Genomic DNA, 119,314 nt, shown 5'->3' on the forward strand with positions numbered 1-119,314 from the left:
ACCACAAGGAAGGAAGCCAATTGGTAACAAATGAGTTTTCAAAATCAAGCGAAATGGTGACGATCAAGTGGAGAGGTATCGTGCAAGACTGGTGGTCAAAGGATATGCTCAGAAAGAATGTATTGATTTCAATGAAATTTTTTCTCATGTGGTTCGACTAACAACAGTTCGAGTAGTCTTGGCAATGTGTGCTACATTGAATTTACATCTGGAATAGCTAGATGTTAAAACAGCTTTTCTTCATGGAAATCTTGAAGGAGAGATTTATATGCTCCAACCTGAAGGTTTTGAAGAAGACGAAAAGAAGAACTTGGTTTGCATATTGAACAAATCTTTGTACGGTCTAAAGCAGGCGCTGAGGTGTTGGTATAAGAGATTTGATTCCTTCATTATATGCCTTGGATACAACAGACTTAATGCAGACCCTTGTGCTTATTTCAAGAGGTCTGGTGATAACGATTTTGTTATATTGCTGTTGTATGTGGATGATATGTTGGTTGCAGGACCCAACAAAGATCATATTGAAGAATTGAAGGCACAACTGGCTAGGGAATTTGAAATGAAGGACTTGGGATCAGCAAACAAGATTCTAGGGATGCAAATTCACCGAGACAGAAGTAATAGGAAGATTTGGCTTCCACAAAAGAATTACTTGAAGAAGATCTTGTCACGATTCAACATGCAAGATTGTAAGCCAATTTCTACCCCTCTTCCTATTAACTTCAAATTATCCTCCAGTATGAGTCCTAGCAATGAAGAAGAGAGGATGGAGATATCTCGAGTATCGTATGCATCAGCAGTGGGAAGTTTAATGTTCGCTATGATATGCACAAGACCAGACATTGCACAAGCAGTGGGAGTGGTTAGTCGGTACATGGCGAATCCAGGCAAAGAGCATTGGAATATTGTAAAGAGGATCCTAAGATACATCAAAGGGACCTCAAATGTTGCATTATGTTACGGAAGATCAAACTTACTAATCAATGGGTATGTATATTCTGACTATGCAGGGGATTTGGATAAAAGCAAATCTACTACAGGATATGTGTTCAAAGTTGCTGGTGGAGCTGTAAGCTGGGTTTCAAAATTGCAGTCAGTTATGGCTACGTCCATAACAGAAGCAGAATATGTAGCAGCTACACAAGCCAGTAAAGAAGCAATTTGGTTGAAGATGCTATTGGAGGAGCTTGGCACAATCAAGAGTATGTTTCTCTGTTTTGTGACAGTCAAAGCGCCTTGCATCTAGCAAGGAATCCAACATTTCATTCAAGGACTAAGCACATACGAGTTTAGTACCATTTCATTCGTGAAAAGGTGGAAGAATGAACGGTAGATATGCAGAAGATCCATATTAAAGACAACATAGCAGATTTCATGACGAAGGCAATCAACGCTGATAAATTTACCTGGTGTCGATCCTATTGTGGCCTGTCAGAGACGTAAGCAACATGATGGTACAAGGTAGAAAGAATGGTGTGAAGATATGATTGTTTCAATCAAATCTTCAAGTGGGAGATTGTTGAAATGTCAAAGCTTGGAAAATTGGTTCAAGTTAGGCACCTAATATTGCAATGTCAAAATTAGGTGCAACAATGTCAAAATTAGGTGCAATAATATTTGAAAATTAAATGGGTAAATTATAAACTTTAGTCACTAAACTTTAGGGTATTTATAAGATTAGTCCTTAAGTTTCAACTATAAATACTCTAGCTCATTTAGCTTCAAAATCATCCCAAAGCATTCTAGCTTTCTTCCAATACTAGAGAGAATTTAGAGAGTTTCTTGAGAGTTGTTTTCTCTTTTTTATCGAGAGAGAATTATCATTGTTTTCTCCTTGGTAGATCGAGAGATGTTGTAATTCCTATTTTCTCATAGTGAAATTCTTCTACCATTGCCCGTGGTTTTTACCCTATTTTATTTAGGGGTTTTCCACGTAAATTTTGTGTCTCTTTTTATCTTTATTTTTATTTTCTCAAATTATCAGTTGCGATTTTGCTCTATCCGATAGCTGTCTTCCGCAACAAAAGAAAGGGTAGTTTTGTATCAATTCTCTCACATTTCAATTTTGTTTTATACTAGACTATGTCAATAGACTTAGATATACACTTTTCCAATTATACAATTATTTTAATTACAAATAAATAAAATTCGATTCATTTAAATATATTTCTTCATTCGATCCATCATGTATTCGTATATCATATGTGTACGTGTATACTTGTATTTTTTTACTTTGATTTAGGCTTGGTAAATTTAAATCGTACTCGATCATCTTAATCGATTTACTCGATTCGAGATCTGATATGGACCTATACAGGATGACCCAATATTGATCTGAAACCCGAAATAACTCGAATGGAACTGAAATCGACTAATTTTAGTTGGACTGAAAGCAAGTTGAACCAAAATCAATCCGAATTGAAAACAACCTAAATCGAAATTAACTTGAACCGAAAGCAACCCGAATTTGGTCTACCTATATCCTATCTGAACCAAACTTCGACCATATTTAACCCGATAATTAAGTCTAAGTGAATGAATAATTTATTAATTATTATTATTATTATTATCATCTATTTTTAACATTGATAAATAGGAAAATGATGTATGCTTTATTCTCATTTTATATTATACTACTAGTTAATCACCACTTCTAGGAATTGTTTAATATAATCTTTCCTCAATTAAAAGATCATTCCTATATCTGTCACCTGATGCAATAACTTCTAACTCTGAATTTGGATTGTATATTCAAGTAAAACACTTAATTTTAAAGAATTATTGATTCGATTGATTCAAACTAAGACTTCTAGCTATATATTCACATAAAATTCTTGAATTATAAGTAATAGAGAGTAGCACCGAAAGTTATGACGATAAAGAGTGACAATGGTTGACTTAAAAAATTAAAGGTTGACCCGAATTGAAACCAACCTAAATTTCTAATTATTGATCCAGACTCAATAATCGATTCGATTTTGACCAGACCCAATAATCGATCCGAACTAAACTTCTATAGACTCAAACTAAACACAAACCATATTCGATTTAACCCGAACTAAACTTAAATTAAATACAGCCTTCACTGAAATGATCCCATTCTCGCCTCTTGGATTCAAAAGTGGAATAGCAAGTGTGGTAAATGTATAATTATGCCAGAGGCACCATGTGATGGAATCATGTGCTTCTCTTTTGGTCTTTTGAATGGATAGTCAACGGTCCCAAAAGAAAGTACACATATTCGTAATACTGGTATTTTGTCCAAGCTGGATGACCTAATCATACTTGTACAATACACCTTTTATCTGACGAAATTCCCTGTTTTATTCTTTGCTTTTCTGTTTATAAAACATAAAGCAAAAGTAGAAAGAACAAATGCGTTTCTATTTTTATTTCATTTCCAATTTTGAATAGGCAAAGCTGATGATATCTCTCTAATCTTAAACTCAAAATCCTACTTACATGTGTAAAGAAACATTAAAACATACAAATGCCCCTATTCACTCTCGATAAACTGGAAATACTGCAATTGGCTGCAGAATTTCCTGTGGTGTTTACTGCTCCCTATTTATTGAAGCAATAATAAATGATAACATTAGCATTGAACTAATATTTTATTCTGCCATGTCAGCCTTCCAAGGAACGGCTATCTTCTGCAAGCATGACTCACTCGCAATTAATGGATGTTGGTGAATAGGCTAAAATAAATATTCTTTAGTAAAACTTAACATTCAATTTCTGTGTTTACTCAATTCAGTGATTTGGCTGTATAGATTATATATGATTGATTATACAAGTATATTGACATAAATTTCAATAACAAATAACATCATTGATTAAATTAAAATATGATAAATATTTAATTTGTTAAACACAACTAAATATGATAAAATAACAGATTTTAATGATTTGATCTTATAAGATTAAATTTTTTAAAGTTTGATTTTGAAATGAACCAGAATAAATTTTGTAAAAGAGAAAACTAAAATCAAATCTAAAAACAAAATCTTCAATCCGATACAAAATAAATATCATAATATCCCTCTATATTTTTAAGCAATATATATATATATATATATATATAATCGATCATGTTAAAATAAAGCAAGCAATATTGGTAATCGTTATCGAAAAAGAAACAAGTTAAGAAAAACACATGGTGGCAGGGTAAAGACTGTCAGTAGGTATCTAATTGAAAGGACTGGAATAATTTCACGGAAATATGTTAATATTCCTACACCATTAGACAAGCAAAACTAATTCTAAGCAATTCTACAATGAACAGGTCTCTACAGTTTCAAAAGCTAAGCACCGGAAGATTACCTGCCCTTTGGCCGAGAGGCACCCTTTTTCCTTTTCTTGGAAGAAGACGTTTTGTTTATGTTGCTTCTGCTACACTTGGGACAAAACCAGTCCTCCTCAGGAATAGCGTCGAGCGGAGGATCACAACAATCAATGTGAGTGCCAACTCCACAACCTACTGAACCTTTTTCATCACCGCAGATCAGCATGACCTCTCCTCTGTCACCAGAGCCGCAAACTTGGCATGTTATATCATTACCTTCCGTGTGATTTGGTGACTCATCTGGGGTCGAGTCCTCAACAATCTCTTCGGCTCGGCTTGTCAAGTTACTACTCGACTTCTCTGCCCATTCGAGTGTGTTGTATAGAACATGTCTCTCCAGGGAGTAACCAGGTTTACATACATATTCCACTAGGTAGTCGGCAACAACACAGGGTACCTCATGTTTTAAAAACTCTTGAACCCACATATCAACACGTGGCATGCCAGGGCTAACAACAGCGAAATGGACGCCAGATTTGAGGAATCTTGTGTAAGGGGGGGATGTTGCTAAAATATCACCATCCCCGGCTTTCACCACACGCTTCAAAGTATCCTGGTTGAAGTTCGGAAAAAGGCAAGTCGTTATGATGGAAATTCAGACCACCCTTAACCATCTGTTTTTAGTTTATGGAAACAAGAAAACACAGCAGGGGACAATCTTTTGTGGAAAATGTTGTTGGTATGGTACAAGATGAATATAGAACATACCAAAGGGGGAGCAATGCATTCTCCATATACAATAATGCGCATTCCATAAAATGCTCCATGTCCTGTTCTCTCCCGTAACTGACGCCACTTCCTTGGAGCCTCTAAGTTTATTGCACCATCTTCACTGAGGCCTTTTTTGTGCCATTCATAAGGCTCCTCTGCCAAGAATTTTCCTGCCTGATTACAAGCACTTAAATAATCAGACTTAAGAATCCACCTGCATTCAGAGGAATCAAATTCAACAGCCATTTGAAATTAATGAAATAGTAATGCATACATGTGAAAATTTTTAGTAACAAAAGCTAGTTAATATAAACAGCAAATATTACCGTACAATCTTCTTAATTAGAGAATGGAACATAAAGAAACTTTCAGTATAATTTTACTGAGCTAATGAGGATTGTGGCAAGTTGTGGACAGTTAGAAATATGTAACCTTCCAGATGCAGCAGCAGCAAAGAATTTTTCAGTCCTACGAACTGGATCTGGGGCAATGAAATGTGTTGCCTGGTATGACCATTGATGAGAGTCTCTACAAAATTTGCCTTTCAATCGCCGAATGACTTGCTGAAATTCTTTTCTCTGCAGTCTGTGGCCACTTAATATAAAACATATAGGCTCATTTTTCACTCTGTCCAAAACCTTTTGCAGCGGTTGCCTGTTAGAGTCAACCTTCTGGAATTTTTCATTAGTCTTCACTGTTCTGTTGCTGGATTTACCAATTGATTTCCCAGAAACCTCCACGTGACAGACTGGGCTACTCTTGCCTGCTGCCCCAGATATTTCCACTTTCGAAGATGCAATGTTGCCTTTTGGTTTGGCAGCAGAATGTAGCATGAAATTCTCTTTTTCATTTTCTTTCTCCTCAACGTTCTTCGGGACACTACTATTTTGCCCAACCAAATTGTTTGTGGAATTAGAAGGATCAGCCTTCATCATGGCTCTACCGGCAGGCTGTTTAATCCTTTTGTTTGCTTTCTTTTTCAAACCACCACACATCAAAGTTGGTTCACCTAATTCAGAATTCTTGCTATCAGCTGCCCTCTCAGGATCAGTTCCATTTGTTCCATTCTCCGGGGCAATTGAACTCCCATCTTGAGCCACATTGGAATCATGGCTGACATGTTCCACTTCTACAAATGTATCTACTTTACCCATCAATTCAACCAACTCGGACTTCTCTTTTTCAGCTGTCTTAGGATCATTTTCATCTTCCTCATCTGGAGCTTGAGTTTCATCATCCATGAATTGAGTCTTACTAGTAACGGAAGTTTGACATTTTGCAACTATTTTGATATCCTTAGCTGAATCCAGGTTAATAGTTGGAGGGGATGTCTCATGCTCACTGGCACTCTTATGAGTTGCTCTTTTACTCTCACCATCCAAGGAAATTGTAGAACGATTTTCCGAAGAAATTTTGCTAGAGTAAATAGAACCTTTTCTGTTAGCAATGTTACTTAGTTTTGGTCGAGAACCCAAGGTCTTTTTCTTAAGCTTCTTGGTAACTGGTTTTGTCGTTGACTTATCATTTCCTCGTTCAAGCACATTCAAGTCAGAAGGGCTATGGGAACCTTCATTTCCTGGCTTTCTTTCATCAAATGAAGGAACCTCAACATCTTGCTGCTTATTCTTCAGCTCATTGTGCTCTCCAACAACTTGTAATTGTTCTAAGCCGTATTCTTTGATATTTGATCTGCTTGCAGAGGTGGTCTCTCTTAATCCCTTGAAGGACATTTGGGGTGATTCCTCACCAGCATTCTCACTTTGCATATCTGGCTTGTTCACCGGTTTTGTCAGTTTTGCAAGCTTCTTGCTAACTGATTTTCTCACTGACTTATCATTTCCTCCTTCAAGCACAACCAAATTAGAAGGGCTATGAGAATTTTCATTCCGCAGTTTTCTATCATCAAGTGAAGCCACCTCAACAACTTGCTGCTTATTCTGCAGCACACCTGGCTCTCCGCCCACTTGTGCCTGTTCTTGGCTGTAATCTTCAATATTTGATCTGCTTGCTGGGGTGGACTCTCTTAATTCCGTGAAAGACATATGTGGTGACTTCTCATAAGCAATCTCATTTTGCATATCTGGCTTACCTGCAAAGGTGGACACTCTATACCCCCTAAAGGACATGCCAGGAGACTTCTCATCACTACTTCTCTGTCTGTCCTCAGGAGTAACAGTTTCAGAGGAAAAAAGATCAGTCAACAACTTGGCACATGAACTATGTAAACTATTCAGACAACCAGTCTCATTCACTGAGTAGTCGTTAATCTGCGGCTGTTCACCCAGGGATCTCCGTTCCCATCGTTCAGTATCTAGTGCGCTGCCCTTGACAGAAGCTTTTGCATTACTCGTCTTTTGTGATTTAGAGCTACTACAAGAAAGTTCCAAAGCTCTTTTCTGAGGCAATATACCAGCTGAGTCGTTGGCATGGCACAGATCACTTCCTTTCCATGGAGATCTATCAAAACAAGAACCAGTTCTTTCCTCTGGTTGCTGCATTTTAGAGGAAGAAACATCAGATACATTCTTGATTTTCATAGCTTGAGGAGAGCCACTATTGTTTCCAGATTCCTCCCTAGATAAATTTGGAAGCGTAGAAGTTCTTGATGATTTGCTTGGTGTTTTCCTTGAGTAACTTATGCCAGTGAACATCTGATTGGATAACGAGGGGCTCTTAGAGGTAGGTTCCAAGTAATTATCCATATTTGTAGAATTTGGGCTTCTGTTGCCTGGTTGAGCTAGCTTAGTAGATGAAGCATTATTGATGCTTGTGCCTTGATGAAACTTCTCAGGTGTCACTAAAACTTCCTTGGTATTTGGTGAATGTTTGGGCATAGTCGAAGTTGACACTTCAACAGTTGCGGGCAATTCACGGGAACTGAGCATTTCAGCTCTCAAATTATGAGGGCTCCTATTCATACTCTGTTGCCCAGAATGCTTCAATGTAGTTTCTTCAGCCTCTTCATCAGAATCTTTGGCTTCAGCTTCCATTATCTCTAACTCATAACCACTGTTGAGAGGAAGAGAATAGCATATAATTCAGTATAGCATATACCTTCTTTTTCACTTTTTCTCCTTGGATAAGAGCAAAGCAAATATAAATCAGAATCAAGACACCTTAGCTACTGCACGATTGGTTTGATGCAGAGAAATATGAATAACATTCTAAGGAAAGCCCTTACCTCTTGCTATAGTTAGCTTCTGAAAGAATTTCCCATTCTCTTATACTGCATAAAAGGAATACAAGATTAAACAGCAGCAAAAAGGTTAGTTGCTTCATCCCCCAAAAAAAAAAGCATTCTAGTTTTCCGGCTATCAGCAAAAATAGACTAAAAGGTTTGAAATCTATTGTACTCCAGGATCAAAAACTTCAGTTTTCTTTTCTGCAAACGTACCAATCTTCCAACCAGCGGTGATTGATAAGCTTTATCTTCTTGATTTTCTTAGCAAGCTCATACTTCTCTCCTGCATAAATTGACAGTATTTATTTTGTACAGTTACTACTAAAACTCATTATGATTAAAAACATCAACACAAGGGAAAGCCATATTTGCAACAGAAAACAAACATATAGCAAGCATCTTAATGTCTTAATTAGAAGAGAAAACCATCCAAACTGCCAAACAGATGAGTAAAAAATTATATGCAAATAAATTATATTAATAGAAACATGAAATGTAGATGAATGGAAAAGGGAAAAAGAAAAGAGGGAGTGTATTAAGAGATTACATGTGAAGAAGAAGAAGAAGAATCCATCAGCCTAACATGCAATGCTGAAAAGATTGACAAGAAAAATAAAATCCTCATAGTCCTAGCATTGTGAAGTTTATTTTAGCAGCCCTATTATAAAGAAAACATAGAAAATTTCACCTTCGAATTTATAACATATTAGATGAGTGACTTTGCTTGCAACCAGAGGTTTAGAAAATTGAGCACCCATCAAGCTAACCATTGTCTGCAAACACACAAGTAAAACTACATAAAACTTTTATTTGTTTTACAAACAATAAAAGCAGCCCATAATAGTGAAATATAGACCATACCATAATGTCATCTCGATCTTGCCTCTGGTATCCAGTCAAGCATACAATTAAACTTTTAGCACCAGGAATTCCATCTAAGTCCCTAAGAGGTCTGTACATAATCTGTACCCCAAAAAATGAAAAATTGCAAAATTTACAAGTTCGCAAAGATGATAAGAATAAATCTAATTTTATTATAGAAAAAATTGCATGACAAATCTGGATCCAAAAACAAGTAAATATCTCTAAGTCATAGAAGTTGTATACGTGAGAAATTATTTATGGAGTTATAAAACTGTTGGCTTTTATTTCATCATATTAGTGTTAATGTGCTACACCAACTGAATTCTGGATTGAAAATTCCAAATAATAAACAGAGTATAAAGTTCGAAAATATCTTATATACATTAAACAATCAGATTTTAAAGAATGCAATAAAATAAACTAACCGAAGTAGCATCAAGAGGCATTCCGACATCAAAACTATGATCAACCCATAATCCAGTGACAACTGTTTTGCCATCATTTAGAGCATCAACACATACAGGATCATCCTAAATAGCATGTAAAATCAAGAAATTCAGCAACCATTTTTTTAATAAAAGGTAAGCACCATTGCTTTAAAAAGCTTACGTATACAATCTTATCAACAATCAAATGAGTGCAATTCTGGTTACACTGACCCACACCAACGCCGCCGCCGGTAATGAGCTTTACTCGAACCTTTCACAAAAATTTAACAAATAAACAATAAAAAAACATAATGAATTTTCCATCACATTCTTTATCAGTTGCTTAAATAAGTACTTCAATGAAACAAAGATAAAGGAAAGGAGATTCGGAGACAAAAACAATTAAAAAAAAGTGCAAGCGAAAAACCTCATGCTCGTTGACGGGATCGAAGCCGTAAAGACAAAAACGAACGCCGAGAAACGTTTTCGAGGGAGTATCGGATTCCAGCATTGGATCGAAGGCTAACCTTTACAGAGAATTGCCAAAATTAGGGTAACTGGAACAAGAGAGGAAATTTTGATTCCTTAGAAATAGAGACGAATCGAGGTTAATAAAATCCTGAAAAACAAAGATCTAATCCAATGATTGTGGAAATAAAATGTGAAAGTGAGGGGAAAATATAGGAGTTTTGGGGTTCACAAAACTTGTCGAGGAAGAGTAGAGAACAGTGAAGTGAGATACTGGAATTATTTTAGGGGGACCGATGCGAGGGAAAATCTTTTTTTGGTTGATTTTTTTCCTTTTTGGTTTTGGCGGGAAATGGAAAATTCAAGATTGAACATGGTGCCTCCACGTGGTAGAACGAAGGGATTATGATTCGACACGTGTAGTTCTTATAGTGGGTTAATATCACCGATTTAGAGGCCAACTGATTATTGTTTGAATCCCCTATGTGAAGAGAGCGAGTGGACTGAACTAGTTCCTCTTTTTGTTTTTAAAAAATTATTGAACCGGAAGTGATTCCAATAATAAAGACGACTAAACATAATGTTCAACACTAAATAATTTAATTGGTAAAAATTTTATTTAATAATCAAATTGTCCTAAAAAATATCATTTTAAATGGTTTTATTATGTTGTCGTTCTATTATTTAATTAGAAAATGTCTAAATTGTATTTTTTATTTTAAATGCTTAAAATAATTTTTTTATAAAAAACAATCATTTTATTTAAAATAAGAAATATTTTAAATTACAATAAAAATTATAATCATAATTGTAAATTAAGCAAGACAATTTCTTATAAGCATTGAAACAAAATTAGCAACTTAATATCATACTAGGACCATAAAAAAAATATTAAAATCTAATCAAGAAAACTCTAACAAAAATAGATACAAACAGATCTGGTCGCACCAACAAACGAATCATAAAAGGGAATCAAGCTATTGAAACACCATTGACAAACCGTAAATCATACTTGAGCAATGTGAAAAACTATCCAATAATGTATAACGGGAATAGAAATCCAATCGAATGATTCAAATCAGGGAATATCAATAATATGACAGATAGGCACCATCTTGATCAGTCGTGACGATGTAAAATCAATCAATATAAAAAATAAGTGAAAACAACCGCCAAAATGATCAAAAAAAGTGTTAAAAGATATAAGATAACGTGTCATACAAATAGACTTATTGAAAATATATAATATAAAAATATAATAACAATAAAAAAATATCGATTATCGATAACCAAAATTAAATTTAGTGCCACCAATGTCCGACAAAGACAACAACAAAAAAATGAACGGTTCGTCAATAAAGAAAAATTGGAGAGAAAATACTAGGAAAAGAAGTCACTAAAATATTTTTTGTTTAATATATGTATTTAACGTTTTTCTAATATTATTTGAAGTACGTAGTTCGTTATAGTCATTAAGAAAATATGAACAACTAAAAACATAATATATGTTACATTTTATAACATTTTGAAAAAAATATTTACAAAGATTTTAAAATTATTAATTTATTTAAACCCTACTTTTTCTATCCAAAAAATCCTTCATTTCTTAATTCCAAAATATTAACTCTTTCATTGATCGTCCGATCAGCACCACTATCACCGGTCGTCCTCACTGTTAATACTGTCATCGGTCGACTATCCATAAACCGTCGAACCTCGTTGTCGATAATTTCCTTATCGTTGCCCTAATACGTTTGTCATCGTTGCTATTAAATTTGTCTGCTCTCATTTATAGCGACTCTTCTAATGTCCGCATTCTATGTCATCCTAACTTGCTATAGTAAGAAGCAAAGCCATCGATGAAGTCGCGGACGTAGGTATTGCTCATAATAAGTATGTGTTTATTTTAAATTTTAAATTTTTCATTAATTATTTATTTTATTAATAATATTTATTTTAAAATTTTATTTATATTTATCTCATATAAAATATTTATGTTATATATATATATATATACCCTAAAAAAACATTTACGGATCTATTATTGCTATAATGGAAGAGTGATCCCTATTATTAAAGATTGAGAGACATTCAGGGATTTAGGGTTTAATAATAGATTTGGATAAAAAGTCGATGATGACTAAAGATGACTTACAAAAGTAACAGTTTGGAATTAAAAATTATAAATACAATACAATATCATGTTTTGAGTGGTTAATATTTTTTTAACATCTATAATAGATATAATTCTTAAAATGATAACAAAAAATATTAAATATTTGTTTTAAATAAAAATATTTTTAGCGATTATTAAAGTGAACAAAACATATAATTTAAATACTTGTTTTTTTTAATTAAGCCTTGTACTATTTAATATTATATGCAAATGGGTTTCAGAGAAAAAATAATTAGACTACGGCGGGTTCAAGGCTAAGTCTTCCACGACAGTGCAACCAATCACAGCATGCCATGTCAACAGAAACACATCATTGAGCATACTCGTTACCAATGGGCATGGAGCGTATCATGATCATCTACGACACATATGCCATTCACGAGTATTATAGTATCTATATAGAGATGAACATCCAACTCAGTTGGTAAAGCACAAGATTATTAATCTTGAGGTCGTAGGATCATGTCTCAAAGAAGATATTTCATAATTCATATGTCTTATACGGAAGTTACTCTCAACCTAGTGTTAAGGACAGCCTATTATCTTATATTCTCTTACCTCATTACATATGAAAATAAAATACAATCATTTTTATAGTATCCATATGATTGTATGAACACGTTTCCCCTGTTTTCTTTTTTTTTTTCATTTTTCCCGAAACCATGTATTATATAATTAATTGCACCAAACGGTGGATTTAAATTTAATACTGATCTCAAATATCAATAGATTTTAAATAACTAAAAGTAACCATATTATATCAATAAAATCTTTCTATTAATATATTTAAATTATTTAGATAAAATTATAAATATATATTATTATTTAAATAATTTGAATTTAACACATAAAAATAATAAACTTTAGTAAAATTATTTGTTTATGATGCATCAAATTCAACTATTAATTCCAAAAATATTTTTATATATTTATAGTTTAATTCATATCATATTCAAATTAATAATAATATCTCAACTAACAAATAAACTGACGAAAAATTCAATTTCTATAAATATTTTAAGAATTTAATTAGTACAACATTTTAAAAATTAGACAGTGCTTTGTATGTTTGGTAAAATTAACCATATTTTATTTAAAATCCCAAAAGAAAAAACACTCCGCTGTCATTGGCTAATATAAAAGTCTAATTGCCTGGTAGAAGAATAACAAAGAAGCCAGAGGAAGCAGAAGAAAACACGAACAAAAACAAAAATGAAGTATCAGATCTGGTTAGCCTTTGGAATTTTGGCCTTGTTATTAGCATCAGCTTTGGCCGACGACGTCGTCGTACTAACCGAAGAGAACTTCGACAAGGAAGTTGGTCAAGATAGAGGAGCTCTCGTCGAGTTCTATGCTCCCTGGTAAATAAATTTCCCATCGCCTATCGTTTTTCTATTTATCTGTTAGATTATAATTTATACTTTATGTTTTAGATGTTTTAGATTAGATCCTCGTTAATTACCGTTAGATCTACCTTCAGCAGTTCATAGGAGGACATCTATTGTTTTCTCTATTATTTTTAGCTTTATTTCTGAAATTTGTTTCTTAGGTTCATGCTGTCTAGACCATTTAGTTGTTGCTAAAGATGTTCATCTTAGGCCTTGTTTTCTTTGTTGGCTTAGAATCTGATGGAATTTCAGAAATTTCAGTTAGTGATCTAACTTCTGATTATGGACTAAGAAAATAAATTAAGTTCTAGCTAATAATATTGTGAGCATATATTACTTTTTTCGACCACAGGTGTGGACACTGTAAGAAGCTAGCTCCCGAGTACGAGAAGCTCGGGGCAAGTTTTAAGAAGGCTAAGTCTGTATTGATTGGAAAGGTTAGCGATCTATAATCACAGAGTTTTGGCTGATATTGTATGAATTATTAATCATCAGGGCTTTTTGAATTGTGAAAAATTTTACTATGATGAAGTTATTCTTGCTTGTAGGTGGATTGTGATGAACATAAAAGCCTATGCAGCAAATATGGTGTTCAAGGCTACCCAACTATTCAGTGGTTTCCTAAAGGCTCTTTGGAACCTAAAAAGTGAGAATTAATTAACATGTAGATGCAGTTCTTGTGAAAGTTTGATCATGTTTCATGTTAAGTTTCCTTTAGTGATATCAACATTTTATTTAAAGCATGCTCATAGTTGACGAAAATTGTTTTATCCAGGTATGAAGGACCACGCACTGCTGAGGCATTGGCTGAATATGTGAATTCTGAAGGAGGTGCATATGTCTTTTTCCTTTGTAGATGTTTCCTTAATCTAGGAGATTCTGCCAATACTTCTGTCTCATGCGTGGTCGAATTTCTGAATGTAGATTGATGCCCAAAGGTCGAAACTTTCTACTGTTTTGCTAAGCTTCTATATTGTATTACAGGGACTAATGTGAAGTTAGCCACTTTGCCATCCAATGTTGCAGTGCTTAATGCTGATAATTTTGATGAGATAGTCCTTGATGAAACCAAAGATGTGTTGGTTGAATTTTATGCACCTTGGTAAGCATGTGCTTATTTTTCTTGGCTTGGTAACATTCGGAAGGAATACGAAGGTTATAGGCTTTTTGGTTCTGCTTCCATCTTCTCTATTAACTCGTTTTGACCAAGTTCTGGGTTGGTTTTCTTCCAGGTGTGGCCATTGCAAAAACCTTGCTCCTGTAAGCATCTGTATCTTGGCTTAATAAAGTAGACATGAGTGTTCTGTTTCATGGTGATATACATTCTAAACCTATGTTTTTGTCTCAACAGACGTATGAAAAGGTAGCAACAGCATTTAAATCGGAAGAAAACGTAGTGATAGCAAATCTAGATGCAGACAAATACAAGGATCTAGCTGAAAAGTAAGCACGGATTTATCCGATAAGCTTGGGTTTCTTTCATAAAGTGTTTGTTAACAGTTAGGGAGTATATCAATGGATTTTAAGGCCTATGCTTTTTGTGCAGGAATGGAATTAGTGGGTTTCCAACATTGAAATTCTTCCCAAAGGGCAACAAAGCTGGTGAAGACTACGAGGGTGACAGGGATTTAGACGACTTTGTTACTTTCATTAATGAGAAATGTGGCACCAGTCGTGATGCAAAAGGGCAGCTAACTTCAAAGGTTGGTGGCTCATATACGTGTTGGTACTGGTACATCATGTTTGTCATTGCCAGTTCTTTCTAAATGTATTAATTTCTCTCCTCTTTGTTTTACACAGGCTGGTATTTTGTCAAGTTTGGATGCATTAGTGAAGGAGTTTGCGGCTGCTATTGCCGACGAGAAGAAAACAGTCTTCTCTAAGATTGAAGAGGAAGTTGAGAAGCTCACTGGTTCAACTACAAGGTATTGATTTAGTTTTTCATTATTCAGCTCCGAAGGAGAATGAGTCAATTCTATGGTTAACATTTTAAAATTTGCTGAATGCAGGTATGGAAAGATATACTTGAAAGCTGCTAAAAGCTGTTTAGAGAAAGGTGCTGATTATCCCAAAAAGGAAATTGAGCGTCTGCAGCGTATTCTTGACAAGGTAAGACTTATTGTTGTAATAAGAGGAACATCAAGTAGTATCCTGAATCATGTTTTCCATATATATGATGTTTGACATTCACGATTTTTTTAAGCTGATGTGAACTCATGCTGAAACTATGATACGAGCTTCTGAACCATGAGTTTCTTGTTTGTTCTTGATGCAGTCAATAAGCTCAGCAAAAGCTGATGAATTCACTCTCAAGAAGAACATCCTATCAACATTTGCATCTTCTTAGATCACTGTATTTCACTTGGTCCGGTGCTGCAGCAACACGGTGAAGTTTCATCGATAATTTTGATGACTGGTTTTGCTCCTATTGCTGCAGCAAACCGCCAGGCTTTGGTTTGCCTTGAACACATCTGCTTCTAGTTAAAGAACTTTCTTATGATGGAAATTTTATCCTCTAAACTATAATTAGAACAGTGATTTTATTTGGCATTACCTTGCATTGTTTCCCCTGTTGTAGATTTTCTGATTATGAAAACACACTTTCTAGAGGCATTTGTAAACGTTAATTATAGCTTTACTTTCATGTTGCTTGCACCCGTTTATCTCTACTAAAATCAGCCTTTGAGAAGCCTAAAGTATAACACTCCTCAAACCTGATTTTCCATATCATCATCCACAGGCTTCACAAATAAGCATGACCTTTCCTCAACACATTAACCACTATCTCTTGCTCCGAACCAAACGGCAATTCAAACAACGGACCTGAAGGCTGTGTTCTCATCTGTCCGGACTGCAACAGTGCTTCCCTCCTTAAGTCACCAGAGTGGAAAATATCGGCGAGGATGGGAACTGTCCCTCTGTATCCAAGCCTCTGGCGAGGCAGCGAACAAACATTACTAACATTCCCGTACAAAGGATATGAAGCACCAGCCGACCGAGCTGAGCAGAAACTGCTCGATGGTCTTTGGTACCAATATAGGAAACACGACTAGTACGGCGGCTACCGGAATCCGGGAAAATTCATAGGTGTTCCACAAATTCTCGGATCATCTTTGGACATCGATGAATATTGCCATGGCATTTCATCACTGGAAAGATAATTAGTTAGTGGGAGATGCAAAAACTCAATCAAATTGATTTGAAAACGATCGAATCCACCAACGACAATATCCAACAGCAACCGAGAAGAACTATCTTCATGTAAAATAAGCTTGAAAAACCAAGACAAAACATAGTCGATTTAGGCTTGAGACAACAACTAACCTGGGATAGAACATTGCTTAAGACCTTGCCGGAGATTCATGATATTACCAGGTAGTGGGTCCCCAACGGTTAAATACATTCAAGCTAGAAACAACTATTTATTAATTTTCCAATCATTGAAATCCGTTAATTCATATATCTTATAAAATATACTGAAACAAACAAATGTTTCGTACGTGGAGGAGATTACAAGCTAACAACTACACAGATAACCTAATCTTTTAAAAACAAAACAAAACTTTTGGGTGTCTCAAACAAATAATAAAAACCTCTGAGTTCTTGTTTCGAGTGGTCTAAAATCACAAGGGGATTGAGAAACTATTATCTGTGTCATCGTATTGTTTTTGAGTAAACCATCAACTGATATAATTTAAGCATAAATTTATAGTTTGTTTTATTTGAATGGTCTTATATGATTAAAAGGTAACATCTGATCATAATTTTCTTAATCTATAACGATGTTAACCTACACACACCTTGTAGATGCAGATGCTCGAACCGAGTCATTTAGAGTGAATAATATTATCTTTTACCAATATATTTTAAATTAAAATTCAATATTCGAATTAAATTAATTTCACATTTAATGATAAATTGATACAAACACTAAAATTCATTTATATTTAAAATATTTTACCCTAAAAAATCACACTTGTAAGATCATCGCCATTAAATTATAAACACTCGAATCCTTGTTATCTACAAAAATAAGAAAAAGCGTAAAATGTTTGGTAGTATTTGTTGAAACTCAACACCAATTAACATATTTTTTATTAATCTGGTATAAACACAATGTAGTATTTATTTAAAAATAACTCTAAACCTTTTGAAATTAAACATTCTCACTCCTGACATTCATGGTGCTCGAACTCGTGATCTTAAGAAATAACAACAATTCCTTTACCACTAAAGTTATTTGATTCGTGCAACCATTTAATATTAAATGCTCATATCCTTGCATATGCGGTGGTCTACTAGGTCGTGTACCCGATCAGAGAACATTATCTTTGGGTAGAGACCGATTTTGTCGATTATAACATCTCCCTCATGAAAAACTATCTCATATTCTTTCATGGTTGTCATAGGGTTTCTCCCTTTATCCACTGTTCATGCAGTAATCCTGCGTATGAGATTATTCCTGATAGTTTTGTTTCTTATTGGTTATGTCGGCTGAGTTAAGGGTTTCCTCATCTTCTTGCATGCAAATATCTTTGTTTAGATCCTTATCTTGCGAAAGCCCCTCTGCTCGATTCATCACTTTCTTGTTAGCTCGTTGTTTTTCTTGGATCTCCAGTGATCTAGGTCTTTCAAGGAAGGGATTGAAGAATGAGATTCCCTTGTCACTGCTAAGTCGTTGTCCTACAGAGTTTTTTTGTTCATCGATAGAGGTTTACTCTTATTGTTTAATTATTGTAATTTAATATGAATTTTTGATTTCTTTACTTTTTAAATTTAAATTTAAATAATAATTATAATGATTAAATTTGTTAAGTTAAATTTTATTATTAATATCTATATTATGTTATCAAAATTGAAATTTTAAAATTTTAAAAGCACAATATTATAATCGACAAATTAGAATAAAAAGATTAAATTGAATATTTTCTCATAGAACAGAGACTAAAGACAAAGTTTGACCTTATTTTCTGCTAAAAGTTTGACCCCGTTAGATTCCACTAAAAGTTAAAAACTTGAAATTCATTATTTTGCCGCCCATTGTAAGTGGTTATTAGGGTTTCAGCCTGCATTATAAATACCCTTTTCGCTGCTCAGCTTCATTCACCCGTTAGATTCGAAAAACAACCGCCTCCCAAAAATCAAACTTTTTTCTTTCCGTTGAGGAGTAGCGTTGATGAACATTATATTGTTGTACCAGAGGAGCACCCGGTAAAGGTAACACAATCCTCTAACAAGTTCTGAGCTTATTATTTTCCTTATTTTTTGTTTTACTTCTTTATGAAGTTTCTTGGATTTTTCTCTTTAAATAAGGGAGAAAGGATTAAAAGCGACGTGATGATCGAAATTCAATGGTCTCTCAATCCGATGATATAATTTGTTGTTACATATAAGTTTCGACAAGTTGTGATCGCTTTTAATTCCTACTTTCTTCAAGATTTGTTTTATAATCAATTTAGGGCTTGCATATTGTTTTACTGAAACTATTTAATGGGCTCGTGATGAATCTCTTTTTGTAATGGTTAGTTTCTTGGAATTTTTGTTCTTTAAATAAGGAAACAAGGATTAAAAGCGATGTGATGATAGAAATTTAATGGTCTGTCAATTCACTGATCTAATTTGATGTTACATTAAAGTTCCGACAGGTTCTGATCGCTTTAAATTCATCCTCCCTTAAAAGATTTGTTTTATAATCAATTTAGGGGTTTGATCTGGTTCTACGGAAAATATGTCTTGGGCTTGTGAAGGATCTCTTTTTGTAATGGGTAATTTGCGTCTGAATTAGTATTTCTTGATCTATTTCAGTTTTTTTGAAACGTTTTTTTGTTGGTAAATGAACCAGATCTTTTTATTAGTCCTTTGAATTCCATTATCACCAAAGTTTTTACGTATTTTGTGTTGATTACATTCTTAAAGTAATGTTTCGCTTGTATATGCTATTCACTCGAAGTTTCTTATTTAGATTTTTATTAATTCAACCATTTCCCGTCATGTTTATCCTTTTGGGCAACTGATGAATTCCTATTTTTAATGGGCAATTTCCTTCTGATAATTTTATTTTGATGCTATCACCTTGGAGATCTGATGCCCTTTCTCTTGTATTATTTCTTTTTAAAACCTTAGTTGCTTTGTCTTTTCTTATTGAACAGTGTTTTGAATTCGTCATTAAGTTGTCAATTGGGGTTCAGATCCTATATCTCAGATTTGAGTTAGTATGCATCTGTTTATTTATTCATATTATTTTCTAGGTCATCTTATAACAACTATTTTACTCTAATTTTGTATATGTGAACCAAAGATTTACATTATGGTTGTGGTTGTGTTTCTCAGTCGCCTTGTGTTTATTGTGATTGTGACAATAGCGGATGCTATTGTGGGTATTGCTGTTATAAAATAATGGTTTTGGACGTTGAATGACTAAGGAGGTGATTGTTGCAATACCCACAATAACAGGTGCTATTGTGGCTGTGGTTGTGTTTCCCGGGTCTTGTGGTTCTTCACACTTCAATGGTGCTTGATTTTTCTCTAGCTGCCCTGTGTTCGTGGTTGTGGTTGTGTTTCCAGTTGCCTTGTGTTTATATGCTATGTACAATATGTTCACGTTAATGAGCTAGGTAATTTCTTAAAGCACTTTTTCGCTGCTCAACGTCATCCACCCCAGAGCTTTCGTAAATAGTTGTCTCTCAAAAATCAAACTTTTTTCTTTTCTTTGAGGAGTAGTGTTCATGAACATTCTATTTTGTACAAGAGGAGCACCGCTGACGGTCACACAACACTCTAAGAAGTTCTGAGCTTACTCTTTTCCTTTTTTTTTTTTGAAAAATGTGGAAATAAAATTTCTTTATTTTTCTTTTTAAATAAAGGAGAAAGGATTAAAAGCAATGTGATGATAGAAATTCAATGGTCTGTCAATCCACTGATCTAATTTGATTTTACATTGAAGTTTTGACAGATTTTGATATATTTTAATTCCTCTTCTCATCAAGATTTGTTTTATAATCAATTTAGGGGTTGAATCTGGTTCTACTGAAACTATGTCATGGGCTTGTGATGCATCTCTTTTTGTAATGGGTGATTTGCGTTTGAATTAGTATTTCTTGATGCCCATAATTTCAATTTGTTTTGAATTTTTTTTTGCTGGTTGACGAACCAGATCTTGTGATTAGTTCTTTGGATTCCATTATAACAGAAGTTTTTCTGTATTTTGCCTTTGATTACATTCTTAAAGTAATGACATGCTTGCCTATGCTATTCGGTAAGTTTCTTATTTAGTTTTTTATCAACTAAACAATTTCACCGTTATGATTTTCCTTTTTGGCAAATGATGAATTCTTATTTGTAATTTGGTAATTTGCATCTGATAATTTTATATTGATGCTATCATCGTGGAGATCTGATGCCCTTTCTCTCGTATTATTTCTTTTTAAAACCTTGGTTGCTCTGTCTTTTCTTATTGAATAGAGTTTTGGATTCGTCATTAAATGGTCGATTGGGGTTTAGATCCTATATCTCAGATTTGAGTTAATGATCCAGTATGTATCTATTTATTTATTCATATTATTTTCTGGGTCATCTTACAACAACTATTTTGCTATAATTTGCTATATTCGGACCAGAGATTTAAATTGTGGTTGTGGTTATTTTTCCAGTTGCCTTGTGCTTATCGTGATTGCGGAAATAGCTGGTGCTATTGTGGGTGTTGATGTTATGAAATAATGGTTTTGGACGGTGAATAAGGAGGTGATTGTTGCAATACCCACAATAGCGGGTGCTATTGTGGTTCTTCACACTCCAATGGTGCTTGATTAATCTCCAGCTGCCTTGTGTTTGTGGTTGTGATTCCAGTTGCCCTGTGTTTATATGTCATGTACAATATATTCACTTTAATGGGCTAGGTAAATTTTTGAAGTACTTTTTCGTTGCTCAGCTTAATTCACCCCCGATCTTTGGGAAACAATCACCTTTTGAAAATCAAACTTTTTTCTTTCCGTTGAGGAGTAACATTGATAACATTCTATTGTGTACCAGAGGATCACCTGGTAGAGGTAACACAACCCTCTAAGATGCTTTGAGCTTACTCTTTTCATATTTTTTGTTTTACTTGTTTTTGAAATTTGTTAACATGAAATTTCTTGGAATCTTTTTCTTTAAATAAGGGAGAAAAGATTAAAAGTGATGCGATGATCGAAATTCAATGGTCTCTCAACCCACTGATCTAATTTGATGTTACATTGAACTTGACAGATTTTGATCGCTTTTAATTCGTACTCTCTTCAAGACTTGTTTTCTAATCAATTTAGGGTTTGAATATGCTTCTTTTAAAACTATGTCATGGGCTTGTGATGAATCTCTTTTAGTAATGGTTAATTTCTTTGAATTTTTTTCTTCAATAGATTTTGATCTATTTTAATTCCTCGTCTCATCAAGATTTGTTTTATAATCAATTTAGGGGTTGAATCTGGTTCTACTGAAACTATGTTATGGGCTTGTGATGCATCTCTTTTTGTAATGGGTGATTTGCGTTTGAATTAGTATTTCTTGATGCCCACAATTTTAGTTTGTTTTAAAAAAAAATTTTGTTGGCTGATGAACCAGATCTTGTGATTAGTTCTTTGGATTCCATTATAACAGAAGTTTTTCTGTATTTTGTCTTTGATTACATTCTTAAAGTAATGACATGCTTGCCTATGCTATTCAGTAAGTTTCTTATTTAGTTTTTTTATCAACTAAACAATTTCACCGTTATGTTTATCCTTTTTGGCAAATGATGAATTCTTATTTTTAATGGGTAATTTGCATCTGATAATTTTATATTGATGCTATCACCGTGGAGATCTGATGCCCTTTCTCTCGTATTATTTCTTTTTAAAACCTTGGTTGCTCTGTCTTTTCTTATTGAATAGAGTTTTGGATTCGTCATTAAATGGTCGATTGGGGTTCAGATCCTATATCTCAGATTTGAGTTAATGATCCAGTATGTATTTATTTATTCATATTATTTTTTGGGTCATCTTATAACAACCATTTTGCTATAACTTGGTATATTTGGACCAGAGATTTAAATTGTGGTTGTGGTTATTTTTCCAGTTGCCTTGTGCTTATCGTGATTGCGGAAATAGCTGGTGTTATTGTGGGTGTTGATGTTATGAAATAATGGTTTTGGACGGTGAATAAGGAGGTGATTGTTGCAATACCCACAATAGCAGCGGGTGCTATTGTGGTTGTGTTTCTTGGGTCTTGTGGTTCTTCACACTCCAATGGTGCTTGATTAATCTCCAGCTGCCTTGTGTTTGTGGTTGTGATTCCAGTTGCCTTGTGTTTATATGCCATGTACAATATATTCGCGTTAATGGGCTAGGTAATTTTTTGAAGCACTTTTTTGTTGCTCAGCTTCATTCACCCCCGAGCTTTGGGAAACAGTCGCCTTTCAAAAATCAAACTTTTTTATCTGTGTTGAGAAGTAACATTGATAAACATTCTATTGTGTACCAGAGGATCACCTGGTAGAGGCAACACAACCCTCTAAGATGCTTTAAGCTTACTCTTTTCGTATTTTTGTTTTACTTGTTTTTGAAATTTGTTAACATGAAATTTCTGGAATTTTTTTCTTTAAATAAGGGAGAAAGGATTAAAAGTGATGTGATGATCGAAATTCAATGGTCTCTCAATCCATTGATCTAATTTGATGTTACATTGAACTTGACAGATTTTGATCGCTTTTAATTCATACTCTCTTCAAGACTTGTTTTCTAATCAATTTAGGGTTTGAATCTGCTTCTTTTAAAACTATGTCATGGGCTTGTGATGAATCTCTTTTTGTAATGGTTAATTTCTTTGAATTTTTTTCTTCAACAGATTTTGATCTATTTTAATTCCTCATCTCATCAATATTTGTTTTATAATCAATTTAGGGGTTGAATCTGGTTCTACTGAAACTATGTCATGGGCTTGTGATGCATCTCTTTTTGTAATGGGTGTCATGGGCTTGTGATGCATCTCTTTTTGTAATGGGTGATTTGCGTTTGAATTAGTATTTCTTGATGCCCACAATTTCAATTTGTTTTGAATTTTTTTTTGCTGGTTGACGAACCAGATCTTGTGATTAGTTCTTTGGATTCCATTATAACAGAAGTTTTTCTGTATTTTGTCTTTGATTACATTCTTAAAGTAATGACATGCTTGCCTATGCTGTTCAGTAAGTTTCTTATTTAGTTTTTTTTATCAACTAAACAATTTCACCGTTATGTTTATCCTTTTTGGTGCATCTGATAATTTTATATTGATGTTATCACCGTGGAGATTTGATGCCATTTCTCTCGTATTATTTCTTTTTAATACCTTGGCTGCTCTGTCTTTTCTTATTGAATAGAGTTTTGGATTTGTCATTAAATGGTCGTTTGGGGTTCAAATCCTATATCTCAGATTTGAGTTAATGATCCAGTATGTATTTATTTATTCATATTATTTTTTGGGTCATCTTATAACAACCATTTTGCTATAACTTGGTATATTCAGACCAGAGATTTAAATTGTGGTTGTGGTTATTTTTCCAGTTGCCTTGTGCTTATCGTGATTGCGGAAATAGTTGGTGCTATTGTGGGTGTTGATGTTATGAAATAATGGTTTTGGACAGTGAATAAGGAGGTGATTGTTGCAATACGCTATTGTGGTTGTGTTTCTTGGGTCTTGTGGTTCTTCACACTTCAATGGTGCTTGATTAATCTCCAGCTGCCTTGTGTTTGTGGTTGTGATTCCAGTTGCCTTGTGTTTATATGCAATGTACAATATATTCACGTTAATGGGCTAGGTAAATTTTTGAAGTACTTTTTCGTTGCTCAGCTTAATTCACCCCCGAGCTTTGGGAAACAATCGCCTTTTGAAAATCAAACTTTTTTCTTTCCATTGAGGAGTAACATTGATAAACATTCTATTGTGTACCAGAGGATCACCTGGTAGAGGTAACACAACCCTTCAAGATGCTTTAAGCTTACTCTTTTCTTATTTTTGTTTTACTTGTTTTTGAAATTTGTTAACATGAAATTTCTTGGAATTTTTTTCTTTAAATAAGGGAGAAAGGATTAAAAGTGATGTGATGATCGAAATTCAATGGTCTCTCAATCCACTGATCTAATTTGATGTTACATTGAACTTGACAGATTTTGATCGCTTTTAATTCCTACTCTCTTCAAGACTTGTTTTCTTATCAATTTAGGGTTTGAATCTACTTCTTTTAAAATTATGTCATGGGCTTGTGATGAATCTCTTTTTGTAATGGTTAATTTCTTCGATTTTTTTTCTTTAAATATGGAAGAAAGGATTAAAAGCAATGTGATGATAGAAATTCAATGGTCTGTCAATCCACTGATCTAATTTGATGTTTCATTGAAGTTTCGACAGGTTATGATCTCTTTTATTTACTCCTCTCTTCAATTGTTTTATAATCAATTTAGGGGTTGAATCAGGTTCTACTTAAACTATGTCATGGGCTTGTGATGAATCTCTTTTTGTAATGGGTATTTTGTGTCTGAATTGTGGTATTTCTTGATGCTATAACACCTTGGAGAACTGATGCCCAGTTTGTTTTGAAACATTTTTTTCTTGGTAAATGAACCATATCTTGTATTTATTTCTTTTGATTCCATTATCATTGAAGTTTTTCCGTAGTGTGTTTGATTACATTCTTAAAGTAAAGCTTTGCTTGTATATGCTATTGATTCGAAGTTCCTTTTTTAATTTTTTATCAACTCAACCATTTCACCGTTATCTTTATTGCAACTAATGAATTCTTATTTTTAATGGGTAATTTGCGTCTGATAATTTTATAACAACTATTTTGCTCTAATTTAGTATATATGGACCAGAAATTTAAATTGTGGTTGTATTTTCTAGTTGCCTTGTGCTTATCATGATTGAGGCCATAGCTCGTGCTGTTATGGGAATTGTTGTTATGAAATAATGGGTTTAGATGGTGAATAAGGAGGTTATTGTTGAAATACCCACAATAGCAGGTGCTATTATGGTTCTGGTTTTGTCCTGGGTATTGTGGTTCTTCGCACTCCAATAGTGTGTGCTTGATAATACTCCAGCTGTACCTTTTAATATTGAATAATGCCTTAAACAGTGGCAACCTAGTAAGTTTGTTGCTCACATTAGATTGTCAATTTTTTCATCAATAGAAAATTTATTATGCTGAACAAATTCATGCATGAATAAGGAGGTGATTGTAATCTAGGAAATAACATTTTGTCGGGGTTTGAAGAACCCCTAATATGGATTTTGGGTAAATCCAAAACCAATAAATGTCTCTAGTCAAAATAAAAAACATGGTTGAGTGAGAAGCTTGTATCTTGAAACAACAATGGCATATACACTGTTACGCTACAGACAAAATCCTTCGAGGTGAATTCAAACCATCAATTATCTCAGAAGCTTTGTTTGTGAGTAAATTTGTTATTTTTGAGTGTTGTTGACTGAGATTACTCATCATTTAACTGTTATATAATGCTTTGATTAATACACCTAATTGAATTTGGTATTTATCGTGTCATTGTTGGTTGTTTTTCTTATTGCAATTTTTTGATTATGTTATGGTCATGGTCATGGAGAGATGACATTAATATCATATCTTATTAGACATGTCCTTTGAGAAGAGGATAATGTCTTATTCTTTTATTGTTTGATTTATTGGTGTTTTTGGTGGGTGGCGCCGGTGATTAGATTGTGAGTGGAGAATAATGTCATGCTTGGAGAGGTAATTTCACATTGAAACTCCTGGAGTTTAAAAATGATGGTATTATTAGACGTGTCCTTTGAGAAGAGTTCAATGATCCCTTTCATATTTAGTTTAATGGATAACTTGCTTTAAAACCCAAGTATTGAGTTTTGCTGCCTCTTCTTTTCGAAGGTTTCCAATGCTTCATCGTCAAATGACAAATTTACAGGCTTTAATTTTTCAGAAGGTAATGTTTCCTTGGACCGAGTTTAATATGCTCTATGTATTGTAATGTATATCTCGTGTTTTTTAATTTTAGGATCCTACAATCCTATTTTGGACGGTGGATAAGGACTAAGGAGGTTATTGTTGCAATACCCACAATAGCAGGTGCTATTGTGTTTGTGTTTTCTGGGTAGTTCTTCACACTCCAATGGCGCGTGCTTGATTTTTCTCCAGCCATACCCCGTAATATTGAATAATGCCTTAAACAGCTGCATCCTAGTAAGTTTGTTGCTTACATTAGATTATTAATTTTTTCATCACTAGAAAATTTATTATACTGAACAAACTCATGCATGAATAAGGAGGTGATTGTAATCGAGGAATAACATTTGGTCGGGGTTTGAAGAACCCCTAATATGGATTTTGGATAAATCCTAGACTAATAAATGTCTCTAGTCAAAACATAAACATGGTTGAGTGGGAAGTTGGTATCTTAAAAACAATAATTGCATATCCACGGTTACTCTACAGACAAAGTCCCTCGAGGTGAATTCAAACCATCAGTTAACTCGAAAGCTTTGTTTGTGTATAAATTTGTTAGTTTTGAGTGTTGTTGATTGAGATCACTATCATTCAACTGTTGTATAATTCTTTGAGTAATACACCTAATTGAAATTTGTATTTATCGTGTCTTTGTTGGTTGTTTTCCGTATTGCAAATTTTCTTTTATGTTATGGTCATGGTCATGGTCATGGAGAGACTACATTAATCTCTCATCTGATTAGATATGTCCTTTTGAGAAGAGGATAATGGCTTATTCTTTGATTGTTTGATTTATTAGTGTTTTTGGTGGGTGGCGCCTGTGATTAGATTGAGTGGAGAATATTGTCATTCCTTGGACAGGTAATTTCAAATTGAAACTCCTGGAGTCTAAAATTGATGGTATTATTAGACGTGTTTTTTGAGAAGAGTTCAATGATCCCTTATATATTTAGTTTAATGGATAACTTTCTTCAAAACCCAAGTATTGAGTTTTGCTTCCTCATATTTTGAAGGTTTCCAATGCTTCACCGTCAAATGACAAATTTACGGGCTTTAATTTTTCAGAAGGTAATGTTTCCCTGGACCAAGTTTAATATGCTAGATGTGTTGCAGTGTATATGTCGTGTTGTTGAATTTTAGGATCCTACAATCCTGTTTGTTGCATTTCTAACGCTCCATTTTATTTATCATACAATTACCATCAAAATTGAGTACTTAAAGTTGACAAGATCCAAAGCATCAAGCTCGATACCCATTTTTTATTTGAAATGCTGCAATTGATCCCTACTCTTTCTCTCCATTAACCACAGCTAAATGGTCCATGCTTTTATATTCTTCATTGCTCATAATCCACGTTTATATAACATCTATTCCCTTAGAGGCACGTTACATATTCAACCCAATTTTTGTCGCTTGACTTATTACCCCAAGCATGCCTCCAATATTGATGATAAATGCGCCTGGGATGGGTCTAATAGGCACCAATTTTTGGTTTCTCTTGATTTGTAATCCTTCTTCATTCACTTGAAGCAAGAGTGTTAAGCCTGTAGTATTAGATTGTGGTGCAAGACCAAAAACTTGATTGCCTGTGGAGAGGGTGAATAATAGTTCATTCTTACTCCTTGTTTTCCATCTTTTTTTTATAGGAATGAAAGGCCTCGTTAAAAACCCCGTCTTAATTTAAAGACCTTGAAGAAAGGTCATTAATCATAGGAAGGAGGAAAAGAGTGCCTTGTTTTCCATCCTTAAAAAAGCTTAAAAGCATCTCAGGATCGGTCCTCTTGTTCTTTGCAATCAGCTTCATGAGGTACATCATAACCTAAAGTAACTCCATCAAATACTTGTCTAAAGTTGCTCTGATTAGACACTTAATGTTATACCCTATTATAGTCATTAAGTTGAAGGATCATTATTGAGTTTACTCGAATGAAGGGGGATTGGTTGGCCATAATCCCATTTTTCATAAAGGCACAAGAAGGCAGGCCATAAAGGAAGGGCATGAAGCCCCAATCAAGCTTCTGGTCTTCTTGTACAACAAAATCTTGGCCTTCCATTTGAAGCGATGCTGGAAACGGAAGCCGACGGCAACAGAGGAGGATATAGCGGACGAATAACAAGGTCATGACCGTTTGGCGAATGATACCATGTTGATAAGTAAAGAGAACAGAGAAGTTACACAGGAAAGTATGTGTTGTATTCATCTCAGCAAGGACATTACATTTATAAGAAAGGTTAAGCTCATCATCTCCCCAGTAACCGACTAACAAACTAACAGATCTAGTTAACCAAACTAACAAATTAACTACCTCCTCATACACGTGTAACACTTCTTTGATAACCATCTAACATATGGGGAAAGCATTGACAACCAAAAACCCTCATCATGGAGTAATCTGATTTCTTTTCATATAGCTTCTCAAAAGGAGATAAGCTTTGTAGGACTTTAGTAGGAAGAAGATTGATCAAGTAAACCACTGAAACAACAGCATAGGACCAATATTTGACTGGCGGAGATGCCCGAGCTAATAAGACAAATGCTAGTTCAATAACATGACGGTGCTTCTGTTCTACGACCCCATTTTGTTCAGAGGTATGCGGACATGTTAATCGATGTGAGATTCCTTCACTGGCCAACACCTGTGATAGACTTCGAAACTCACCTCCCCAGTTAGTTTGTGAAGCTTTAATGGAGCTGCCAAACTGATTAGCTACAAGCTTTTGAAATATTCGAAAGACCAATATAGCTTCATCCTTACTTTTTATCAGATAAATCCAAGTATGCCGTGTAAACATATCCACAAATGAAATATAAAATCGAAATTCATTGGATGCTACATGAGGTGGTCCCCATAAATCGGAATACACAAGATTAAAAGAAGCAGCAACTGATGTATTTGATTCAACAAGGGGTAGTTTGTGACTTTTTCCCATGTGAAATGCTACACAACTCTTATTTACATGGGAATGAACTTTGATGCCTAGTCCACTAGCTAACTTTACTAAGGTTTCAGCAGCAGGGTGACCAAGACGCCTGTGCCAGAGATCTTCCATAAAGGAAGAAGCTAAGCTGGTATTGACTTCTGCAAGATTGACTCCTAAAGAGTTGTTATCCATAGCAAATGAGTATAAACTTTCATTCTCCTCTCCCTAAAGTAGAATATTCTTGGTTGCCTCATCACGAACACAACATCTATTATTGTCGACTAGAAGTTTACCTGGACCAAGAAACTCTGATGGATTCAAGATATTATTGGAGTCTGAGGTCACATGATGTGTGGCACCCGTGTCAACTACCCAACGCTAAGAGGACATCGAAGAGGCATGAGCTTGTGGTTGACCAGCCACAGACGAACCAGATTTGCGTTTGGCACAACATTCATAGCTAGTATCAGAGGATGAAACTGTCGAGTTATATGTAGAAGAAGCTGCCTTACGATTTGATTGATTTGATCCACGACTTGTAGCAGTAACACAGGAGAAATCTTCATCAAACCTATGCCAACATTGATTGACAAGGAGTCCAATTTTCCCACAAAGCTGACATTGTACTCGTGAACGACCACGACCTCTGCCACCAGTTTGAGTTCTAGATCGTTGATCATAACCTGAACTCGACATCACCGAGTTTCGAATCTCCCCTTGAGCAACATTAGCACTCATCGGTAGGGTTTCCAATAGATCTTCAAAACTGGCAAGTTGTGTCTGTGCATCAAGAAGCATAGCATAGATGCTATCCAAGGTCGACAATGATTCCCTCATAGAGGTTATAACTTCCATAAAGGGTTGATATTCTCGTGGAAGACCCTTCAGAATACTTGCAATATGTTCAACTTGAGGCACAACACTACCAAAAGAAGCTAAAGCATCGCAAACCTCCTTCACACGAGTAAGGTAAGTACACATACTATCACCTCCTTTCTTTAATGACTGGAGTTTATAGTGGAGACTCATTACCGCAATCGTTGAGCGATTAGCAAAGAACTGAAGAACAATATTCCATACAGCTGCCGCCGTTTCAGCACCAACAAATTGGGGAAGAAGATGCGCATTGATAGTGGATAATAACCACAAAGCAAGAGCACTATCTTGTGCCACAAAGTCTTCATAGGCTTCATTAACACGAGCGATACCATTATCATCAACAATAGTTTTAGGCGGAGTTACCACAGCACCGGTAAGAAATCGTTCCAGACGATGGCTCCGAATGGTGAGCAAAATCTGCTGCTTCCAAAGGAGAAAATTCATCTCATCAAGAACAACATTTACCTTCCTGTGAGTGAATGACTTGGCATTGACAGTGAACTCTATCAAGAAAGAACTTCAAGCAGCGAAAAAGAAAACCCCAAGATCCATGGCGAAAGATACCATATTGGAATGGTTGTATAACATGGAAATATACTGGAAAACTTGCATGCTTTATTACTGAAGTATACACAACTTTATATACACTATATGTGTAGCTAGGTCTAACAGCTTTACTAACAGCTTCACTAACTGACTAACAACTAATCCACACAGCTAATGCCACGTGTATGGCACAGTTACAAACCCGTTATAATCAGCTACACACTCACTTATCACTTCTGTTAAACTGCTAACAATAATAAATTGGTATATTTCATTTTTTCTTTGTTTTTCAGGTTACACGTATTCGAAGTCTATGAAAGTTGCATGGAATATAAAGCTCCCTGCTAATGCGACTAGATGCAATTGCTAGGGAGCTTGCTGGGATCCCAAGACTTGTGAATGTGCCAGGCTTAATGGTTTTTATTTTCCTTATGCGCACCGTGACAGTGGCAGGTAAAATTTTTGGAATAAGAAGTCTTAATAGCTAATGCCATCCTCTTTAATCTTATTGTTTAAGTTTCTTGCTTATTAGCACTCTTCCACTTCTTCAATTCCAGATTAATTGAAGCCACGCATGTTGTTTTTGAATGTGGTCCTAACTGTGGCTGTGGTCCAACTTGCGTAAATCGTACATCTCAGAGAGGATTGAGATATCGACTTGAGGTTTCTTATTACATTAAGAATAATTTCTTTGTTCATTTCTTTTCTTAATCATGTGATGAATTCTGGTTGAAACATCTCTTGAATAAAACCCGACTGACCTGAATTGGCAGGTCTTCCGTACTCCGAAGAAAGGATGGGTTGTTAGGTCTTGGGATTTTATACCTTCTGGTGCCCCAGTTTGTGAATATATCGGAGAACTCACGAGGACGGAAGAGCTTGATAGTGTCTCTGAGAATAATTATATTTTTGAAATTGATTGCTTGCAAACTATGAGGGCTCGGTGGCAGAGAGGTATAACTGACCTCTTTAGAGCTTTGTGATGCATCTAGCTTTATGTTTGAGGTTGAGTGTTTTGTTCGGTCTGATAGTGACATCCAAAGGGTCCCATCCAAAAATAAATTGAAGTTCATAGGGAATAATTTCTTTTAATGAAACATCATCTTTCTGATCTGTGATATACTTGGTTTTACTGCTATGAAGTCATAAGTTGTTTTTGTTTTTGCCTGCATTAAGAATGTAATTAGTATTTTTCTTTTCCTTGACAGAGGCAACAGCAGGATGGATCTTTGCCGGTGATCCAAAATGTGGACAAAATCACTGAACAGAGATCAGAGAATGTGCCCGATTTCTGCATTGATGCAGGTTCTATTGGAAATATTGCAAGATTTATCAATCATAGCTGTGAGCCTAATCTTTTTATCCAGTGTCTTGAGTTCACATCACGATGTTAAACTAGCTCATGTGATGCTCTTTGCAGCAGACAACATCCCTCCTTTGCAGGTAATTTTCCTCCAAATCTGATGTGGGGAGAGTGAATCACCTTTTAAATTTCTTGGGAACATGTTCAGCAACGATTTCTCTATTTTAGCATAGTTTCTTGTATGTTGCTTCAAAAAATATGATAATATTTGGATCACGAGTCAACTTTTAGGTCCCATGCATCATTGAAATATCAACTAGTATTAGTACGATTTCTTTATATTTTCTCCACTTGGTTTAGCTGGATATTTATTTTGGATGGAGTTTAGAGTGATTGGATACTATTTTCTATAATCTTGCTTGCAGGAGCTTACTTATGACTATGGGTATGCCCTTGATAGAGTATATGGTCCTGATGGGAAGGTAAAAAGGATGGCATGCTATTGTGGAGCAGAAGGTTGCAGGAAGCGGTTATTCTAAGTGCTGAAATTGTTGTTTCGTATGTATGCATGCATACATGTATGTATGTATGTATGTATGTATGTATGTATGTATGTATGTATGTATGTATGTATGTATGTATGTATGTATGTATGTATGTATGTATGTATGTATGTATGTATGTATGTATGTATGTATGTATGTATGTATGTATGTATGTATCCGCATTATGCATTGATTCTATTGTGTCTCACTTACCCGGCAAATTGGTAAGTGCAACATCTATAGGTTTTCCAAGGTTTTGTTGTCTAATGGTGACCGGCTACGTGCTGCTAGATGTTATGGATTTTTTTTGGTGACAAAAGTTTTTGTTGAAAGTGTAGAAATCTTGTCCCCTCGCCTCCCCTGTACAAGAAATGCACTAGATACTGATAATATCATTTCATAGCTCAAGGGAATCGATGAAAAGCGTTTTTTCTTTTTGTCGAAAACCACTGTAATTTGTGCAGAGTTTGTATGAATTCATGGTTTTGGTGGTGGTTTATTCTTGCATGGTAATAGTGCTTTTGCGATCTCTATATGTATTGGTCATCTTTCACCGTATTCTTGGTTTGTCCTGTTCCTCCAAAAATTGGTAAGCTCTCTCACTATAAAATTGAATATCCAATAAATAAAATTATAAATTAGCTGACCCTATTCCCATTTGTAATGGGATAAGGGGAGGTATGTTATTAGGTTGTCCCTAACGTTAGGTTGAGAGCAACTTCTGTGGAGGACCTCCGGCAATTATGAATTGTGTCTCTTCTTTCAACTTATTTGAGAGGTTATAAATCTTGAAAGGATATTTTTCCTCTTTTAACACAATTAACTAGTATTATAACATTAATTTAAAAAACTAATATTATAACATATATTTCATAATTACAAAATATAAAATACTCATCAAACTACCAATTTCTATATCATATAAGTGAGAATAACATTTTCACTATTAAAGGCTTTTGAAATATTTATCGTGCAAAATTCACTTTTATTTCTTTTATAAATTTTTTATAAGAATAGAGTTTTATTAAAAACTCTCTTTTATAACCGTCAAACTACTCAACAGACATTGAAAAAAAAAAAATTACCCAAAATTTTATTAATGAAACATAAAGGACATCCATGAAAAAACATTTTAAGTTCAAAAGTTCCCTCAAAAACATCTAAAACACCCAACCACCACACCCAACCAAAACACCCCGACATTATCCTATGTCCGATTTAACTAAACTATCTGCTTCCCGACTAAAACATCTCCGAAACTTACAGCCTCAAATTCATTCCTTTGGATAGCATCCACTTTTCCCTCTTGGCAACTAACTCTAAATACTTCACTTTCACAACGTCTTAGGCTGATACATAAAGAATCCCAAGGCCTAAACGCAGCAAAACTAAGCAGAGTTGGCGACACCCAGTGGCGTTTTAAAGAAGTCTGCTTTGGGAAGGAATGAGACGGAGCAGAAAATGGCAACAAAGTCGACATCTTGCGCTCAACGGATCTCGTAAACTAGTCGCTTCGAAGAATAATAACCGATAAAGAAACAGTGTACATCATCCAAAGACCTGATCGGAAAGCATATGCAATGTCACCTATATGGTTTCAAACATAACTGATAAAATTAGCAAATATTTAAAGAGAAATAATTTAAAAAAAAAGATGAGAAAAAAGTGCAGAGCTTTGAATAACAGGAAAGAATGATAATACCAATAATGCAGGGGTTGAGCTTGGCAAAGAAGGAGATGTGTTTTACTTTTATTGGTTTATCGAAATGAAAGAGCTGTCCTTTGGTAGAGTTGAAGCAAAACCAACAGCAAACGGTGTGGGAAAAAGAAGAAGGTTGGGAAGTGCAAAGACCAGATAGCCGCCGCCTCCCCTCCCTTATTATGGCCGCAAAAGCGATAAATATATCGCGAGTTACTCAAGATCGATTTGATTAAGATTCGATAAATATTCAGATCGAATTCTTAATTAACCGAAATGAACTACTTGATATTCGACTCGAAAAACTTGTAAATAACTCAAAAATATAATATATTAAAAATTTATTTTAAAAAAATAAATTATTAATAACATTAACATTTATGTATTGATTTTTTTAAAAAAATACAATAAAATATTAATATATTTAAATTTCAGGTTTAAGTTTGAGGCTTCAATCGAGTTAAGTTTAAGATTTTTTTTTTCATTTCAAGCTGCTCATGAGCTTCAGTTCAGGAATTCGATTTCGACTCGAGCTTGAAAATTTTAAGCTCGCGAGTTTTTAAGTCTAATCCAGCTTCATTTTAAAATTTTCGAGTTGAGTCGAGCTTAACAATACTCGAGCTCGACTCTGATCGTTTACACCCCTAGTTGTACGGGACCAAATCGAGCTGTCGCCGGTTCTTTTCCAAATTTTCCCCGTCTCTTATTGTTTATTACTATGACCAGGAGCAGCAAAAAATGTTTTCTTGGGGTTTTCTTTTCTAACGGGTAAAGTACATAATAAGTCCCTAAAGTATGTTTGAATGATCATATTTATCACTGATTTTCAGACATTACAAAATAATAATTTAATTTATCGAAATATTATAAAATAATCATCACAATATTATAAAATTGTCATTAAGTTTCTACTATTACAGAATAGTTATCTACTTTTATAGAATTATTGTTAGATTTACCAATTTATTACAAATTGATCATTAAATTTATACACTTTATGATCATGAAAACATTATGGTGACAATTTTTATAATCAGATAAATTTGATGATTATTTTATAAATTTTCAATATTTAAAAAGATTATCTGAGCATAGTTTAGGGACCTTTTGTATACTTTACCCTTTGTAATTTATCTAGAACGAAAGTCATTTATATTAATATATGAGAAGGAGATGATTGAAGCGTAGTCTCTCCTGGGTGTGGTTAGCAGAGCAACAAAGCGCTTTGTTGTGTTATTCATTTAATAAATGAATTAGTTTAATGATTTGTGATTAATAAAAGAAATAAAATCCTTGAGAATATACGATTAAAAAAAATACAGATTTTAACTTATTGATTAAAGCATGAAATTTAAAATTTTAAAAAATTGCGATTGAATTTATACAATATTAGTCCATTCATAAACACTTTCCAATAAAGAAATTGATGAATCTTAATCTCAAACAACTAGGATTAAAAGGACGTATTTTAACTTATTGTAAATAACTCTCAACCATTTGAGATTGAATATTCACACCTCTGTCATTATTGACGCTCGAACTCGTAATATTAAAAAATAATAACAATTCTTTTACCACCAAAGTTATTTGATTTATACAACCATTTAACATTAAATACTCATATCTTTGCATACGCGGTGATCAAACCCTAGAGCTCAAGAAATAACAACAATTTCTTAACTACTGAGGTCGCTTGATTCGGTTAAAAAAAACTTGCAAAAATAATACCGTGAGAATTTAAAATATTTAATATTTAATGATAAATTTGATACCAACATTAAAGTTAAGTGATAATTAAAATATTTTACCCTAAAATGTCACAGTTTAAAAAACTTATGCAAGAATAATACCGTGAGAATTTAAGACCCTCGTCATAAAATTATAAACACTCGAATCCTGGTTATCTACAAAAATAACAAAAAGCCTCACGAGCACCGTGGGATCTCTTGCCAAAAAAGAAAAAGAAAGTGAAGAACATTATAAACTTAAAAAGGATTTAATAACTTGCTCCTCTCCTAAGCATTTCATTATCTTCCAAATCAGAAATTTGTCGACTTTGTAACTTCAATTGCTCATAAAACTTAGCTATAAACCTCTCCGCCTTCGAATCGATCCCTTCTTCCTCCACCGGAAATGTATACGGACACGGACATTTCTCATCACAACCTTCATATCCCCACTCTTCCTCTTCTCCTTGTTCTTCTTCGTCTTCAACAATATCAGAGCACGTCGAGTAACTCTTGGTGCTTCGACTATTACACCTGTAAAGCCCGTCATCATATTCATCGATACCCAGATCATCGAATCGTTCAAAGTCTACGGCCTCGGCGCTAATGCAAGGAAGGAGAAACCGCATCGAAGAAGAGCGGTGCACGGCCTTGACGTCGATAATGGGCGTCTCGTCGAAAGAAAACTGGCGTTTCTTGTAACGGAGCTGTCGGTCAACACCGCGCGTATGAACCGTCGTTGAGCGTCCAAGACCCTTTAGAAACTTCGGAACTAATCGGAGCTCCATCATGAGGCGCCGCTTGAACACCCCGCCTTTTCGTGTCCATAATAAAGTTAGACGCAGCAGACCCCATGCTCTCCGAGCAACATCGCCGTTCTTCTTCGGCATTTTCTTCGTCAGATTCATGATTTGCGGAAAACTTGGTACGAATAAGCACCGGGAAAGCTTGAAATACTAAGATTTTTGTAGAACTGTGAGAAAGTTTGTTTGCAATTAAGAGTTGATGAGTTTACTTGGTGAAGATGAATGAGCGTTGGCTATTTATATGTAATAATGTTGGACCATTGAATACAGGTACGCGGAAAGTGAGAAAAAGAAATAGGTTGTTGGTAAAATTATATAGAAAGTCCTTTTATTATATACTTTTGACGGGTTTAGTCTCTCTAGAATTGTTTGATTTTTTAGTCTATTTACTTGTCAAATTAGGGTGAAATAATGTACACTTTAACAATTTTTTATACAGTTACATAAATACTATTATATTACCTCCCTTTCTTAATCCTTCTTTAAACATAAATAAAATTTGTGTAATTGTACAAGAAATGTTATGACATATTATATTATCACATGTTTAAAAAAATCATATATCAGAAATAACAAAAAAGTAGTCTAAAGAATGAAAATGCATATTTTTAGAAGACTAAAATAATCAAATTATAATAAAATGACTAAATGTGCTAAAAACACATAATTGAAGATTATTTTGTAAACTTTGGCCTTTGGTTTTGGTTTTGGTTTGGTGAGAAATTTGAACCAATGGGCTGTGGAACCTCGTGGGAAACACGGTTGTACGGGACCCAAATCGAGCTGTCGCCGGTTCTTTTCCAAACATATCCCTGTCTCTTATTGTTTATTACTATGACCAGGAGCAGCAAAAAATGTTTTCTTGGAGTGTTCTTTTATAACGGGTAAAGTATACAATAGGTCCCTAAAGTATGTTCAAATGATCATATTTATCACTGACTTTCAGACATTACAAAATAATAATTTAATTTATCGAACTATTATAAAATAATCATCATAATATTATAAACTTGTCATTAAGTTTCAACTATTACATAATAGTTATATACTTTTATATAATTTTGTTAGATTTACCAATTTATTACAAATTAATGATTAAATTTATAAACTTTATGATCATGAAAACATTATAGTGACAATTTTTATAATTAGATAAATTTGATAATTATTTTATAAATTTTAAAAATTCAATATTTAAAAAGTTTATTTCAGCATAGTTTAGGGACCTTTTGTATACTTTACCCTTTGTAATTTATCTAGAACGAAAGTCATTTATATTAATATATAAGGAAATGATTGAAGCGTAGGCCCTCCTGGTTGTGGTTAGCAGGGCAACAAAGCGTTTTGTTGTGTTATTCAGTTAATAAACTAATTAGTTTAATGATTTGTGATTAATAAAAGAAATAAAATCCTTGAGAAAACACGATTAGAAAAAAAGAAGACAGATTTTAACTTATTGATTAAAGCATGAAATTTAAAATTTTAAAAAATTGCGATTGAATTTATACAATATTAGTCCATTCATAAACACTTTCCAATAAAGAAATTGATGAATCTTAATCTCAAACAACTAGGATTAAAAGGACGTATTTTAACTTATTGCAAACACAATTATTAACCATTATTTTTAAACGTTTGAATTCAATGTTCGTGGAAGGTGCAACATTAATCATATGATTAATTTTACAAAGTAATATGAAAAAGACGTTGTTTAACCCAAAAACCAAAACACAATAGTATTATTATAATTACGAACCAAACTGTAAGAACTTCCTCTAATTTACTTTGAAATGTATAGATTATACTACATAGGAATATTTCTGGAGAAACTCGGATCAGAGAACCGACTGATGAACGTAGAAGAGAGGCCAGTGGCTCCCGAAATTGCTGTATAATGTCTTTTAAAATTATATAATAACTTAAATTTCAACAAGTTAACGGTATGCATTGACTATTTAAGCAAGCAGCTGCCAACTCCTCCTTTGCTCCTTTGTTTCTTTCGCACTTAATCAAATTCAATTATTACAAAACTAGTAAAGGGGTACATAGAGTGATATGGAACTGTTACAATTTTAATTTTTTTTTATAAATGTAATCATTTTTTATAATTTTTATTTATGATCTAATTTCGTAACAATGGTAATTAGTGACAGATTCATTCTTAATTTATGGTAAGCACGTGCCCACTATGGAATCTAAATTTTCCTTGGTTAATTACTTATTTTGTTGATTGTGTTCATCCTAAAATTTTATTTGTGCTCACTCTATACGAAAATTTTATGTTATTAATACATGTGTGTTCACCCTAAAAAATATGTTTAGATTTATCACTGATGGTAATGATAATGATTTTGTCGAACTCATCTCATAAATTAAAATAAATGTTCATACCAACAATTACTTGGTCAGTGGGATGCGATATTAGATTATAATTCGAATTTTAACATTTACAAATGGAACAAATTAAATTAAAAAATCATCCCATAATAAACCTCTATAAAATCCAATCCTTAATAATCAATCAATAAATGAATGTTTCTATGAGCTGACCAGGTTCGTGTCTTTACAGATTTGATTAATGATTTTCCCACGAAAGTTGAGGGAAACTAATAAAAACACAATTACTAATAAAGGAGCATAATAAACATGTACGGATACGCAATATTCCGCGAAGAGTTAAATAATAATTATGTAATTATTTTTTAGCGCCTAAACAGCTGAGCTGATTTGCCTACTCCTTTGTTTTTTCTTGCTCATTTAGTCAATCAAATTCGATTTCGAATTCAATTGTTATATAAAACTAACAGACATCATATTCATTTTATTTTACGTGAAGTTTCATTGACAACCACGGATCCCTATTAAGATTTTTTTATAAAAAATGTATTGTTAATTTCCTACTAATTTCCAGTGAGTTTCTTAAAATATCGGTAGAATATTACCCATGAACTTCGTAGGGTTTTATTTTATTTATGTTATATTATATTCGTGTAGTCCAACTCATCTCATAAGTTGACCTACTTCATTCGTTAAATGATTTGGACAGATTTGATTAATTTTAATATTATTCATAATTTTATTCAACCTATACAAAAAAAAAAAACTCAGTCATTTTCTTACTAAAGCAAATATATTTGATCTGTTGATTAATTTATTTACTTTTATTCTCTCATATTCTCTTATGATTAAATCATAAGTTCTAGATAAGATTAAGATTAGATTTAAAATTTGTAAAAAAAAATCCATTTCCCACGAGAGTGAAGGGGAAATTAATAAAAACACAATTTGAAACAATCAATTATTAAAGGGAGTGTAATAAACATGTACGGATACACAATGTTCTGTGAAGAATTTAATAACAATTTAATCATAAAACATGAGTGTGAGATCGTGCAGAGATCATGGAGACATTGCATCTTGAATTGATGGACAATTTTGTCATTGTATGGGAGGAGTCACGAGTTATGCTAAATTCAACTTTTTTTTTTTGAATTAATATTTGAATTATTGGTGATATATACTTTCTTATGAATATTATTATTAGAAATTATAATTGATATATTGCAGGATATATTTACTCTTTTTAGGGTTTTTATGTTTCAAAGATTTTTAAGGATTGCGTGATTTTCATAATTTTGTTGGCCTTCAAATATTAGTGTGTGCATACATTGGAGACGTTCATGGCTCTAATATTGGATTCTATATGTTTCTATTTTAACATTCTATTTAAAAATTAAACTAATACATGAAATTTGCATCTCAAATTTAGTTTCGTTTGTTGAAAAATAGTAACATGCATTTAATGGTTAAATTGTTGTGATAGTCAATTTAAGAATATTCCGTTCCTGGTAGAAGCATAGGCAAATAGGCATACGATAGTTTTAACCGGCTATTTCAAACTTGGAAAAGTTTATATATATAAAATTGTTGTTTCATTCTCCTGGTAGAAAGACAAGATAAATAAAATAAAAAAATCATTGTTCCATTGTCCCATTTGGCAAGGATCTTTGTTAATTTTCGGGCTTTCCTGTGCTAAAGCATACATCGGGGGTTCTTTCCTTTTGTCTCTGTAAAATGGGGGAGACAACACCAACGTCATTCATCTCCATCTTTTCCAGGGACAAAAAGAAGGCCCTCGATAGTGATGGAAATGGCGTGCCCTTGCGGAAGGGAATGAGACGTTCATCTTCCGTTGGTATTTTCAAGGCGGCTCTAGGCATGTTACGTACGAAATCCGTCGGCGATTTGACAGTATCGGACTCGAAGCCGGATCAGGTTGATGTGGATTCTAAGGTTGGGCAGAAAGGGGATGTAGGGTCTGAGCGTCCCATGCAATCACAAAGCTCCCCATTGTCCCCACCCCATCCCCCTCCTGAAAATGTTACCCTTGAAATTGTGCCTGTGCCTGAGCCCGAGCCTATATCCGGGGAGGAACATAAAGATGAAGCTACGGCGTCGTCTTTGTCTCCGACCCTGCCGGTGAGTGAAGTGAACCAAAACGATTCACCTCGCGAAGGGATTGCCAAAGAGAAATGTGGGCATCACTGCGATAATGAAGGTGGAGATGAGAAGATCGATATCAAGGCAGAGGAATTCATAGCTCAATTCTATGAACAGATGAGGCTTCAAGCCTCGAATTCTTGAATCGTGAATATGTACCAAAGATGCAAAACAAAAACAATTACCGGACGTATTGGTTTGCATGCATGCACCTTTTTGAGGGCTGTTTTTTCTGTATTTTTTTACTTTTTTTTTTATTCTTTGTGGTCACTGGTCGGGAATGGGTGAAACATAAAAGTACGAGGTTACGAGAATGGAAGAGGATAAGTGGGGTTTGGGTCTAATTGTGTTCTAAATAAAGTATTAATTGCATAATTTCCACACCATGCTTGCATGCATTATTTTATTTTTATTTTTTAAAATGACCATATTTTCCTAGCTGAGCTCAAGAGTATCTTTGATGTAGGTGAATTTGGTTTGTAACATTGAGTTGAAATTTCATTTTATGATAATTTTGTGTTCGTTAACATCGCGTTGTTTTAGTGTGTATGAAGTTCCATTAAATAATTAATTGTCAAATCATCGGCCATTCGTAGGGCTTGAGGCACCCATTTATTTTCCTTCATGAAGACGATGATTCTGTCTCAACCGCCTCACTGCCAAATGGTTCCCCCAGTTTATTTCGCAAGGACAACTTTAATACAGCGAAGATAGTATAATTTTACATATTATTGAATCATATTATTAAAATAACTGAATTATTCTAGTAATGTGATTTTAACCTTCTTATTTTCCGAAAACATCAGATTACTCGGATGGCAAGGCAATTAGCTTTAAACGTGAGACACGAACCACATGTATACTTCGGTTGTTCATGCCTTTATAAGCACCATCTTTTCCCATGAAGTACGACAATATTGTGCCTTGTTATTTACCAATTTACGCTCTCTAAAGAAAGAAATTATGGGGAAAGATATTATGCTTCAGGGATTATGAATCATAACAATATTCAACATTTTTCGTGGAACGTAATTAAATAATATGAACAATTATATCATTGGACATAGATGATTGAACATTGTACGCTAGCCTAGCTAGTTCTTCGAATCATCAGCCAATGGAACCTTGCAAAACCTACTCGGTGGTATTTGAGTGTCGGCATTGCTTATTACCTTTCTGCTTTCTGAACTGCCGTGACTACTTAAACTGTAAACCGGCCTATGAGCATGTGCTTAGCTGAACCGGAACTTGGATGATTATAGGGTAGTTGCTGTTCGAACAGTGAAATTATCTTCAGCGATCTACACTCGGTATCTAATTCTGAAGATAGGCTGACGGAGCTGGAAGATGCAAGGGAAATAGTGTATTGTGTGTTTTTTTGAGCTTACCCCTGAGGTTGGTGATGGAATCTGAGGCTTTTTGGGAAAGTGTTGGTTGAAGCAAAAATGCCTCTTTAATATTTATTGCCGAAAGAGAACAAAAAATTAAGAAATGCCTTTGATTTGAGGCGAAGAAAATATACCAAAGCAGAAAATACATTTAATCTGCACAAGTAGCTTTAGGCAATAGCACCCACAATTTTCCATTGATTGCCTAGCTATTTTACCGATACTAGAAATAGAACCAGCACTTCATCAATCAGGCAATCAGCAGCAGAGTAATACTAGGTTTTTGTAACATTAAACATTTGATACCACATTTTAGAGAGAAATGCTAGGCGAGGTGTTGACAAATTAGGTGACAAACCGACAATTCATGTTTAAGAGTACTACTACTTAATTTATCCTTTTTTTCTTCTATATTTAAGTTACTTACTATACCTAATATTCACAAGTTTTTGTTTTATTTTTTCCTACTGTTTTATATATACGCCTTTCATGTGAAGAAAACCACCAACAAGGCACCAAAACAAGATCTCAAGCAACACAAATACGAAGGTACCCCATTTTCTCGAATGAAGTATGGCCTGTAACAATGATTCCACGCCATCAACCTGCATTTCATAACCAAGAGTAATCAACATAAACAAGTCTATTAAAACATATAAGTTGACAAAGCAGACCACTGCACCGATTATATTTTGATACTTGAAAAATCAACTTTAGAAAGTGCATGTATCGTGCAAGCAGTATTTTCATGCAGTAACTTCTACGTGTTTCCAGAGTAAAGCTGGATGGTAACTTTCACATGAAAGAAAAAGAACATTAGCATACAAATTTACCGAATTACAGCATGACTTGACAATGATAAAGTTATTAAGCAATACTTCAATAAATCTCTATCAAGCTTGCTGTCACCTATACTCAAGTAAAATACTGTTACGAAGTCAAGGATATGAAAAGAATAAAACTACAAACCCATAAGAGAAGTGAGAAGGTTACCAAGTTATTTTCTGGTGAACGCCAATAGAAACCTTGCACAGCTGCTGGGAAAATGTCGCAAGCAGCCAGAGCGTATATTATAAGAGCATTCATTCCCATCCGCTGAAGTAACACCACCGGCTTTCTAAAATGTTTGACATCAGCCTGCATCAAATACAACTGTGCTTAGTTGCATTCCTTGTTACTTCAGAAATATAGTCTTCAGACAGCGTTCAAAGCCGACAAATCAAATAAATGTAAAAAAGGACTAGAACCCAAATACAAATATTCTGAACTTACAAGAGGAATATTAAAAGGGATTCAAGAAAATCAATAGTCAAATTATTAGGTTTCAATACCAAAGATATAGAATGGTTTAAAGTAGGAAAGCCAAAGATGTTCATTGGCTAAGCCAAAGATTTGCAGGTTCCAAGGATATGCAACAGTTAATCCAACATCTAACTTTACTAAAGATGGACAGTTGCTCACATTAGCCTTCCATTAGTAGGAATTTACCTTCCATGTTCAGGCATTTCCCATTCTCGTGTCAGTTAAGTTTTCAAATCAAATAAATTTGATAACTTGCAATAATGCCAACTACACGTGAGCTTCCGTGCTACTGCAGATTTAAATTCTGACACAAAGGAAACAAAGATGGATGTACCTATGTTTCCTTCAAGGCTCCCTTCAGTCCTGGGTATAGGTGTTTAGAAAGAAATTGTAACAGCTTCTTAATACTAATTTGTTTGAAATGCACTATAACTTGATATAATTACAACGGCTTCACAAATCAGGTAGAATATATCTTTTACAAATATAACATGGGATTTTGTAACACTAAACAGGAGGTTGACAAACCAATCACCAAAGATGAACTTACCATGTAAAAGATGATGGTCAAGAACAAGCCTGATGCTCCTGCAGTGATGCACATATAACTCAATGTGTAGAGTGGTTTGGAGAAAGGAATGCCTGTTACACCAACCAGAGATCAATTCAACAAAAGAAATCCAAACTCCAAGAAAACCATATGCCAACTGGATTTTAATAAGAGAAAAATTATAATCTCGAACTAGATTGTTATCAGAGACAACTTACCTAGCACTTGTAAACCAAATCCAAAAATTAGTAACGTAAAGGAAGATATGGACCACAAAACCACTCTATGCATCTGCCCCTACAGAAAATATGTTTAGAGCACATTCACCAACATATTCATGCAGTATCCTTAGCATAACCCTTTTTTCCCTCTTTGCCAAGTGAAGTCCATAATTAGATTAGTCCATTGACACAGAAATAACAACGGTACCTTATAATGCAGAAGTATATGTCCAAAATGCAATCCCACAAAACATGTGAGGACAGCCATTAATGAACTGCAGAAATTCCATGAGGGATGTTACAAGTATAAGACCGAGCAATAGAAGTGGCATATTTGGTGTTTAAATGCCTTTAGTTGTGTGTGCACATGCGAAAGAAAATATTATAATAAGAAGTCTTTACAACTTTTTTTTTTATAGGAATAACATGCCTCATTAAAAACCTCCTCCTTGATTAACGGAGTCTGATAATCAGCTCCTTAATCTGCAGAGGGAGGAAGAGTGCCTTAAAACTTTTATTACTCATACAAACTTACATAATGTTTAACAAAAACTCCAATCTGAAAAACACAACATACTTAACCACTCAAGTAACAACCAAAAACCTAAAAACTCAAACAATAAAACCCACTGATAATGCCTAACAATCAACGAATTCCCATCTTTGCTAAACTATCAGCCTCCCCATTACACGCCCTTGGAATCCATCTAACTGAGTGCAACCTATCCGAGATGAGTGATGAAATCTCCTTAACTAAAGGTAAGATAAAAACAGGGGCCAAAGTTGGGGTCAATATCCAGTCACTTTCCACAATCAACCTTCCAACAGTAACCCAACAAGAAGACATAGAGATTTCAATTCCTCTCTTAATAGCCTTTAACTCCGCAACCTGGGGGGGACCTTGACCTATATTTTCTGAAAAAAGTCAGAAGAAAGTTGCTGTTCCAGTCTCTCAAAATACCTCCTATACCTCCATTTGTGCCATCAAGTCTAACAGCTCCATCAACATTCATCTTCAAAAAATCAACAGGGGGTGGGAACCAGCAAATCACTTGAACATTCTTAGGATTAAGAGCCTTAATACCGTCTGCAAGAGATGGATCACCAATCAGCACAACTTTAATGATCACAATTAACAGATGTAGTGAAAAACTAGAAACTAGATAAAGAATGTCATTATCTAACCTTAAGATGCCCTCGGGGTCAAAAGGAGCAAGGCACCATTCAGGTGAATGTGGTGGCAAAGGCCCATAGTCAGGAGAATTAACACTGCATTCCTGTGAATGAAAATGGGTGCTTTCCTATTTAGATCTTAAAAGTGGGTGTTTCAAAAGGCATCACCAGATCTACAACACAAAAGCAAGTAGTTGAATAACCTTTGTTCTTCTGTACACAGGACGTTGATATAGATGTTGATCACCCAGAAAATACCGATCAATATAGCCAACTGCATTGCATGGAGGTTCGAGACTCCCCCTTATTCCACAGCGCACCTATTAAAAAGGATTATAACCTCCTTGGCGCGAGAACAAACTAGAATTCAAGCTGGATAGCAGAACATTTGTTTCTGATAGAAATACAGACAAAATTAAAACAGAACACACCCAAATTTATTTATTTTCTTATTTCCAAAAGCTATAGTTTCTACAATATCAAATATAGAGGTACAATTCTCAAATCATATATTTATATTCTCATGAAGTAAATAGTCATTTATTTTCTCAATAAAAGACAGAGAAACTGAAATACAACCCAGAAGCCTTTGACTTCTAGGATTGTATGACAAGCCTACCAGAGATGTTCATAACTTGTGCTTAAAAAAATTAAGTTCAATTAGTTGCTTCAATCTATAGACCCTGAAATAAGAAGAATATAGAAGGCTTTGTATGTGTGTACATGGCAATATGATAACACAGGAAAAGGAAAAGGCTGGGAACTTCATTCAACAAAAGAAACGTCTATAGACCACAATATCAACAACATGCCTCAATCCTACAATAAAATTCACCAATTGAAATGAAAGAAGAGATGTAAGGCAACATATAGATATTTGACTATAGAAATCACATTGTGTCACAGGCACTTCATCGTGTAGATTTAAGAAAACCTTGAAAGTGCCAAAAAAAATAATTTAACTTACAATTTGGGGTACATTAGTGGAAAGAGTGAGGCTTGGAGCTTGGAATTCCCAGTTTGGAACATAAAGGCCATAGAGCAAGCACATGTAAAATGATAATAGCAAGGTAGCAACAACCCTACACGATAAGAAACGGTAAAAGTTTTGCCATTTGATAGCTTTTAACTAGAAATAAAACCGAAGGTGGAATCTCTATGAAGATTTCAATAAGCAGAGTATTTCCTAACCACTGAACATAGTACTTCCTAACAAATGCTATTGGAGAGTCAACTGTGATATTTTTAACAAGCCATATTTCCGTCATTGAAGCCAGAAGATACCCAATTGATATCCTCTGCAGACAATAAACCAAAAATATTATACAAATTAGCTTAATATATTTGTGAAAATTCAATATCCATATATTAGTATGTGCAGCAGATCACAGAATGAATTTGTCAAAAAAATTAAGGAAATGATTAATGGGGGCATAGGCAACTTATATTTGACCATATATTTGACCAATCTTTCATATTAGTCAGGCAGTGAGCATGGGTTCAGGCCAAGGTAAGGAACATTCCATGACTTAAGCTCCAATTTAGATTTTTGTGTTTATCGGTCACATGGCACAAGCACAAGTCACATGAATAGTTAAGTTACACCTTGAGTACATAAAATCAATAAAAAAAATGAGAACAATAGAACATCAAGATTATTAGCATTACAGTTAATACCTGTAGTACACCTAGCCACCGTATCTTGGCCACATCAACTCCATAAGTCAGATTATTACGCCCATGAAAATACCCACCTGTAAGCACATTTCAAAAGATTAAAAACCACATCTCCTAGCAGTATTAGTTAGACCTAAATATTGTGCACTCTACTCTTTTTCCTTAAAAACTATCAAGGCAACAAAATCATTATGTTGGATCAGCTTAACAACCAAAAGATAAAAGAAGAATCTCCACAAAGCAGACTAGAAATTCTTCATTCAATATATCCCAGAATTACATGAGTTGTGGATCACTCCTGTCTAGGCTATAGACTGGTCAGAACTCAGAAGTTAATAAAACTTCAAGAAAACAATAGGTGAAAGTGGCAACCTTGTAGACACAACCCCAGCAGAAAACACTTGGCCGTCCTAAATACGTCTTTCTTAGTGGCCAGTGGTTTGCTAGAAGCTTTATGCACAAATGTAATAAACTTTACTTGTTCCAAGTACAGAATAGAACATTCCTCACTATAAATGTTTTTGCTGTTAAATGCGCACGAGCTAAAAGCAAAACTATCTTTAGTCATGAAAAATGCAAATGTCAATTGAAAATGTAGCATGGTAGAAGGGATAGAAAAGGAATACGAATTCCTATCCTGGCTATTGATTTAGAAAGTCCAATACATAAATTTAGAGTAGCTATGAAGCTTTATGCAAAATGCTGGGCAATTAAAAGATGAGTTCATGCAAATACTGACAAAATCATATGGGAAGACTTATGGAGAAGAATCAAATAAACATTAAAACATCATGCTATATTGCATACCTAGAACTTCAAACAACATTAACCCCATACAATTTAAACAGAAGAACTTTGCATACCTCAAATACAAGGCTAATAGAGACCCCAACACCAAAAAGAAAAAACGGCATCACAAAATCAGCTATTGTCACACCAAACCATGGAGCGTGATTGATTGATGGAAAAGCCCCTCCAGCATCATCAACCAAAATCATCAACTACTAAAAGAACTATCGATTAGGAATTGAGCTAAAAGCTAACTTAAGTTAAATTATAATCACATAACAAATACAAGAAAACACATTATATACTCGGCTGCTTAACAATAACATAAGAAAAATTAAAGCTCAATCGGCCAAAAATGGGGAAAATAGTCTAAAAATGCAATAAAACAAACTTATTACAATAAGTAAAATATCAGCTACTCGTAACAATGATCAAAAAGTTAATTCAATAATTTTTCAAGTGCGAAAACTTTCCATTTATGCCTTCACTTCAACTATTATTCCACTCTTTAACTTTAAAAAACATAAATAATAATCGATGCTTTCCTACCCTAATTTCTTCCAAGCTATTTTCTCGCATTGATTTCCTATATCACTGTAACCAAGAAAGGAAGTCCTGAGAACAACTAGCATACATAATATGAGTAATACTAAGGCTAAAATCAAATAATAGGTTTTATGTCGAGGAGTATACCGCCACGGTGAGACCACGAAATATGTCGAGAGAGAGAAGCCGTTGTTTAGAGTTGACATTAAGGGCATCTGAACCGTTGGAATATGAGGAAATGACGATCTCTTCTTCGTTTCCATTAGTGGGAGTACTGTAGAGAAGAGGTTGTCGTCCTTGTTCTTCTGTAGCGATTTGGGTAGACATTTTTCTCAGGCTTCTGCTACCCTTTCGTATGAATTGCGATAGATAAACCACTAAAAGCGGAGGCAGGTTTTAGAAGTGCAGCGCGGTAGCGCCCAACCGCCTAATGAATTTATTTCTTTGGCATTAATTTTTAGAGCACTACTTTCTTTCCAAAAAAAACTGTTGGTTCGATTAAAAAAATTATTTAATTCACCAATTTCATACTTAAGTTAATATATTAATTTTGTTTTTAAGTGATTCAGTTAAAGTATGATATTATCACGCTCGATGAGTATGAATAAACATTGTTAATGATGAGTATCATTAAATTAATTTATAAAATATTAAATTATAAAGTATTAACCGTATAATTATAAATTAGTTAAAAATTTAAATGTAATTTAATTAAAATAAAATATAATTTACCCTAAAAACTAATATTTATAAATATTATATTTTAATTAAATTACATTTATATTTTTTAACTAATTTATAATTATACATTTAGTACTTTATAATTTAATGTTTTATAAATTAATTTAACAATGTTCGTCGTTAACGATACTCATCAATGCTCGACGAACGTTATAGAATTTTTCTTCAATTAAATATACTTTACACAAACTAAATTGATGAATCCAATGAATAGTTTCAATAATAATATGTATAATTAATTGTTTTTAAATTTTTTCTTTCTTTTCGATGTAAAACTAATGTACTATATGACTTGTGATATGATATTTTATTTTGTTAATTTTTTTGTGACATTCTCTTTATAAGATCCATCATACTTACTTTATCTATTGAGATGCTTAATATGAAATTAAACAGTGAAAATATCATATTTTAATACTATTAATTATGAGTCATAATGTTCTTTCAGAAGATACGTACGACAAGGTATACATTGTTGTCGGTTTTAAATTCTATAAACTATTTTCTCATTTTTTATGGAACATTAATGTATTTATCATTCATAAAATAATTGATCTTTTCTCTCGAAATGTGTTAATGAATCGTTTATCTTTCAAATTTGACAATAAAGTTCATATTAGAGACAAGTTCAAATTTATGTTCTATCAATAAAATTAAATAAATTAATTTAATTAATTTGATCAAATCATCTTACTTTAAAGTCGTGGAATAAATGAATTTAGATGGTAACATAAGTTTTCATTTTTATATTTAAGAAGTAAAACAAAATTTTTAAAATTAAATTTGATGACGATACATTATTCATATCTATAGAGTGATTAAGTTTAAAAATGAACTTAATTAACTAATAGGGGGAAACCATTAATATCAAGGGAAAACATTAATTAGAGCAAATCAGAAACGATAAAGAAGAGTTTTGTGTACCTTCCCACTTGCCTATGTTATCGTAATTCAAATTCAATGCATTAATCTTTGAATTCTTTCCACTTTTCGGATTAAGTAAATTAGGAATGCCAGCTAACATGCAGGTCAAGCTTGTAAAGAATCATAAATTCATCACAGATAAGACACGGCCAAAAGAAGAAAAAATGCCAGAAAGATCAAACATACGGTGTCGGAATTTTGATATAACCATAGAAAACGAAGAACAAGGCACTGAAAACGCCCACTACTACGACAGAGCAGCGTATCAATCACCATCGGAAGAAGAAGTGAAGCAAGGCTGGTTACTAAGACCTGCCATGGACATGGAAATTAACACGAGGAAGAAGAAACGTTGCGTCAATATTAATCCCCCAGTGTTTATCAGAACCCTGGTCGTGGTTGCCATATTGGCCGGATTTGCTGCCCTTGTCGCTTTTCTAGTCGCTAGACGAAACCGCCAGCGGCCTCTCCCCGTCCAGGACAACTACACCGTTGCTCTTCATCGGGCGCTTATGTTCTTTAATGCTCAAAGATGTATGTTTCTTTTAGACTGTTACAAGGTTTTAGTTTCGATTCTGATTTGCCAACATTATTTGTGATGAAGATTGGTGAAATTTCTCGACATTTTACTCTTATCAATGATCATCGATGAATCTATAGTGTTAAGTTTGCTCTTCCTTTTTCAGCTGGAAAACTCTCTGCGAATAACAATGTTTCGTGGCGGGGTGACTCGTGCTTGGACGACGGGAAAGGCTATTTGAAAGGGCTAGAGGGGGGCTACTACGACGGTGGAGATATGGTTAAATATAATTTTCCGGCATCTTTTGCCATGACCATTTTGAGTTGGAGCGTACTCGAGTATAGTGCAAAATATGAAGCTGCTGGAGAGCTCAACCATGTCAAGGACATAATCAAATGGGGCACGGATTACCTACTGAAGACTTTTAACTCCTCTGCAAAAACAATAGACAAGGTTGCTTCACAAGTTGGCGATGCAAATGATTCTTCCGAGGCGAAAACCGACAACGGAGACTGTTGGATACGTCCTGAGAGCATTAATTACCCGAGGCCTGCGATCCCATGTTCTACCTGCCCAGCTTTAGCTGCAGAAATGGCCGCTGCCTTAGGTGCTGCATCAATTGTTTTCAAAGATGACATAGAATACTCAAAGAAATTAGTCCATGGAGCTGATTTACTCTTTAAGTTTGCTACAAAAGGTGAAGGCGAACACTATACCGGTGGTTCAGACCTCTCTTCGAAATTCTATAATTCGACCGGTTTCTGGGACGAGTTTGTCTGGGGAGGCGCTTGGATGTATTTTGCAACTGGAAACTCATCCTATATCGACCTTGTTACAGACCCCGGTCTGGCAAAACATGCCGAGGCTTTCTGGGGCGGTCCCAATCGCGGTGTACTCAGTTGGGACAACAAGCATGCGGGTGCTCAGTTGCTTCTTAGTCGAGTGAGAATGTTCTTAGATTTCGGTTATCCGTATGAAGAAATGTTAAGGACTTTTCAAGAACAGATAACCGAAATCGTTTGCTCATACCTTCCAGGGTTCAATAACTTCAACAGGACGAAAGGAGGCCTAATTGAACTAAACCACGGTAAGCCTAAACCTCTTCAATACGTCGTGAATGCGGCTTTTCTGGCTGCACTGTATGCCGATTACCTCGAAGCGACAATGACACCGGCATTAAAGTGCGGGGCCAAGTTTTATCCGATTGAAACATTTCGAGACATTGCGAAGTCGCAGATTAATTATATCCTGGGGAGAAATCCGCAAAGATTGAGTTACGTGGTTGGCTTTAGTGATCATTTCCCTAAGTATGTGTATCATAAAGGTGCATCAATTCCCAGCTACATCAAGCATCAAAGCTGTAGAGAAGGACTAAAATGGAAGGAGAGTAAAAAGCCGAATCCAAATACAATTGTCGGAGCTATGGTTGCTGGACCTGATAAGTATGACGGTTTCCAAGAAAACCGATCTGATTACAATTTCACGGAGCCAACAATCGCTGGGAATGCAGGTTTGGTTGCAGCACTGGTGGCTTTGTTGGAAGGAAGTAAAACCGGGATCGACAAGAATACCATATTTTATGCAATTCCTCCACTTTCTACACCTCAACCACCCCCGCCGCCGTAACAACAACCATGACATGTATTTTCTTTATCTTCCCTTTTCGAGAAGATAATACCATGGCAGCTAGTGAATTTAGTGCATAGTATATTTTTTTAGTCTACTAGTTGAAGGACAAAGGGCTAATTATATGAAGCACAGTTTAAAAAATGTCTAATACTCTAGGAAAAATTCCATCAATTTACAAAACAATTTGCATTTTTTAAGCCATATTTGGGATTATAAGGGATTATAAATTAGAGATGACACTTGATTATGAATTGTTGGTCAGTTTTTTTTTTTTTACAAATTTTAAATTTAAATCCTAATCCTATTAGAGAAGAGTAGGGGAGGAGACTCCTGAGGAAGAAGGAAGAAGATTACTCTTAGGGTGCGTTTGGTTCACGGAATATAAGATTACCAGTGGGAATGTAAGATTACCAAGGAATAACATTACTGGGAATGTTGTATTTTGTGTTTGGTTGGCTTAGCAGGAATGTAAGATTACCGTGTTTGGTTAAAGGAATAAAAGATTATTGGAATGTATATTTGACCAAATTGTCCTAATTATATATTTGTGTAATATTACAAGTTGGAAAATATTTATATATTTTCTTTAAAAAAATTAAATTCATAATATTTATATATTTTTTACAAAATTAAAAATAAAAAAAAGTTTAATGAAAGGGTAAAAATTTTATTTAAACCCTTGAACTTTATATAAAATTTTAATTATAGATTTTTTTTTGTAAATCTAAAATAATTTAAGGATAAATTTGTAATTTAACATTCGTAAAATTTTTATTATTCGATGACAGAATAAATATATTTTTGAAAAAAAATAAAAATTTAAGGGCATTTTAGTCCAAAACGCCGGTAATCCAACAATACCTAAGGAAAGGGAGGTAATGACATTCCCGGTAATATACCCCAAAAAATCCACTATTGGTAATCTTACATTACCGGGAATAGGATTCCCGGGCTAACCAAACGGGGGAATGTGGATTCCATTCCCATGGGAATCCCACATTCCCCAATCCAAACACCCCCTTAGTGGATCTAGATATTATGACCTACGAAAATGTAAGAGAATAAAAAATGACTAGCTTGACTAATCGATCAAATGAATTCTTAGTCCATTTTTAATTATACATTTGTACTATTTTTTAATGAAAATAAGTGTCAAATATCAATGTTGATTAACAACGAAGCTTTACATTATTTTATTTATATTTATAAATTAAAGAGAAAATAATTTCATTGACTAAAAATATCTTATAATATACGATATTAACCATTTTTTTTATTTGTCAAAATGACCAACTAAATCGCAATGCGATCGATAATTCGCAACGCGATCTCCGGTATCGTAAATCAGTTTCTAGATTCGCAACGCGAACTTCGACTATCGTAATGCGAACTTGGACTATCGCAATGCGAACTTAGACTATTGCAATGCGAATATGTAAATCGTAATGTGATAGTCGACTATCGCAATGCAAACTTGGACTATCGCAATGCGAACTTGGACTATCGCAATGCGATAGTCGAAGTTCGTTGCGATTTATTCCAAAATCGCAACGACTGGTGGTATTGCATTTGTTTCTTAAGAATTTTCTCTAAAAAAATAGTATTCGCGCGGACGTGTCGGAGACACGTATTACCACGACCATTACCACGACAACGACCACGAGACGAGACGAGACGGAAGGCGGCGGCGCGCGAGAGTCTCCCTTGTTCTCTATCACTCAACAAGGAAGTGGGAAAGCCAAACCTTAAATATCATTCCCAATAGTATTTTCAATACTATGTGGGATTGAGCATTACCAACACTTGTTTCTAATACAATGTGATTATTCAGGAAACAATTAACAATCATGCACCTTAAAACAACTAAATCAACAACCAATTGCATTAGTATTATACGATTAAATATGTCATAATTAAAAGTCAATCACGATTATTGTAATTTTAAGCAAAATATTCAAAAATAATATCACTATTTAAGGCTCAATCCCACATAGTATTGGGAACAAGTGTTGGTAATGCTCAATCCCACATAGTATTGGAAACAATATTGGGAATGGTATTTAAGGGTTGACTTTCCCACTTCCTTGTTGAGTGATAGAGAACAAGGGGGACTCTCGCGCACCGCCGCCGCCGCCGTCCGTGTCGGGTCGGGTCGGGTCGTGGTCGGGTCGGGTCGTGGTCGTGGTCGTGGTAATACGTGTCTTCGACATGTCCGCACGAATTTGGAATAAATCGCAACGAATTTGGAATAAATCGCAACGCGAACTTCGACTATCGCAACGAACTTGGAATAAATCGCAACGCGAGCTTAGACTATCACAACGAATTTGAAATAAATTGCAACGCGAACTTCGACTATCGCAACGAACTTGGAATAAATCGCAATGCGAACTTGGACTATCGCAACGAATTTGGAATAAATTACAACGCGAACTTGGACTATCGCAATGCGAATATGTAAATCGCAATGCGATAGTCGCAGTTCGCGTTGCGAATCTGGAAACTGATTTACGATACCGGAGATTGCGTTGCGAATTATCGATCGCATTGCGATTTAGTTGGTCATTTTGGTAAATCCAAAAAAAGTTGATTAAAATCGTATATTATAAGGCATTTTTGGTCACTGAGATTATTTTCTCTAAATTAAATTATGATTGATTTTAATATTTGATCTAATAATAAATTTTTAGAAATATTTAATATATATTAGATGTATTTGAAAAAAAGCATAGGCTTCGTCCATAACAAGTATAGTTTGTATCTAATGTTGTAAACGAGGCGAGACAGATCACGAGTTATTTTAAATCGAATCATTCAAAGTTTGGTCAATACTTGAGTCTAATAGACTCGACTCAAATTCTTAATGAACCAAAATGAACTATTTGATACTCGACTTGAAAAACTCGCGAGGTACTAGAATAAAATAATGTAAATTAAAATTTTAGATTTTTAAATTAAATTAATAATATTACCATTTGTATGTTATTTAAAAAATACTATATAAAACTTTTATGTATTTAAGGTTTATATTCGAATTTGAGTCAAGATTCAATTTTTTATTTCGAGTGAAACTTGAAAATTTTAAGCTCACGAACTTTCAAACCGAGTTGAGCTTCAATGCTTTATTTCGATTTCGAATTAAACTTAAAAATTTTAAACTCCCAAATTTTTAAATCAAGTCGAATTCAATTTTATATTTTTTAAATCCAGTGAAACTCAACACTATTCGACGCCTATTTGTATCTCAATTTCGAAAAAGGAAAAGATTGATCTGTTCCTGCATCCTTGAGCTGGATTCCATAACGGCATTGGAACGATAGGGCTCCCCAAAGTTCAAATTCAATTCTCCCGATCCAATAATCGAATTAACGTACCAAAAACTCAATTCTCTTTCCCTGTCGCTTTCTCATAACAACCGATCACCGAACATCGAACCCCTTATATCACCTTCAAATTAATCGGCGACTCGATCAGATCGACTTAAAAAAAACGCGAAGATGTCTCTGAGACCGAGCGCGAGGACTGAAGTTCGACGGAACAGGTATAAGGTGGCAGTTGATTCGGAGGAAGGTCGGCGGAGGAGAGAAGACAACATGGTGGAGATCCGAAAGAGCAAGAGAGAAGAGAATCTTCTAAAGAAGCGCCGCGAAGGACTTATCGCTCAACAAACACAACCGCAGCAACATCAGATGATCTCTTCCGGCGCCGGTCCTGAGAAAAAGGTATCTTCTGCCGATTACTCGATTTGATCAGTCGGATCGTGAATGATAAACTATGTTTAATTTTGTTTCCATACATGAATTTCCGGGCTGAATGGGTGTTGCTTTATTTGGGTTGGATAATACTTTTTGCAGTGTTATAAATTGCTGATTAGTAGGTAGCTGAAACTGTATTAATCAAATGAACTAATTTATTGATTGTATAGTGAGCCTCGAGAAGAAAATGGATAGTGTTGTTTATTTATTTACTGTTGAATTTAAATTGATTTTGATGTTTTTAAAATCTAATTGCAGTTAGAAAGTCTTTCTGCTATGGTTGCGGGCGTTTGGTCAGATGACAGGAATGCGCAGCTTGAGGCAACCACTCAATTCCGAAAGCTGTTATCAATAGGTTGATTATGATTCTTGATGTTTCTCATGTTTGGTATTGTGTTTTGTTGGAAATTTGAGGTTTATTCTAATTTTATCTGCAGAACGTAGTCCTCCAATCAACGAAGTTGTACAATCAGGTGTTGTACCTCGCTTTGTTGAGTTCCTTGCTAGGGATGACTTCCCTCAGCTTCAGGTGTGGTATTCTGTGTCTGAATTTAGTATCCTCTTGCTCTATCATTTTTCATATTTATTTGCTTTGATTGTTTTATCTTTTTGTTTTGTAGTTTGAGGCAGCTTGGGCTCTCACAAATATTGCTTCAGGGACATCCGAAAATACCAGAGTTGTAATTGATCATGGAGCTGTACCTATATTTGTTAAACTCCTTGACTCTCCCGCGGATGATGTACGCGAACAGGTATGAACTGCAGTTTGCTAGTGTTCTTCTATTTGTTAACACAGTTTATTTGCAATTCTCTTATGTCTTATCATTATTTTGGCATTACAGGCTGTTTGGGCATTAGGAAATGTTGCTGGAGACTCTCCTAAATGCCGTGATCTAGTTCTTAGTCATGGGGCCTTGGTGCCTTTGTTGGCACAATTTAATGAGCATGCAAAGCTCTCTATGTTGAGGAATGCTACCTGGACTTTGTCAAACTTTTGTAGGGGCAAACCACAACCTTCGTTTGAGCAGGTTGGATTTTCTTGTAACAAGAATGGTTGGAGTTATGACTTTTTTTGGCGGATGCCGATTTTTGCTAATACATGATGCTTTTGAAATTAAATAAGCAGACAAAGCCTGCTTTGCCAACTCTTGAGCGACTTATCCATTCAAATGACGAGGAAGTCCTTACAGATGCATGTTGGGCCCTATCATATCTCTCAGATGGTACTAATGACAAAATCCAAGCTGTTATCGAGGCAGGTGTCTGCCCTCGACTTGTTGAGCTGTTGCTGTAAGTGATGAACTTCTTTCCCTTTTTGAATTTGATGTATTTGTTTTCCTTGTGATTATTTCTCATTCATCCCCTTCTTGTTGTTAGTCATCCATCCCCGACAGTCCTCATTCCGGCTCTTCGCACAGTTGGGAATATTGTTACAGGGGATGATATGCAGACTCAGGTATGGAATGCACGACATTTATTACTTTCTCAATTGTTATTTTGATTGTGTTCCCATGAGATATTGTTTGTAATTATCCTTGTTCTTGTACACAACTCATTAGAATTTTTCTGACTTATGGTAGCGCTTCTTAGTGCTTAAAGTCTTAAACCTTTTGGGGTCAGTGTTGATATTTTCTTATTAAGATTGTTTTGACAGATTGTCTCTTCCAGTCAATGTGGATGTACTACTCAATTCTGTGGTATCTTTTGTTTGAGAAAACAGCAAGTGATACATAGTATTATATAATTAGCCAATATTCACTGTAACTCTTATTAGAGTGTTGTTCCTTCACATGTGTTTTTCCCATTTGATTATCAATGAGCTTCTGAAGAATTTAAAGCTTGGCATTTTAAGAAAGATTTTAAAGCTCGAGTATTATTTCAAGAACTCGAAACTTTTTAAATGGTTTTCACACTTCACATGCACAGTCAGTTTTCTTCTAATAACTTTGTACTTCGAATATTTCCTTCCATAAGAATCAAGAAACGAGAAGATTTGTTATGTAAAGATTGTAAACTGCAAAAATTGCACATCTTATATGATTCATGCATAATTGTTTTGGTAATGGTTGTAGACTGTGAAGAAAAAAAATATTTTGAGAACTTGGAACTTTTGCGGTTTTCACACTACATGCATAGTCAGTTTTATTCTAATAACATTGTACTTCAAATATTTCCTTGTATAAGAATCAAGAAATTAGAAGATTTGTTATGTAAAGATTGTAGACTATGCAAAAATTGCACTTCTTATATGATTCATGCATAATTGTTTTTGGTGAAAAATTATTCCTGGTTAATTGTCATATTCTAAGATAAATCATAGTTTATGCCTTCAATCTGCATTTTGATCTGAAGGATTATCAATTGTTAGTGATATAAGTTAATAATGTCATCTGCTTTTCTCTCAAATAGAATTTTTCTTGTCTCGTGTCACTGCCTTAAGTTGCCTCTTGCTGTAGTACTCTGATTCTTTATGTTGTTACCCCATTCAGTGCATTATTAGCCACCAAGCCCTGCCATGACTCTTGAACCTGCTGACAAATAAATATAAGAAGAGTATCAAGAAGGAAGCTTGCTGGACTATCTCAAACATCACTGCTGGAAATGTAGATCAGATACAGGTAAAGCTAGTTATATGACACGACAAACTTATGCTTTGATGGTCTATGGCATGTGTTTGAAACTGAAAAGTTTTTACCTTCAAATTAACCGGGGAAAAAAATGAAACTGGAAAGTTTTCAATTTTGTTGGGGCAATTTTTGTCCTGCATGAATGGGGTTTTCGGTTGGATCATGAATTTTGAGAATTATTTGCAGGCTGTAATTGAGGCTGGGATTTTTGCCCCTCTAGTCCATCTACTTCAACATGCTGAGTTTGAGGTCAAGAAAGAAGCTGCTTGGGCAATTTCAAATGCTACATCTGGCGGTACCCATGAACAGATAAAGTATATTCCCTTTGCTCATTCCCCGGTTCTTCTTGGAACAATTTGCCATAAATTATTAACTTTCTGTGTTGTTCACCAGGTTTTTCGTGAGCCAAGGTTGCATTAAGCCATTATGTGATCTTCTGAACTGTCCCGACCCAAGAATTGTCACAGTATGTTTGGAAGGTCTTGAGAACATTTTGAAGGTTGGTGAAGCAGAGAAAAACCTGGCCCACACTGGAGACGGAAATCTCTATGCCCAGTTAATTGATGATGCTGAAGGATTGGAAAAGATTGAAAATCTCCAAAGTCATGACAACAGTGAAATATATGAGAAGGCAGTGAAGATTCTCGAAACTTATTGGGTGGAAGAAGATGATGAGCCATTACCCCCTGGTGACGCTTCACAATCTGGGTTCCAGTTTGGAGGCAATCAACTTGCTGTTCCCTCTGGTGGATTCAATTTCGATTGAAGGTATGAATTTAAAAGTCTGATTTCATTGTTAAATTCCTATATTGGTCGCTCTAGTTCTGTAATTTCAATTATGCCTGAATTGCTCTCTCTAAATATCTTCATTATCATTTACTCTAAATACTTTGGCCTGATCTGAATCCCTTGACGACTGTTGTTATTAAAGTGAGCTTTTATTGTAACAAGTCTAGATTGTATTATCATTTTGTACTTTGGCCTGATCTGAATCCCTTATTTGTAAAGCAAATCAGTTTTGCTGCTTCTGGGGGCCTAAATCCTTAGAAAATTGTTATATGCCAAAACTTATCCGAACTTATTTTCGTATTTGCAGGACACTTGGTTGGAGTGGAATGAAAATCAGTGGTCATTATTTTCTTGGAGTTCACATATAGTCGAAACGATGATAAAGTATGTTCTTATGAAGTCGTTCAAATAGCCATGGTAAACGTCTGAAGAGTCCGAAAGCCATACAAATATTCTTTTTTCAGCATCCTAATACTCGGATGCCGGGTTGAGGCTTGCAGCTCCATGTTCGACCTGTTTCCCCCCTTTTTATATCAGTCCCATTATGCTCCTGCATATGTGGAAGGTCCTTTTTTTACTTAGAACATAGATATTTCACTTTAATGATAGTTGTGGAGTCATTATTTTCATCTTTTCCGATCAGTTTTGAGGAGGAAAAATTATCTTGTCCGGTAATGCATCATCGTCAAAGACCCGAAGGATGTTTACATTATTTAGCTTTTACGGTTTTTTTATATATAGAATTTGATTTTTTATCAGTTTTTGTGTCAATGCATTGCATGTCCGGGATAATCATGCGGAAAGAGCTGTCCGGGATCATCATATGCTTTCCATGTTAATGGTATTTTGCTACTGCAAAGCATGCCTTGGTAATTTGTATATGAACTGTAGGTATAATTTTATTTTTTTGGATAATTCAATTTTATTACCCAAGAAGCAGAAAGCCTGCTACAGAATACAGAGTCAATAAACAACTCATTAGCAAAGCTATGAAATCTCACTAAGCTAATCCAGCTAGCATATAACCAGAACAATGAGACAGAACCTACTTGGGCGATGCCCCACTTTACGCATAGGGCAATGTTGAACGAGTCTGCTCTATTGAAAGTTTTGCCTTCCAGCCGGATTCGAATGGTCTCTTTAATATCCCCCAGCACTTCTTCCTTTGATCTAGCTCTACTCCCAAACAATATGCCATTCCTTTCCTTTCATGTGCCATAAACGTTACCAGTCCAAGGAAGTTTAAGAATTCTCACAATGAGAGATTTACCCTTGAATAGTAGAAAAGCCTAAGCCAGTTCACCATCCTAGCTGCTAACTCCACGAGAGATGTTACATAGATCGAGAATGGAGCCCCACAGCTCCTTAGCAAACCGACGATCAAAGAATAGATAGTCTCTTGTCTCTGTCTTATTGCCACATAGTAAGCATTTATCAGTCTCAATGGCTAAGCCCATTCATAAGAGCCTTACCCGAGTAGGTATAAATTTATTCTTTAATTTAATCATTTTAAATTATAGTAATTTAAACATATTATTTTTATATTATTAAAATTTAAATATGATAACATTTTTAATAAAAAAAAAACTAATAACATAATTTTACGTTGAATAAATGAATAATACGCACATAAGCATGAACCTACATATGAAGAAGCTTCAGTAAAATAAATCTCGGCCAATAACTAGACCAATGTCAAACACGCAAAACTTGATATGGTTCGACAATATTTTAATTGTTTTAAATATCGTGGGTCCAAAGATGCCCACAAAACCAAAACCTAGTAGTAAATGATGTCCATTGCAGTTCCCGAGTTTTATGGACGTGCAAATTAGAAAATGAGACGTTTCAAATTATTTTCCAATGAACTCTTATTACAAATTAAAAGAAGTAAACCGCTGATGTTTAATTAGTGGGATATAGGTAGGTAATATTTAGTAGTGGTTTATTTCTTTTAATTTGTAATAAGAGTTAATTGGAAAAGAATTTGAAACGTAGTTTAATAATAGTTTTTCATTTTTATTTGAACAAAAAAGTATTGAAATATTACAATAATTAAAATAATCTTTGAGAATACCTGATTTATTAAGACGAAATGATGATCTTTTGAGAAAAAAATGAGAAATAAAAGAGGGAGAGAAGAGACCCTAACACGAGAGAATTGTTTTTCTTCTCTTTGTTATCGTTAATTTTAATGATATATAATATGATAATCAAAGACATGATACTTAGGATGATTATAGGTTGCAGGTGATTCAAGATCATTACTTGATTTAGTGTTTTAGATTATTCTTCTATTTTATCTTTATTACGTGATATGATGATTGTGAATCTCTCATTAATTATTGGATTTTGAATTTAGAATATATTAGATTTTATCTCTTAATAAATGTATTTTTAAAGAAGACATATATCTCATTCTTCCTCATCATCCGACCTTCAAATTATAAGTTGCACCCTATCTTACACAAAAATCCTTTCACTTCATATTTTATAAGGTGACGTTGTTAAGACGTTTATCTCAAACGTCGGTTAGTTAAATATATTAACAGTTCTAAATATATTAAGAGTTCAATAATGTGTCACGTTGAATGGCCAGACAGACATTTAATATGGACAGTGAGAAATACAGGCACTGCTCCATATTTAATTCATTTGCATCTCTCCCTTTACCACCACCACCCTCTACTCTGTATATTTCACTTACTGTATTAATTTATATTAATATATATATGTATACGTATCTTCTTCAACCTTCCGTCACTCTCTTCCTTTCACTTTCCATGTTAGTTTCACTGGGAAAAAGTACAAAAATTGAGAAACAGTGATGGAAGGTGTTTCTACGACCGTGTACAAGGGTTTGAGAGGGTACTGGCAGAGGAGGGGCTATGTTCAGCTAAATGGTGCTTCGAGAGGAGAAGCACGGCAGAGAAGGGTGGAGCTTGGCGGGTCATCGAGGCGGAAGCGGTTCTGGAAGATCAGGGTCAAGGCAAAGCTGAGATTACCCTCGCCCAATAAATTTTTTGTTTGGTTACGCGATGCGTACGTGAAGATGATGCTGGGGTTAGCCAACTCCAGGGTGGTTACCGGATACGGTGGAGCCATGGGGGATCATGGTATATCGGCCTTTGGGAAGCGTCCGATTAAAGAGTACGACGAGAAGATACTCGTCGAGATCTACAAATCGTTGGTGATGGCGCAAGGTCAGCTTGTACCGAGTGAAGCGAGGAAGCTTAGCTCTGCCATCATTTGTCAACGGTGAATCGGTGACGGTGTTCAATCATTTAATGTTGTTGTTCTTAGCTTGTGATTGAAAACCAATAAATTGTTCGTTTTGGGCTAACAAACTAATTATCTGGGACCAGAAGTGCTGGAAAATCATGAAGTTTTTTATTAGTTTAATTAAGATCTATTCATGCTACTATTACCGATACAACGATGAATTATAATTAAAAGATCATTGGGTCAGCTCGTGGGCTGCATCATTTGCCTGTAATGAATATGAAAGCTCCTATTTCGCACGAAATATCTAAGTAATAGAAACTTTAGAAACCGGAGCTGAGGATGGAGTAATTGTCAACGAACAGTAGACTAAGTATGAGAAAGAGTTTAGTAAAGATGAGAGAGAAAACTTAACAAAAGTCAAAGCAGATAAAAGATTGTAAAATGAAGAGCCCAAATGTACGAAGGATGGGTATATATAGCCCAGTATTGAGCAGGCCAGCTGCTCAACCATTAACAAAACAGATTTCAGTTAGCCTAACAATCATACAGTAGCTCCATGTACTTTAATACTAAGATTTTTTAGATCCAATAAATGATGATGTTTATATTATCCTATAAATTTTAATATTACTGTATTTAATAACAAAAATTATCTAAGACTTCTTGGAGGTGAAATTCCACCAGGAAAAGGTCGTCCTTTGGTGACTAGAGCTGCCGCATCCCTTTCAACTATTACTGCCCCACTCACTTCTCAACCCCAACTTCAGTTCTGCAATGAACGCGTGTGCACAATGGCCGATGTAGGTAGAGTTCAGATGTATTTGTGTTATTTCTAAAATCTAAATTTTTTAATTGTTTATTTTTATTTTTTATTTTGGTGAAATGATAGTTTAAGCTTTCCTAATACATCTATCAATTGGCTCTCGTCTTGGGGGATTCTCTTTAATTTTTTATTTTATTAATAGTATTTATTCTAAAAATTTATTTATACTTATTTCAAAAAATAATATAATATATATATATATATTATCCTAAAATTATTATTATATCCGACGCTTATTATGCCTCCACAAACTTCAACAATGGGTTATTATTAAAGGTTTGAATTGGGCCGTTTTCATCAGAATCTTTATCCATTTAAATATTATTAAAGTTTAGACTGTTCAGTTGCATTCATATTATTATGGGTAAGTTATCATATTATTAATTTTCTTTTATATTTATATATTTTTATTCATTTAATTCAAAATATTTTAATTATTTATATTATCACCTATTAAATTCTATTCATTTATATATTAATCGCTGACTTATTAATTATGTTAGTTCAATGTAATTATCAAAAATTATTTTAAAAATAAAAATGCGTGTGGATCATGGTTTTTATGTTACCCATTCCAATGTAATTGATATATATTAATTTAAGTTCCCACGTTCTAATATTAAACTTGCCAGAGAGTTGAGCTGAAAAGTGTAGTAGTACACTAAAAATTGACAAGTAATGACGGAGGGTGAAGGAATAAAGTGATGTGATTTGAACTCTAATCTCATCCATCGCTAATACAAAACAACCCACCTAAAGCCGCGTTTCTGATCGCCATTGGCTTTCGTGGTAAAGTTGGCTCTATTTAAGAAGTACAACAAAATCGTATCTAACCTATATTTGATTTAATCTGATTTGTCATAATCAATTTTTACATATATATATCAAAATTAACCTTTAATATTTATTAAAATGATTATTCTGGTCTTTAATTGTTTAGTATTTTGATTCTAACATTTTATTTTAAGACAAAAATGTTTATTCTTAGATGGAAACTGTTAGTTAACAAATATTTAGCGCTTTAAAATAAGAGTATTTTATCTTAAAATGAAATGTTATGATCAAAATGTTCTAAAAAAATAAGTGTCAAATTAACTATTCAGTCAAATATTATGAGATTTTTTGTCATAAAATAAAACGTTAAAGATTAAATTATACTAAAAAAATAGAGGTTAAGATGATTATTTTAATAAATGTTGAGAGCTTTTTTTTCGTATTATACAATTTTTAAATTGTATTCTTTTTTCTTAAATTTAAAAGTAATCGTAATCTATTTCGGCATTGAGATGTATACAAAAATATTACTTTCATGTATTTATATATTATTAATAAAATTTTTAATAAAAATAATATATATATATATATAATATTAAATTATGTTATTAAAATTTATTTTAATGTTGTATTATTAAATGAATTGAATTAATATTTTATTTTGATAAAATATATTTGAAAATTAAAATTATATAAACTAATTTTAAATTAAATTTAAAATATATAAAATTTATTTTAAATTCAAATCTAACCAAGTTTTATCATTGTCATATCAACTTATATATGAGTAAATAGGAAAACTCACTCAGTTAATCTGTTGACAGGATGAGTCTAGAGTGTATATCATACACCGGAACACACTATTAAGATAATACACCGATGCACACCTCTAATTAAATTATTCTTATTAAATAAATATGTAAATATAATGATATATCCACAATTAATCATTTATTATTATCTAGTTTAAATTTGAATAGGAATATAATTAAAATATATTTGTATTAAAATGTAATTATTTTAGAAATTTATTATCTTTTAGGATTAGAATACTTATTTTCTATAAATTTGCATATACATTCAAATAACAACCATCTAAACCACTATCGCCGGAGGCCTTATCATTTTCGGAAAATCGTGTAATGAATCGTTCTATCTAATCTTCAATGGTAAAAAAGCTAAAAAATTATAGGGACCGATAAATAATTAAATAAGTTAAGATGAAGTATTAGTAATTAAAAAATATCCACAATGAAAAGAATTGACTTAATAAAAACAATTACTTCAACAATTGCATTAGCGATTTGTGAATTTACAAAACTCAAAACAACAAAATAAACCAAAAACAAAACCCATTGGCCAAATCTGAAAATTAGAAGATAAAAATATTGTTGGATAATTGTCAGTAAAAAAAATAAGATTGGAAATAAGAATATAGATTATGAAAATAAAAAAGGACACAAACAAAAAAAAAAAAATAACACTATAATATCGAAATTATATAGATTTATGACTAATACATTTTTTTGTTGGTGGACATAATACATTATTTGAGGATAGGGTTGTTAATAATTGATTTTGATGATTGTTACGGGGTAAATATATAAATTTATATAAATTAAGTGTTCTAATTTTAAAAAATAATAATTACTTTAATATTTATAATTTTTAATAAAATAATATAATTCAATTATATTCCTATTTAAAATTAAATTGGATAATAATAAAGCACAAGTTATGGATAAATCATTATACTTTTCTATATTTATTTAATATATATAATTTAATTAATAGTCAATATCGATATATTTTTAATAATGTATTGACGGGACTTGTAAAATTTTAACTGTTGTTACCTTCAACTTTGTCTGTTCTGATGCGAAAGGTGAATTAATTAAAGAACCAACATGGGATCCATCCATGGTTCTGCGGGACCCGGTCCTTTAAGAACAAATTTGTTATTCAACAAATGATCAGTAATATTTGGAAACAATTTGTTGTTCCAAAAGGTGAAATGAAGGGACATAACGGCGTTGATGTAGTAGAATACATTATTTTTTAAATTCGAATTTTTTATTAATTAATTTTTAGTTATTATATTCATTTTACAATTTTATTGATATTTATTTTATATACATTTTTTTATATTATCAATATATATATATATTTATTTTTAAAAACATTTATAAATCCATTTTTAAATTTTATTCAATTAACTATTTATTTTATTCATTCCATTCGTCATACAACTTTTATATTATAAATATATATTTATATTTATATTTATATTTATAGATCCGTTTTGATGATATATAATGATTATAATCATTTGTGAAAGCAATGGGGGAAGATAATGGTCACATGGTCACATGGATACATCTTAATTTAGTAGGTTTCTAACATGCAACAAACAAACTGCTAAATCAATACGGCTACTCGTGTTTCTGTGCCCTACTCTTGTACTACAACCGTACATGTATGTAACAAGCAGCAATAGCTTGCCATTTTTTTCATCATTCGAATAGAATTATAGGTTTTATTTGGTGAACATATGTTTTACTTTTTGTTTTTAAATTTGTTGCATTTGAAAATAGTGTTTGCAATGGATATATAAAAAGTAAAAGTTTTTAAATTCTTCTATGTTAAACAGTTGATCATAAACTTTTCAATAAATTTAATATTATACTTTTAAGAATTTAAAACTTAAGGTTTAGGATTTAGAATTTAATATTTATGATTTTTTAAAAGACTTTTTAATAAATTTAATATCATATTTTCAAGATGTTTATGTTTAATTCTAATATTAAAAATTTATCTCTATGTTCCAAAAATGCTGTAAATACTCTCTCCTACTTTGAAAATGGTGTATAAAGGGTTCACTAAGGAAATTTTAAGGGTAGGTATAGTATCATTTGAGCTAACTTTTGTGTGCTTGGGACATTTGTATTAAGTTACAAGTCTTGGGGTTAGGTCTTTTGATATAAAGAGAATATTGAGATTATCTTTTAATTTTTATATCCTGTATAAGATATATAGAGTTTCCGATAACACACTTGAATACAAGTGTCTTATATAGTTTAAAATATAAAGTTTTCATTATATTATCCCATTGATATACGAAATTAGGAGATGCTTCCCATATTTTCTTTAAGGTCGGGGGATAAAATTTTGGGACTAAGAGCACAATATTATATACATCGAGAGATTTATGATTAATTACATGATAAACAACATTTTATTTTTTTTTAAATAGATCAAAAGTCCTCTACAATAAATATCAATTTAAAATTTAAAACATTTGTTGCAATTAACCCGAAATTTTATGGGCATATTTGTTATTAACTCAAATAATGACCTGTTTAACATCTCATACAAAAAAAATATGTTTATAATATTAGAAAACAATTATAAATAAGATAGATGTTTCTCACCCAGGGGAAGACATTCATGAGCTACTATTAATTGTGAGACGAACATTCACTAACATCTAATGTTCATTTCATCGATCCCACGTCAGATATCATTCATTTGTAAAATAAACTTTTTATGTTATTCTCTTTGTCGACAATCATCAGCCGAATGCAAATTCTAAGGCTAGGTTACTGATCACAGGCAGGGACGAACGCAGAACGTCTGTGTTAACTCAGTTACATACTTTTAAATTCGGGTCATGACTTATAAAAGCAATCGAGCGGGTTTGGTTCCGACCCAACCACTCTTGGTTTGGGTTGGTCTGCTTTCTTTTGCCTTGTTGAAGACTTATGTTTACTCCTCAAACTATTGTTCAGATTTTAAATTGATTTCTAAGTTTTTACATATTTAAATCAAGCCCTTAATTTATCATTTTTGTATCAAACAAATCGTTCCAACAACTTCGAAATAATTTTAGATATTAATTTTAATTTAATTTAAAATATATTTAAAATACACGAATCAAATTATCATCCTATGTGTATAGTACACTAATTATAAAAATCGTTTGGATCTAACATTTTAGAAGACTAATTTATTAACACATTAAGTCAAAAGTTAACCATGTAATCCGTTCAGATTCAATTTTAATACGAACTACTTATAAATATATTCTATGTCAAATTTGGACTAACATTCAACGCTAAAATATATGATTTCTATACTTTCAAGACTTAGTTGGAATGTCTTCAAATACGAGGACCAATTTAAGATCTAGGCTATAGTTTCAAGATGTATGTAAGAATTAACCTATTGTTAAATTTAAGGGTAAGCCACATTGAAGACCCTTTTTGTTTTTGGTATGTTTTATTTTGATAATTAGTTAAAAAATAATGTATAATCACTTATATTAATGATACATTACATTCTGATCAATAGACTTTGAGTGACATGTGTCACGATACGTATCAACATTTAATTTAAAGATTAAATTTATTTGGTTAAATTAAAAGTAAGATTAAATTATCAGAATATAAACAATAATAAAATATAAAATATAAAATTATATAAAATAATTTAATTATCGTATCAGAGAAAGAGGATTAATTAATACAATTAAAATAATTAAATAATTTGATCGATAAAATTAATATGTGAATGTTCAAATTAGAATTAACCTATATTTACGTGAATATTCAAATTATAATTAACCTATATTTACGTGAATATTGATGTGTTTGACCAAAATTATAATTATGTTCGGCTGTAGATTTCAAGGGTGGAAAACGCAAGCTAAGAGGGGAAAAAAACTATCACCTCCATATCTCTCTAGTCTCTGCCTCCTCTCTCTCTAATGTGCTGTCATCAGTTTCTTTGCATAGAGTAAGAGGAGGAGACGGAGAGGGGAGAAGTGAAAGGGAGTGGGAGCGTTACGCCGACGGCGCACGATATTTATTCTCATGAGCTATGGCGGACCTAAAAGGAATCTTATCGTTCTTCCGGTCCTCACTGTCTACTCTCTTAGCAGATCGGCTCGATTTGAAATCTAAAAAGAAGAAGAGGAGAGGGATTTACACTAGTAAGATGCTCTGGATAATGCGATTCTCTGGATTCTTTTCAGCAGCCGTGGTGATGATCATTCTCTCACCTCCACTCCAGTCGTTTCCTCCAGCTGAAGCCATTAGATCCTCTCACCTAGACAGCTACCTCCGATTCCCGTCATATCAGGTGTCTACGTCGCCACACTCATCGAAGGGTCGGATTTCTTTTCGAAAAGCTACCGGATTTAGTAATGCCGACGAATGTGGCTCCACCGATAACAAAATCAGAGGCGTCTGCGATCCTTCTTTAGTCCACGTGGCTATTACTCTCGATGTGATCTATCTCCGTGGGTCAATCGCCGCCGTCCACTCCATTCTCCAGCATTCGTTGTGCCCGGAGAACATTTTCTTCCATTTCCTAATATCGGAGCCCAGTCTAGAAACACTTGTCCGGTCCACGTTCCCTGAGTTGAAGTTCAAGGTTTATTATTTCGATCCCGAGACCGTACGGAACCTGATATCGTCTTCCGTTAGGCAAGCGCTTGAACAGCCGTTAAATTATGCTAGGAATTACTTAGCTGATCTCCTAGAGCCGTGCGTACGGAGAGTGATTTATTTGGACTCTGATCTAGTTGTCGTTGACGATATCTCTAAGCTGTGGAGCACCAACCTGGGCTCACGTACAATCGGGGCACCGGAATATTGCTACGCCAATTTCACGAAATATTTCACGGGCGGTTTCTGGTCGGACCAGCGGTTTTCGGGGACTTTCAGAGGGAGGAAGCCCTGTTATTTCAACACGGGGGTGATGGTAATAGATCTGGTGAAGTGGAGGCGGGTCGGGTACACGAAACGGATAGAAAGATGGATGGAGATCCAGAAACATAACCGGATCTACGAGCTCGGTTCGTTACCGCCGTTCTTGTTGGTTTTCGCGGGAAGCGTGGCGGCCATCGAACATAGATGGAACCAACACGGTTTGGGTGGGGACAATGTGAAGGGAAGTTGTCGAGACTTGCATCCCGGTCCGGTTAGCCTCTTGCATTGGTCCGGTAGCGGTAAGCCGTGGCTTAGGCTGGACTCCAATCGGCCGTGTCCACTGGACGCATTATGGGCGCCTTATGACTTGTACGGACAATCGCGTTGAAATCACAGTAGGGATGCAGTCGCCGGTAAGATTCTTACCAGGACTGTTAATTTTTGCCACTTGTTTCGTTATTTTTATCTTTTTAGTTTTCCCTTTTGATGATGCACTACAAACAAACACAAGACCCTAGTCATACCCGTATTGTCATTGTAGGTGGGGAGTGCGATGAGCAAGGACGTGGAATCCAATTGCCGGTCAAAGGCAGATGCGGTGCCGGCTGCGGGGATTAAAAAAAGAGTTTCGGAATAACCGCTGGCTGTAAATTTATGTTTGTCGGTGGCGGCGGAGGAAGACTTGCGTGAACTACCTCCTCACATGGTTCCTCTCGGGACTAGGTGTCAAGCCAGGCAATCACATATTCTCCCCTTTGTAACTTGTTTATTGTTTTTATACTGCCAATAACGTGACACATACAATTATACATACATTTTGATTTATAATGTTCCTTTTCTACCCACCAAATAATCTATTTGTATGTAATGGTGGCATCGTGATCGAGTCAGGGACCCAGATGTCATTGTAGCGTAGAGAATATGTTCAAACTATGAATGGGACCCGATTCTTTTTTGCCCAAGCATCACAGGTGGCCTGTTTGATTATTATTTTTAAAATGACACGAGTCCTGTTAGGCAGCACCATATAATATGTTCGTTTTTTGGTTGTCTTAATACTGTGACATGCTAACAGTTGCTGGACCTACATAGTTTAGGTGGTGAAATCATGAAAGATACGTCCATTGTTGATTACTTTTCGTTTTCTAAGTATTTGAATCATATCTTAATCCAGTTGTTTAAAAATCATTTGGATGATTAATGAAAAAGCTTTTACAACTAGAGAACAGCTATTAGGTTAATATAAACATTCGTTGGTTCCCCAGCTCCCCCTAGTGGGGTACATATGACAAAAACATCACGCAGCCTTCTATTAGTTTAGGAATAAAAGTATTAAGCCGAAACCTAATATCTTCATCTATTCTTAAACCACAGAAAATTGAAAGGACTGAAGCATGAGCAAAAGAGTCCTTTAATGGGATTTCATTGTCTTGGATTTTGATTAATAACATAAATATTAGGGCAAACTACCTACCCACATGGTTCCTAAATCCTAAGTGTCAAGCGTTGACACCTAGACTTTATAAAATGATTGTGTTGGTTCCTAGACTTCTAAAAATTATAAACTGATCATCAGATTTATCAAACTATTATAAAATGGTGAACGCAACGTTATAATAAATGTAAAGATTTGATAAATTTAACGATAGTAAATTTAAAAATTTGATAAATCTAACGACAATTCTATAATAGTTCGATAGATTTATGATCATTTTATTACTTTTAAAATTTTAATGATCAAAACAATTATTTTAAACATAGTTTATTAACCACGTGTACTTTACCCTAAACAATATTATGCTCATCCAGCTGTTACAATGTCATATTCTTTAAGTAATTTGATTCGTATCCTTTTGTCATCTTCTAAAACTTAACACCATTTATTTATGATATTCATATTTTGTCCTACGGTGGTCATCTTTAAGTAATTAGATTCTCGTCCAGCTCAGTTGGTATAGCGCAAGGCTCTTAATCTTGTGGTCGTGAGATCGAGTCCTACGGTGGGTAATTCATAATTCTGGAGGTCTTCCACGGAAGCTGGACGTTGGGACAACCTACTACCCTACCTCCCCATTACATATGGGAATAGAGTGAGCTAATTTTTTATATTTTGTCACCATGACTGTCTTTGGCACTTTTGCCTATTTCGCCATGAAATGGAGAGAAATACAGCAATGTAATGAAACAGAAGATGAGACAATAGAAATTAGAATAAGTACATAGCTTGGTAAGTTGAACAACGATGTTTGCACACTAGCTGCCTATTACGAAAAGTACATCAAGGGAACTGGAACTTCATGTAATCCTTGCTTCCGATTGGCGGATCGATATACACCCAAAGCAAGGAAACAATGATGGAGAGCAAGCCGGACCACACAAAAACAATGGTTGGAACTTTCCCCCTTCTTCCCATCAGTCCTTTGGCAAACGGATAGAGATGGCATAAGACCCAGAAGCTAAAGAACACCCTCCGAGAAGCTTGCTGCACTCCGGAAAGGGGCTGTACATGGTTCTTGCTACGACCACCACAATTGCGGTTTAGTTCAACATCATGATGGGCACTGGTTAGGAAACTCCATTTTACGACATATAGCTCTGTGAACTCATCATCTCCGTCTTCTGGGGTGGCGGATTTGGAAGTTAATGTGAACGAGATGTCCACTACTGCTCTGACTTTTAGAAAGTCCTTGTAGCCCTGCTGCAGGATGGGCACTGGTTCCACCGATCAACCAAAACTGTTCATTCCACCACCAATCGTGAAGAGCGATTCCCGACCATTTGATTTCGAGGATAGCAAGCAAGCATAAGGTGATTGTGATGGCCAACAAGAATATCAAGAAGGTCACACTGAGAGTTTGCACTATGAACTGGCCCGAGAATAGAGAAACTGCAGGTAGAATGCAGTAGACTAGGAGAAACATAGAAGTAAAAGGGTACATTCCCACATTGAAATATGCCACTCTTTGCAAGAACTTCATTCGCCGAGTTGCAAATAGTGCATTGTTCCTCGAAAAGAATATCTCAACAGAACCAGTTGCCCATCGATGGACTTGGTGCAGCCGATCTGTTAAATTGATCGGAGCAGTCCCACGGAATGCATCCCTCTTGGTTACACAGTACTCCGATCTCCATCCACGATTGTGCATTCTATAACCAGTTACAACATCTTCTGTGACAGAGCCATATATCCATCCCACTCGTTTTCGCCACTCAGTTTTATCCTCATAGAAGCAAGATATAACACTTATTGCTTCTGCAACAGTTGCAGCGTCCAAAGGTTCACGGGGCACCGTAAGAGAACCTGCTGGCCTACCTTGGTTTCCCTTTCCTTGCATATCCTGAAGCAATGCTACAAAAGAAGTAGAGTTCCCAAATCTTTTAGGAAGAAGCAAAGATTCAATATCTGCGTCATCATCATCATTGTGTTCCCCATTAATAGGCAATGCTATCTCATCTTCTGCTTTCTGCGTCAACTTGGGTTTCCTCAAAAATAACTTGATTTTTCCTTCTGCCAAACCATCCATGATGTTCAGTGGCTCTAGGAGGACTAAGCCCGTAGAGAGCAGTTCTGAAAATGCAACCTGTACCTACATATATTGCCCCCTGTAACCCATCAAGAGCTCTCATGCTCACATCAAAGAACACGGTATTATGATTTGCATACCGGTCATTCGGGTCAATCCCCTCAAACCTTTTTGGGAACTGAACATAGCAGATCCTGTCACCACCTCTGTCGAGCATGAAACACATTCCTTCCCTGAGAGCCAAAGAATTGTAGATGTAGTGATCACAGTCAAGATTGAGGATGAATGGCTCATTCGACATGATAGCACTAGTTCGAACAAGAGCATTCATGGCACCATAAACAGGTTCTGCATTTGGTGGAGCCAGCATTGCCTGAAAAGAAAGACAAATTTAGCATTCCACACAAATCACAAATGCAGTAACTAATAGTTCGCAAATTTGATTCTGAAATATACCTGAATAATCCCAGCATGGACTCCTTTTGAATGATCAGGCTCTGCAGACGCCCATGTTCCAGGCCAATGAGAACCATCAGACATCCATGTAGCCTTAGGGAGTTTAATAGGGTCTGAAAGATTGCCTTCCATTTCCATCTGTGTCTTTTTTGCTCGAAGCTCTTCATGTGCATTATAAGCATCTGACCTCCTTCTAATCGACTCAAGCAACAAGTTAATCCTGACCTTAAATTCATCATATTCTCTCTTCACCCTCCTTCTCTCCCTAACAAAATCAAGCCTCACTTTGTTCTTCAGAAAATCACGCTTCTGCCCGAAATACGCCTCAGGATTTCGAGGTTCGATCTTATGTTTACGGCAAAAAGGAACCCAAACTCTAGCAAAGCTAGCGGTCTCTGCTAAATCTTCAAATGTCAGAAGAGCTCCACCATCATCTGAAAGGTAACAAGCAAGTTTTTCTATCGGATAGTCAACATTGAAAGGATGGTGTTTGCTGTAACAAGAGGGGGTTCCTTTTCAGGGTCCGCCATGGAAACGAAAACATCAATCCCCAGAAGGTCGGATCCCCCTTTCGTATTTCGAAGGTTTGGAGACTCAAACACTTCTTAAGAACAGAGAGGTCGGTTACTCTGTTTACTGGACAGAGCTTAGGAAGCTGATCTAGAAGCCATGAAAATGCAAACCAGAGTTCACACGTTATTGAAATTCCCCATAGTCACATGGCATCACGGTTAGGATGTCTAATTCTCCACGTGAGAAAGAATCCCAGTGCAACAAGACGAAGTATAATAAGCAATCTTCATATAAAACATACAACATACAACATTCAATTAACCAGTTTGTAGGTATGTTAATTCAGACCACGATACTAAGTGCCAACATAAGATTTATCATATTAAGTACTAATAATCTACAAAGAATGATCTTCATAAGATTTACCACACTAAGAGCTCTAAATTTAACTTTTCAAGTTACCTGTATGGACTGAGAATTGCAGTGGAAACTCCAACCTTCCTGGTCAAAGGCCTCTTGCTCCTCTCTTAAAAATCCGGGGGATTCTCAAAGCCATTAGCACCTGATCCGAGGCCATAACCGTCTTTAGGCCATAAAGCATTTCCATACCCATAAGTTCCTTTAGTCTCGAACAACCATCTCGTATAATCGAAATCCGGCAGATGATTCTGCCCTTTAAACGATTTCACAAGTGAAAGTCTTTTTATCAAACTTGAAATCCACCTTTGAAGGCAAAGGCAAAGCCCGATCTTCCACTTTGGAGTTTGGACCTAACCTTATCTTCGTCATTGACATCCTTGTAAGGTTCTTTACATCCAGGACAATGACCACCACCAGTCCCCACACAATCCAAGTAACAGTCTCCACAAATTTTAGACCCACGCTCACATTGGTCTTCGATTGCTTTCTCATCACACCCTTTCATTCCGCACACGGAGCCCAATTTCAACGTCTCGGGTCTTTCCAAGGAACAATCTATGACATGGCCACGGGTAACGGAATTGTAAGCTCCTGTGAAAATAGTGCCCGAAATGAAACTCCTATCAGGCTTCAACGTAAGCCCATCTTTTTCATCTTCGTTAAGGCTTGTTTGTGAGGCTGAGATGGATGGGTGATCGGGAGTTGGAGGTATATGCACGGTGTAAGTTACGAACTCAGAGTTCATCTATTCAGTATGGTCATCTTTCGACATCGAGCTGTATCTCCCCCACTTGAAGCCCTTCGATGTCCTCTACCACCGATAGGACTGGGTGAATTTGGGATGTTTGATTTTGAAGCACGAGGGACAGAACTCGTCAACCCCACGCTTCTACTACCGGTTTCTTTGCCTCCCGACGACACTGTTATAGTCATCGGAGAAGACGACGGAGAAGAGGCCGTTTTCCCCATCTTTACTATGAATTACTTAAGTTAAAATCCCCCTCAAAAATTTTGAAGGAGAACGATACTAGACCGAAAAACAAAGAAATGAAGAAAAACCCACAAGAATCTAAAGTAAAATAAGCGTGGAAGGAAATGCTGCATTTAAATTTTGAAATGGAAAGGATTTCTTCCGTTAAGAGCCAAAAAAGTTCATAATAACGGTCGATTAATTGGTCCGTGGATCTGACGGATATTTTTAAATTTGAAACGGTCGATGTTTTCTTTATGTATGTAGATGCGATATCTATGGGGACCCGGGATAGAGAGAAAAGTCAGAAAAATGGAGGGATTTTTAAACATCCAACGGTCGGCTTAACGGTGCAAAATATTAGAGGCAATTCGGTCCTTCGGATCGAGTTTCAGTTGAACTATTTCAGATAGAGTAATTTATATCTGAATTTTAAATCAAGTTTAGATCATTGTGTTTAAGTCTATAAAATTTTAGATTAAATAAATTAACTTAAATAATCGAATTAGAATTAAATATATCAAGTTTATAAAATATTATATCCCAAACATGAAATAATGCGATGAATCCTTCAACTTTTTTAACATCTATTAGTTCAATGATTTAATTAAAACTAAAATTAAATTAGGTCCAAATTTAATTTTAGGAAATACTTTTTATTTATAAGACTTGAATGTAGTATTTTACTTAAAAATATTAATTGTTATAAAATGATACTAATACGATTGTAATATTTACATGATAGACTGAAAATACATTCTCTGTCACGATCGGCTTTGTCTGAACATCTACAGCAGTCCAGAGCTTGTCCTTCTTAGTTGTTTTGGAGGTATGTCTAAGCTTATGCTACTTTCGGCGAACTAAGATAAAAACAACTGAAAATATCAGTATATGAACTAAGATATTATTTTTTTATTTTTCACTGAAATTATATTAAACAATAATCTTCATTATATATATATTCTCGAAAATATTTGATAACCCTATCTATGCATGCATGTCATTTGAGTGAGAAATGGAGAAAATGGAATTTAATTACCAGAATCAGCCTTTTCAGATATTTATTCTTCTCGCGGTATTTCTGCACCTCTAATTCTAGCCACTCCACGTAAGCCTAATGAAGAAATAATTAGCTTTTATCAATAGATTAATGCAAATAATTACAAGATGCTAGCCTCCGAGTTACCCTCTTTTGTGCAAACGCACGAGCAGCTGCCTCTCTACATCTGATTTTATATAATTCCTTCTTTTCATTAACTTCCGGAGTAGCCTTTTGAATCCTCTTTCTCGCTTCCCATTTCTTGATCGATCGTTGTTCGTTTTTCGATTTAGGTTTAACTTGCTTTACTTCACCATTGTTTATATGATCGGCGGCCACTATGGTGGTACTGTCATGGCTGCCTCTAGGACCGCCACCTTCATCTCCCACGAACAAATGCATTCCTTGGTTCTCTCCCTCGTCTAGAATCGACTGCAGTTCGTCGAAATCGACGATTTCATTGAGGTTCATGGGATTATAGTCCATGTTGGTTGAGGGAAATAACACATTCTCGAAAGCATCATGGCCTTGTAAAAGTGCTTTAATGTCAAGCTGTTGGGTGCATTCTCCACAAAACATGTCTTCTCTTTGCAATTGTTTCCTGGTGTAGACAAGAATGCTTTATTCTCTGTTATTGGTTCTATCTTTAAAACTTGAAGATTATTTAAGTGCTTCGACTCGAAAGAGTGAACAAGGCGAGGGAGCCAGTAGCACTACTTTCACGATTATTACATGAATTCTACTGTGAGAGCTTTTGCAAGTTCACGACTGACAACAGAAGGAAAGCATCTCTGTATGTCTCGTATCATTCATGGGAGAATTCTAGAACTCATCACACATTTTGCCTTGTGAACTCTCACCTAAAACGTTTTCTAGATAGCGTTTTCCTTATTTTCCGGTGTTTGGTTGAAGGAAAACTGCTTGGTCAACGTAAAACATTTTCCTGATCAATAGAATTTCCTTTGTATTTTTTATAAATACTCAAAAAAGGTTTGATTTTTCATAAGTCATTTTCCGAACTTTTCATTTTAAAGAATAAATACTCAAAATAATTTTATTTTATGAATTTAATATTAATAAAATTTGTTAATATCATTTTAATCAAAATATTAATTATTAAAATATTTAAAATATATTTATTAATATTTCTAATAATATAATATTATATTTTTAATATTATAATAAAATAATCAATTATATTATAATAATATAATATAAGATATTATATTATATTTTTATTTTTATTTTAATAATATATAATAAATTATTAATAAAATTTATATTATTTATTAATTTCATAGAAATAATATTATTAAATTATTAATAATGAATAATATTTTTTATATATTTTAATAATAATATAATAATCTAATAATATTTTTATAAAGATATTTAAAATATACTAATTAATATTTTTAAAATATTATATAACACTATTACTTTAATAAATAATTAATATAATTTATAATATTTTTATTTCAATAAAATATAACAATATTTTTATTAATAAAACTATAAAAACAATATTTTAATAATAAATTATTTTAATATTTTAAAAAATAATATTAAATTTTATGATAAATAATATTATTTATTGTATTTTTAATATTTGTAATAAATAATTTTTAAAAAATTCATCAACTAGTGGAAAAATAGGTTAAACAATATCTTCCAAACATCGTAAAACGTTTTACAGAAAATGTTTTTCAGAAAATATTTTTTCAGAAAATGTTGCTCTTTCACATGCCGCTATCATGGAGGAATCCATGCGTGCACGTGATCAGCTTATTGAGCAAAACATTGCTTTAGACTTGGCTCGTCGAGAGGCTGAGAAGGCAATTCATGCACGGAATGATTTCCTTGCTGTAATGAACCATGAGATGTGTACACCAATGCATGCAATTATTGCGTTGTTCTCACTTCTTTTAGAGACTGAGCTAAGTCCAGAACAAAGAGTTATGATTGAGACGGTGCTAAAGAGTAGCAACCTTTTGGCAACACTAATCAATCTTTCAAGACTTGAAGATGGCAGCCTAGAATTGGACTTTGGGATGTTTAATCTTCATGGAATCTTCAAAGAGGTAATCAATTGTGATTTTGTACATGGTTTTAGCATAGAAATGGTAATAATTTTGCCTTTGCAGTTTTATTTTAGTAATAATGTTCATATTTCTATAATTTTAGGTCATTAATCTGATAAGGCCCGCTGCATCTATAAAGAAGCTGTCTTTGACTATGATCCTCGCACCTGATTTGCCAATGTATGCTGTTGGCGATGAGAAACGGCTTATGCAAACCATTTTAAATATCGTGGGCAACGCTGTGAAGTTCACAAAGGAGGGTTATGTTTCAATTGTAGCGTCAGTTGCAAAACCGGAGTCTTTAAGAGACTGGCGACCTCCAGAATTTTACCCAGTGTCAAGGCCACTTCTACTTACGAGTCCAGGTTCTTAACTGCTTCCTGTTAAACTTCATTTCAATTTGATTCACTTCTACTTTTACTGCATGATCTTAAAAACATCTTATGGTAATTCAAAGATGACGCTCATGTTGATATCCCATCATCTAATTCCGCAGGTCAAAGATTCTGGTTGTGTTCTGCAACAAGATATACAGGTTCATTTTACCAAATTTGCACAACCACGTAGTGGATCCAGTCAAAATAGCGATGGAGGTGCTGGCTTGGACTTGCCATTTGTTAAGGTAAAACTAAAAAATCTGAATAAATCCTCTGCACATGAAAGAGTTTGTTTTTACCCTTCACAAAAAATATTTGGTCTTTACTGCAACAGGCTTATTATAGGTTCTTAAAATGTTGAACCAGGTTTGTAAATCTGATGGGAAGCGACATATGGATGGAGAGTGAAGGCCTTAACAAAGGTAGCACAGCAACGTTCCTTTTCAATCTCGGGATCTGTAATAATCGGAATGATTCATCTATCCAAGAAAGTTTCACCACACGTTAGAGCTAGTCATGGAAGTGCAGATCTGACTGGACAAAAACCTATCTTAAGAGATAGCGATAGTGGTGCTTCATACTATGCACGTTACCAAAGAAGTCTTTAGATTGATAGTGGGCTACAGTTGCATCGAGAAAGGAGAGCAGACGAACCCAGAATGAAATCAGCCGGTAGACGGGATTTAGAAGCGGCTTGTGTAGGCAAGTTTGAATCCAAAAAACCAATGAACCCGGAAAGGCAGTAATGGTTCAAAGTTTCGGTCTAAAACTGCAGTGACCATTTTACAAATTTATCGAGTGAGTATAAAAACCAACGAAACCACGTATGTTAATTCAAAAACATAACATTATATCAAATAATTAAAACAAATGGCAACAGTAAGACTCAGAAAAAAATCATTAAAGCTTAATCCACCTAAAGGACAAAGTTCATATCAACCCAGAAACACAATACTGGCTCAACAAAATTACTTGGACATTAATATCTAAAGTCCCAGTCGATCAGTCATTTTCAGTAGAGAACATTCTTACTTCTTCGACTTCTTGGAAACCCTGAGAGATCAAAATAAAAAAAGAGGAAAATTTAATTTATGTTGCTTGTAATCACTGATCCTTTAGCAAAAGAAATTCAAACTCAATGATGTAATTACACGGCTGGTTGAGAAGCTGCCACTGGTGCTGCTGCAACTGGCTTGTCCCCTCCAGGTCCCTGACAATTAAGGTGGAAAGTAACACATAAAACCCAAATAGTAACTTCCGAAGGAAAAAATCTGTAAAATTATGCCTAGTAAAGCAGCATCCCATTGCATGAAGAACCACACGATACAAATATTCTTACCTGGGCCAACCGCTCCTCTCTCCTAGCAAATTTTCTTTCCCTGCTTGCCTTGTTCTTAGCCCTCTTAGCTTCAAACTGGTCAGCCAACGTCTTCTCTCTGGCCTTTTCAGCCTTAGATTTGTGGATGCTCTCCATGAGAACTCTCTTGTTCTTAAACACGTTACCCTTGACTTTCATGTACATGTCATGGTACATGTGCTTGTCAATCTTCTTTGATTCCCTGTATTTGCGAAGCAAGCGTCTCAGAACACGCATCCTCCTCATCCACAGGATCTTTGTGGGCAATCTTGCCTCTCTTGTACCCCTGCGCTTACCTAAAATCAGAATGGAAGTACAAACCCAGCTAATCAACATATGCACATATTTCCAGATATGCAACACAGTGATGGCTAAGAAATGGTTCTTTGCAGGATGAAGGATCTCCACAATACTTCAACTCATCTTTAATAAAATGATTTCGGACATCAGAACTTTGAAAACATGATGTTCAATCAAGAATCAAGAATGTAATCTGCTATAGAATCTATAAGCATGTAAGAAAGCTATTCATCCTACCAACTCTCCATCTTCAAATATCATTAAGTCCGGTAAATTATACAATAATAAAGTACAAACAAAAGCGTACCATATCCAGAGTGACGCCCTTTTCTCTTGGCTTCCTTCATGCGACGTGCCCGTGATCTAGAGTGAATCTTGGTTGGCTTTCGAATGATAAAACCATCTTTAACCAGCTTCCTTATATTCTGGCCTGCAATTCCGAATTCAAATATGAACATGATCATAATCAAAGGTTAAAAGAACAAATTCTTGAGCTAAGCTACTAACAAACTAACAAGTCTATAGAATAAACAATTCTCTTATGACTAAGACAATAGATCAACGAGAACTGCCATTAATTGTTCAGATTTTTCTGTCAGGAAAATGTTCTTTCTATATCAGTGAAGCAAAGAAGGAACTAAACTTGTGTATTTAGCAAACTGATTAAAATTATACAGCTACAGTTGCACTATATCACTAATGTGAAACTTGACTTTCTCAAGCAGGAAACCTAAAATAAACTGACGTAGCATTGACAGTTTGTTTTAACCGAAAATATTCTCATCTTTCTCAACAAGTAAATAAACAAACAATAGAATATTCAAAAGTTGAATTGCAAATATGCTAAAGCTCATCTAATCAAAGTATATAACACTCTACTGTCATGAATCAGTAAAAGGAACAAAAAAAAAGCTTAAAAGTGTATGACATCAGCTATCACAAATTCAATTCCTAAAAAAATGAAACATTTAGCTTCATTTCCACCAATATATTTGGCTACAAACGATGCAAAATAAAGTTCAAATCATATCTCAACTTAAAAATGATGATCACGAAAAGGAAAAAGAGAAGAAAAAACGTACGAGAGTTGGCCATGGAGATCTCGTTGACTTCATTTGGATCGAGCCAAACCTTTCCTTTTCCACACTTCAATACGCTCGCTGAGAGCCGTTTCTGGAGCTTAAGCGAAACCATCCCTCTCTTCTCTCTCTCCCTTCCTTTCTTCAGTGATGAAGCTAACTTCGGTGATAGCGGCTTACTTATATGACCGCCTTAACCCTAGGGTTTGGAGGGTGCTGCTTGCTTGCTCTTGATATTGGATCGAGTTTTTCAACATTTGGCGGTTGATTTTCGTACGCGTGTCCTTTCAGTTCCATGCTTATCGACCAATAGCCCAAACGATTTTTTTTTTCATGGGCCAACAGCCTTCGAGGTGTCCTAATATTCCATTTAACACAATATTAATTTATAAAATAACAATAAATTATATAATATCACGTGTTAAGATATTAAATAATTTAATTAGGTGAATGGAATCTGGAAACTAATGTTAACTAAGACTTGAGTTAAATATTTTGTTACTACACCATAAATTTATACATAGATATATTTTTTTTTTACAGAAGAAACAAAGCTAATTAAACCCAAGTATTTGCATCAGCATGCAGAAACGGCAACACCTCGTCTGGAGGAGAACCAAACTGTAAGCAATCCGAAACATGGGAACGAAATAATTTTGCCATACAATCCGCAACCTGATTACCTTGTCGAGACACGTGATGAAGCATCACAGACCAATTACGCTGCAGCAATTCAATGACATAAGCAATAATCGTCAAACGAATAAACCCATCGCTTGCAGCACGAATCTCTTTCAACGCTGCTAAACTATCAACTTCCACCTGAAGCTTCCTAACACCCATCTAACCCGTCGAGACGTGTAAGGTTCGTCATTGCCGCGCTCAAAAACGTCCATAACTTCTGTTGGTTCCCCAAGACTCATGATCTCCCCGGGGTAAGACATGCTTGGGCCACCGTCAGCTCCGCCAAGGTGAGGTTGAAAAGCTCGATGCAATCGTCGATCGCGGCCCGTTCCAAAGTGTCGCTTGAGTCTCTTTTCGATGTTGGCACATTTAGCAGAGCTGAGCGTCACCTCGTACATGGTTTGATGCAAGATCGTCGAGATGAGCTCCTTGAGCGGTTTGGAGGTGAAATCCGGGATAACGGAGATGATGGCGACGCAAAGGTCAGAGTACAAAGTACCTTCACACGCTGAGTAAGCGTTTCGAAGATGATCGTGGACATGTAAACGGTGAATTTGAGTGTTTCCGGGGCTCTTTCTCAGAATGGCGACCAATGGAACGAACACCAAAACCAAGAGCAAGACAAGTGCTGAAATTGATGCAAGAACAAGATCTTAGATCTTTCACTTGTATGGTTCATGCTAGTGTGTATAGTTATGATCTATCGCGCGGGATTGTTAATGTAATTTTGATGTTTTCCCTAATGAGTCATAATCTCTTTAATTAATTGAGTTTAATACTATATTTGTGTGATTGGTCAATGCCGACCATTTCAATTTAGTAAATCTTATGAATATGATTATAATATAAACAATTTCACGGTAAAAAGGGAATTAGATTTAGTAAACAGTTTTATAAAATCTTTCCCCAACGATGCACGAGTAGATTGCGGACTAAAGCTTGAATTACATGCAGTTTGGTTTTCATTTATCTTATTTTTCGATATTCAAGTTCAAAATTTAATACCAATAAAGATTTAAATAAATTAATCATTTATCATCGTCCACGAAATAATTATACTGTTTTGTGACATAAAGCATATTAGATGTTGTAATATATTGGTTCCAGTATAGGTGATAAAATGCAATCGTATCATTAATTTTTTTTTAAAAATATTCATTTTAAGTATTTTTATTGATGATTAAATTTAATATGTATTAAAATTTTATAATTTTATATCTTCTAAAATTATAATATAACTTCTTAAATTTATTAAATTTTATTTAGAATTTTACATTAATGATTAAATTTGGTTATATGAATATATATCCTTTCCTTCACAATGTTGTAATGAAAGACGGTATTCATGTTTAATGAGCCGCACTGTGGTTATTACCTTAAAAAAGAAATAAAATCAGTAATATTCCAAAATGGTATGACCCCTTGAGAAAGTGGTATAACTTTAGTTTTAGCTTCTTTTAATGATGAGATAGTTGTACATTTTGTCCCTAAATAACATATTTATTTTAAATTAATCTTTAGTTTTTTATTTTTAAAATAACTTGGTCTTTAAATCATAACTCAGTCTAAATTGATATATAAACTTTAAAATGTATTATATCCATCCTCAAACTATTGATATCATTTTATTATGACACTTTCAATAACATATTTTAAACTTCACTATTTAAAAATAATAATTTATTGTTAATGTCATGAGAGTTGAACTTGTGACCTAAACAATTCTCATAACCCTAAAAAATAGATTATTTTTTAAAAAATATATATAACGAGTTCAATTCACACGACTTTCAAAAACCAATAGACACGATAACATAATGATAAAAACTAAAACGATATTGATAGCGTGATGAATGATATAGAACATTTCAAAATTTAAGAACCAATTCAAAATGAGTCATAATTTAAGAAATGATATAGAATATTTTAAAAATTATAGACTAGTTTAAAATAAGATCATAATTTAGGAACCTTATTTATAGTTAACTCTTTAGTAGTTAATAATTTAAATTGTATGTTTAGTCTATAAAAATGATAGTGCAGTTAGATATATGATTAAACATAAGAATTTCGTCATTGATGTGCTGAAACTTATTAATTCTCAAAGAAGTAAAGTATTTTAGATTTAACAGCCTAAATTCACCTAACCCCAAACAGCTCAAAGCTAAATCTACCCATACATCTTAAAGCTCAAACCTGTCCAAACTACTGAAGCAAACCCTAATGTTTCCCAAACCCATGGTCCGAATTTGAATCCCAGTTTGGCTCAAATCTAATTGTATCATCCCTTAATCCAATTTTTGTATATCCAATGATTAAAAAAATCGATGTTTTATATTATATTTTAAACTAATGTTAATAAATTAATCTAAATTAAATTATATTTTGATTCAAATTTCAATTGAGGATTAAATTGATTAAATAATTTAGAAAATCATTTTAAGAAGGTTTGAGTTCTTTTCTCACGATTTGAATATATTTAGAGTTAAATTCATTAAGTGGCCTCAATAGTAAAAACAAATGTTGTTTTTCCTTTGAGGATTTAAGTTCGATCAGCTACGTTTACAGAGTATATATGTTGTTAATAAGTTAAGAAAGTTATGAATAAATACTACTTTGTAATTGATCCAAATTATTCATATATATTGAATTCATTTAAACTCCAAAATTTTGATAGTTATCAATTTGATTATATTTAGAGTCGATTCGAATTGGACTCTAAACAAGACAAAACTCTCCCAACATGTGTTGGGAAATTATTGAATCTTTCAATTTTAAAGTTTAAATATCGAATACTTTTTATTCTTTTTTTAAAAATTAAGCAGTTTGTCTCTTTTTGAATATTTGATTCTAATTCCATATATGTATTAAACATTCAAACTTTAAATCTACTGAATATTAAATTTTAAAAAGTTAACGTACGAACCGAATGGAAATCATAAACATGCAAGAATATTAATTATGTTGCAGTAGGGAAATGAAGCTAGGCGGGTATATAACTTAATTCGGAGCCAAAACATCGTCGTTGTCGTAATTCGGAGCCAAACTGTCACCGTTGTCGGAATTTGGAGCCAAACTGTCACCGTCATGACTCGGAGCCAAAATATTGGCGAGGTCATCGACAATAGAACATAGTTGGAGGAAGGTATTAGTCTTATTAAACAGCTCCAGGTCTTTTCCTTCACCTTGATTCAACGCGGACGCGCACTCATTGGCATCGTCCAGTGCAGTTCCCACCTCGTTTCTCATACCTTTGAAATCCCTCGATGTAACGAGTGCCAATGCATCATCGAGGTCCTGCATCGCGTCTTCGAAATTCTCCGAGCAATCTTCGAAATTCTGCTCCGTGGTAGGCGCTAAAAGTTCTGCGCTTTCCGAGAGTGTCTGCCGGATGAAGGATGCGGTTTCCGAGCCGTTGCTGGAGGCGACATTGATCGCAATCAACGCGAGAGCGGCTACGTCCTTAGCGTCTTGGCTGGCCGGTTCAGCACCTAGCCTTGAGAGGCAAAGATCCTTTTCCTTAACCTTTTGACAAGATACGGTAACTAGTTTGTTTTCAGCGTTTAATAAAGGAAAGAAAGAGATGCAAATGAAGAAATATAATGCCAATGCGCCATTATTTATTATAGACTTCATTGTTTTCACCTCTAGTTTATGAATTTTTTACCTTCTAGGCTTGTAATAAGTTATAGGATCACGATCTTTATAGTTTGCATGTAAAGCTCGTTCTTTTAAAAGTATATATTAAAAAGTATTTTTTAAAAAAAATTACGAACAACTTAAAAGATAATTACGCTTAGCCACTCACAATGACTACTAAAAATGGTGAAAATATTAACAATAAGCCCCAAAACGAATGTGTTTATCCGTTTTTGACGATATCTTTTCAATTAATATAGAATGGTTATTATTAGACTCCTTTCGAGTGATTTTTTTGTTTCTTGTTAAACTGAACTCGGTCAGAAATTCAAGGCCATAGCCTCTTTAATCCCAGCCATAAAACTCCACATTGCTCCACTAGTATTTAGTTTTTATAATTTATTTTTATAAAATTGAGTTCTTATGATATTATTATTCAAAATTTTTAATTTCTCTTTCAATTTTTCATTTATTGTTAAAATAAAGAATAGGTTATATTTAGGTTAATTGATCTATATATGCTATTTTTAAAAAATATTTATGTAAATAGTACCCTATTTGATTATTTATTGAAACAATATATTTTTAAAGCTGAATTTTTTGAATAATGCATTGGGAAAAATATTTCGTCAGATAATGGTATTGAGAGATTATTTCGTCGAATAGCGTGAATGCTACAGTGTGCCCCGGAGTCGCGTTGCCTTCCTTGCGTTCCAACCAAAGTCGCATGGCCCTCCTCGCGTCCCAGCCGAAGTCACACGGCCGTCCCCCGCATCCCAGCCGAAGACGCATGGTCTTCCATGCGTTTTTGGTGGACAAACTTTCACCCTCGACGTTGAATGGCTTTCACCCTTAACTTTGCATAGCTGGCCGTTTCCATGCATGGAAGTTCGCATGGCAAGCCATGCGTGTTTTCCCAATCCCCCAAAGATGCATTGAGAGCCATGCTTTCTCCCCTACCCCCAAAGACACATTGGGAGCCATGCATCTCTCCCTTGCCATGCATGCGCTCCTCTCCCCACACGAACCGCACTCGTGACACTACCCCTACATGGCAGTATGTCGCCTGCATGGGGGCAACAATAACAACTGCAAAATACAACAATAATGTTGCAATAATAGCATCAATAATAAGGGTAACAGGTTGGTTGGGTTGGATGGGTAATAATGGGGTTGGTTGGGTTGTTATTATACAGGAGAGTGTATGGGAGGGAGAGGGCATCGGAAAGAAGAAAGAAAGAAAGGAAGAAGAGGAAGAAAGAAAAGAAGGATAAAAAAAAAAGATAAGAAAACAATCAAGTAAATTATTTTTTTTTATTTTTTTTTGTTGATGTTTTAATCTCTTACTTATTTAGATTAAATTAGTTCGTTTATAATAATGTTATATTAAATTGTTAATGTTATTAAAAAATTTCTACAAATTCGTTGAAATGGCATAATAAAATTAACTATTTCATCTTGACGCTCAACATATTTCTAGTCATTTGGGAGCGATGATGTTATTATTATTTAATAAAATATCATTATTTGAAAATAAATTATTATTATTAAATTGTAGAAGTTTATTTTATGATTAATTGATTAATTTCATGAATATTATAATTGTAGGAAGACGAGCAGCGAGTCATCTGTCATCGAATCAATATTCCCGCTAAGCCACACCCTTTGAATGAAGATCACTTGGAAAAGGCTGGATTTTATTATGTTACATTTGTTCGAAAGTATAAGTTGGTCTCGGGTTTGATAAGTCCATTGATTGAATGTTGGAGGCCAAAAACACATACATTTCATTTTTCGTGCGGAGAATGCACGATAACCCTAGAAGATGTGGCCTTTCGACTCGGGGTTCAAACAAATGGGATACCGGTGGTGATGGGAAATGATTACAATAACGTGGAAACACTTTGCAATGAGTTTCTTGGGCAGACGACAGTAAGCTCATATTTAAAAGGGTAGCGTTTGAGGCTGTCGTGGTTGGAGAATCAATTTAAACTCCAAGAAAATAATACCCAAGAAGAAATTGTATATGCAACTCGAGCATATATCTTGCAGTTGATTGGGGGAGTTTTGATGTCGGATAAATCCGGTAATCTGGTTCACATGCAGTATCTCCCGTTTTTGAGAAATTTTGAGAATACGTGTCAGTATAGTTGGGGATCTGCGATATTGATGTTCTTGTTCCGTGAGATGTGCAAGGCGTCAGTAGTCATCAAGAATATTAATACCACATAAATCAGTAGATGTCTGGTGATGCTACAATCTTGGGCTTGGCACAAACTTCTATTTTTAACACCGATTGGTCGAACAATGATTGAGTTTCCTCTTGCCAAAATGTAATATTTATTTTATCTATTTTAATTTAAATTCTTAATTAGAATTTATTTATTGAGATTAAAAATAAGCAACAAATGTTTTTTATATACAGATGGATGCATAAAATAGAAAGGACGAGACTAGTGCAAAATAATATTAAAGAGTTTCGGAAGATCGACATTTATAGCAAAAATAATATGATATGATATGATATGATATGATATGATATGATATGATATGATATGATATGATATGATATAATATAATATAATATAATTTATTTTATTTAACTTCATTTATTTATTTGTATTTATTTATTTCTTAATTGTAACTCGAATTTTTCTTTCTATCATTTGATTCATTTCTACAAATGTGATGTCCCTTTTGAACATCATATTTATAAGTCTTTTAGACTAGAAAATAACTTCGACCTCATTTTTCATAATATGTCTATTATAATGGGCAATTATGAAAAAGTAATTACTCATTTTTCTATAAATTCAAAATCTGTATTTAGAATAAAAAAATCATGGTACACTATGATCATGAATCGTAAAAATGATATTATACAACATAAAAATAATATTAACATAACAACAATCGTAAAATTAACAAATATTTATAAAAATAATATTAACATAGTAAATTACCTCAAATAAAATTTCTTCAAACTTAATTCACCTTCTTTCTGCAAAATAATAATAATAAAATATCAGACTAATTTCAGGCAAAATAATATAAATTTAAACAAATTTACCATATAATACATACTCAAATTAGAATAACGAAAGAAAAAACACACCAAATTTTCTGAAGAGAAAATCGCCTCAGTGACCAAAAATGCCTTATAATATACGATTTTAACCAATTTTTTTTGGATTTGCCAAAATGACCAACAAAATCGCAATGCGAAATAAAAATCGCAACGCGATCTACAGAATCGCAAATTAGTTCCAAGAATCGCAACGCGATTATGAAGAATCGCAATGCGATAGTACAAATTCGCATTGCGATTTTCCAGAATCGCAACGCGAATATGAAAATCGCAACGCGATTCTGACTATCGCAACGAGTATCCGTAAAATCGCAACGCGTATCCGTAAATCGCAACGACAATACATAAAATCACAACGCGTATCCGTAAATCGCAACGAGAATACGTAAATCGCAATGCATATCTGTAAATCGCAACGAGAATACGTAAATCGCAATGCGTATCCGTAAATCGCAACGACAATACGTAAAATCGCAACGCGTATCCGTAAATCGCAACGCGATCGATAATTCTCAACGCGATCTCCGATATCGCAAATCAGTTTCCAGATTCGCAACGCGATTCTGACTATCGCATTGCGATTTCCCAAATTCGCGTTGCGATTTTCCTAATTCGCAACGCGAATACGTAAATCGCAACGAGATTCTGACTATCGCAATACTGAATTTCAAATTCGCAACTCGATTTCTGAATTCGCAACAGGTTTTAATTTCCCAACACAAATGTTTTGGGTATATAACTACGCAGCAGCAACAACTCATAACCTAAATCCCTAAATCGCAACTCATTCCATCTCCATTTATTACTCTCTCTGGCGACATCCGTTCCTATATCCAACGACATCCTTCCCCATCCGGCGACAGGTTTTAGTTTCGTAGCTCGTTTGTTTAGTAAATTAATTTACAATAATGAAATCATCTAATGTTGATCATGTTTGGATAGATTTGTGTTTTGGAGGGTCATGGGAGAATGTTCATGGTGTTTTACAATATATGCCTTTACCCATGAATCTTCAACTAAAACTGTCATTAAAAAGTTAACTTATGAAACTCTAATGTTACGTGTTGCAAATAAATTGAATTTAGAGCCCCTAAGTGGATTTAGGCTATCTTATCAGAGAAATGGTAAAGTTTATTTGTTAACCGACAATGAAGATGTTGAACGATTCATTGCTTACATTAGTGTTTCAAGTGATGATGTTACATTGTATGTTGTTGAACCTAGAAGTAGTGAAGTTGGGTCAGTAGCGGGTAGTAATCAACTAAGTTTTTCAACCCCAGTTTATGGTGCTCAAAATTTAATGGTTCCACCACAATTTCATCACCAAGCAAATATTGTTTCGCCACATTTCCAATACCAAACACAATCTCAAAACCCACAACCTTTCCCTAATCCAAGTCCCAATCAACTTTCAACACCAAATTTTGGTTTTCGTATTGACCAGTTAGACGATAATGAGCCAACAGAAAAAATTTTGAGTACTAGTCAGTATTCGAAATTTGATCTTGGTCAATACCCGGACTTTGTTCTTGGTCAATACTCGGATTTTGATGATTTTGCAGAAGAAGAAACAGACCCTGCGTGTAATGATTTTGATATTGGTCAATACCCGAATTTTGATGATGAAACAGCCGTTGCCGAGGAAGATGTTGTTGATGATAATGAGGAGGAAGTTACGACTGTAAATGAACATATTGAACATCCATTCTGTAATTCATATAACACTAAAGAAGAAAAAGAAGAAGAATAAATCCCCAAAGAAAAGTCCCCAAAGAAAATGCCACGGGAGTATAACTGGAATATGCCAGAATTACTTCAGATACCGGAAGAAGAGTTGGTAAAGATAGCAGTTGATTGTTACACAAAAATTATTCGTATCAAGAAAGATGATTGTTTTGATACAAAGGAAGACTTGAAGATAGCTTTGTATACGAAATGTGTGGAAGATGGCTATCAACTAAAAGTTAACAAATCAAGCAAAGATCGTTTCGAAACAAGGTGTATGATTGACAAAAACTGTATGTGGCGTATGATTGCAAAGAGGATAAAAGATTGCGAAATATTTCAAGTTAGGACTTTTATTGATAAACATACATGTTCAAGAACCCAAGTTTTTCCTCATCATAGATAGGCAAACAAAAAGGTGTTGGGTGGTTTTCTGGCTGAGTTAATGTTTTTGAATGGTAGGGTATATCGGGGACATGAAATTATGACTGACATGAATGCTCGGTTCAAGATTAGTATCTCGTATTCTCAAGCTTGGAGAGCCAAATGTTATGCCTTGGAATTGTTGAGGGGGTCGTCAGAAACATCGTTTGCCCAACTGCCGGCTTATTGTCACAATTTAAAGCTGAAAATCCTGGGTCGGTAACTCATATCAAAACATATAGAGATGGACTCTTTGAGTTGCTGTTTATCGCCATTGGTGCTGCGGTTAGTAAATCAATATAATTTGTTGACTCATTTTTGTTAGTTACATGCATTTCACATTTAAATGATTATATTTCTTGTGTATATGATTTTGTAGATTCGTTCGTTTATTAATTACATGTGCCCAGTTATTATAGTTGACGGAGCACATTTAAAAGGTCGATACCTTGGAGTAAACTTATTAGCAGTAGCTATGGATGCTAACAATGGGATACTGCCAATAGCTTACGGGGTTGGCAAATCTGAAACCTCTGATTCATGGACATGGTTTATGGGGCCTCTTAGAGATTGCATAGGTCATATTAGCAATCTGAAAATCATATCCGATAGGGCAAACTCAATTGACAACGTTGTTAGAAGGTGTTTCCCAGATGCTTTTCATGGACTTTGTGGTGTTCATTTGTATAGAAATCTAAAATCAAGGTCTGCTGGTATAAAAAATCACAAATGGACATACTGGAAGGCTGTAAAAGCTTATCGGGAAGTGGATTTTAATAAGCATATAAACTGTTTAAGATGTGTTTTGCCTCAGTGTGCTCAAACACTAGAAGATGTCGGGTTTGAAAGATGGTCAAGAGTACATCAACTTGGAGCAAGATATGGTTTCATGACGTCTAATAGTGCAGAATCAATCAACGCTCTAAGTCGTCATTCCCGGAAATTACCCATTACTATGTTAATGGAGTTTTTTTGAGCCTCTATTCAACAGTGGTACTACAAGAAAAGAAACCATGCAGGTATTATTTCTTTAAATTCGTAACTTATCATATATTTTACTAAGTATTATTTATTTAAATTTACAGGAACATTGGAACATCGTGTTACACAATAGACAGAAAAAAAGATAACGAAACGTGTTGTGAAGTCAACGTCATGGAGAGTTGAACCATGTTCAAACACTTTGTTTGAAGTACTGGATAATAACTTAAATGGGCTTGTCGATCTAAATACAAAGACGTGTAGTTGTATGAAATGGCAAACATCTGGTTATCCGTGTGGCCATGTTATAAAAGTTTTTCTTCATCTAAACCAAGATGATTCAAGCGCATACGCTATGGATTGCTACACTACAGAAGTATATCGACATATTTATGGCGAGATTGTCTACCCTATTCCACATTCTTCTGAGTGGGACATACCAGATGACTTACAAACAGTTTTGCCACCAGCCATGGACAGAAGGCTACCTGGCCGACCAAAAAGTCACGATCGTATACCGTCTAAGGGTGAAGATAAGAAAAGATCGACATGTAGTCGGTGCAAGGAAAGTGGTCATACAAGGTTGACATGTGGATCACCAGTGCCATCACAATCATCTTTTCCTATACCAAAATATGGATCCTCATCAAAATCCCAATCACAACCGGCTTCACCTTTTGGGACTGTTAACTTAGGTGATTTTTAAATGCAAACGTTGTATTATGTGTATATTATGTGTGAACTTTTAACATTTTCAGTTAGGCATGTATTAGTAACTTGAGTTTGAACATTTCTATGATAAGTTCAGTTGTTATCACTTATTAGACATTTATTTGACTATCGCAACGCGGAAATCGCAACGCGAATATGACTATCGCAACACGGAAATGACTATCTCAATGCGGAATTGACTATCGTAACGCGGAAATGACTATCGAAACGCGAAAATGACTATCGCAACGAGAATGCGATTCACTCGTTGCGATTTTCATTTCGCATTGCGATTCTCTCGTTGCGATTTTCATTTCGCATTGCAATTTTTCATTTTGCATTGCGATTCTCTCGTTGCGATAGTCATTTCGCATTGCGATTTTCATTTCGCATTGCGATTCTCTCGTTGCGATAGTCATTTCCGCGTTGCGATAGTCTGTTTTGCATTCAACATAATGCAGATTGAAATCAACAAATCAACTATTACATTTCAACCAATTAAACAAGCACAAATATTATGTACACATCAATTAAACAAATCAACATTTACAAATCATCTTTTACAAATCAATTAAACAATAAAAAAATAATAATGAAATCAACTTTTGCACCCATACATCCATTTCACGCAGCTCACTTCAGGATTAACCTGCAGAAACCAAACATTGAATCAACAACACTTTCTACACATCTAAAACCTACAAATAGCAAATTATTGAATTCTCGCTAGTTAACCAAACATTTTCAAACCAAAAAGAGTAAATATGTTTAACAACACTTGCATTTGACTTACAAATTGTTTATGGACACTTTCATAATGCGGATGCAGGTAGGCAGCGTCTCGCATATATCGTTCTAGCCATAAAATGTCGATACCACAAGCCTACTGCACCTCTATCTCTATCGGTGGGAGGTAGAAAATGTGTATTTCCTGTTGTCAAACGCTCCAAGCACATGTATACGAGAGGACCACAATCCCCTCTGATAACTGTAACATTGAACTTCTTTGGCTTCTTGTTTCCAGACTTAGTCCAATAATCAATGAGTACGGTCCAAAATAGAGATAAACACATGCATCAAAATGTAATAATTCAAATTGCGCACTTATTTATGAACACCTTTAAAATATTTAAACAAATATACTAACCTTATCGACCTCCCACCATGCAGGATAAAGTTTAGCTTGTCCATTAGCCAACACATATGATTCCTGTCGTTTATTCTTCAAGTGAACTACGTGAAAAGACGTCGGCATAATCGTATATCACGTTTTTTTAATATTTTTCTTCAATTTCCTTACAATTAGAAGACGTGTCACCCATGCATCAATATGTTGTTTTACAAAAAAAAGACATATATTAGTGAATTACATAAATTTAAAAAAATTAATCAAACTGAAATATAAGAAATATAAGACTTACCCCCCATCGAAATAGCCGTTGTCTTCAACCCCTAATAATACACCCCACCAAGACCGTTCAATCAACAAATGCATATCATCGTTGAGTTTGTATATGTCAGCGTAACACCCTTGGCTTCGCTCATGTAGATAAAAATCAACTGCGGTCTTAGCCCAAAGGGTATTATCCAGAATTGTTTCCGGTAGTTGTTTCCTCTCCACTTCATCTGTCGGAATGGTACTGGCCGGTAACTTATACGAAAGCCAACAGTCATCCATCATGTCCGGCACGTGAGGGGGCTTCTCAATAATTCGATATATTACGCCGTGTGAATCGGGCTCTAGAATGTTGGGAGGGACCTCTTCAACGATGACAGTGGCCTCTTGAACGGTGGGAGGGGACTCTTGAGGGATGATAGGGGCCTCTTGAACGATGACAGGTGAGTCAGGCTTTTTCTTACGGATTCTTCGCACTATTGGGGTGAACGGAGACGTAATGGCACGTGCACGCCGTCTGATGCTTGAACTCCGTCTTGCAAGAAAAACCTGACGTAGAGCATTTACCTTAGCGGGCCGCTAAAAATAAATTAATACATAAATAAGTAAATAAATAGACATGATATTAAACAGTGAGAACAAAGACAAATATATTTCAAACTTGCACGGTATTCACCCAAGTCATTATTATATCATTGTTCACAAAATGCATCAGATAACATTCCAGAAGTAAGCACTTATATAAACATTTAAAAGGATAACATATAGGTTTAGTGCAGGTTCAATGACAACACAGTTTAGTAGAATTGGCAGCAACCAAACAAATTTACTTTCAACCAAAAGACAAAACAAAGACAAATACTAACTTCACAGTGTTAAAGAATACACAGTTTAGCAGAATTGGCAGCAACCGAACAAATTTACTTTCAACCAAAAGACAAAACAAAGACAAATACTAACTTCACAGTGTTAAAGAATATACAGTTTAGCAGAATTGGCAGCAACCGAATAAATTTAATTCAACCAAAAGATAAAACAAAAGACAAATACTAACTTCACAGTGTTAAAAAATAAACATTTTAGCAGTATTGGCAGCAATCGAATAAATTTACTAAGCAATCTAAGTAAAATGGTTAATCTAAGTGAAATTACGAGTAAATTTATCATCAAGTTAAATATGGAAAATCTTAAACTTACCTCGTTGCGTAGAGTATGAACCTCATTCTGCAACGATACTACCATCTCACGTAGAGCGGCAACCTCACCATGTAAAGTAGACACCTCCACACGCCATGCATCATCGTTATCGCGTAGAGTACCGATCTCCTCACACAAGGCATTGACCTCATCACGTAACTCCCTTGACTCATCCCGTGGAGGTGGAGAACAGGGAGATAGAAGTCGTGGCATCTTTGCCGGTCGCCTATCATGAGGTGATGGTGGAGAAGAGTCTCGATGATGTGACGTGATAGGTGATGGCTCTCGTTGTAGAGGTGTATAGTCGGGTCGATCAGGTGATGGCTCTGGGTGAGGTGATGGCTCTCGAAGTGGAGGAAGTGGAGGTTGCTCATCATTCGTGCCATCAAGAAAACGCTGACTAGCTTGCCACCAATCAGTGGCAAGCTCAGCCTCCGTGGGTGTCAGTCCATGTAATGGAGTGTTGGCCTCCTAAAAATATAAAAACTCAAACAAAGTTAAACGTCTACTATTAATAACTTGTTTATATATGATAGTATTTGTGTTAACTTACATTAGTTATTGTCGCATATGTTATTAAGTCTTTCCAATCCAACAGACGTTTCCTCTTCCAGGAAATAGCCCTAGGAATATCATTTGAAGTTTTTAATGCATATGTCTGCATGCTGGGAAAAGCCTCGAATATCCAAATCTACAAACAATATAATAACAAACATTAGTAATTGTTAAATAATTAATTATAATTTTGAAAACATTATATAGAAATTCTTACCTTAAAGGCCCAAACAAAGTCTGACAAAGTGTATTTCGACCCATCGCCACGCAAACTTTTACGGTCATCAAAGGCAGACGACAACTTAGTCCAGGTAGCTTTCCATATATACGAACCCCACGGAAACAGATTCCATGCATTTAGGTCATCTACCAATAATATTAGCTCCTGAGGAATAGGTTGTCTGGCCTCTCTGCCTAAAAAGCTGGCATACAAAAGTACTAGAAGGCATACTTGGACAACATCGACGTCATTCATCCGAGTAAAACCATCTTTCTTATTAAAAAATTTCTTCAGGTCGTCGACGTGTAAGTTCAGCTTCTCTATTGACTCATCAGGAAAAACCCAGGATAACCATGATGGGCGAGTGATATGACGAGTGTACCGGCCTACATCATCGTGTCCGAATCGTAGACCAGTGATTAAACAGAACTCCTTCCGCCCAAAACAAGTATACGCCGGTGGAAAATGAAACCATATCTCTTCCTCACCACGTTGTATACTGTCGGGTAGATCGCTATTCATGGTCTGAAGCCACAAATGGGTCTCCACCCTGATGCTGTATTCTCAGCCATGGCCCGAAGCAGGTTTCCTCAAACTATTTTCTTTGTGCAGGTGAAAGCTTTGAAGCAATTGTAGTGGCTAGGCTAACTTTATTCCTTAATGTCAATGAAGATGAAAAAAAATTCTACAAAAACAATAAACATACCAAGTTAGATATACCAAAAACTATACTGTGAAGATATACCAAAAACAATAAACATAAAGAGTAGTAGTTTATTCTTGAAACTAAAATTTGCAACACTGTTTTGTCTTTTGGTTGAAATGAAAATCGCAACGAGAGAATGACTATTGCAACGCGGAAATGACTATCGCAACGCGGAAATGACTATCGCAATGAGAGAATCGTAACGCGAAATTAAAATCGCAACGAGAGAATCGCAACGCGAAATGAAAATCGCAATGCGATTTTGGTTTCGTGTTGCGATTTTCATTTCGCGTTGCAATTCTCTCGTTGCGATTTTCATTTCTCTCATTGCGATATTCATTTTCGTGTTGCTATTTTCATTTTCATGTTGCGATTTTAAATTTAGAAACTATTCTTCTTCTGCAAATTGAAACTTTAATGGATTACATTACTTCAACCAAAAGACAAAACAAAGACAAATACTAACTTCACAGGGTTAAAGACTAAACAGTTTAGCAGTATTGGCAGCAATCGAATGAATTTAATAAGAAATCTAAGTGAAATGCTTAATCTATTATTGAAATTACCAGTAAACTTAACATCAATTTCAATATGAAAAACCTAAAATAATGTAAAAATTTCAAAATAAAAATAATTAAAAAAACTAACCCTCGGAGGTTGATTTTCCATTTCTGAATGATTGTGATGGATTTCTGACCGTGAATGGTTGTGAGGGATTTCGCCAGAGATGGGGACGGAAATCTTCGGAGATGGGCACATATTTCGCCGTAGAGAGTGAGAGATGGGGATGGGACTGAGTTGTGATTTTAGGTTTTAGGTTATGAGTTGCGATTACGGGATATACTGTGGATGGTTCAGTGTTCCGATAATTAATATTCGTGTTTGGAATTTGAAAATAAAATATGCGTAGCGATTCTAATGGCGCTTTAAAAATCGCGTTGCGATTTACGGATACGCGTTGCGATTTTACGTATTGTCGTTGCGATTTACGGATACGCATTGCGATTTACGTATTCTCATTGCGATTTACAGATACGCGTTGCGATTTACGTATTCTCGTTGCGATTTACGGATACACGTTGCAATTTTACGTATTGTCATTGCGATTTACAGATACGCGTTGCGATTTTACAGATACTCGTTGCGATAGTCAGAATCGCGTTGCGATTTATATGTTCGCGTTGCGATTTTCATATTCGCGTTGCGATTCTTGAAAATCGCAATGCGAATTTGTACTATCGCATTGCGATTCTTCATAATCCCGTTGCGATTCTGGGAACTGATTTGCGATTCTGGAGATCGCGTTACGATTTTTATTTCGCATTGCGATTTTGTTGGTCATTTTGGCAAATCCAAAAAAAAGTTGGTTAAAATCGTATATTATAAGGCATTTTTGGTCACTGAGGCGATTTTCTCTTTTCTGAAATGCTCCCTCTGTTAATCTTCTTTGCAATTGCTTTTGCTCCCTCTATCAATTTTCTGAATTGCAATTGCCCCGATTTCATTCTTACATATATATGGTTGAAAGATTTTTTTTATGTTCAACTTGTTATTACAGGGTATGGGTTAAGCTTTTATCATTCGAATACCAACTACCTACCTGACTGCACCTACGTGAGTGACATGCCATGCGACTTTGTCGGCCACGTGAGAAGGAGACGCATGCGACTTTGCCGACCATACGACTTCCTCGGCTACGCATGGCTTTCCATGCTTCTTCGAGGGTTGGCAAAAACGTGTCGACACCAATGCGTCTTCAAGGGGCCTCGGCCAGGATGGCAACGCGACTTCGGGACACTCTGTAGCATTCATCCTATTCCACAAAATAATTTCTACACAACATTATTCGAAGAATTATTTTTTCCGAGTGCATTATCTTAAAAATTCAGCCATATTTTTAGTGTGAAATTCACTTGTGGAATGATCATTTACATCAACTGCATCTTTCAAAACACGTGTCTAACAGAACGTACAATTACCCTACACGCCATTGTAAGGTTGAAACGTTATATAAGAGGACTAAATTGAAAAATATAAAAATCGAAGAGAAAATTATACGAATTTTATATAAAAATAAGTAAATGTATGTTACATGTCGAAAACACGTGTAAGTGTTAGCATTAACACGAGCACAATTACGATTCGAACCAGATGAAAACTACAATAAATGTACGAATCTTATCTTTAATCACTCAAAAAATATATGTTAAAAAATATATTTAAATAGTTAAAAAATTCAAAATATAATAAAAAGGTTAGTTTAACAACTTTTATTACAATGTATTCAATATCTTATCCTATATATCCACGTTCTACAAGCAATACTATATAAAATTTTAGCTAAATCAATGCGTGCAAGGGAGTTGATATGATCACTCAAAGAAGGGCGATTGATGTCATTGCATATTCTATAAGCAATACCATATATGCTTTCTCCCCAACTTTATTTCCTAAGAATGATCCGTGAATTACGAGCATTGTCCATATATGCTTTCTCCCCAACTTTATTTCCTAAGAATGATCCGTGAATTACGAGCATTGTCCGGTCATAAAAGGAATCTAGCCGTCTGAAATTTGCAATTTCAATTGTTTTTATGACAGAAGTAACTGTTTTCTTGGAAATTACTTCAAAAAATATTATAAGGCTCCACTTTAGAAGGCAGTATTGTACTAGTATTCCCCAACACTGACGATTCTGCGAAAATGGAGAAGATAGAGCAAACCACGGTGACCACCAACGGCATAAACATGCACGTGGCATCGATTGGTTCAGGCCCAGGTATCCTCTTCCTGCACGGTTTTCCGAGCTTTGGTACTCATGGCGCCACCAGCTCCTTTCACTGTCATCTCTTGGGTACCGTTGTGTGGATCCCGATTTTCGTGGATACGGTGACACTGACACCCCCGCTTCGGAGGCTTCATACACCAATTTCCATGTCGTGAGGGATCTCGTGGACCTCCTCGACGTGCTTGGTGTCGAGCGTGTGTATTTGGTGGGACATGATTGGGGCGCACTGATTGCTTAATCGTTTTGCCAGTTCAGGCCTGATAGAGTCAAGGCTTTGGTGAACCTTAGAGTTGCGTATCAGCCAAGGAACCCTATGGTGAAGCCCGTGGAAGAGCTCAGGGCTTTGTTTGGCGACGATACTATGTCTGCAGATTCCAGGTAATTGATTCAGGCAACACTTACATTAGTTGTTTTGATTCTTTGATTTTACTTTGACTGTTTATAATACTACTTTACGCTCTAGGAACTTGGGGAGATTGAAGACGACTTAGCTCAATTGGGCACTGAAAAGCTTTTTAAGTTGTTTTTTACCTCTCGTGATCCACGCCCATTTCGTATATCTAAAGAAACTGGATTGAGAGGGTGGCCTGATCCCCCTCCCCTGCCCTCCTGGTGTTCCTAACACGACATCAATTACTTTGCCAACAAATTCAACCGGACTGGATTCACCGGAGGTCTGAACTATTATTGATCTATGGACCGGTAGGTCGTTGAATCTAGCATGCTAAGTTATTGAAGGAATGTCATTTGTATAGCCAAGCTAATTCAATTTTGTTCGCTGCAGGAACTGGGAACTTACGGCACCTTGGACTGGATTACCGATCAAGGTACCGGTTAAATTCATCGTAGGCGACCAGGGCATTACCTACCACATCCCTGGTGTAAAGGAATACATACACGACGGTGGATTCAAGAAAGACGTGCCTTTTCTACAGGAAGTAGTCGTCATGGAAGGAGCAGCCCACTTCATCAACCAAGAAAACCCAGAAGAGATTAGCATGCACATTTATGACTTAATTAAGAAATTCTGATTCTTGGCCCCTGTATTCTGCTACTTCCCTTGCAAGTTCCAACTCTAAAATAATGTGTTGAGACCTTACACGATACAGTATTAAGAAAATAGTTAATGCTCAAATAATTTTGTGAAAACCAATCGGGTAGGAGGAAAGAATGCTCACATTTTGTATTAATTTTGTTACGAATAGTGATGATTGATTAACAACAACAATTAGAATAGTGACGATTTTTTACACAAGACAGAAGAAAACATCCTATCATCACGTTGTTAAATATAATTTAATGATTCAGATAAAAATAAATAATATCAAAAGTTTAATACAAAATTTTACAGGTTTAATGTAAAAAAAATGCCTAAATTATGCGCTAAGTTAATTTTAGGTGCCTAAAGAAGTTTTCGTTAAAAAATAGGTGCATAATATTTTCTCTGTTACACTTTCAAGTGCATGAAGAAGTTTTCGTTAAAAACAGGTACATAATGTTTTCTCTGTTACAGGTGCCTATGTAGTATTTGTCATTAAAAAAATTTGTTAAGTGACACGTGTGTTATTTTAGGTGTCATTAAAAAGTGTAACATTGGAAATGTTAGACATCTATTTTTAACGAAAAATTCTTTAGACACCTAAAGTTAACTTAGGGTATAGTTTGGACACTTATTTTTTGTATTACGTCGAAATATAAACATGACAAGTGTCACTTAAAGAATTTTTTTAACGGTCGTACTAGGCATGCACCTAAAAATATAACAGAGAAAACGTTAGACACAACATTAAACACCTATTTTCAATGGAAAAAATCTTAAAACCCTAAATTATAATTTAGGCATTTATTCTTGCATTAAACTAAATTTGAATTTTTTAAAGCTCCTGTATATGTTATGATTTTGTAGTACATATTTTATATATATTTATAACATATTTTTCTTAATAATTTTATTATTAAATACTTAAATATTTATAAAATATTAATAAGAATTAAAGTTAAATTTTTATAATAAATAATGTTATTTAAAGTTTAAACTTATATAATTATGTAATTATAATTTGTACAGTCACATATGCTATAAGAAATTAAGATGTTTTTTGTCCGACAAATTCAATTTTATTCATTTAATTATAAAAGTGTTTAACCTGAATTATGAGTCCGTCAAGAGTTTCCCTTATTCTAATTGGAGGAAAAGAGTACAAATCAATAGGATAATAAACTAAACAACTTCATCAATACATTGTAACCATACTTGCATATTACAACACAAATCTAAACCACCAAAAGCATCAACTCCTTAAAGCTTACCATTACCATCAAACATTGAGTAATTCATGTCTTTTTAATCATGCTTTTACGAGACAATCATCCATAATGTATCTTTTCTACATGAGCAAACTATTGGAATGATCTCTTCAAAGATTCCACCACCTCCAAGGCAAATGACATATAAATGAGAGGTGGTTTATTATCTTGAGACAGTTCTAACGCAACACGTTTTTATTTTTCAGACAAGGAAAATCAAACAGAAGCAATGCAACTCCATGTTCAAACATGTCTAAATAATTATTAAAACAATAATTATATTTTTATGTAATTATACGATGATGTCCAAACATGTTTTTAATATTTTATATTTTTATAATTAAACTAAATAAGAACTTATATAAAAATGTTAAACCCTTATATTTAGATAAGTATACATACAATAACGTCATCGGCCGGCTTATTTCCGACGATTCCGCACAAGGAACTCCGGAAATGCACCATAGTTTTATCGTTTGATTACAGATTCACACGAAGTAATTAGCGTCGTTAGGGTTTTTAGGATCTAATGAAGGGTTAAACTTAATAGCATCTAATAAAGGGACGACGACGGAGAGACAGATGAAAAAACAGACGATGAATACAATGATGTCTGTGATAGACTTCATTGTTTTCACCTCCTGTTTAATGATTTGCTGCCTTTTAGCTCGTTATTCAAGATAATACATATTGAGACAATAATTTTTCAAAAAATGGTTTCAATAACATAAAAGACAACCGCCCGTATTAATTTCTAAAAATGATGAGAAAAATATATGCAGACAATCCATAATTATCGAGCTCTCTTCTTAGTGGATTTGCTTGTTATTAGGCCGAACTTGGTCAAGATTTCAAGGTCGATCTGTGAAAATGAAACGTTTTAAAGTTTTCACTAAAAAACCGAACATAATATTACATTATTAATATTTAATGATCTAGTGATTACATTAAAACTAAAATCAAAATTCAGTTTCAAAATAAAAATGTTATACAATTTAAGGATAAAATCAATACAAACTTTAAAATTTAATGATATTAGAGTAGTTTTACCCTTTTTATTTTAGTTTTACGTATCAACCAATAAAGTAAATAGTCCCCAAACTTTTAGAGGGATTGCATTTTAGTCACCTAACTTTTGAAACTTGTAATACAATCATTAAATTTTTTGTTTGTTTTCAATAAGGCCTCTTCCATTACCTCCAGTTAGTTTTTGCTGAAGTGGCACCTAAACCCCGTCAACCCCTCGTTAACCCCCTTCTTCTTCCTCTTAACCAAAGACGGACAGAGGAGGGACAACGACAAGGAGGCATGACTGACTGGGTTTTAGTTGGAATGGTATGAGGACTCCAACGGTGGCGGCGACATTGTGAACGGATGGCCCAATCGACCAAAAATCAATGAAAACAAAAAAGGGGAGTTGGGGTTTTCAAACGAGATTCAGGGCCCTTTCCATGGCGAAAAGAGATGAGTCTTGGTGAGTGGTTAGCAGGATTCTGGTTGGAATGGGGCGACGCTCCTACTAGTATTAGCGGTGACGGTTACCAGCAATTGACGACAGAAATAGGGGATGGGTGTTCGAACGGTCTTCTCATGATTTAGGATGAATGATAGATGATGAGTATGAATAGAGGGCCAGGGTGTGGTCAGGAGATGATGTCGGTGGCAATGGTGATATGAGCCACCGTTGACCGGAGTTGGGGTGACCAGAGGTATGAGTGAAGAAGAAGAAGAAGAAGAAAAGGAAAAAGAATAAGGGGGTTAACGGGGGTTGATGGGGTTAGGTGTCACGTTAGCAAAAACTAACAGGGTAACGATAATGACCTTACTGAAAACGAACTAAAAGTTTGATAATTGTATTGTAAGTTTCAAAAGTTAGGTGATCAAAATACAAACGTCCTAAAAATTTGGTGACTAGTTATATACTTTACCCTTAGGTGGCGTTTGGTTGGATGGAATCCCTTGGAATTGAGGGGAATTGGAATCCAATTCCACTACTTTCTCATATTTGATTCAAGTTTTCTAAGGAAATTGGAATTTCTCATGGCTTCAACTTTCCATCAAACGAGGGAAAGTGAATTCCATCCAAGAATGGATGAAATTCAATTCCTTTGTTGGAGGGAATTGAAATTTGACCATACTACCCTCATCAATCTTTTGGTAATTTATTTATATATTGAATAAAAATATTTTTTTATTATTTCGGATCGAGTCGGGTTTCTAATTCATATATTCGGGTCGGGTCGGGTGAAACTTTATTTTGGTTGGGTCTATCGGTTTTTTTAAGTGTGATATTTGAGTCGGGTCGAGTTCAGGTTTAGGGTGAAAAATACCTGACCCGAAAATATATATAATTTTACCTTATATATCTAGGAATAATTACAATAATACCCCTCTCTCTATATATTTTTTCAATTAAGTCACTGTTTTTATTGAATAAAAATATTTTTTTATATTATTTCGGGTCGGATCAGATTTCTAATTCATATATTCGGGTCGGGTCGGGTGAAATTTTATTTTGATCGGGTCGGGTTTTTTAAGTGTGATATTCGGGTCGAGTCGGGTCGAGTTTTTTAAGTGTGATATTCGGGTCGGGTTTTTTTAAGTGTGATATTCGGGTCGGGTCGGGTTTAGGGTAAAAAATGGGACCGACCATAAAAAATATATAATTTTACCTTATATATTTAAGAATAATTATAATAATACCCCTCTATATATAATTTTTTTCAATCAAGTCAATGTTTTTATTGAATAAAAATAATTTTTTTATTATTTTGTGTCGTGTCGGGTTTCTAATTCATATATTGAATAAAAATAATTTTTGGTATATTTTTTTGAAAGTAATTAACATACTCCGATTGAAATGTATCGAAATATTATTTTATTTTTTTGGTAACTTATTAACATATTTTGATTGTGATGATTTTAACTTATGATGTTTATTAGTATGATTTTTATAATTTATTGAAATGAATAATCAATCAATAAAATGAAAATTTAATATTTTTTAATTTTTTATAATATATTACTATATGTAAGTTGTAAAACAAATTAAAATAAAGCAAAAAAATAAGAAGGGTAATTCTGTCATTTTACATTACTGAAATCAAATTCATCTGACATGTCTGTGAACCAAACAGAATATAGAATTAGATTCTAATTATTGACATATTCCAATTCTTTCACAGATTTCAATTCTTTCACAGATTTCAATTGTTTCACAGATTTCAATTTTTTCACAGATTTCAATTCCTTCACAGATTTCAATTCCTTCCCAGATTTCAATTCCCTCGTAAACATTCCAGCGAATCAAATCACACCTTAAAACATTTTTAAGATTTCGATTCAAGTTTTAATGGAGTAAAATAAACATTCCAAACCGAAATTTGTTTTTCAAGCAGACGTGTTCAACCCAATAGGGAAAATAACATAGACAGTGAACGCCATGGCGGATTAAACTCAGTAAAGACCATGACCGTGAATCTCAAAACCGAGAGGCTGAGTGGAAGAATGGAGGGAAAAACTTATCTGGAAATTGGAGCTGATGGCGTGGCTATCATCACCATCAACAACCCACCTCTTAATTTGCTCTCCGTCGATGGTTGCTTTCTACCCCATTTCTAAATTTTTAAGCTTTAATTGTTTCATTAACGGACTATAACTTTTCTGTTGATATTTTTTCTTCTTTTCCCCAGTGATGCTTAGCCTAAAGGAGAACACTGAGCAGGCTCTTCAAAGGGATGATGTGAAAGCAATAGTAATTACAGGTAAACGGAGACTTAAGATAGTTGTGTATTATTGCCTTCGGAGATGATATTCATCATTTGTCACTAAAACAGGTTCAAATGGGAAGTTCTCAGGAGGTTTTGATGTCACAGCTTTTGGGAAAAAGGGTTAATCCGAATCATCCTACTATTCAATTTGAACTGATTCTAGTAGTATACGTATCATCCTACTATGCAATTTGAACTGATTCTTGTAGTATACGTATAATATGTTTTACTCAATCTAAATCTGCATATCACAGGAAAGCATGGGAAGCTTGGATTTTGGTCAATAGATTTTGTCACAGACATTTTAGAGGGTATATTTGTATAGTTTTGTATATTTTATTAGGAAAATTATTTGATACACAGGCCGTAAAATTTAGTTTACACAATCCATTTTAATGTCATTTTTCCTATTTACGATTTAGAGGTTAGAGTTTAGGGTTTAACATTAAAATAGATGAGGTAGCGCAAACTATATTTTACAGAGCCTGTGTATAAAATAATTTATTATCTTCTATCTGTTTTTTCTTCTGATCTTTTGTTAAGATAATTTTATGTGTTGCTTTCTTAGCTGCCAGAAAGCCCTTAGTAGCTGCTATAGATGGCCCTGCTTTAGGTGGGGGATTGGAGATTGCATTGGTATATTTTGAATGATTGATACAAATCTTTCCGTGTTTTTATTCATCAAAGTTCTGATAATTTACCTGATACCTTCTCAGGCTTGCCACGCACGGATATCAACCTCTTCAGCAGTATTGGGCCTGCCCGAGATTCGATATGGAATTCTACCGGGACTGGGTGGTAAGGCTGTGCTTATTTGGGTGTATATTGTTATCATTTAATTTCCCAGCTGCTTTATGGAAGACTATTGAGCAGTATAATTATCTCCTTAACAAAAAGGAGAAAGGAACGATTTCCCTCTACTTCTTACCTTTGCAGTCTTACACTACTGTCTTACTTCAGGGACACAGCGTCTGCCACGCCTTGTAGGTCTTCGCAAGGCTCTTGAAATGATCTTGGTATGATCACTCCTTTTGCGTGCTCTATAGGAAGAAATTATGGCTAATTTTCTTAACGCACGATGATGCAAGCATGTGTTTTTCCTTCTTTTGTTTTATTTTAGCTACTAGGATTCATAAGTGCTCTCTTCTTTCTCTCCCTCCAGATGTCAAAATTAGTGAATGGAAACGATGCACGAGGCATGGGTCTCGTGGATGCGATATCTTCAGTAGATGAATTGGTTACCGTTGCTTGTCACTGGGCTAAAGACATTTTAGCGCATAAAAGGCCGTGGATTGTTAGTCTTTACAGAGCAGATCGATTAGTGCCCCTAACAGAGGCTAAGATGATGCTTGAGCATGCCAGAGTTAAGTCCAGAAAACAATCGCCAAATCTCAAACATCCATTGGTTTGCATTGATGTCATTGAAGAAGGATTAATTCGTGGTCCAAGAACTGCACTTTGGAAGGTATTTTTTATGGTCAGTTTTTGGTTTGTATTGCAGAAAACTTTATTTCTGTACAAGATGGCATGCTGATTTTTATAGGAATCGGAGGCATTAAATGAACTTCGACAATCTGACACTTGTAGGAGTTTGGTCTACTTCTTCTTTGCGCGGCAGAGAACTTCCAAGGTATGCAGTCATAGTAGCACTAATTCAATACCAGTAGGAGTAGTTGGTATAAGCATATACTTCTTTGCAAGTCAAACAAAAGCAAATAATATAAATTTGTAGTGATATCTCAAGGCTTATCATAATGTCTAGATTAGTTTGAAATTGCATAGATTGTGTGTCAACCCAAACAAGTAATTGATATGAACATATATATCCTTGAGATTAAAGAATACGATTGAAGCTCTACCGTTGTAGCTAAATTGATGCTTCTATCTTTACTAGTCTATGGTGTTTCTAGTTTTCTTGATATTTTGAGATTTTACCTTGCCATGTCATTCTTATCACTCATCGAAAACATGTCCTTTGTCTAAATTGATAAACAGGTGCCTGGTATAACTGATCTGGGTTTAACACCAAGGAAAGTGAATACATTTGCTGTTGTTGGTGGAGGAATAATGGGTTCTTCCATAACAACGGCACTCATTCTTAGTAAATACTCGGTGATTTTGAAAGAAATGGATGAAAAGGCCCTGCTGACTGGAATTGAAAGAGTGAAAGGTGAAAATAAACATTTGTTTAGGTGAATGATTTCCACACCCCACCCCACCCCCATCCCTTCTTTTATTTTCTGCTATTTTCCTCTCACACAGGCTCTTGTAGTCGAACTTTTTCTGCTATCATAACCTGCCTCATTCTTTTTTTCTGTTTTCCCTCCAGTAAATTTGCAAGATCATGTCAACAATGGAAAACTGGAAGAAGGAAAGCTTGATAAAACCCTCTCTCTTTGTAAAGGTGTTCTCCGCTATGAAGGTTTTAGTGAAGTGGATATGGTCATCGAGGTTTGGTTTTTACGGTGAACCACTGCTAATGTTTCTCTCCCTCCCCCCAAAATAAAACATACACCCCAATTCCTCTAAGCTTCTAGTTCTTGCCTTTATAAGTTATAATTGAAATGCTAAATTACAATTGAGGTTTGCATGGCAATTATATTCACCTTGTATGCTTACCGTCAACGGCTATCTCGTTTTGGCCACTCCTGCCTGTCCCGGATTTGTCACCAAAAAATACAGTTGAAGGCCTGTAAATTTTCTCCATATAGAAGGGATATATGTCTAAAATTCATGGAAAAGTGCAAAGAGATAAGTTCCTTGTTAGAAAAGTTATGCAAGAAGGATAACATGAAACAAGGAAATACTTAGTGCTTTGAGGTTGTCAAAGAAAAGCAAGAGAAAGAGAAATTAAGAACAATAATAACTATATTTTTAGTGTTAGTTTTGGTGACCCGAGACAAAGTTGTATTCTTCTTTTTCTAAATTAGTGAAAATTTTCTTCATTTGCTCGTGATTTTTCCTTTTTAGGGTTTTTTTCACGTAAATTTATGTCTCTTTTATTGTGCGAATGATTTACTGCCATTATCTTTCTCTTATAGTATTACATTGAGATTTGAGGTTGTCAAAGAACCTGACTTCTTTTTTCCCTTTTGTGTTTTAAGCAGGCTGTTGGTGAAAATATTTCTTTAAAGCAGAGAATTTTTGCTGAGCTTGAAAGTTATTGCCCACCACTCTGCATACTTGCGAGCAGTTCTTTCAAGATAAACTTGAATTCAATCAGTGAAAGGATGAAATTGCAAAACCGTTTCGTCGGGACTCATTTTTTCAGGTGGGTTTGGTTTGTTCTTCTTTTGGTTTTAGTTTCTGGCCTCGCATTGATGTTTGCTTTTGATGCAGTCAAGCTCATTCCGTGCCGATCCTGGAGATAGTTGCAACAGAAAAAACATCTCCTCAAGTCATTGTTGACTTGCTAGCTATTGGAAAGAAGATGAAGAAAATCCCGGTAGTAGTCCACAATTCCACTGGGTTTGCAATGAACCGGATGTTCTTTCCTTATTCACAAGCAGCTATGATGCTTGTTGAACATGGAGTTGATCTCTATCAGATTGACCAAGCAGCTGAAGCATTTGGAATGACAACTGGGCCATTTAGGTACTTTTAAATGTGCAAAGAATTGTACCTAATTCTGGTTTACTCAATGCTAAGAATCATTTGGTCCTGCAAGAACGGAGTGTGTTGGTTTAAGTATCCCAACAATCTGAACAGTTATTCTCTTTCTGATTTTAACATCTTGGCCAAAAAATTATATAGTATCCATCCCGTTGGGTCTAAACTTTCTGTTTTGATGCAGAATGATCGATTTTGTCGGTTTCGAGGTTTTAACTGAAATGAAGGTCCAATTCAGAAATAACTTTGGAGAGAGATTCAATGAGTCGAAGCTGACTTCAGTCATGCAAGAGGCCAATCAATCAGGTATGATGTCAACCCCAAATAAATGACAGTCTCTTTCGGCACAGTAATCAGCCAGAAAGGACCCACTAAATCTATCTTAGGTGTTCTATTTCTTCTCTTTCTATTTATCAAGGCTTATAGTTCTAACATGTACGTCACTGTCTCCTGTTTCAGGTGAAACTACGAAAAAGGGTTTCTACATCTATGACAGGGAGGCCAAGTTTACCTCTAACCCTGATATTATAAAGTATGTCAACAAGGCGAGGAGCATCTCCAGTTTTGGTGTTGATTATGAGGTTATTTACATTTCCCTGATTTTCGTCCATGTGAATTTCTTACAGTTCGGTTATATTTCTCAGGTTCCATGCTGGACTATACAACAAGTAGGAATGAAGTAGCTGTTTTAAATGCTATATTGCTTTTTCTCTGAATGAGTTTACGGATTTCTAACTCGAAAGATTCTCCCTACCCATTCCTTGTCTTTTCATGTATGCATGCATATTTGATGGCTTCCAATTTGTTAACAGTTGATGAAATTGTCCGATGAAGAGATAGTTGAAATGATCATCTTCCCTGTTGTCAATGAGGCATGCCGCCTTCTCGAGGAGAAAGTTGTTATCAAGGCATCAGATCTCGATGTTGCTTCTGTTACCGGCATGGGGTTCCCAGAATATAGGTTTGTGCCCCACTTTTATTTTTTTCTCTTTCTGATAGTTGAATGCTTAGTTCCTGATTTCAATATTAATGATGAATTGTCTTTAAGGGGGGGAATCATTTTCTGGGCTGATACCATTGGACCAAACTATATATGTTCGAAACTGGAGAAATGGACAGAGACTTTTGGAGCGTTCTTCAAACCCTGCTCCCACTTAGCAGAAAGAGCTTCGAAAAGAACATCTCTGGTGAGCCATTTGCTTATTTTCTTTTCCTAGATTAGTTGAACCCTCTCCAATTTGCAATGTTTTTCATTAGCATTCATGTCTGCATCTTGATCATGCCTTTGCTAGACCAATTCCCACATGGCATGACCATTTTCAGTTCAAGTCCCACATGGTAAATGCATAATCAGATATTTACATCACATTATAACATATATGCCGCACCTGCAGGGGAGAGAGGAGCAAGCGAAGTCTCAACTATAGCCGAAGAATGACACCATGGAGACTCGGAAAAAAATCAGTAGGGAAATTATACGAGTCATGACGAATGCACACAAAAACATATATCTAAATGCCTGTATTATATGTATGCGTATACAATGTGCCCGATGTATTCATCATTGTATGTAACGATTCAACCGTGCACTTTGAATGGTACAAATAGATCAAGCATTTCCAAATCCTATTGGCTAGCATATCAATTGACAAAAATATTCAAGAAACTAAGCAACGAATGGATTTTTACTTACAGGCATATAGCAAAGGGTCTTAATGCAATTCTACGAACAAATTCAATCATGGTCATGGTCATTGCCAAAAAGGATTTAATACAACAAAAATGTCAATTCAAATCGTTTAATTTAATGCAGCCAGACAAATAAAATAATGAAAAAAAAAACTGCTGTGCCTTCGATCAAGTGCATAAATTAGCAAGGAACTACTAACGAGTAACATATAACGGCAATTGCAATCAACTAAGGTGAAGGGTAAAAGGCAAAACAAAATATAGACATATATACATCTCTTGACAAGTCAGCTCACATCCTTGAGTCTTTTTAGCAATGCATCCAAAGATTTCTTTTTTGGATTCTGCCTGGCACCCCAGCTCCCAAGGTTCCGAATAGCCGATCTGATGAATCCCGTAACTTCTCTGAAATTGTCACAACTTTCCTGTAGTCCAGGGCATTGTAGCTCCTCTCTCTAATTACTGGGTTCAGAAAATTCTCTGGCTGATTGCTCAAAAGCAAATTGATCAACTTCCTTGACTCTGCAAGTGCACTTTTCAATTGAATTGCATCCCCTTCGGAAAGGGCAGGAGATAGGTTATCCGCAAAAGATTCTAACAACCGAATATCTACATCAATCCCCATTTTAGCATTTGCGTTAAACCTCTTCACTGAATCTCCGAGTAAAGCCCCAACAATCTTCTCTGATATGTGAGAAAGAACATCTTGTAAAACTCTTTTAAGAATTTGAGGAGGCAATATCTGTTGAGCAGTAGAAACCAAATTTTCCAAATATATTCTCATTTACATATTCATTACCACCCTGTGAAGCTTCGTCAGTCGTCCAGTTCACATTCTCAATCAAAGTCATGAAACCATCAACTTTTCTTTTGAGCATTCCAGACAACGTCTCTTCTGCAGCATCACGGGCATTGTTAAGAGGAAACTGTTTCCTACCCCTTTCTGCCATTCTCAAAGGAATGCCTGAAAGCTGTGCAGCATGACGAAAGAAGAAATCACAAGCTCGCTCCAAAACAGCCATATTTGCCGCAACCTGCATTGCCTGGGAAACTCCTTGGACAGATGAACTAATCAGCTTCAAAAGAGCCTCATCCAAAACCTCACCCAAAAGCCGGTCCAAATATTTCTTTACAACATCATAGAAATCCAACTGCCAACCATAAGACATAAAACTAACAGAATCCGCAATAAAAAATCTCACAATCCGGCAACAATCAGGCACAGTAGATGAAAATGGCGCAACATAAGGAAATGCTGGAACAATATCTGACGTTTGTAATTGGAAAGACAGCACATTCATCGAGTACTCATATTCCTTCTTCATCAAAATCTGCTCAAATTTATCATCAGCAAGAGCCTCTGCAATCTGCTTCCGACAATCAGATAATAACAGCTCATGGTACTTATCCCTATGCTTACTCAAAACATTAAGCAATGTATCAACAGGGTAGCCATATGCCCATAACTACGCAAAGTAACTACTAACAAACTCACATAATCCTTAATCAGTAACAAGTGATTAGCAGTTTGCATCCTAAAAAACTGATCCTTTAAGACCGAGCACATTTTACCAACTGCAGTCTCCCACAAATTCTCAACCTCCATTTTGGAAACCAAACCCCCGCCTGTCCTTAAAATGCGATCTTCTATTATAAAGAACCCCGCAATTTGAGCAAAAAATGTTTGATGAGATTCAAGGAACGGAGTCATAGAAGATACTTGAAAATCAGACGTTAATTGAAGCTTTCTATTCTCAAAGTAATACTGCTTAAATCGATCTTCGAGTCCTAAAGTTTGATGAATATGATAAGCTCTATAAAGAGGTGTCAAATCAAATCCAAACAAGTCGTTTTTACCGTTACTATAACTGTCATTCTCGTCTCCTCCAACTCCACCTTCTTCATCATCTTCTTCTAAAGCGTAAACGCAACCTCTCAAGCTGAGTCCGCTCTGTTCTTCGGCTTGCCTTTGTTTGATTCTCAGATCTTCTTCTCGCTGACGGGCAGCCGAGGCTTGTCCAATTGCTAATTGGCCTAAATTGCGCCTCACCACGCGAATATCCACGAGCCAATCGACGAACTCTTTGCTGATCTTGCGCTCCATATGAGATCGAATCTCTGGAATCTTGCTCTCCAGCATCCTTTTTAAAGTAGATGATAGCGTTTTATCTTGGAACTCGTTTTCGATCAAGTCTAAACATTTATATGCCATGTAGAAACTGCCGTTTGAGAGGTGAAGATTTGCTCTTGAGCAAAGTTCCATCAACTTAATACACAATGTAAGCGATTGCAGAGCCGAATTTACGTTCTTTGGAATATTTTGAGCTACGACTAAGGAGTCAAGGAAAGAAAGGAGATGACCGCCGACTGATTGGAGCCTTGAGTTGGAGTCGGCGAGGGCGGATTTGAGAGAATCAACGTCGGACAGAAGAGATCGTAGATCATCGACGGCCAGGATGAAATCTTGGTAGTGAGATTTACAAACTTCTTCGATTTCCGATTCCTTAGAACGAGCGAGTGACGGAGGTGGTGAAGGAGGGTTTCAGGCCTTCCAGAAGCGAACACTTTGCGAACAAAAGGACCAAGGTCCTCGCCGTTACAGATGGCCCAGGAAAGGAGTAGTTGTTCCAATTGTCTCCGGAATCTACGCCATCTGCGGCTGCTGGAGCCACTTTGCGGCGCGACCTCATTGCCTGCATTTCTTTTGCCGGTGACGGTGATGGCGCCGTGATTTAAGAAAGAGAGGGAGGGGAGAGGAATGTTGAATCTGGAGTGCTTTTGGACAGAATTTTTGTTATTTTCAGTTTGACAGAAACGGCACTGAGATAATGGAAAATAGTAAGGGGTTATTTGTAATTCCGGAAGGCCATTGGAGATTTGTCTCACTCTGTTAAGACTTTTGGGTTTTACAACTACAATATTACCCGCCCTAGTCATTAATGTTGTGTATATTGAATGCTATTATGTAGAAACTAATAATTTATGGATTTGAGATCAAGTATTTAAAGTATACTATATTATGCGAATATTATAATCAACATCCACATTGAATGTATATTAAATTTTTATATGTTTAACGTTCATTCTATACAAAAGATTCGTCTAAATTGACTTCCTTTCTTCTTCTACATGTCCATGAGTTTCAGTTTCACCTCCTTCGACTGCTTCATCAACTCTATTCCTTGCCTTTGAGCTTTTCTTCTCAAATCATAATAATGTAATAATTTCAAGCCAATTTAAATACAACAAAAAGTATGATTTTATGTTTTCAATCTGCGACATGTCCAACACAACTCCTGATTCCAACGCATAAGTATAACAAGTCTTGACAAAGGATAAGCTTTCAAAACATTCATTCAAACCTGTACAGAATATGCACATTCAAAGAACAAGTGACGACGCGTTTCTTTGTTCCCTCAAACACAAATTGCATACACTATCAATATTCGACCCGTAAAAGAGAAGTTTGCTTTTTGTTTGAACCTATCTAATACCGCTATTGAAGTTATGACTAAATTTTTAGAGATTTGATCTAAGTGTCAAATCAACTTACCCCATAAAACTTTATCCAATACTACTACTTTGTGAGCTACTAATCGATCTGTTTGTTAAAATATATGCATCGACCCACACAATTCAAATTGATCCTTTTTTTTGGATAATTTCAAATTGATCCTTCTTTTAAGTAAAAGTCTTCTAATCAACTGATTAAATATAGATACAAACAACAAATGAAAGAATAAAATATTTAAATGGATCAAAAATTTCATCCAATCCATCTCATCATATACATCCCTGTCTGGTACAAATAGCCTAAGCTTGTGTATAAGTTTATGGAATCATTAAAAAATTACCATAAATAAGATTTTTATTTTAATATCTATAAGAGGTAGAATTGGGCATATAAACCAAGCAGGCCATTTATTTAGCCCAATAGGGCATACTGGTTTTTATTTTGGGATTTACGACAAATGTTACAGTGGATATGAAGTTCGTCATACCGTCGTGACGAATTTCATGGGATACATTTTTTTAATGGGTAGCGGGACGTGAGTCCCACAGCCCGAATATATTTAATATTTATTAAGTGCTAATAAAAAATATTTGTTTTGGATTTTTTTTTAAAAATTGTAAAAGAAAATATACGATTTTAATGGATAGGAAACTCGTCACACCGGTGTGACGAGTTCTAACGGGTATAAATTTGAAGTTTTGGACCGTTAGGGTGACCGTTGTTGAAAGGACAAATTTTTTTTTTAAATTCAATGGAACTCGTCACGCCGGTGTGATGAGTTCCAATGGGTAAAAAATTTTCATCTCTTAAAATAGTGTACATCATCTTCAATCTCTTACATAACACATTCCTTTCATCTATTACACAATACACTCCTTTCATCTTCAATCTCTTACACAACACAATCCTTTCATCTAACCAAATACATTTCAAACAATGAGCAACAAATTCTTTACAGTTGTCCATTATAATGGAGAAATTCTACAAACTGATATTGGTGTTGTGTTTAAGTCATACAAGCCCATCAGTATGATGTTCCCTATTGTTAGGATTTGAAGAGGCTCAATTTGAACAACTGAAAGAGTTGCAAAGGGGTGAATATATAATAATTTGATTAGGGAGTAAGAAGAGCAAAAGATAGAAAAATTTGGCATAATGATTTAAAGTGGTTTGACTTATCAACCAAGTCTACATCCACTCCCTAAGTTTCTCACTTAGGATTTTCTAACAAATTCACTAATTTGTTCTTTCTTTTAAAGGATCAAGAGATAACATTTACACTCCTTAGTTTTTCACTTGGCCTACATGAACAATTTCTAAAGAATGGTTGTCAAATCCTCAATTATGTAGGAAGTTATGGGGTTGACCTGAATCTAGTTGAATTCATACTAATATGAATTATCCTCAAAGAGACCCAGGTCTACCCAAACTTTGTGGCCACTGTAGAGGTGAATGTCATAACAAAAAACATTGTCCTCATCTTCCAAAATATCGAGTTGGATGCTAAAATATGCATTAAAAATATTATATTATTTTTTTACTTTTACTCTTTTAACTGTCTTTCACTAGGTTTTTAGTTTATACTGTAACTATGTTTTTTTTAAAAAAAAAACTTGTACTCTTTCTACTATGTTTGAGTTTTTTTTTTTTAGTTGAGCATCATTACGTCAAATTTTCACTTCAAATCTTATATAATTACCAAATATTACTAAATAAGTTTACTTCATCCAATAATTACTTAATAATGAAGACAACTTCATACATAAACTTTCGTATCTTTCTTTCTTCGTCTTATTCTTCTCAATTTCTATACTAAAATTTTAATTTTTTCTTCCCTCTCAACGAGTCGTTTGCTACGCCGCTTCGGTAATTTTTTAAAAAATTTAAAAAAAATAAAATATTGAAAATCAGGTGTGAGTTATCCTTAAATTTTATAAACTACACTAAATATCAATAACAAATTTTAAACATTTTTAAGGGTGAATGCATATATATTATTGATATGATTTTTTTATACAATTAAATGTCGAGTACAAAAACTTAAATAAACAAATTTATTACTTATATTTACGCAATTCTTACCGATGTCGAGGAGTGGTAGAATAGTAATGACGTGGTGTTCGTCGATTTTGTCTTGGTCGCCCACCTTCGTTATTTTCGCCTTCTTGCGGTTTCGGTGTACTAAACATTACTCCACCACTTTGATTTCCACCTTCGGGTGAAAATGATGGAGTATTCAATGTATTTGATGCCATCATTGACGTCATCGACTCAAATTACACACCGAAATTGTCACGAGATTAATCATATTGAAGATGATCATACTGTGGACCACTTGCTCCCGTTTCTTCTGTTGAAAATTGTTGTGAAGGTGGCACTTGATCCCAGGAACTTCCTACCCACACCGCTCGACTCTCCATTGATGCTTGATATGGAGCATATCCACCATAACTTTCTCGAGATGGATAATAATCGGCGGAAGCATAAGATGAAGATGATGATTTTTGTGTGTGTATATTTTGCCTTTATTTTCTCCCATTCAGACCGATCCTCCGGCATTGTCAAGCATGATTTCCCATTTGCTTCATAATTTTGGAGGTAAGGAGAAACTGTGAAATCAAAATCTTCGAGTTGAACATCGGAACTGTAGACACCCATTTTTTTATTGGGATTAAAATATATATTATATTTATTATTATATATTATAGTATATTAAATTATTATTATTATTATTATTTAGTTTATTTATATTTTGTGCAGAACCATAAAATAAAGCCCAACAGATTATAAATCCAAGCATCCCATGAAGCAGATGGAGACCTGATCCATACCCAGTAACCCAAAATCTGACCCAACTTGAAACCCTAGAAACCCTAAACAAATTAAAGTTTCAACACATCATCTGTTGCGCCGCCGTCAGAGTCAATTTGCACAAATCATCCACAATGACACATCACCTGCTTCAATCAAACAAAGTCAAGCAAAATTAATCATTTCACCAAAACACATCAAAATCTCACTAAATGTGTAGAAAATGAGCATGCAATGACAAGAGGATTTGGTATTGAAAAGAGAAATAAAAAGGAAGAAGAAAACAGATAATAGGAGAGGAGGAGAACCATCAAGGATTCGAGGAGGAGAACCATCAAGGATTCGAGGAGAAAACGGATTCAACACAGAGGGGGGAAAATACGAACAGAAGGGGGGATTAGCAAGCAAGAAAGGGAAAACAATTGTAACAAAATGGGTTTTTTTTCTTCAACAGACAAAAGATGCAAAACAAATTGTAACGGGTGGAGAAATAATTTGTAGAGGAGAAATTTTCTGTTACCTTATTCAAAACAAGAAAACAGTGTACAAAGGAGGTTTTTTCCTCTCATTCGAAGATCAATGAAAACACAGCAGCTCTCTCTTTTCAACGAGCCAAAGCAATACAGAGCCAAATCATTCATACAAGGTTTTCTCTTCATTATTATTTACAGTAGCATTTTGTTTATTCATTTTAATGATTTTCAAATTAGATGCCAAATACAAGATAAAAATAAAGAATAAAAAGGGTTTAGAA

General features: G+C 34.8%; 13 protein-coding genes, 1 long non-coding RNA gene, 9 other non-coding genes and 7 pseudogenes across 29 annotated transcripts; 21 read left to right on the forward strand and 9 right to left on the reverse strand.

The window, feature by feature from the left end:
• Positions 1–4,217: 4,217 nt before the first annotated feature.
• LOC120127436 (BRCT domain-containing protein At4g02110-like) lies at positions 4,218–10,268 on the reverse strand. Of its 3 annotated transcripts, XM_039145345.1 has the most exons (11): positions 9,957–10,268; positions 9,711–9,800; positions 9,527–9,631; positions 9,099–9,200; positions 8,926–9,010; positions 8,451–8,520; positions 8,238–8,282; positions 6,754–8,065; positions 5,489–6,720; positions 5,054–5,270; positions 4,219–4,898 (listed from the first exon to the last, which is right to left on the reverse strand). In XM_039145345.1, exons 1-11 carry the CDS (start codon positions 10,038–10,040, stop codon positions 4,320–4,322), a joined length of 3,921 nt encoding a protein of 1,306 aa, XP_039001276.1. In that variant the 5' UTR covers positions 10,041–10,268; the 3' UTR covers positions 4,219–4,319. The 3 variants fall into 3 exon arrangements, with proteins under 3 accessions (XP_039001275.1, XP_039001276.1, XP_039001277.1); XM_039145344.1 differs by having other exon boundaries at positions 4,218–4,898; positions 5,489–8,065; XM_039145346.1 differs by lacking the exon at positions 4,219–4,898 and having other exon boundaries at positions 5,065–5,230; positions 5,489–8,065.
• Positions 10,269–13,318: 3,050 nt separating this feature from the next.
• LOC120127438 (protein disulfide-isomerase like 2-1-like) lies at positions 13,319–16,135 on the forward strand. The gene is made up of 11 exons (XM_039145347.1): positions 13,319–13,534; positions 13,914–13,998; positions 14,110–14,207; positions 14,337–14,392; positions 14,546–14,663; positions 14,794–14,821; positions 14,913–15,004; positions 15,108–15,264; positions 15,362–15,486; positions 15,571–15,670; positions 15,837–16,135. The coding sequence occupies exons 1-11, from the start codon at positions 13,386–13,388 to the stop codon at positions 15,906–15,908; spliced, it is 1,080 nt and encodes a 359-aa protein (XP_039001278.1). The 5' UTR covers positions 13,319–13,385; the 3' UTR covers positions 15,909–16,135.
• Positions 16,136–16,304: 169 nt separating this feature from the next.
• LOC120127309 lies at positions 16,305–16,925 on the reverse strand. Its single transcript, XM_039145237.1, has 3 exons — positions 16,886–16,925; positions 16,627–16,816; positions 16,305–16,572 (listed from the first exon to the last, which is right to left on the reverse strand). Exons 1-3 carry the CDS (start codon positions 16,923–16,925, stop codon positions 16,305–16,307), a joined length of 498 nt encoding a protein of 165 aa, XP_039001168.1.
• A 1,965-nt stretch (positions 16,926–18,890) lies between these two features.
• Positions 18,891–18,975, forward strand: LOC120127484. Its single transcript, XR_005516548.1, has one exon. It is a non-coding gene; the product is annotated as a small nucleolar RNA snoR14 (small nucleolar RNA).
• Positions 18,976–19,132: 157 nt separating this feature from the next.
• Positions 19,133–19,217, forward strand: LOC120127481. Its single transcript, XR_005516545.1, has one exon. It is a non-coding gene; the product is annotated as a small nucleolar RNA snoR14 (small nucleolar RNA).
• Positions 19,218–19,562: 345 nt separating this feature from the next.
• LOC120127490 lies at positions 19,563–19,654 on the forward strand. The gene has a single exon (XR_005516553.1). It is a non-coding gene; the product is annotated as a small nucleolar RNA Z101 (small nucleolar RNA).
• Positions 19,655–20,442: 788 nt separating this feature from the next.
• On the forward strand, positions 20,443–20,521 carry LOC120127487 (annotated as a pseudogene).
• Positions 20,522–20,873: 352 nt separating this feature from the next.
• Positions 20,874–20,966, forward strand: LOC120127480. The gene has a single exon (XR_005516544.1). It is a non-coding gene; the product is annotated as a small nucleolar RNA Z101 (small nucleolar RNA).
• A 767-nt stretch (positions 20,967–21,733) lies between these two features.
• Positions 21,734–21,816, forward strand: LOC120127486. Its single transcript, XR_005516550.1, has one exon. It is a non-coding gene; the product is annotated as a small nucleolar RNA snoR14 (small nucleolar RNA).
• A 500-nt stretch (positions 21,817–22,316) lies between these two features.
• On the forward strand, positions 22,317–22,408 carry LOC120127489. Its single transcript, XR_005516552.1, has one exon. It is a non-coding gene; the product is annotated as a small nucleolar RNA Z101 (small nucleolar RNA).
• A 787-nt stretch (positions 22,409–23,195) lies between these two features.
• Positions 23,196–23,278, forward strand: LOC120127485. Its single transcript, XR_005516549.1, has one exon. It is a non-coding gene; the product is annotated as a small nucleolar RNA snoR14 (small nucleolar RNA).
• Positions 23,279–24,645: 1,367 nt separating this feature from the next.
• LOC120127483 lies at positions 24,646–24,728 on the forward strand. The gene has a single exon (XR_005516547.1). It is a non-coding gene; the product is annotated as a small nucleolar RNA snoR14 (small nucleolar RNA).
• Positions 24,729–24,884: 156 nt separating this feature from the next.
• LOC120127482 lies at positions 24,885–24,969 on the forward strand. The gene has a single exon (XR_005516546.1). It is a non-coding gene; the product is annotated as a small nucleolar RNA snoR14 (small nucleolar RNA).
• A 72-nt stretch (positions 24,970–25,041) lies between these two features.
• Positions 25,042–25,138, forward strand: LOC120127491 (annotated as a pseudogene).
• Positions 25,139–30,891: 5,753 nt separating this feature from the next.
• On the forward strand, positions 30,892–33,152 carry LOC120127310 (annotated as a pseudogene).
• A 3,196-nt stretch (positions 33,153–36,348) lies between these two features.
• LOC120127447 lies at positions 36,349–37,107 on the reverse strand. 2 transcript variants are annotated; one of them, XM_039145364.1, is made up of 3 exons: positions 36,720–37,107; positions 36,430–36,674; positions 36,349–36,397 (listed from the first exon to the last, which is right to left on the reverse strand). In XM_039145364.1, exons 1-2 carry the CDS (start codon positions 37,067–37,069, stop codon positions 36,431–36,433), a joined length of 594 nt encoding a protein of 197 aa, XP_039001295.1. In that variant the 5' UTR covers positions 37,070–37,107; the 3' UTR covers positions 36,349–36,397; position 36,430. The 2 variants fall into 2 exon arrangements, with proteins under 2 accessions (XP_039001295.1, XP_039001294.1); XM_039145363.1 differs by having other exon boundaries at positions 36,430–36,682; positions 36,728–37,106.
• Positions 37,108–40,966: 3,859 nt separating this feature from the next.
• Positions 40,967–41,794, forward strand: LOC120127448. The gene is made up of 2 exons (XM_039145365.1): positions 40,967–41,242; positions 41,291–41,794. The coding sequence occupies exons 1-2, from the start codon at positions 41,042–41,044 to the stop codon at positions 41,609–41,611; spliced, it is 522 nt and encodes a 173-aa protein (XP_039001296.1). The 5' UTR covers positions 40,967–41,041; the 3' UTR covers positions 41,612–41,794.
• A 1,227-nt stretch (positions 41,795–43,021) lies between these two features.
• LOC120127446 (heparan-alpha-glucosaminide N-acetyltransferase-like) lies at positions 43,022–49,528 on the reverse strand. 2 transcript variants are annotated; one of them, XM_039145361.1, is made up of 13 exons: positions 49,261–49,528; positions 48,642–48,779; positions 48,151–48,232; positions 47,779–47,855; positions 47,293–47,399; positions 47,069–47,183; positions 46,305–46,421; positions 46,114–46,205; positions 45,137–45,203; positions 44,926–44,998; positions 44,708–44,799; positions 43,849–43,992; positions 43,022–43,460 (listed from the first exon to the last, which is right to left on the reverse strand). In XM_039145361.1, exons 1-13 carry the CDS (start codon positions 49,438–49,440, stop codon positions 43,320–43,322), a joined length of 1,425 nt encoding a protein of 474 aa, XP_039001292.1. In that variant the 5' UTR covers positions 49,441–49,528; the 3' UTR covers positions 43,022–43,319. The 2 variants fall into 2 exon arrangements, with proteins under 2 accessions (XP_039001292.1, XP_039001291.1); XM_039145360.1 differs by having other exon boundaries at positions 43,144–43,460; positions 44,926–45,004.
• Positions 49,529–50,942: 1,414 nt separating this feature from the next.
• Positions 50,943–53,124, forward strand: LOC120127290 (endoglucanase 9-like). Its single transcript, XM_039145229.1, has 2 exons — positions 50,943–51,312; positions 51,465–53,124. Exons 1-2 carry the CDS (start codon positions 50,943–50,945, stop codon positions 52,922–52,924), a joined length of 1,830 nt encoding a protein of 609 aa, XP_039001160.1. The 3' UTR covers positions 52,925–53,124.
• A 3,150-nt stretch (positions 53,125–56,274) lies between these two features.
• Positions 56,275–60,856, forward strand: LOC120127477 (annotated as a pseudogene).
• A 1,921-nt stretch (positions 60,857–62,777) lies between these two features.
• LOC120127385 lies at positions 62,778–63,475 on the forward strand. The gene has a single exon (XM_039145304.1). The coding sequence runs from the start codon at positions 62,926–62,928 to the stop codon at positions 63,358–63,360; it is 435 nt and encodes a 144-aa protein (XP_039001235.1). The 5' UTR covers positions 62,778–62,925; the 3' UTR covers positions 63,361–63,475.
• Positions 63,476–69,682: 6,207 nt separating this feature from the next.
• LOC120127384 (probable galacturonosyltransferase-like 7) lies at positions 69,683–71,599 on the forward strand. 2 transcript variants are annotated; one of them, XM_039145303.1, is made up of 2 exons: positions 69,683–71,044; positions 71,173–71,599. In XM_039145303.1, the coding sequence occupies exon 1, from the start codon at positions 69,799–69,801 to the stop codon at positions 71,017–71,019; it is 1,221 nt and encodes a 406-aa protein (XP_039001234.1). In that variant the 5' UTR covers positions 69,683–69,798; the 3' UTR covers positions 71,020–71,044; positions 71,173–71,599. The 2 variants fall into 2 exon arrangements, with proteins under 2 accessions (XP_039001234.1, XP_039001233.1); XM_039145302.1 differs by having other exon boundaries at positions 69,684–71,044; positions 71,194–71,599.
• A 1,301-nt stretch (positions 71,600–72,900) lies between these two features.
• Positions 72,901–76,513, reverse strand: LOC120127383 (annotated as a pseudogene).
• Positions 76,514–79,288: 2,775 nt separating this feature from the next.
• Positions 79,289–80,026, forward strand: LOC120127460 (probable ethylene response sensor 1). Its single transcript, XM_039145376.1, has 2 exons — positions 79,289–79,634; positions 79,738–80,026. Exons 1-2 carry the CDS (start codon positions 79,308–79,310, stop codon positions 80,005–80,007), a joined length of 597 nt encoding a protein of 198 aa, XP_039001307.1. The 5' UTR covers positions 79,289–79,307; the 3' UTR covers positions 80,008–80,026.
• Positions 80,027–80,412: 386 nt separating this feature from the next.
• LOC120127461 lies at positions 80,413–102,556 on the reverse strand. Its single transcript, XR_005516542.1, has 3 exons — positions 102,547–102,556; positions 101,365–101,371; positions 80,413–80,631 (listed from the first exon to the last, which is right to left on the reverse strand). It is a non-coding gene; the product is annotated as an uncharacterized LOC120127461 (long non-coding RNA).
• Positions 80,876–82,899, reverse strand: LOC120127459 (60S ribosomal protein L19-1-like). Its single transcript, XM_039145375.1, has 5 exons — positions 82,751–82,899; positions 81,976–82,098; positions 81,351–81,664; positions 81,163–81,221; positions 80,876–81,064 (listed from the first exon to the last, which is right to left on the reverse strand). The coding sequence occupies exons 1-5, from the start codon at positions 82,860–82,862 to the stop codon at positions 81,040–81,042; spliced, it is 633 nt and encodes a 210-aa protein (XP_039001306.1). The 5' UTR covers positions 82,863–82,899; the 3' UTR covers positions 80,876–81,039.
• Positions 86,330–87,129, reverse strand: LOC120127458. Its single transcript, XM_039145374.1, has one exon. It carries the CDS (start codon positions 87,065–87,067, stop codon positions 86,432–86,434), a length of 636 nt encoding a protein of 211 aa, XP_039001305.1. The 5' UTR covers positions 87,068–87,129; the 3' UTR covers positions 86,330–86,431.
• Positions 100,628–102,023, forward strand: LOC120127456 (annotated as a pseudogene).
• A 4,025-nt stretch (positions 102,557–106,581) lies between the features above and the next one.
• Positions 106,582–112,170, forward strand: LOC120127442 (glyoxysomal fatty acid beta-oxidation multifunctional protein MFP-a-like). Of its 2 annotated transcripts, XM_039145354.1 has the most exons (18): positions 106,587–106,765; positions 106,860–106,931; positions 107,004–107,057; positions 107,192–107,248; positions 107,506–107,573; positions 107,654–107,735; positions 107,898–107,953; positions 108,100–108,402; positions 108,481–108,567; positions 108,933–109,107; positions 109,267–109,388; positions 110,045–110,208; positions 110,277–110,531; positions 110,731–110,852; positions 111,006–111,127; positions 111,359–111,507; positions 111,595–111,733; positions 111,941–112,170. In XM_039145354.1, exons 1-18 carry the CDS (start codon positions 106,636–106,638, stop codon positions 111,971–111,973), a joined length of 2,190 nt encoding a protein of 729 aa, XP_039001285.1. In that variant the 5' UTR covers positions 106,587–106,635; the 3' UTR covers positions 111,974–112,170. The 2 variants fall into 2 exon arrangements, with proteins under 2 accessions (XP_039001286.1, XP_039001285.1); XM_039145355.1 differs by lacking the exons at positions 108,933–109,107; positions 109,267–109,388 and having other exon boundaries at positions 106,582–106,765.
• Positions 112,171–112,327: 157 nt separating this feature from the next.
• On the reverse strand, positions 112,328–115,055 carry LOC120127253 (annotated as a pseudogene).
• Positions 115,056–119,314: the final 4,259 nt, after the last annotated feature.

The sequence above is a fragment of the Hibiscus syriacus genome, unplaced genomic scaffold (assembly GCF_006381635.1).
Source record: "Hibiscus syriacus cultivar Baekdansim isolate YM2019G1 unplaced genomic scaffold, ASM638163v2 tig00110467_pilon, whole genome shotgun sequence".
Taxonomy (NCBI): Eukaryota; Viridiplantae; Streptophyta; class Magnoliopsida; order Malvales; family Malvaceae; genus Hibiscus; species Hibiscus syriacus.

What these genes read in the sequence shown, in the direction of transcription:
- LOC120127436 (XM_039145344.1), bottom strand. Translation starts at nt 10,040, where the DNA reads ATGCTGGAATCCGATACTCCCTCGAAAACGTTTCTCGGCGTTCGTTTT. An exon ending in ATCCCGTCAACGAGCATGAG is followed by an intron (nt 9,801 to 9,956) that starts GTTTTTCGCTTG and finishes TTTTTGTGAAAG; the next exon opens with GTTCGAGTAAAGCTCATTAC. An exon ending in GAAGCTAACTATAGCAAGAG is followed by an intron (nt 8,066 to 8,237) that starts GTAAGGGCTTTC and finishes TCCTCTCAACAG; the next exon opens with TGGTTATGAGTTAGAGATAA.
- LOC120127446 (XM_039145360.1), bottom strand. Translation starts at nt 49,440, where the DNA reads ATGTCTACCCAAATCGCTACAGAAGAACAAGGACGACAACCTCTTCTC. An exon ending in GACCCCGAGGGCATCTTAAG is followed by an intron (nt 45,204 to 46,113) that starts GTTAGATAATGA and finishes GAATTTCTGCAG; the next exon opens with TTCATTAATGGCTGTCCTCA. An exon ending in GTTCACCAGAAAATAACTTG is followed by an intron (nt 43,461 to 43,848) that starts GTAACCTTCTCA and finishes TATGAAATGCAG; the next exon opens with GTTGATGGCGTGGAATCATT.
- LOC120127458 (XM_039145374.1), bottom strand. Translation starts at nt 87,067, where the DNA reads ATGAAGTCTATAATAAATAATGGCGCATTGGCATTATATTTCTTCATT.
- LOC120127385 (XM_039145304.1), top strand. Translation starts at nt 62,926, where the DNA reads ATGGAAGGTGTTTCTACGACCGTGTACAAGGGTTTGAGAGGGTACTGG.
- LOC120127290 (XM_039145229.1), top strand. Translation starts at nt 50,943, where the DNA reads ATGCCAGAAAGATCAAACATACGGTGTCGGAATTTTGATATAACCATA. An exon ending in GTTCTTTAATGCTCAAAGAT is followed by an intron (nt 51,313 to 51,464) that starts GTATGTTTCTTT and finishes TTCCTTTTTCAG; the next exon opens with CTGGAAAACTCTCTGCGAAT.
- LOC120127447 (XM_039145364.1), bottom strand. Translation starts at nt 37,069, where the DNA reads ATGAATCTGACGAAGAAAATGCCGAAGAAGAACGGCGATGTTGCTCGG. An exon ending in TTCGATGATCTGGGTATCGA is followed by an intron (nt 36,675 to 36,719) that starts TGAATATGATGA and finishes TCGAAGCACCAA; the next exon opens with GAGTTACTCGACGTGCTCTG.
- LOC120127438 (XM_039145347.1), top strand. Translation starts at nt 13,386, where the DNA reads ATGAAGTATCAGATCTGGTTAGCCTTTGGAATTTTGGCCTTGTTATTA. An exon ending in AGTCTGTATTGATTGGAAAG is followed by an intron (nt 13,999 to 14,109) that starts GTTAGCGATCTA and finishes TCTTGCTTGTAG; the next exon opens with GTGGATTGTGATGAACATAA. An exon ending in GGCTCTTTGGAACCTAAAAA is followed by an intron (nt 14,208 to 14,336) that starts GTGAGAATTAAT and finishes TGTTTTATCCAG; the next exon opens with GTATGAAGGACCACGCACTG.
- LOC120127309 (XM_039145237.1), bottom strand. Translation starts at nt 16,925, where the DNA reads ATGAATCTCCGGCAAGGTCTTAAGCAATGTTCTATCCCAG. An exon ending in TAAGCAATGTTCTATCCCAG is followed by an intron (nt 16,817 to 16,885) that starts GTTAGTTGTTGT and finishes TTTTACATGAAG; the next exon opens with ATAGTTCTTCTCGGTTGCTG. An exon ending in ATGAATTTTCCCGGATTCCG is followed by an intron (nt 16,573 to 16,626) that starts GTAGCCGCCGTA and finishes ACCATCGAGCAG; the next exon opens with TTTCTGCTCAGCTCGGTCGG.
- LOC120127460 (XM_039145376.1), top strand. Translation starts at nt 79,308, where the DNA reads ATGGAGGAATCCATGCGTGCACGTGATCAGCTTATTGAGCAAAACATT. An exon ending in TTCATGGAATCTTCAAAGAG is followed by an intron (nt 79,635 to 79,737) that starts GTAATCAATTGT and finishes CTATAATTTTAG; the next exon opens with GTCATTAATCTGATAAGGCC.
- LOC120127384 (XM_039145303.1), top strand. Translation starts at nt 69,799, where the DNA reads ATGGCGGACCTAAAAGGAATCTTATCGTTCTTCCGGTCCTCACTGTCT.
- LOC120127442 (XM_039145354.1), top strand. Translation starts at nt 106,636, where the DNA reads ATGACCGTGAATCTCAAAACCGAGAGGCTGAGTGGAAGAATGGAGGGA. An exon ending in AGGCTCTTGAAATGATCTTG is followed by an intron (nt 107,954 to 108,099) that starts GTATGATCACTC and finishes CTCTCCCTCCAG; the next exon opens with ATGTCAAAATTAGTGAATGG. An exon ending in TGGAATTGAAAGAGTGAAAG is followed by an intron (nt 109,108 to 109,266) that starts GTGAAAATAAAC and finishes TTTTCCCTCCAG; the next exon opens with TAAATTTGCAAGATCATGTC.
- LOC120127448 (XM_039145365.1), top strand. Translation starts at nt 41,042, where the DNA reads ATGGGGGAGACAACACCAACGTCATTCATCTCCATCTTTTCCAGGGAC. An exon ending in CGGACTCGAAGCCGGATCAG is followed by an intron (nt 41,243 to 41,290) that starts GTTGATGTGGAT and finishes GTAGGGTCTGAG; the next exon opens with CGTCCCATGCAATCACAAAG.
- LOC120127459 (XM_039145375.1), bottom strand. Translation starts at nt 82,862, where the DNA reads ATGGTTTCGCTTAAGCTCCAGAAACGGCTCTCAGCGAGCGTATTGAAG. An exon ending in AGGGCGTCACTCTGGATATG is followed by an intron (nt 81,665 to 81,975) that starts GTACGCTTTTGT and finishes TTCTGATTTTAG; the next exon opens with GTAAGCGCAGGGGTACAAGA. An exon ending in GCAGCTTCTCAACCAGCCGT is followed by an intron (nt 81,065 to 81,162) that starts GTAATTACATCA and finishes TTGATCTCTCAG; the next exon opens with GGTTTCCAAGAAGTCGAAGA.